The sequence below is a fragment of the Stegostoma tigrinum genome, chromosome 8 (assembly GCF_030684315.1).
Source record: "Stegostoma tigrinum isolate sSteTig4 chromosome 8, sSteTig4.hap1, whole genome shotgun sequence".
Classification (NCBI taxonomy): domain Eukaryota; kingdom Metazoa; phylum Chordata; class Chondrichthyes; order Orectolobiformes; family Stegostomatidae; genus Stegostoma; species Stegostoma tigrinum.
The window spans coordinates 82,793,133-82,937,311 of record NC_081361.1 but is presented as its reverse complement, the minus strand read 5'-3'; the positions used below and the strand labels follow the sequence as shown (position 1 = coordinate 82,937,311).

Sequence of the window (144,179 nt, the reverse complement as noted above, 5' to 3'; positions counted from 1 at the left end):
GGAGGTAGCTATTACAAGGAGGCATAGTTTTAAAGAGGATAGTGGAATCGGCCTCATTAGGGGCATTTAAGCAGCTATTAGATAGGCACATGGATGATAGTATAAGGTAGGGGTGGAGGTTAGATAGACCTTAGGATTAGGGTAAAAGTTCAGCACAACATCGTGGGCTGAAGGGCCTGTACTTTGCTGTACTGTTCTATGTTCTATCACACCAGGCTCTATTCTGCTAACTGGGAATGTAAACATGGAAACTTGACTGAGTGATCCAAATGTTTCCTAGGACTGTTTTTAGCATTTGTTATGCTATAGCAAAGAGACAGGGTCAATGCTATCTTAGTGAATTTCATAAGTTCTTTATGAAGCAGAAAATACCATGATATATACACTATTATTAGGCCCAATTTTGAAAACCTGTACTTGCTATGTAAATGGTTTCATTCTTGTACTTTGGACTTTGATCCACAGAATTGATTTTCTTTAACCTAAGTTTTCTACCAGTGATATTTCTGCAAAACTGTCTTATCATTCCCATTTGGGGATGAATGTGTGAGTTGAGATTTAAAGGTTAAGTTAATATAGTAAAGGTTAATATAGATTATATTTGCACATTAGTAATTAAAAATCATTTTTTTTCACTTGAAAGGTTGCTTGTAATAAACATGTTTTTTTTCGTCTGGTCTGAATGCCTTTTATCTTAGGTAGTTTTAAGTCTGGCAAAATAAATGTCTTTATGTTTAAATTGGCCATTTACACAATTGTGTTGGCTGGTGAAATACTGAGGCTTGATTTTCAGCGCATCCTTCCCATCAGTACTGCAACAGGATCTAAATGAAACTGTGGGAGAAATGACTCAAATTTTGGGAAATGTGGCAAATCAGAGAAGAGGCAAGGCAAGAAAGATATGTACTAATAACAGAAATGATAGACTGTGACAGGAAGAGATAGTACAAAACAAGAAATAATACTCGAGATTGATAGAAATAACATAAGGACAAAACTAAAGGCTCTACATCTAAATTTACATATTATTTGAACTAAACAGATGAACTGATAATACAAGTAAAAATAAATAAATATGATAGTCATTACAGAGATGTGCCTGCAGAATGACGTTGATTGGTCTTGAATACTGAAAGGTACATAATACTCAATGAGGATAAGAAGCTAGAAAAGGTGAAGGGATAGCTCTATTAATAAAAGATGCCATTATCTCAATACAGAGGATGACCTAAGTTCAGGAAACCAAGAAGTTGAAGCAGTTGGTTAAAGATAGGAAATGACAAAAGCAAGAAGTCACTTGTGGGAGTGATGTACAGTTACCCTAACAGTAACCACAAGAGATGGGGTGGGGGGAGAAAAAGGGAGCTTGTCAGAAAGATACAGCGATATTCTAAAGGATATTTTGATCTACGTATAGACTGGGGAAATCAGATAGGTAAAGCTAAATTAGACAAAGGGTTTATAGAAGGCTTCCTTGATAGTTTCTTAGAAAAGCACATTTTGGATACAACCAGCGAGCAGCCTATACTAGGTCTGGTATTGTGTAATGAGATTAAAATAAAATTCTACATTTCATTTGAGAAACAGCTGAGTAGGTCTAAGGTTAGCACTTTAAATTCAAACTTGAGGCCATGAAAGCAGAGCTAGATGAAATAAACTGGGAGGATAGCTCAATAGACTTGCAGTGGCAAACAGGTGAGGGGATATTTCAGAATACATGGAATAGATGCATTCTAATAAGAAAGAAAAAATCTGAGGGGTCACGACCTAACATCGATCATTAACCAAGAAAGATTTTTTTAAAAATTCTATCGATGCTTTGATATTTTATATTAAATATTTTCTCTTTCAGAACCTATCTGAAAAAATATCATTGGACCTGAAACATTACCTGTGTTTTCTCTCCACAGAGGAGAGAGGAAAGTTGACAGCCTGGTGGTATTAATGCTGGACTGTTCATCCAAAGATCCAGGTAATGCTTGTAGGTGGTACAGTGGCTCAGTGGTTAGCAATGTTGCCTCGCAGTGCCAGGACTCAATTTTAATTCTACCTTTGGGCAACTGTCTGCGTGGAGTTCGAATGCTTTCCCCATATCTGCATTAGTCTTTGTCAAGTGATCCTCCCATAGTCCAAAGATGTGCAGGTTGGGTGGATTGGCCATACTAAATTAGCCACAGTATCCAGGGATGTGCAGACGAGGTAGATTAGGCATTTCGGATCTCCAGCATCCACAGTTCTTTAGTTTATTCTCATATCTAAATAGTGAGAGCCCCAGGATGTAAAGGGTCCTGGGCATTCTAGTGCATGAATTGCATGAGGTGATACAAGTACAGTAAATAATTGGGAAAGTTAATAAAATGTTATCGTTTATGGGGAATAAACCCATCTAAAAGGGTCATTGATAAAGCCACACCTGAGTAGTGTGTACAGTATTGTTCTTTTTATTTAAGGAAGGATGCAAATGCATTGGAAACGGCACAGCGGCATGGTCGCTTAGTGGTTAGCACGTCTGCCTCACTGCACCAGGGACCCAGGTTTGATTCCACCCTCAGGTGACTGCCTGTGTGGAGTTTGCACATTCTCCCCATGTCTGTGTGGATTTTCTCCAGGTACTCCGGTTTCCTCTCACAGTTCAAAGACGTGCAGGCTAGGTGGATTGGCCATGCTAGATTGCCTGAAGTGTTCTGGGATGTGTAGATTGGGTGGGTTATAGGGGGAATGGGTCTGGGTGGGATGCTGTGAGGGTCAGTGTGGACTTATTGGGCCAAAGGGCCTGTTTCCACACTGTAGGGATTCCATGAAACAATTCAAAAGAGATTTACTAGGCTTACACCTCGAATGGGTGGGCTGTTATTATGTGTAATGATTGGCACAGGTTAGGCCTATATCTGCTGGAGTTTAGAGTAAGAGGCAGCTTGATTAAAATATTTAAGATCCTGAGGAGTGTCGATAGGCCAGTCAGAGAAAGGATACTTTCCCTTGAGGGATAGTCTAAAATGGGGGGTCACCGTTTCAAACTAAGGGGTCATTCATGTGAGATGGAGATGAAGATTACTGTCTAAATGGAGTCAAGTTAGGTAAAGGGGAAGTACAATGAGATCTAGGTGTTCTTGTAAATCAGTCAATGAAAGCAAGCATGCAGGTACAGCAGGCAATGAAGAAAGCTAATACCATGCTGGCCTTCATCACAAGAGGAATTGAGTGTAGGAGCAAAGAGGTCCTTCTGCAGCTGTACAGGGCCCTGGTGAGACCGCTCCTGGAGTATTGTGTGCAGTTTTGGTCTCCCAATTTGAGCAAGGACATTCTTGCTATTGACGGAGTGCAGCGTACGTTCACGAGGTCAATTCCCAGAATGGCGGGACTATTATATGTTGAAAGATTGGACCAACTGGGCTTGTATAATCTTAAGTTTAGAAGGATGAGAGGGGATCTGATTGAGACAAAGAAACCTACAGCACAGGAACAGGCCCTTCGGCCCTCCAAGCCTGCGCCGATCAAGATCCTCTGTCTAACCTGACGTATAAGATTGTTAAGGGATTGGACACTCTGGAGGCAGGAAGCTTGTTTCCGCTGATGGGTGAGTCCAGAACCAGAGGACACAGTTTAAAAATAAGGAGTAGAGTTGAGGAAAAACTTCTTCACCCAGAGAGTGGTGGATATATGGAATGCTCTGCCCCAGAAGGCAGTGGAGGCCAACTCTCTGGATACCTTCAAGAAAGAGATTGACAGAGCTCTTAAAGATAGTAGAATCAAGGTTTATGGGGATAAGGCAGGAACAGGATACTGATTGTGGATGATAAGACATGATCATAATGAATGGTGGTGCTGGCTCGAAGGGCTGAATGGCCTACTCCAGCACCTATTGTCTATTGTCCATTGTCCATTGAAGAAAAAAAGAAATTCTCACACCGCAAAATCTCTAGATCTAGCATCCTCAAAAGTTAGTGGGAGCAGGATTTTTGAATATGTTTGATTAGCAAAGGGACGAAGAGGTGAAAGATTATTGGGGGGGGGGGTGTTGGTTAAGTGGGAACGTGGAGTAATCAGATCAGCCATGAACTCACTGAGTAGCAGAGTGGGCTGGAGGGGTTAAATGACCTACATCCACTCCTGATTCATATGTCTGTTTATATGTGGCAGAACAAGCATTCAAAAATCTAAATAGCCCCTGCAGATTACAAAGAAATGTTGAGATATTGTTTAATTATGTCTGGTAATGTTAATGCATTAAGACTTTGTTCTTTGTCACCGAGAATGCAGAGTCTGTGCTTTTCGAACAAAATCCAGTGTGCAAAAATCCTTCCATTGGCATTTTTTTTAAAAGAGTATTTGTCCCCACATGAACTAGCAGAGATGATATAGTGTACATTTATACTGAATAGCCCAACCGTGTGAGATTTCCTGAGATTGTCTCATTATGTATTCACAGATTGCTGACTTGGATTGGACATGCTGGTGGGAGCTTGCTATCTGCAGGAGATGAGAAATAAGCATTTTAAAGAAGTTGCTGGGTTGTTAATGGGTGGCACACAAAGTGATTGCCTAATGGTGCAGAGTATCTCCATTTTAAGATACTCTTTTGGATGTACTTCTTCCCTGCTTGGGACCCAATTGTACTTAACGCACAGGAGGACTCCAAAACTCCATTTGGTCGTAGGTTGAAGATTTGTTGCAACCAAGGATTTTTCGAGCAGATGAGTTTTGTAGTAGCCTGTGTAACTCTGTCAGTGTAAGTATATGTGAGGTGCTTTATTAGACCAAGTATTTGATTTAATTTATTGTCAAGTGTGATTATTACAAATACAGTGAAAATTGTCATTTAGTGTCACCACTGTCCGGCACCAGCTTAAAACACCGAAAATATACCAAAATACAGAACATAAAGCCAGAAAAATAAAAAAAACCTCACCTTATAGTGTTATCTCAATGAAGTGAGGTGGTCTTTGGAACAGCTCCCATTTCTAGCTCAGCCATGGGCCTCCTCCTCCACCCCAATGCCTCAAGTCCCTGCTGCTACACCAATGGCAGAGCTACAAACGCCGTCCGCCACACCGCTGGAACAAAGAGTCGCCAGTCTCCAGAACTATCTCGCCTCCAGCAACACCATCGCCATGAGTTCATGTTGAGTCGACCTCGCTGATGCAGCTGCCACCTGTGCCACAGGGCCCTGTGCTGGGACCAAACTTGCTGCCCTCGCTGTCAGGCACCCAGGCCTAGCTGCGGACCTGGGGCCTCGGCTCAGCCACCGAGCCTGGACTTGGGGGGGGGGGGGGGGGGGGCGGTGGATTAAGCCTGGGACCTACTCCTCACTCACTGCAAGACCTCAGATTAAGGCACAGCTGCATCCGCTTGCTGCCACCACTGTCAGACACCTCCTCCTTCAACATTTATTCAGCCTTGCCGCTCCCTGAACCCACACCGTCAACTTTACCCACCATTTCACACAACGCCCGCTCTCACTGATGCTGCCACCAATGTCACTGTAACCGAGGTGAGAGGAACTAATTTAGAAGAAAGGAAAGAAAAACAAAGTAAAATGAAACAAAAAGAACGAAAAGGTAAAAAAGAAATGCACATGGGAGTGGATGTGCCCTGGGCTCAAGTAGCCCACCGCCTCCTGACTGAGGTGATGAATTGGCATAGTTAGCATACTGTGAATAATTTCTTTTAGAACTAAATTCTTTTAGATTTACAGAACTAAAAGGAGAGAAGACGTTTTCATCTTGTTTTGTCTCGCACTCATGAGTCATGTGACATGTGACATGTGAGATTCAGTGTCAGTGTGATTCCAAGTGTGCAGGCTGTACAATGACTGGTCAATAGTAACACACACAACACACCCCCATTGGCTAATCACAGCATGTCACTTGTGCTGAACCAGCCCCTGCCTGCTCGCATCTGTAAAGTATATCCACTGATAGAAATGATTGTGCTCGTTAAAATCATTTACTAAATTATCCAGACTGTGCTAAGAGTTATAATTATGATCATCAACCAGACCCATAATGTAATGTATTTCTGCGTGCTAGAAGATATACATATGAATACTGAGGACCCCATCTTGTGTAGTAAGAGGAGTGTGTACATACATTGCATCTATTCAAAAGAGGATTCCTGGAGACAGCCAATCGCTGCGATATCCTCATAGCAACGCTCTGACCAATCAGAATCTTCTTACCTGGTCAGAAAAATAATGATTACTGTTTAACTGCTTTTGCAGACAAAGTTTTATCAGGTGCCATCAGAAAATCATCAAGCTAGCAGCCAAGATACAAAAAACTGCAGCACCTTGAAATTGGAGAAGGAGAGTTTCACGAATTTGTTTCAATTGTAAATTAATCTGACAACCACCTTCCTGGCAATTCAACTGCAAGTAGCGTTGCAGATGACTGAAAAGCCTTTGCTTACAAGACTTCACCTAAAAGCTGAGATTTCTCATCTCAGAAACTACAGCTGTGCCTTTTAAGTGAGCATAAATGCTAATACATTGTAGTATTTTTAAAAATCTGTGGATACTCGAAGTCAGAAACAAAAAGAGAAAGAGTGAATAATTTCAGCAGGTCTGGTAGCATCTGTGGAGAGAAAGCAAAGTTAATGTTTCATTAAGGGTCCTTTTACCCATTCCTTTATTTGCCCAACTGTTTTCCTTCCTCTTTGGGCTCCATCCCCACTGATTGTTTACTCCCTCACTCTCCCTCCCATCCCATCTTTAACATATATACCAACCTTTTCAAGGCAAAAGATGGAAAATTATAGGCTGTTTAGCCTAACCTCGGTTGTTGGTAAAATTCTTGAATCCATTGTCAAGGATGAGATTTCTAAATTCCCGCAAGTGCAGGGTCAGATTAGAACAAGTCAGCATGGTTTTAGTAAGGGGAGGTCGTGCCTGACAAACCTGTTAGAATTCTTTGAAGAGGTAACAAGTATGTTAGACCAGGGAAACCCAGTAGATGTTATCTATCTAGACTTCCAAAAGGTCTTTGATACAGTGCCTCACGGGAGGCTGCTGAGCAAGGTGAGGGCCCCTGGTGTTCAAGGTGAGCTACTGGCTTGGATTGAGGATTGGCTGTCTGACAGAAGGCAGAGAGTTAGGATAAAAGGCTCTTTTTCGGAATGGCAACCGGTGACAAGTGGCGACCCGCAGGGTTCAGTGTTGGGGCCGCAGCTGTTCACCTTATATATTAATGATCTGGATGAAGGGACTGGGGGCATTCTGGCGAAGTTTGCCAATGATACGAAGATAGGTGGACAGGCAGGCTGTACTGAGGAGGTGGGGAGGCTGCAGAAAGATTTAGACAGTTTAGGAGAGTGGTCCAGGAAATGGCTGATGAAATTCAATGTGAGTAAATGCGAGGTTTTGCACTTTGGAAGAAAGAATACAGGCATAGACTATTTTCTAAATGGTAAGAAAATTTGTCAAGCAGAAGTACAAAGGGATCTGGGAGTGTTGGCCCAGAATTGCCTAAACGTTAACTTGCAGGTAGAGTCCATGATTAAGAAAGCGAATGTAATGTAGTCGTTTATCTCAAGAGGGTTGGAATATAAAAGCAGTGATGTGCTTCTGAGATTTTATAAAGCTCTAATTAGGCCCCATTTAGAATACTGTGTCCAATTTTGGGCCCCAAACCTCAGGAAGGACATACTAGCCCTGGAGCGTGTCCAGCGGAGATTCACACGGATGATCCCTGGAATAGTAGGTTTAACGTATGATGAACGGCTAAGGATCCTGGGATTGTATTCATTAGAGTTTAGAACGTTGAGGGGAGATCTAATAGAAACTTACAAGATAATGTGTGGCTTAGAAAGGGTGTATGCTGGGAAGTTGTTTCTGTTAGGCGAGGAGACTAGGACCTGTGGGCACAGCCTTAGAATTAGTGGGGGTAAATTTAAAACGGAAATGAGGAGAAATTTCTTCAGCCAGAGAGTGGTGGGATTGTGGAATTCATTGCCACAGAGTGCAGTGGAGGCCGGAACGTTAGATGCCTTCAAGGCAGAAATCGACAAATTCTTGATCTCACAAGTAACCAAGAGCTACAGGGAGAGTGCAGGGAAGTGGAGTTGAAATGCCCATCAGCGATGATTTAAATGGCGGAGTGGCCTTGATGGGCCAAATGGCCTTACTTCCACTCCTATGTCTTATGGTCTTATGGTCTTTTCCTAGCTATAAACAGCTCTGAAGAAGGGCTGCTGGACCCAACACATTAACTCTGTCTTCTGTCCACAGCTGCTGTCAGACCTGCTGAGTTTTACCAGCAATTTCTGTTTGTGTTACATTCCAAAATTATTGTTTTTTTCTTCTTTTATATTTAAGTTTTGTGTAACTAATAATCTGTGCATGTGCCAAGTGAGTGAGATATTGTGGCTTTAAACACCTGGGTAAAGAGTGGGATGACAAATAATCAAGTCAGCTCCTAGAATTAATTAATTATGGAATCAACCCATCTTAATAAAATTCTCAGGCCTTGCTTAGGAAGCACTTCGATCACTGGAAGTAGGAGGACACATTTTTTCTATCCATGATTAATGGAATGTTTTATTAGCCAAAGGTGCAAGTCACCAGTACACAACACTTGCTATGTGCCATGTTGAAGATTACTCATGCACTGTTTCCAAAAATAGTATTTGCTGCAAGAAATATATAGCACGATAAGAGCACTTGTTCTATCAACCTATCTGCTCTCTTTTCTATTGGCAAGGTGTAAATAAAATTTGTTCAATGATGGTTGTCTACAGTTCAGGATGTGTTAGCCTGAGTGTGATATATACAAGGAGTTTATATGTTGGGAAATGTATTAATTGTCTTGGACAGGTGGGTCACTTTGATCCAACACTGAAATCGCGCCCTATCACTAGCTTGTCAATCTGGTCAACTGCTGGGCAAGAAACTGAATGTAAAACTTGTAATATAGTTCCATCATAACATTTGGCAAGAACCATCAGTTTTGAAGCACTAATTTGAATTTGAACTTCTGACCCACTTTTTCTTTCAAAACGTTATTTCCAGATAGCTAGTCACTGGACACTTGCATATTGATGAAGAGAAATCCATTACAATTCATGAAGGTCAAAGTACTGTTTGCCACATGGGTGACATCTATAATGCCTTGAAGAATCCTCCAAAAAGGAAACCACATGTGTGACCATCTTATTCTATTGTTAGACATCCAGAAGGACAATGAAGAATAGTGCCTCTTCTGGTAAGCAAGGTTTTGATGAATCACAGGTTGACTAATGTCCCTAATATTGCACATGCTAGCTTGGAATGTACCTGAGTAGTGAATTAACTGACTGATGCTGGAGTGCCAGCCATGTTGTGATAGTCATTTTTAGGTTACATTTACAGTTATCTGTCTCTGAAGCTGATTCTGTGCAGGAACTATCTTTGGACTTTACCAGTCAGGTTTTTCTGGTCCTGTAGAGAAAAACCGCATGGTGAAGCATAGATCTGGGCAGAAAACTTCTGCTTCAATCATATCTGCTCCATTATCCTCCTTTCAGCTCTTCTTTGTTCTTCACAGACAACAAACAAGAAGAAATAAAATATTCTGACCTTCAACTGTAGCAACGATCAATCTTGTTATAAAAATGTTGGACAGAAATATTAAAAATAAACATTTGTTCCAAAAACAAATCACATCAAAAAGAGAATGTTCCCCTGCTTATTAGTTCGTTTAAATGCAGTGACATATACAGGAATAAAGCACTTAACCTATTGAACATGTTCTGTAATTCGATAAGTTCATTTGTATCTTAACGCAATCCACCTGCCTTGGCTCCCTAGCATTTTATATCCTGGCCTATTGATGTCCAATTCAAAATTACTAAAAGAGCTATACTGCTTATATAGTTTTTAAAAGCTATATGCTGCTTTTCGTAGGAGAGTTTCCAAATGTCCACCATTCTTTGCATGAAGAGGTTGTTCCTAAATTTTCTCCTGATTTGGATTGGATTTTTGAGCTTGGATTATTAAGGTTACTTTGTGGTGTTCTAGATCCTACAATCAGCTAAACTAACTATTGGTCATTTTCCCTCCAATCCAAATATATCACCATTATCCATTCTCTTTGTCACGCTCCGTCTAACCAATTTCCCAACTAGACCAATAATCATTTTCAATTCCAGGGTTTTAATTTTAGCCAACAGTCTCTTATGTGAAATTGTATTGAAGTCATCTTGAAGTCGAAAGAAACAACAACTATTGGCATATATTTTTCTAATAGTTCAGGAATATATTCAAAAAGTAAAGCTTGTTTCTTTAGATGTGACACACCACTTAGAAATTCATGCTAGTCTTTTTTTCCAAATTTCTTTAAGTGCTCAATCATTCTGTCCTTAATTATGAATACTGGTATCTGCCCTACAGCAGATTTTAGACGAACAGACCTATTTCTTAGTTTCCCTCCTGCAGTTTGAAATAATGAAGATACATTTGCAATTTTCCAATCTACAGTGACGGCTCCTGAGTTGGGAGAGTTTTTGGAGATTATAGTTGCCACTGCGTTGCTGTCATCAGCTGAGCTGTAGACTGTTTCCATTATAATGTTAAAATCACTCCAATTAATTTATTTATAACCATAGGATCTCCATTGATTGCTTTCTCTTACCTATACTAATGTGATAATATTTACATTTCTAAGGCCATACCTCCAACTCTTCCAATTTCCCTATTATTTCTAAAAGTCTTATAGGCTGTAATATTTAGCATCTAACCAGCTTTCAGCCAGACTGGGCTTTTATCTGCAACACCCCATGAGGGAATGGGCTGATCAAAAGCTGTAGTGGGTGCTGTAACTTCAGATAGAATGGGAGGTCACATGCTCCACTGGAAGTGGTTTGTCCACTGCTATTAATTAGGGCCACTTCCTGCCACCTCTGGCATTTTACCAGTGTCAGGGAATCAAATGGCTTCCAAGTATATTCAGAGTTCAGTGGTATGGGGTCCCTTCTGCTTGAGCAGCCTGCAATTCACAGAGCCCTCTAACTGGTTAGGAACACTCTTCTGGATCCTTTCTCTCGGCCTCCCAATTGCAGCCTCAGCAGCTCTTCCCCACCATGCCCCCAGCTCTTGATGAAGCTTTACTGGCTCTGTAAGTCTAACCAAGCTCCTGCCATCTGTTGTTGCTCTTGGTCTGGGACTGGCTGCAGTTCCAGCACTGGCCGCTACTCCCAATGGCACCGCGAGGACTGAAGAGCTACCAGTCTTCTGATTGGCTAGCAGCTCTTACAGGCAGTACATGTGCATAATGGATGCAGGAGCTCATTATGTCGTACATTTTATTTAGACCTCTAATTCACAGAATTTATTGTGTTTATTCCATAAATTACCCTATAAAATTCAAACAAAATCAAGAATGGCTGGAGGAACTCAACAAGTCTGGCAGCATATATTGAGAAAAAGCATTTAGTTGTTTCAGTGTTTTGTTGTTTTGGTATTTCCCTCACCTGGACTATCTGTAAACACAGTTTTTGACCTGATCTCAGCTCTTAAATATTTTCACATCATTAAGCCATCATTGTTCTTTATGTTTCTGACTGAACCTCCACACCAACAACTTAATTTATTAATTTTTTTTTAGTGAGTCTACTTCTGCTAGGATCTTGGAACTAGCCCAGTGCAGGAGACGTTTCTCTGAGTTGTGCAACTCTTTCCTGTCTTGGAATGTTGTAACTTTCTGAAGATATGAAATCTCTCATTCTCACACGAATCCTTCAGCCATGTGTATCTCAGATTTTAACTGAGCGCAATTTTAGTTTTTTTCTTGATAACCTCGAATTATTTAATTTTCATTTTATTCTCTGACATCTACTTTACTCCTCTAATTATTCATTTACAAATAACTAATTTACAGCCTTCTGCTTTAAATTGCTGAGTACCTCCTTCCCTTTCTGCACTGAATTTTCAATCTTATCAAATTCCTACCACCAATCCATTGAGAAGCTTAACCCAGCTTTGTTCACAGTCCTGGCAGGTCATAATACACATCAGCTTAATTGGTCATTTGAAATGGTCAATATGAGCTTCCAGAGCATTTCCTGTGAAAGAACTGATTTACGTCTCATTAATGTTCATTCTAGTAGTAAAATGAAGCTTGTGTCCATAGTCTGTAAGAGACAAAAAAAAATGCAGATGCTAGAATCCAAGGTAGACAAATACGAGGCTGGAAGAACACAGCAAGCCAGGCAGCCTCTGGAGGAAAGGAGCAGTCAACATTTCAGGTTGCCCTTCTTCAGGATTCTAGTCCTTCTTCAGGATTCCAGTCTTAAAGAAGGGTTATACCTGAAACCTTGACTGCTTCTTTCCTACAGATGCTGCCTGGCTTGCTGTGTTCTTCCAGCCTCATGTTTGTCTTTCATAGTCCGTAAGCTCACTTTAGGCCAGCTCAATTTAGACTGGAAGATCAAATGCAATGTGTCATAATGTGGTATAACGGAAAGAATGATCCAGGCATAATTTCCCATCCAACGGTTGCCTTTCTTTCCCCAGTGCTCAGTACCACAATAACCATAAAAACAGCTTACTATAACAAAGGCCCTGTCAGATTTTCCGCCATCACCCACAATAGCTGAATAAAATGTATTATGCTGGACTATTCTATGTGTTAGCTAGTTCATGGTGATTAAAAATCTGAAATTACCATAATAAAGTGTTACACTTTATAAGCAATAAGATGAGAGTTTATGTAATCTAAATTAGAGCTTGAAGCTTATTGACAAAGAACTAACAATGCTTCTGCAATCATTTTTGTCCTTATAGGTTTTTTTATCAATTGAAATTTGGGGGCATGTTAATAACAAATATTCATTTATTAGTCAGTCATGTTTGACAGCTTATTTCATGCATGCTTACAGCTTTTCTTGACAAGTGAATTTGCATAATGCATTATTATGTCTAAATGGAAAAATAAAAGCCTCTGTGTGGTCTGTAAATGGCAACTGCTTGTCAGCTTCATATAATATTCAGCAACTAATGGATCCAAATACAGTAACAAGTGAGTCTTAATAATTAACCTTTTGAGTGCAGAATTTTCATTTCAGCATTTAAAAATATATGTAGTTGTATTTCTGTCATATCCAAAGTAATGTTCTGTGTTTACATTTCAAAGGGAAATCATAGTAATACAGGAAGCTATAACAGTCTTCTTCGCATAAATTGAAATCTCACAATCTAATTCCTAGCAAATACGGTTGCATGCTACATGATTTTGGACGATTCTGGTGGCTTGCAAGGCCATTTATAATAAATTACAGTAATGCTTGAATACTTTGTTAGCCATTTAGACCAGGCATCAATGCAATATTTTTTAGGAAATCATTGAACATTGCATTTCATCGATTTATATTTAACATTAGACAATCATTCTTTCAGCTCTTGAAGGGGAGGGACATCTGTGCTTGACAATGGAAAGAATTCACTGTGGATATACAAGGTTAATGTCGACAACCTCCAAATCAAGAGCATAATGAGCAGGTTTACAAGTGTCGAGATGAATTTCACAAAGGATTTTTCTAGCTGATTTCTGTGGTGAATTAAAATCCAAAGATGAAATAGTTGTTTATGATTGAAAAATAAATGTCATCATCTCCTCAATATACATGAATTCCAGTTGGATGCTTTGCACCATTTATGTTCACCACAGTTCCTAACATAAGTAATTCTATTGAAAATGCATACTCCTTAATTTGGTTCTGGATGTGAGTTTGCTCGCTGAGCTGGAAGGTTAGTTTTCAGACTATTTGTCACCATTCTAGGTAACATCATCAGTGAGACTCCGATGAAGCACTGGTGTTATGTCCCGCTTTCTGTTTATCTGTTTAGGTTTCCTTGGGTTGGTGATGTCATTTCAGAACGTCATTTACAAAATACCTTGCAAGAACTGTGACAAACACTACATTAGACAAACAGGCAGAAAGCTAGCCACCAGGATACATGAACATCAACTAGCCACAAAACGACATGACCCACTATCACTCGTATCCCTACATACAGATGAGGAAGGACACCACTTTGATTGGGACAACACATCCATCCTAGGACAAGCCAAACAGAGACACACACGAGAATTCCTAGAAGCATGGCATTCCAAACGGAACTCCATCAACAAACACATTGATTTGGAGCCAATCTACCATCCTCTGAGAAAAAGAACAGGAAATGACATCACCAACGCAGGAAATGACATCACCAACCCAAGGAAACCTAACCAGATAAATAGAAAGAAGGACACAACACCAGTGCTTTGTCGGAGGCTCACTGATGATGTTACCTAGAATGGTGACAAAACATCTGGGAACAAATCATCCACCTCAGTGAACCAGCTTACATCTGGAACAAAATAAAGATCCACTCTTCTGTGGACGAAGAGGAGGAGAGCACTGTGTTGGAGGTGAAAGGAAGACGTCGGGTTACTGTGCACCCTTGCAACCAGTGGATCTTAATGCTGGCTTCGGCCAGTTCAGGGGAGCAGTCAACCTGCAACGATGCCTGCGGCAAGTGCTCGTGCCCCAGGTCAGGGGGTCCGGAACACCATCCGTGTTTCCGTGAAGAAGGTGGATAAAGGTGCACCTGTGGACCGCACCTTCTTCGTGAAGAGGGTCCCGTTGGACTGTTGTGGGTTCGCTGCTGCGGACATTTACTGCCTGCAGGATTTCCCCGGAGGAGGTTTTTACGATGTAACCTTCCGGAGTGTCAAGCTTTGCGAGCGCTTCCTGGAGGTTTTCAAGGAGAAAGGAGGTGAGGGCCCCCTCTCTGTATTGACCGCTGTCCCGCTGTTTGTGATGCCAGCGCAGAGGAGCCGGATGGTGACTGTACATATGTACAACCCGCATGTGCCAGCAGTTGATGTCCTGACCTTCCTTGGAAGGTACGTGAAGGTGGAAGGGAACCTAACCGACATCATGGACCCCTTTGGCATCTGGACCAGGAAGAGGCAGGTCAAGGTTACGCTGAGGATGGGTGCAGACGGGAACATTGTACACCCACCGTCCAGCTTCGTGATCGCCGGGAGCAAGGGCTACCTGACTTACGCAGGGCAACCTAATGTCTGCCATGCCTGTGGCAGGTCAGGTCACGTGGCGGCCGACTGCAAAGCCACCATCTGCAGGAACTGCAGGGAGGAGGGACAACTTGCAAAGAATTGCCCACAAGAAAAAAGCTGCAACCTTTGCGGGGAAGCGGGCCACCTCTATAGGGCATGCCCGCGGCTGGGGACCATCTACGCCCAGGTCGCCGGCAGGGCCAATGCGGGGCAAGCCCCCCCCGGAGGAGAGGAACGCACCAGGGCCCTGCAAGGACCCCCCGAATGTGCAGGAGGGCCAGGTCGTGCAGGAAGGCCCAGCCCCGCAGGATGGGCCCAAGGCCGGCAAAGTGCCCCTCCAGGATCCGCTCCCCGCCGACAACCCGGAGTCGATGGAGGCGGCGACAGGCGACCCAGGGGAGTGGACGACGGTCCGGAAAGCGAGGAGGAAGGCGCGTTGGCGGGCCCAGGAACCGCAACCATCAGGCGGGAAGAGGCAGCTACAGGGGGGCTATAAGAGCTCCTCTGACGAGGGAGATTCGGAGAGGGCCCGCCCAAAGCAGAAGCTAAAGATCTCAAGGGAGAAGGAAAGCAGCACCCCGCTTCCTGGTGACGGGAGGCGTCCACGTTGGCCGACCTGACCACCATCAAGGCCGACATCCTGTTTCTGCAAGAGTGCGGGATACTGCACCTCAGCAGGTACGGGAAATGGTCCGGCGCCTGGACCTGTGGGCCTTCGATCTGGTTGGGGGTAACAACTGTCGCTCCTCGGGCCTGGCTATTCTGCTGTGGGGGCAACTTCACCATCTCTCAAGTTCAGGAGGTGGTGGGGGGGCACCTCCTAGTTGCTGACGTCACCTACAGGAACGCTCCCCTGAGGCTGATCAACGTGTACACCCCAGCGGTACGGAGTGAGCGGTTGGCCGTCCTGCAGCGGCTTCCACCCCTGCTGGCTACGTCCAGGCCGGTCATCCTAGGCGGAGACTTCAACTGCATCATCAATGCAGATGGAAGATCCGGCGTGGGGACAGCGGGTGGGGGGAGTCAACTGGACGTCACGTCCAGATTCCTGATGGGCATGGTGAAGGACGCCAAGCTGCTCGATGTCTTCAGCACACCTGCAGACAGAGCGCAGCGGAGGTACACCTGGTCGTGGCCAGACGGTCTATTCGCTCAAGGATAGACTTCCTGTTTATGTCACGGGCGTTCTCGGTCAGGTCCACCGGCGTCGAGCCGGTGTTCTTCTCTGACCACTGCCTCCTGCTGGCCGACTGTCACTTACAGGACGACCAGCCAGCCGGCAAGGGGACGTGAAAGCTCAACTCGACTCTGTTGACCCCAGAGAACGTCAAGGAGCTTAAGAGGAAGTATGCCAGTTGGAGAACCGTGAAACCCCTCTTTGAGTCTCCGGGCGACTGGTGGGAGACGGTGAAGGAGAACATCAAGAGGTTCTTTGTCCTCAAGGGTGTTCGGAAGGCGAGAGAGAGACGGGGAGAGCTGTCGCGACCCCAGAAAAGGGTGCAGAACCTGCTCCTTCTGCAGTTGATGGGGGTAGATGTCACGGAGGACATCCGCGAGGTGAGGGGCCAGCAAGCCTCGCTCTTCGCCACAGAGGCCTCCAGGATAATCTTCCGGTCCAGGGTACGCTCCTTGGAGCAGGACGAGACATGCTCACGTTTCTTCTTTCAGAAGGTGCACAAAGAGAGCTCTGTGCTTAGCCGGCTGAAGGAGGACGATGGCTCGGTGATGTCGTCTTGGCCCGACATTTTGATGATCAGCAGATCCTTCTGTGCCGGACTGTACAACATGAAGCCCACGGACAGCACGGCCTCCGAGATGTTCCTGTCGTCTATCACGGAGGTCTTAGACGACGGCACGAGGGAATGGCTGGAGCGCCCGATATCCCTGGACAAGCTGACCAGAGCCCTCATGTCCTTGGAGAGGAATAAGACTCCCGGGAGTGACGGCTTACCGGTCGAGCTGTATTCCGCTCTGTGGGACCTGGCTGGCCAGGACCTGCTGGAGGTGTACAATAGTGCGCTTCGGGCAGGGGAAATGTGCAAGTCCATGAGGAAGGGCATCATCACCCCCATTTACAAGAGGAAGGGGGAGGGGGAAGAAATTAAGAATTGGCATCCCATTTCACTATTGAATGTGGACTTAAAAATCCTGGCCAAGGTCATAGCCAACCGTGTCTGGTCTGTGCTGGAGTCGGTGATTCACCCTGACCAAACCTGTGCTGTGCCGGGCAGGAAGATCACTGAGAACCTCGCGCTCATCAGGGATACGATCGCCTACGTGCAGGACAGGCGGATGGACACCTGCCTCGTCAGCCTGGACCAGGAGAAGGTCTTCGACAGGGTCTCTCATGCTTACATGAGGGACGTCTTCTCCAAATTGGGGTTCGGGGAGGGCATCTGCAATTGGATCCGGCTGCTCTACACCAACATCGTAAGCACAGTCTCGATCAACGGGTGGGAAGCGGACAGTTTTCCTGTCAGATCTGGAGTCAGGCAGGGCTGCCCGCTCTCTCCTGCCTTGTTCATGTGCTGTGTGGAGCGCTTCGCTGCATCCATCCGGAAGGATGTGAGCCTGAAGGGCGTGACTATCTCAGGCAGCGGAGTCCTTCAGGTCAAGACCTCCCTGTACACGGACGACGTCGCCGTCTTCTGCACCGATCGCTGGTCGGTGAGGAGGCTGTTGGACATCTGCGGCCAGTTTGAACTGGCCTCGGGTGCCAAAGTCAATAGGGGTAAGAGCGAGGTCATGTTCTTCGGGAACTGGGATGACCGCTCCTTCATCCCCTTCACCGTCAGGACAGACTACCTGAAGGTGCTGGGTGTTTGGTTTGGTGGAGCTGGGGCATGCACTAAGACACTTCGGAGGAGCGGATCACCAAGCTGAAGCAGAAGCTGGGCAGGTGGACGCTCCGGTCCCTCTCTATCACGGGTAAGAACCTGGTTGTCAGGTGCGAGGGGCTTTCAGTACTGTTGTATGTGGCGCAGGCCTGGCCTATTCCCTGGACCTGCGCCGCTGCGGTCACCTGGGCCATCTTCCACTTCATTTGGGGGTCGAGGATGGACCGGGTCCGCAGGGACACCATGTACAAAGACCTGGAAAATGGGGGAAAGGGCGTACCGAACGCCACCCTCGCCCTGATGGCTACCTTTGTGTGCGGCTGCATCAAGCTGTGCATAGATCCTCAGTACGCAAACACCAAGTGTCACTACTTAGTGAGGTTCTACCTGTCCCCGGTGTTGCGAAGGATGGGCCTGGCCTCATTGCCGCGGAACGCTCCGAGTAGTTGGACCGTTCCGTACCACCTGTCCTTCGTGGAGAAATTTTTGAAGGGAAACACCTTTGACCACAAGGCCATCAGGCAGTGGTCAGCACGTAGTATCCTCGAGACCCTTCGGGAAAAGGAGAGGGTGGATCCCGTCATGTGGTTCCTCACGCAGACTGCCAAAGTCGTTTGGCAGAATGTCTCATCGCCAGAACTTTCAAACAAGCACAAGGACATTGCTTGGCTGGCGGTGAGAGGGGGTCTGCCAGTGAGATCCTTTATGCATGCCCTGAATCTCTGCGCCACCGCACGCTGCCCTCGAGGTGGCTGCGGGGGGGACGAGACTGTTGATCACCTCCTTCTGGGGTGTGCCTATGCGCAGGAGGTCTGGGGGGGGATGCAGTGGTATTTGTCGAGGTTCGTCCCGAGCAGCTCCATGACATGGGACCCCGTGCTCTACGGGCTGTTTCCCGGGACACACACAGAGACCAACATCAACTGCACCTGGAGGACCATCAATGCGGTGAAAGACGCTCTTTGGTCTGCTTGCAACTTGCCGGTCTGCCAGCTGAAAGAACTGACCCCGACCGAGTGTTGCAGACTGGCGCACTCCAAGGTCCAGGACTACGTGCTGATGGATGCGCTAAACCTTGGGGCAGCCGCCGCCAAGGCGCGGTGAGGAAAGACCACCGTATGAAACCCCTCGTCCAGAATAGAAAAAAGGGCCCTATCTGGTAACTGGGCCCAGCTGGCACCTTCCCCAACTGGTCAGGGGGCCAACGGGGACTGTGCGGGGTGATGACTGCCGGGGAATTTTCTTTGCTTTGTTTTTTTTTCTTCTTTGTTTTGTTTTTTCCTTTAGTTGGTGTACGTACCCCCTGGCTAACCGGGAGCGGCTTGCATGACTGGGTAGGTGTTTAAATATGTTTTGTTTTTTGTACATCTTATGAATAAAGTATATTTTCTCAAATTAAAAAAAAGTGACGAAACATCTGAAAACTAACCTTCCAGCTCAGCGAGCAAACTCACATCCAGAACCTCAACCTGAGCTACAAATCTTCTCAAAACTCCTTAATTTGGTATTTCGCTCACAATGAGTTAAAGCTTTACAATTTATGTAACAGTTCCCTTGACATTGTTAAATAGTACAGCACATCTTTAAAAGGATCTGCTGTGTCTTGCTATTAACTTGTCCCTGTTCTCTGAGAAGAACCATTTCTCTTCATTATCCAGTGATTCCCAATAGACGTATCATTTTACAACACAGCATTTCAAAATATCTGCTCCCACAATTTTTTTTGTTATTTTAATCCCACTCTTTCAGGTACTCTTACATTGTTCTTCAGTGAAGAATGTATGTGTGGGCCATCTGCTCTGGAATGTCTGCTGTTGTTGTTTTGTAACAGGTTGCTTGGAGCTGTCATCAGATTGACTTGTGTTTCAATTGTCCCTTTCTACCAGTTACACCAGCTCAGGATGTTAGTCTGATATATTAGCAATGGTCAGAAATTCATTTTCTGAGGAAACTCTGATAGGCCTCACTATGTGTGGAATCTCAATTAGGGAAATGCTTTGTCTGGAGTCTTCTGACACCAACTTTATTTTATGGGGTGTCTTTATCAGGCATTTGCTGGCATGGGGAAGCAGGTTTGATTGTGTACGTGAGTTAAGTACCTTAAAAATGAAGATGGCTGAGATCCCAAAATTATTTCAGTCTCTTCTTATTTTGCCTGGGCTAGTTTGGTCCGTCAGTAACACCTTTGGAACTGTTGAATAATTAATTTCTATATTCAATTGGGACATTAGACTGTGTTTTAACTAAGGATCAAGGATTCCAGCATATTAGTCAGTAGACCAGTATCTCAAGCCGATGGCAAATCCTCAGGCTCCCCAAGGTGAGGGCATAGTAGGGACTGACAGTCTGAGAAGCCTTTGATCAATGAAACTGAAGAGTTAGCCAAGCGAGGGGTTGCTGTTCACAGCATTCCTTCTCAGAGAGTGCTCTCAATACTTGACAGGTGATTGCCAACTTGTTAGAAGCAAATTTAACCTGCCTTGAATTTCACTCGCCTCCAGCTGCATTTCTCTGCTGCCAACCTACATCACAGAATGTGACTCCCCAGACCCACAGTAATACATCTGACTCTTAACTGCCCTCTGAACTGGCTGAGCAAGCCATTCAGTTCAATAGTAATCAGGGATGGGCAGGGTGTGACACCCACATTGCAAAATAGAAGGAGAAATAAAATCAAGTCTTTGCTTCCACGGTTCAAGACATTATCCAGCTCGTGGGAGCAATATTGAGAAGCTTTATTATCCATAGTGTTGGAATCCCTTCAAAACCTCAGCCCTCTCTGTGCCATTGTCCAGTGTGATATTTCTCTCAGAACTCTGTGTTCTTCCAAATCTGCCTCCCGTGTACAGTACCCCTGTTCAGCTTATTTGCCCCAGAGTTGAGGGCCTACCTTAAACTGTCTAGGCTGTAAGCTAGGGCATACCCTTCATACATTTACCTACCAGCCCACTTTCCTGTCTTCCTTTAAGTGCAATATTTGACAGAAAAGAATGGATGATATGTAAATTCTGACCTCCTGTCATCTCAGAACATATCTGTCCTTCAACACTCTTTTTTGTAAAGATGGACCACTTGAATATAGAATACATTTCCTGGTAAAATAACCAGTCCTTGAATTTTATCCATTTTAATTATTGGGGAATTATAATTACTTTTCTGCAGTAGAATTAGCTGTGCACCAGTGAATACAAATTTCATAGGATCAAACAATGCTGATTTTATATTCACATCACAAATGCCCACATACAGAGAAAAGGAGCTGAAACAGGTTGGGCTGAACTTTATGTTTTTTTATGACTGAATGTCAGTTTTATCGCATTTCACAGGTTTGTCCCTGCAAGGTTTAGTGTGTTTTCATGCTGCATCTTACCAAAAATGCCACATTTCCTACTCCTCAGCTCGTGGCAGTCCACTTCTCTGATTTGAGTGCCATTCTACCACTCGCCAAACCTGAAACAACTTGCTACTGCCAGGAGACCCCAGACTGGTATCCCTTTATGCACTCAGGCAGGTTAAGCTGTGGCACAATTGCTGACATTTGCACTGGATATGTTAGACATGGGAAGACTAGCAGCTTGCTTGAGGACAGGGACTTAGTGGTCCAGGTTAACAGGGATGGCACATAGGCGGGACATGCTCTTCCTCCAGGACCAGCAATGGAGACCACAACGCCAGAGAATACCAGCTTGTTCCAAGGTTGCCATCCAAGTCAGAACAGCCTCAGCCATTTGGAAGAGTGCACAGCACTGCGGGAAAAATGGTGGCATTGTGGCTCAGTGGTTAGAACTGCCTCCCCACAGTGCTGGGGACCCACGTTCAATTCCAGCTGTGGAAGACTGTGTATTTGTAGAGTTTGCATGTTCTCCCTGTGTCTGCATGGGTTTCCTTCACTGAATCCCTCACTATCAACACCCTGAGTGTTACTGCTGACCAGAGACTCAACTAGACTCACAGCATAAACACTGTAATTATAAGAGCAGATCAGAGGCTAGGAATACTATGGTGAGTAACTCACACCCTGACACCCAAAAGCCTGTCCGCCATCAACAAGGCACAAGTTGAAAGTGTAATAGATACTCTCCACTTTCCTGGATGGGTGCAGCTCAAACAACACTCAAGAAACTTGGTACCATCCAATGCTCAGTGGCAGCAGTGTGTACCAGATACAAGATGCACTGCAGAAATTCAGCAAAGACCCTCAGATAGCACCTTCCATAACCACTTCCATCTAGAAAGAGAAGGGCAGCAGAAACGTAGGAACACCACCAGCTGCAAGTTCCCGTCCAAGCCACTCACCATCCTGACTTGGAAATATATTCATCATTCCCTCACTGTCGCTGGGTCAAAATCATGGAATTCCCTCCTTAAGGGCATTGTGGGTCAACCTACAGCACAAGAACCACAGTGGTTCAAAAAGGCAACTCGCCAACACCTTCTCAAGGTTAACTATGGACAGGCAACAAATGCTGGCCAGACAACAATGTCCCTGACCCATGAAAGAATAAGAAAAGTCCAGGTAACTTAAGACCTCTATAAGATTCTGCCCATTTTTACTGGTCCCTCTGGCACACCTAAACATACTTTACTTGAAGACACTTAACTTCGAAAGAGATTTTCTTCCAGCTTGTTCCAGATTACTAACTCTGACATTTTTTAAAAAATGAGAATATCTTTATTCAAAGTGTGCAAACCACAGACATGAGTTCCAAGAGATGCCCAGAGCAGGCACTTGATTCTGCTACAGTTGTCTTTGGGTAAATTTGTTGCCGTCATCCCTTCTTGTTATACTAGTCTACAGGGCTTACTCATATTAATTGGTGCAGAACTAACTCCAAATATGCCTTTAGCACAACAGTCACACACGTGAGTAACAAGAAGTAGTTTATTTTATAATAATAAGATTATAGGTGACATTAGTTTAAGACAGTTTAAGTACGTTAACACTTAGCTTAGAGACATTGTTACTCCTTCATTGATAATGGCTAGATGGCTGTAACCTGTGAGACTGACTCACTCATCTCAGAGACGGTCATTTATGAATCAGTGGATGGAGCTATTCCAAGTTAATCATTAAACATGGGCATCCGCATCTGCAAACAGAATTCACCAGAATTTCCCACACATGATGGTGGTGGTGGAGGGTGGGTGGGGAAGGGGGTGGTGGCAGGGGGTACTGTCCTAAATTGTCCCTCCTTCACTGCAAAGTCTGTTCCACCAGTCCACTGCCTCACCTCCACAATGACCTCTCAAGCCTCAACCCCCATGTCCTCCTCACCAGTTTGGCAACTGGCAAAGCCTCCAAACTCTTCCCTAAATCCCAAAACCAACACTGCATGCCTCCGGCACAAAAAAATTGGAAAGCTGCTGGCTTCCTGTTCCTGAGGGTCAGAAATTAAGCCTAATAAACACAGATGGCAACAGAGCAACAAGAGTTCTCTTAGTCAGGACCCCCGGCCTGACCTTTTAGCTGGGGTGTGGGGCTGGGGCAGGGGTGCCGATGCGGTGGTCTTAGCAGGGAATTCAGCACCTTGTACAATTCAACTCAAGCATGCGCACTGAATTTTCCTCTCAGCCATATTTTGTTTGGCCTGTCATTTTATCCTAATTCCTCATCTTCCATGAGTTAGTATGTAAATGGAATGATAATCAGCTGGGTTATATCCTGCATTAGCAACTCTGTTTCAAAACAGAATGGAAATTGAGTGGGTTCTAATGATGCATATAATCCACTCTGCCAGATTATCACCCTCATGGTGAAGGTGAAAATTATTCTTCTTGAGTGCTCTCTTTTCTCAATCTAGTTCTGCTTTGGTGCTGTAAATAATACTGCAAAATTGACCCACAAATTTTGAGTTCATGAGCAAAATACATCATGGCAAATTCTTAGCTGTTTTGAGCAGGTTAACACCACTTAGCCCCAGTGTATCTGAATTGTTTTAATTAGATTGCTTCAGAAGGGCCCAAATGTGACCTACTTTGGATGAGTTTAGATTCATCTGCAATACAGTTACATGTTGCATCACCTTTCAGCATTGGAAAATATTTAGTGAGTGATTCTGCTGCTGTGGCAATGCCTGAACTGAAAAAGTTCATATTCTTGTTCTCAAACCCCTTCACAATCTCATCCAATCCATCCCTGTGTCCTTCTCTAGCACTTAAAACCATTTGCAATAAGCACTCTTCCATTGTTGGCATTTTACACTTTCCTGATTTTATTCATTGTACCATTAGCTGCCAGACATTAAGCTGTCTTGGCCTCAAGCTCTAGAATTTCCTCCCCTAACCTCTCAAAATCTCTGATTTCCTTTAACACACTCCTAAAAAAACTTATCTCATCCATCAAGCTGTTAGTCCTTTTGTGACGGTGTCAAATTTTGTGTGGTAATTTACACTTGAAAACTCCCTGTTTTAGGGTTATTTTTATTTATTCAGGGAATGTGGATTTCACTGTCTAGGCCAATATCTACTGCCCATTCCTAGTCGCCCTCAAGGTGGTGGTGATCAGCTGTATTCCATTTGATGTAGGTGTACTGACAATGCCAACAGGAGGGGGGTTCTAGGATTTTGACCCAGAAACAGTGAAGGAACAGCAATGTATTGACAATATTGTACAGCTTCGAATGGAAATTTCAGTGGTGGTGTTCCCATGTATCTACAGCTGTTATCCTTCTAGAGGGTAGTGGGCATGAGTTTGGAAGGCGTTATCTAAGGATGTTTGGTGAATTTCTGCAGTGCATCGTGTAGATAGGACACACTCCTGCTAATGTTGGAGCAAGCAAATGTTTATGGATGTGGTGCTTACCAAGCAGGCTGCCTTGTCCTGGATGGTGTCAAGTTTGAGTGTCGATGGAGCTGCACTCATCCAGGCAAGTTGGGAGTATTCTATCATGCCCCATTTATACCTGGCCTGATCTTTCAGGCAGGCTTTCGAGAGTCAGGAGATGAGTCACTTGCTGCAGAATTCTCAGCCTCTGAGCCACACTGTTGGCTACAGAATTTATATGGCCAGTCCAGTTCAATTTATTGTCAATGGTAAACCCCAGGATGCTGGTAGTGGGCAGTTCAGCAATGGCAATGCCATTGAATGTCAAAGGATGATAGATTCTCTCCTGTTGGCGATGGTCATTGCCTGGCAGCTGTTTGGTGCAAATGTGACTTACCACTTGTCAATACAAGCCTAGACTGTGTTCAGGTCTTGCTGCATTTGCATACAGATTCTTTCAACTTCTGACAAGCAACAAATGGTACTCAACGTTGTACAATCTTCACAGAACATCCCCATTTCTGACATTATGATGAAGGAAAGACATTGATGAAGCAGCTGAAGATAGTTGAGACTTGAACACTACTCTGCAGAGTTGTCCTGGAGCTGGGGTAACTGACCACTGCCAGTGTCCTGTATGCTAGGATTTATACTCCATTAAAAACTGCCACATTAATACAAATGGTGATCATGGCTGTTTAAGAGCACCTTCAAAATATAGAGGACCTATTTGCTGATTGGTTTGTTGGCTTCCTGACCAAAAGGGTTTTATGTAGCATTATTCCTGCACACTTTATGGTTTGTTTCTGTTTTTCTGCTTGTTCTGGAAAGGAGGTGTAAGGTGACTGAGTCAGCAGCATCCATCCAGACCCCACTGTTACGTATGGAAATTTTATAGTCACTGTTGCTGACTGTCTACATTTTCAGCAGTCAGCATTTCTGAGATGCTGTCCGCATGCCAGACAGCAGCTGATAAAAATCAGCACTTTAAAAATTGCTCCAACAGCATTTCACACTGAGTTGCAACAGAATGTCCCAAATAGCAGCCAGATAAAGCAGCAAGAAGACAGTGAGGAGCAGCTTGGAGCAAAGGTATTACCTGGAGAGCACTATTACATACATGCCAACCCTCAGCGTGAAGCATTTTGAGCCAGCCATCCTCTGTTAGTGCTCACTGACAAAAAGCCAGTGTGAGATTTAAGCTTGTCATACTGTGCTGAGCTCACCCATCATGCACTTCAACAAAGCTTTCTGCCCACATGTTGGTGTCTTAAACAGTTTTCAAATGCCTCAGCTTTAAGTTAGGAGCAGCTCTACATTGTTGAGTGAATAGTACATTGCATTATGGCTTCACCATGGCAATCTTAATATGCTGATTGCTGGAGAATTGTTTTTAATACTAAGTGATTAATATTTTGCCTGTTCCATGCAAAAAAGATGTTACTGAAGAGCCATTAACATAATGGAAATTAAACATGTCCTGGTTGTTTAAAAGCCATCAGGTTAAGGTTGGTGAGGGCTTTGGCACTCTGATTAGGATATGAACTCTTTATGAACTTTAAAAATAAGTGGAGTGCAAACTTCCCTTGGCCAGGTGAGCATTAATAGGGAAACATAGGGGCTGAAAGAAACTGAGAGTTCAAATGTTCAAAGACCCCCTTGGTGCTCTGACTTTGCCCTTTGTTAATTAATGGCAGGGAGTACAATTTGTAAAGAAAAGGTGATATCTTGTAACTCTAGATTTGTGTCTCTAAAATTTCAAATTTCATATGTTTTAGGAAACAAATTTAGTTTGGGGATTTAAGCTTTGAAGGTAAGGTAATGAAAGTACCTGGGTTGGGAAGCAGATTAATATGCTCAATTTATAGAGTCATACTGTATGGAAACAGACGCTTCAGTCCACTTCATTTGTACTGACCTGACATCCTAATCTAACCTATTCCCATTTGCCAGCATTTGCCCATATCCGTCTAAACCCTTCCAATTCATGTACTCATCCAGATTCCTTTTAAATGTTATAACTATACTTAGCTCCACCACTTCCTTTGGCAGTTCATTCCATATACTGAATAAGATCAGAATTACAAGTACAAGGTTCAAACAATGGGTAACCTCAGTTTGGGTTAGCTGGTGAGGGCGAGATATATACAGATATCTTAATAAGGGGCTTAATTTATTCATAGGGTTTTCTAGAAAAACAGCAGTGTGTGGGAATGGGAGATAACCAGCTTAGTCTTTTTTTAATTAATTGTGAATTGCATCAAGTTTATTGGAGGGTTTCTCACCATGATATTTCTCACCGTTTATTACCAAAACTCTCATTAACTATCACAATGGCATCGTCATGTATGATTCTATCCCTATCCTTACCATAGGTCATTCATTGAAAATTTCTCCACTCACTGAACATCCGCCCAAAAATCTAATATCTCTGGTCTTTGTGCCATATTTAAAAGATGCCATATTTGAAAGGATAAGCACTGGCATTCTGTAACTGCCCTGCTTGATCAAGGGTGTTTTCTCATGATGCCTGAGAAAGGGAAGATGACACCGGAATTCTCCGTCAGAAACTTGGAAATCCTGATCAACAAGTGGCTGCAAAGGAGAGGATTCCTCTTTTTGGAGGACTGGCAGGGAGGCCACATCCCAAGATCCTGGCAGCCTACTCTGGGGTCATCACCCAAGTCAACACTGTCTCCACCGTTTGGAGGAATGGCCAGCAGTGCTGTAAGAAGCTCAATGATGCTCGCTACTGTGTCAGATTAAGTGCCATATTCTTCTTTCTGCACCTCACAACCTCTCCACATCTGTGGCCCACCTACCACTATCTCTCATGCTCTTCCACTCATGCCACTGCCTGCAACATTTTCCCCCAATTTCTCCTGCACATCACTGGCAAATCTCCTATGCCATTAACCTTGCACCATCCTCTGACTGCCTCCGAGCACCTCACCACCTGTTGAAAATGGGACTTAGTGCCAATAGCTGTGCCACCCATTTTTACATTCCTTTTTCTCACTCTAGGAGAAGATGGCTCACAACAGAGCTGAAAGTGGACAGTTCACTGGCATCTGGGAAGAAGACCCTTGGCACGCCTGGCGTTTTCAAACACAAAAGTCCCAGATACGCATTTGTCTGGTTTCTCTGGCTTCCTCAAGCACAAGGTGCTTGTGCTGGGAGTCTGCTGCAGCATCTGGAAGCAAGAGGAACAAGGCATAAGCAAGATAATGGGTTCTGACACCATTGCCCCTCATCTTAGACATTTCTGCACGTTTCCTTGAGAACATGTTATAAAAAAGAGTTGTTCAGCAATGTCTAGGGCAGGGAGCAAACAGAAGTCCAATGGATTAGGATGGCCAAAAACTTTGGGACCCTGAGAGTCCCTGTCCTGAAGAATGTCTAATGTTTTGTGTTAAAGCTCCTCATATTGTTTGTTATGCAGCCATACGCCCAGACTGAATCACTTACCCAGTCACCTCTGAGTATGCGGCAGCATGGTGGCTCAGTGGTTTGCCACTGCTGCCTCTCGGCGCCAGGGACCCAGGTTTGAGTCTAGCCTCAGGCAACTGTCCGTGTGGAGTTTGCACATTCTCCCTGTGTCCATGTGGGTTTTCTCTGGTTGCTCTGGTTTCCTCCCACAATACAAAGATGTGCAATGTTAGGTGGTTTGACTTGGCTAAATTGCCCATCGTGTCTAGAGTGGAAAATGCAGGGATAGTGTATGGTGTGGGTGTGGTTGGTTTGCTCTTTGGAGGGTTAGTGTGAACTGCATGGCCTGAATGGTCTACTTGCACACTGTAGGGATTCTATACTCACAGATTTTAGTTTCCCATTTTGCACTTTCGATTTTCAGAGCAATGGAAAATAAGTTCCATATTGACAAAATCCTCAAGATTATTAATGTACATCACTAACAACCAGAGGTCCAATGTCAATCCTGTGGTATGCCACCAGCCACAGTCTTCCAGTCACAAAAACACCCTTGGACTATTACCCTTTGTTGTAAGTCACTAGGCCAGTTTTGAATTGAATATGCCAAATTGCTCTGGACCCCTTCCAGTAAATAGATTCAAGGAGTAACTCAATTGTTATTTTAAATGAAGCATGTACAGGGTATGGGGAGAAGACAGGAAAGTGACAGTAATTAAGTTGTGCCTCTGGGGATTCAGTGCAGACGCAATGGGCCGATTTGACTTCCTCTGTGTTGTCGCAATTGCAATTTGTAATAACTGGGAGTCTACATCTCATTTTTAAAGTTACAGATCTCCCTTAAGATTATAACAGTGTGGAAATTGTTAGCCCCTCTGCTGGCTGTATTGGGATTTGGGGCATCTGCAGATGATTTGTACAACTTAGAGCTGGGCAGAACTGACACCATGCAAAGGTGAGGCATTTCTGAGAGGTTGGTGCCAATTACATATAGCAAGCAAGTGTAGTAGTTTTGTTGAGGTTTCTCCCAAGCAGCTGGGTGACACAGGACTGTGCTCCTTGGGTTTTTCCCCATGCCCATCAAGACAAACCTCAACCACACCCGGAGGGCCATCAACTCGGTAAAACATGCTGTTCTATCTGCCTGAAATTTGTTGGTCTTCCAGTGCGAAGAGTTGACCATGACTGAGTTTTGCATTCCAAGGCCCAGGATGTGCTGAGGGCACTCTAAAGCTTGGGGCACCTGCTGGCCAAGGAGCAGTGGACTAAGACCACTGTCTAAAGCCTTTCTGTCAATGTATAATGAGGGTCCCTTCAATTGCCAGACCTCCTAGTTGCCTCAAAATGAATATAAATAGTTTCCTGCATGAGCAGAAAATGACGTTGTTTTGCAACTGCAGGGAAGCTCTGAAGAATGTCAAATCTCAATGTGTTGTTTGCTTTTTCTCTGCAAAGGCTGCACAGAACTGTTTTAGGACCCTTTTGTATGTATTTATAGAAAAAAAATGAATAAAGTACGCTTTTGATTGAGTTGAAGGACAAGTATGTTAATGAACAAATTAACACTCATTGTCCTGAGCCCATCATAATTCAGTGGTGTCTGAGGGTTAACTGAGGGCTTCACGGCTTTCCTGCACTATCCCAGGGGAGGTTTGGTATCAGGTTGCTAAAAACCATACCCTATCCCTTACCCTCAAAACCCCTGCGTACTCCCCTCTTGCAACCCCCATCTTGCCATCAATAGCTTTGGTCTAGGATCCAAAGATGATTCTAGGTCTCTGGTGTGTGCTTTACAGAGCTGTTAGCTTGATAAGATCTCAGCTGTCATAGGGGTTGAAGAATTTCAGTGTGACTGATCGTGAAGGGTTGGTGTATCTGGGGAATGCAGCCTGATAAAGTGCCTGACATACCAAGACGGAGAAAACATCTTGCAACCAATATTGTAAATACAGTAAAAATATGGAAGTATTACACAACGTGGTCTGGTGATCACATCTCTTCTCATTATCTAGGGAACAAGAGTGGATCTCATGGAAGAGAAAGAAATAATGGGAACTGCAGATGCTGAAGAATCCAAGATAACAAAGTGTGAAGCTGGATGAACACAGCAGGCCAAGCAGCATCTCAGGAGCACAATTGGTCTGCTGTGTTCATCCAGCTTCACACTTTGTTCTCATGGAAGAGAAGTGTTTCAAGAGTGTTATGGAGGGATAAACTGCAAAGTGATGAGACTTTGTGGCTGGACTGATTGAGCAAATAGGCAGGAAGGACTTAGAAGGACAGTTGGAAGTTGATGATAGTCAAGAAGAGAAAGTAGACATCCATCCTATAAAAATTATGCGTGTGTTTATGTGTCTGTACACATATATATATATATATATACACCTTAATTGAGCTGGCATCAGCTTTTGTGTAGCTTTTCTGAGTTTTGTAGGTTGATAGGTATGTGGTGATATGGTGAGATAGCTGATGCCTAATTCATAGTCAACTAAAAATTATTTTTGATTAGTCTGACAGAAAATATTCTTCAGCAATTCTCCTCGCGTGAATCGGTTTCAGGAAAAAACACTGGATAGACATGGGAAAGTTGATGAACCAGTGTGAGGGCATTTGGACTTTATGAGCTGGCCTAAGAGGATGTATTATGCCCAGCCTCCAAAAAATGCCCAAATTTACTTTATTACATATGTGTTTTTGCATACTCCATCTATTCTGAAGAAATTGCTTTGGGTCAAGTTTCCCATCAAGCTTAATTGTATCTCAGGGGTCTTATAGCAACTAAGACTTATTGGAATTAAGTCAAGATAATGTGCAAACGGGTTATAGCAAGGTATATCTGCAAGATGCCTTGTGACGTGCTAATATCAGGCTGAAGCTAGCACACCAATGAGCTGCAAGATCACTTTAAATATCTGGTACATTCCAATACACCTCCAGGTCTTCTGACTTGTCCACCAGGTCAAAATATTCTCAGTTAAACCATCTGGCTGGTTTTTAACTTGACATTGCATGTCAGTATAATTCAAGGAATTGTGTAATATGCCTCATTTTAAAGAAGAAGATCCTTTAAGGATGCCTCCGAGGTCTTTTGGACATGTGGTAGATGGATGTTTGAGAACTGGTAACTAATGCATTGAGGTGCATGTACCTTCAAGGGCTCATACATTAAACTGCTGCCACCTCAGCTAAAAGAGATATATAATTTTTGACTTGTCTTCAAACTTACAAATCAGGAGGAGGAATAGGCCATTCAGCACTGTGAGCCTATTCTGCCATTCATGCCTTATCTAATTGCTCAGAGGCAGCAAATGCATCATCTATAAGATGCCCTGCAACAACTCAGCAAGGCTCGTGAGGCAGCACTTTCCGAACCCATGGCCACTCTCATAAAGAAGCAGAAGACAGGAGATGTACACAATACCACAACCTGCAATTTCCCCTCAAGACCACTCACCACCTTGTATTGGAAATATAACCAGCATTCCTTCAGTATTATGGGGTTGTAGTCCTGGAACTCCGGCCCTAACTGTGTTGTGGATGTGCCTACATTAAATGAATTGCAGTGACTCAAGAAGCCAGCTCACATTTATCTTTCTTGTGAGCAAATATGGCTGGGCAATAAATGCTGACTTAGTCAATGAAGACCACATCCCAAGAGTGAATTAAATTGCTCCAGCCACAAAGCTAACACCCCCCACCCCCGCTCAGCTGGACAAATCTTCCCCACCCAATAGCACCCTGACTTGTCGTACTTTCAGATCAAAGGTTCTCTTCTCATGGCTTTGCTTGCATTTCTGGCAGGCCCCCACTATCAAGTTCCGATGCTGCATGGACTGAGGAGCAGTCAACCAGTCTGGTGGGTTGGCAGCTCCCGAGGGTGAGTATCCCTCCCAAGTGAAGGGCAGAAGATTCATCTTTAACATTTTCATTCAGCCTGTTATTGCTGTGGAGCAGACATTTTATTTGCTGTTTGGTTTTTGGGTCAGAGGAAGGTGAGCACTCAGCCCCCTTGTATGTTTCAATCCTTGTCATATGATTGCTACATTTGCACTGAAGAGAATAATGCAATGATGGCAGTCATCATGCAGTTAGAGCTCACAGGACAATTGAAAATCCAACATCACTGAAAGCCAAGATTAATTACTTTGGATCTGCAGGAAACCAGGTGTGCAAGTCTAATGTACAGTCATAATAGTTATTGTCCTATTGGTGACTGAGCAATGAACTTGCATTCGTATAACATTTGAGTCTGAAATGGGACAAATCATTTAATTGAGTTTAAACATATTTGCTCACATTGCTGAAAACATCCTGCTAATTTTATGCTCAATGTGTCAAAATAATTTTATGAGGCAAACTGGAATTTATGTAGAACAATTTCAGAATAATTCTGACAATTTCCTAAGTGAAATTAACTTCTGTTAGGATCTGTCTCACAATTAGTGAAAAAAATTTGACCTACCTGACCTATTGTATTGTGTTGCTATCATCTTACCAGACCATAGGCTTTCCTTTCATTAGACAGAGACAACTGGTGGTGATTTAACCTGAGAGCCACTATACCTCAGGCAAGGGGAAGGTTGAGAACGAGTCTCCTTTGTGGTAGCCTCAGCTGGTGACAGGAATTGAAGCCATGCTGTTAGCATCAATACTTCTTTGCAAGCCAATCATCCGGCCAACTGAGCGAAACTAACACCTTTTTTAGATTCCCTACAGTGTGGAAACAGGCCCTTCGGCCCAACAAATCCACACTGGCCCTTGGAACATCGCACCCAGACACATCCCCTTCTAACCCACACACCCCTGAACACTACAGGCAATTTAGTATGGCCAATCCACTGAGCCTGCACATCTTTGGATTGAGGGAAGAAACCAGAGCACCCAGAGGAAACCCACATGGACACAGGGAGAATGTGCAAACTCCGCAGAGACAGTGACCTGAGGCTGGAATTGAACCTGGGTCTATGGCGCTGTGAGGCTACAATGCTAACCACTGAGCCACCGTGCCACCCTTTGATGCTACAGCTGTGTGAGAATGAAAGCAAGTGCCAGGCAACCCCTTTACACTGAGTAAAACAGTGTCTTACTTCCTGGTAGTACCAGTTTTTCTTCAATGGTAGATACTTACGAAAAGAAAAATCTTGCTCTACACTGCCACTCATTCTTACAGTTAACATTAAGCTAGAGAAAAGAAAATATTATTCAAATGTATTATTCATTCATCTTTGAACATTCTTGACAGAAACTTCCACCTTAAGAGCATGTCATTGCCAATCTAAGGATCACAACAAAATAAGTGGAAGAAAATTCACAGGCAAAGAGAATGGGTGAGTGACCTGAACAAAGGATTAAATATATTTGCTGAGACTTAGATTGATTTTCCTGTACTGGGAGGAGGAGCGGGCTGGACACTTCCCTTTGACAGTGGTCAAGCTGGGTGCTTACTGGGCACGCAAAATCAAAAAGCATTGAAGATTCTCCCTTGTTCAGGTATTCAGCTTGACCACCTCCTTCCTCTCTCTGCATTGTGTACTTTACACATATTGTCTGTGACTCCGTAATTTCCAGCATCACAAGGAGGGACAATTACAGTATACCCATTAGAATCATCATCTGGAGACTTCTGGACACAATTTTTCCCGAATAATTTCAGACCAAGCTGTGAATCTTTGAATCTGACTGAACTCGGGCTGGTTGCAACAAATGTACATATATTATGTGTTTAATCACTGCATAAAGCTGATAGTGTCAAATGTACATCAAAGTATAATGTATCTTGACTAAAAGAAGCTAATTACCAAACTAAGCTTCACAATTAATGTAATATCCTACTATTTATAAATCAAGGCATGCTCTGAATTTAAGATTCTTTTTATCTGAAAAAATGTCTGCTGTGTCATAATTAATAAACATAATGCAGCATAATTTACATGATAAATCACCTATTTAATCTCAATTTTCAGCATTTTGCTCTTTTTTTTTAGAAAGTCAGTGAATATATTTGTTCTTGTGGAAATTTGTTTTGAAAAAGGTATGAAAAGGCACTTCCAAAGGCAACACTGCATTGGAGCTTTATTCAGAACAAAAATTTAGGTGAAGCCTGAAGTGATGCTAATAAAAATAGTTTACTTATACCATTGCACAGTATCACTCCTTATCCAATTATGTCACAATTCACTTGACAAGTAGATACAGTACTGCAATTAATCCCTAATTAACTGCTTCAGGCTAAATCTATGTTCTTGCATCCATACACAAGTAGGAGATGGTATCACTGAAAATTGTAACTGAATCAGGAAGAATTACTTTAATAGTAGCATATATTGTTGGTTTGCAATCAAGCTGGTCATGAAGATAGTACTTTAAACTAACATAGTACTTCTACCTGGTTGCTGACTGCAATGCCTGTCAATAAAGTTTGGAAGCATTGTTAGTTCACTCTGCTGTGGTGATGTTCTTCAATATCACATCCAGCTTCACTGTAATGGGACCTCCAGCAGCAGGTTGTGATAATGAGGGAAGGCAACTGGAGCAGTTGAACAGCAGTTGCTGGAAGGAGGGCTGATTAGAAGGGGGAATGAATAGGCAAAGGATTCCTTAGCCTGATGTAACCCATAGAGTATATTCTATGTACTTACACATACCACAAAGTCAGCCCAATTGTAGTAAATGCCCAAGCGGCTTATTAACATTCTTCCAAAACAGGATCTCACATACGTACCCAAACAGATCCACACACAACTCCACTGTCAAATAGATTGACTTTAAGGGACACTAGGGTTGGACAACAAATATAGCTATGGCACTATTGTACACATCCCTAGAATTAAAGCTTTATAAAAGTACTTCATTACAGGCAACAACACGTCAAATCCACACTCCGCGCCTACCACAGCTAGGGCTCCCCACTCCAGGCACCATCACCTCTGCAGCCTCTTCCCCACAATGTCAGAAGATGAAGAAAAGAATAAAGAGATAGAAAAATACAAAAAAGGAGAGATAGAAACAAGGATATGGCTGGCATGGAGCAGATGTGCTCAGTATTCTGAACACTACCTACTGTGCTGGCTCCACCATCTTGAATTTTAATGTAAGATACCAAAGAGTTATATCTTTAATGATCTCTTTCACAATATGTTTAAGTCATGTGAGAACTTTATAAAAATATGTATAATATCTTTCAAAACTTAATTTATAATAATAACGGTTGCTACAATGGCAAATGAATGCCAAGACTGCATGTTGTGATGCTGAAGTCTATCTCCAACCTATGTTTAAGGTTAAGTATCTACAATAGAACTGTAGGATTACGTTCCACAAATGCATATGCTTTAGCAATCACCAAACAAAACATATTCATCAATACAAAAATTATATAGTACTTGAATGAAAAGCTGAAATGCAAGTGAGATCACTCAGAAATACCCACGTCTTGGAATTCTTCATTGACACATTGGACAGGTAACACTGTATCGACTAGTGAACACATATGGAAATCATTATACATCCTCAATTCTACTACAGTCTTCATCGTGATCAGCTGAAATATCCAGTTTGTCCCTATAGACTATCGATGTGCAGGATTCATGACTTTCAATAAGGGGTCTTTGCAGCGATAAACAAGATAAGTTCTTCCTCATGGTTCAAGACCTACAACAGAAATTATAGTGTGACAGCTAGATACAGAAAATTGGACAAGAAGGTGCGAAAGTAAATTACTGCAAAAATAGAGTTGACTGTGAGAATACCATAAAGTCTGCCATCTCTATTATATTCAATAATCATATTTGTTCTGTGCTGAAAAATAATTGGACAGGCTGGATGGAACAACCTGCTATGTCAATTTTCAAACAGACACTGTTCTACTAAGATAATAAAATGTGAGGCTGGATGAACACAGCAGGCCAAGCAGCATCTCAGGAGCACAAAAGCTGACGTTTCGGGCCTAGACCCTTCATCAGAGAGGGGGATGGGGAGAGGGAACTGGAATAAATAGGGAGAGAGGGGGAGGCGGACCGAAGATGGAGAGTAAAGAAGATAGGTGGAGAGAGTATAGGTGGGGAGGTAGGGAGGAAGGTTGCAGGAACAGCAACTCATATTCCGCCTGGGAACCCTGCAGCCATATGGTATCAATGTGGACTTCACCAGTTTCAAAATGTCCCCTTCCCCTACTGCATCCCTAAACCAGCCTAGTTCGTCCCCTCCCCCCACTGCACCACACAACCAGCCCAGCTCTTCCCCCCCACCCACTGCATCCCAAAACCAGTCCAACCTGTCTCTGCCTCCCTAACTGGCTCTTCCTCTCACCCATCCCTTCCTCCCACCCCAAGCCGCACCCCCAGCTACCTACTAACCTCATCCCACCTCCTTGACCTATCCGTCTTCCCTGGACTGACCTATCCCCTCCCTACTTCCCCACCTATACTCTCTCCACCTATCTTCTTTACTCTCCATCTTCGGTCCGCCTCCCCCTCTCTCCCTATTTATTCCAGAGCCCTCACCCCATCCCCCTCTCTGATGAAGGGTCTAGGCCCGAAACGTCAGCTTTTGTGCTCCTGAGATGCTGCTTGGCCTGCTGTGTTCATCCAGCCTCACATTTTATTATCTTGGAATTCTCCAGCATCTGCAGTTCCTCTTATCACTGTTCTACTAATCACTGTTAGAAATGTCAGTGTCCTAGGAAACCTACAATCTATAAGTACAGGATAGCTATTTGTACTCATACCAGTTTCAAGCCAAACAAATGAATAGACTTGATGGGCAACCCACATCACATCGACTCAAATGCGTGATGCAAACTTGTTTGGCTGTCAGACCTTTATGTGGTTTATGGGAGGTGAGGGTGTAGTGGCAGTGTCATCGGACTGGTAATTCAGAGACCCAGGTTAAAATCCTCGGTACATGGGTTCAAATCTCATTATGACAGATGGTGACATTGGTCTTCAATTTATAAATATGCAATTAAAAGCTGGCCTACCGGTGTCCCAAAAACTACTGTCAATTGTAATGACAGGTCTTGTTCACTAAAGTATTTTAGGGAAGCAAAATTTGCTGCCCCCACCTGGTCTCGTCTACTTGTGACTCCAGTTCCACAGCAATTCTGTCTACTCTTAAATGTGTTCTGAAATGGCCCAGTAAGCTCCTTAGTGATATTAAACTGCAAAAAAAATCTCAAAAAATAAGTCGAACTTAATGAGCATCAACTAAGGCAAACATTTATAAAGGATAGTATCAGGAGGAGATCATTTCCAGCAAATTTGTTTGAATTTTTCAAGGAGGTAACGAGGTGTATAGATGAAGGTAGTGCAGTTGAATGTAGTCCAAATAGTCTTTGCAAGGTTTTTGAAAAGGACTCACTTTGCAGTCTGGTTAAGAAGAACCTCTGAAATCCTGGGCAATTGGTAAATTGGATTCAAACATTGTTTAGTAGAAGGAAGCAGAGAGTGATGGTTGAAGAGTGATTTTTATGACTAGAAATGGTGTAGAAAAGGATTCAGTGCTGGGTCCCTTGTTGTTTGTTATATATATACATTAATAATCTAGACATAAATGTAGGCAGCAGGTTCACGAAGTTAATAGAATCCCTTTATTAGTCAAGACATTGAATACAAGAGCAAGGAGGTGATAATGACAAAGTCAGAGATGTTGCTGATGTTACCTGCTCAAGCCAGGAAAGAAATTCATGGTTGTGATCACTTTCAAGCAACTAGCTTTGTCACACTTAACACTGTTTGGAGATTCTAGGACCGTCTGCAAGTCGTGATAGGCTTCATTGAACACCTGCTTCATAAAAAGGAGAATAAATGCTATTCTGTGATGGTTAACGTAAGAGCACTGTTTCTGCTGCATGCTCTTTTCCAATTTCCTCTTCTTTGTCATCTTCTGCATTACTCCTTTTCGATCTTCCTGACATTATAAAGGTCAAGGTGTACTGTAAATTCACCACTCACTAACAATGTATATTTTACTTTTTACCACTATTGGGTGAGTTTAAATTGTGACACCTTTAACATTTTTTTACTTGACTGCACACAAGAAGTCACTTAAAGAGGCTTACAATATGTAGAATAAAAAGCGAAGGAGTAATGAATTTAGAGCCTTGAGACTTCATTTAAAGAATGTGTGCTGTATTGGCCTCCACATTGAGGCTTTAGAAAGGATTCAGTAGAGATTCACAATGACTCCGTCTAGCTCAAAGAAAGACTTGGGTCTTTTTATTTCATTAGAACAACGCTTTACACACTGAATAGAAGCAGAATTTTACAGTAGCTGAGGGGTTTAAATGAGCAGCTCTAGATACAAAACTAAAGGAAGAGATTTTAGAACAGATCTTTAATAGTTTGCTAATAGCTTTTAATTCATTTACTTGTGTTAACCCTTTAATAACTCTGAAAGTAACTACTATATCTTTTTTTTGAGCTTCCATTGAATTGAAAACTGCTTCAACAAATCAGAACTGTGATATTTAAGATTAAAAGTTAGTGCTCTTCCCTAAATTCTTAACACAGCCTTTAAGCTTTCTGTTGATTACAAGGTTTCCATTTCTAGACTAACATGATTGCCAACTGTCACTAACATTCTCAGTTCCAGTCTGCAGCTTACTGTCCAGACAAGACCATGGCTAGCACATCCCAAAGTCTCAACCCTCAGGCAGCCACTTTCTGAATTCCAGGGACTGAACCCAAGATCTCGGCCTGTGGACTCCTGATGCTGACTTACCATGCTCCCGTCAACTTGGTTAGCTGTAGGATGGGAAATGGAATTAAACAATGATAGAGGCCCTGCCATTACATGCAACTGGGCCACGTTGTTTTTGGGTGCTTTGATCTCACATGCTCGCGCCCTCATGATAGAACATGCGTATTGTCAGCTAGTTGAAACGACAATTAGTTGTAACCCTGTAAAGTTTTAACTATCTTTCTTCCTTTCTCTGAAACATTGCCAGCTGGCCTATTTCTGTCACTAAATGTTACTTGTATGTACTGCAATTCTAAACACTGCAAACTGCTACTTAGGCTAGGGGTGCACACAATGATCCACCATGTTTCAAATCTGACTGTATTGCCAGGAACCTGGTACATTGTCTAAAGCTCCAGTTCAATGTAAATACACATCATGTGGCCCAAATTATGTACTAGCGTTTGCTTGTATGCCTATGCACCTGACTCAAAGGATGATACTGCTCACAGATGTTTTGCTGCCACAACTCTGCCCTAGTTAAAAATTGTTTGAAAATGGATAAAATTTGTCACATATGTGACTGATGAATTCAATTATCAGTTTATGCCAGGACTCGGAATTGCAATCACGTAAGTGTGACATTGGAAATCTTATCCGCCACACCACCCTATGTCAAACCCTTTAAATCAGATAGCACTTTATCTAAGCTCACAAAAGCACAATGTGAGGCTTTCAAGATCCCAAAACACACTCTTCACACCATTCAGGCAAAAGTATAGTAATTGGTTGTCCTGCGCGTCTGAAAATTATTCACACACAGTACTGAAACTCCCTTATCATTTCTTTAATTATTAATGGCATAATTTGATTCATTGCTGCCTCCCAAACAAATCCAAACTGTGATGTGCTCATTTTAAATCACATCTGCACTGTGCTAGCTATTTGGAGGCAGGTTTCACATGGTCGGGGAACAAAAGGCCAATCTGTCCTCCTCCAGATGCAATGAGTGTTAGAGGTTATGTCTATATTCCCTTAACCCTCATAATATAACCATATTTTAATAGATGTAAAAGCAACTTTCCGTGCATTTTCAGCATTCTTGGCAGCTTCACAGGTTCAAAGTCAACGAATCACACGTTTTACTTCATATGCAATTTTATACCAGATCTCATTCATTGCATCTGTATCATAGTTACTATTACAATTTCAGCTCCATTTTTCTGCTGTTGGCAATTTCTGGTAATGCCTCTGTGCATGTTTCTCCCCCTTAAATGCTAAAAATGTTAAATTGTGTAAACTGAAAATGAGCCCTTTGGGGGTCCTAAGTTTGTCTTTGGGATAATCTGCAAGATCAAAATATCAGAAGGAATCAAGAAATTAAAGGCTAACTTCGATTTATTGGGAATAGTTTTTCTTCTTTACTGTTAAGTTAGATCTTGACGTTGTACAATTCGTGTAAAATGGGTGGTAAGTCATTCCATAACTGGAAATTAATATTGGGAAAAATGAAAAACAGGCTATTGACTCATCATCAGTCATCTTAAACAACCACAAGCTCAAATACCTTTAAGGGTAAGCCACAGAGAGGGTTGCTGCCCATGATAGAATCTGCTCAATCTTAATTGTAGACAAAAATAGAAATTGCTGGAAAATCTCAGCATGCCTGGCAGCATCTGTGAAGAAAAACCAGGGTTAATGTTTCAAGTTGAATGACCCTTCCTCAGAACGGCCATAACTGCCATTTTAATTATCATTGGAAATTATAATTGAGTGGGATCTTACAGTTCACTGAACTACTGTGACAGATTAGTGGCAAATTGATGAGGTGAATTCACACCCTTACGAAAACAATATTAGTTGTTATGTTTACAATGCAACAGGCAAAAGAAAAATGGATTGTACAATATTGAGTATTTGATCTGTGTAATTGTTTTGACCAGAAATTTGGGTTTTCACTGAAATTCTGCTGATTCTAAATACCCATCCTCAGGATGGTTTCCTCTGCTGTTATTTGCAGTGAAATCGTAAACAGGAATAAAATAGGATGGATTATGATTCCACTAATTTACCCAATTATGAGAGGGAAGATTCTGTTTACATTTAACCTGAGTATTCACTGTAATTAGTGTACTTCTGCAAATGTAAAGGATAAACAAGATGAAATGAAGCATAAAAATTGTAAACACAATTGCAATATATTCGTTCTTTGAAATATTCTGGTGAATATAGTTTTTAATCCATTACATATATCTGGAGAATTAGGTGACTAGTATGTATTGTTAATTCATTATTCATTATAACATAAATCATGCATTGCTGCATTACATGGAGGGAACATTTTCATTTGTGAAAAATCTATAATTATGAATAATGTATATGTATTTGTGAAATTTTGCAATCCATACTCTATACTACTTCAATAGATTAACTCGAAGCCCTCAGGATATAGACGGCTGCAAATATTTCTAATCAACAACAAGCCACCTTCTGTGACCAAACCTGAGCTCAAATGTAACTTTGGATAAAATAGGAAGCAAAAGGAATTTTGGTAAGCTGAAAACTTATAGCAATTTCCAATGCAAGTATTCCAAACAAATGCAATATTTCAAACAATATTGTCTGCAAAACCTTGTTGGATGTGACCTGTTATTATATTTGTCCTTGGTGGAACTGTTCATGGATCCTTGTTGGTTGAGTCCTTTACATCCACCTGAATTGAGAGTTAGAACGTTAGCATTAGAACAAGAAGGCAGCTCATCATCTCCTAAGGGCAACTAAATGTAGGCAATAAGTGCTGGCACAACTAGCAATGCCCACACTCCATGAGTGAATGTTTAAAAATCACACCAAAGGAAGAAATGGAGTTGCTTTCCTCTTGATTAACCAGTGTTCCATTTTCTCAACATTGACTGATTTTCCTCTGACTTTTCAAATTGATGAAGGTTTGTTGTGAAATGCAGACAGAAAGGGAACCAATCTATTGTCATCTGCACCTCCATGAAAATTTTTCTGAATTACATAAAGGTGATTCCGTCCCCCTAATGCTTTTCATCGTCCCCTGAGTAGGGGCAGATGTAATGCTAATTTAACATGAAGAGGCAATAACAGGGACCTGAGAATTTACATTGAAAACTCTATTAAGGGTGAGGTGTTGTGTGAAGAATAAATTGCCTGTGGAATGGCAAGCAATATATTTTTAATGAGGGATAACTTGCTGGCTATGTTACTGAGTCAATATACTGCTTTGTTCTCTATATTGGTGTCCTGTACTTCATCCCAACTGGAGAAAATGTTATATTGAAGAAAATGTTCATGTAACACGCACTTATTTGGATTTTTATTACAACAGTATGATTTTGTTGCTTGTTTGATACCTTTATATCCAAATTGTTTGTGTTTTTCTGAATACACAACAAACATTACTGCATTTCTTATGGTGGCAGCATGGTGGCTCAATGGTTAGCACTGCTGTCTCACAGTGCTAGGGACCTGGATTTGAATCCACTCTTGGGCGACTGCCTGTGTGGAATTTGAACATTTTCTGTATGGGTTTCCTCCGGCTGTTGCGGCATCCTCCCACAGTCCAAAGATGTGGAGGTTATTTTGACTGATTCGTGCTAAATTGTTCAGAGGTATGTAAATTAGGTGGATTAGTCATGGGAAATGCAGGTTTACAGGGATAGTGCAGGGGATGGGTCTGAGTGGGACGCTCTTCAGGGGGTTGGTGTGGTCTCAATAGGCCAAATGGTCTGCTTTCTCACTGTATGGATACTGTGCTTTAAACAAAAACATTTTTAACAAACCAATGCATAAGACAGCATGATTGTTTGATGTTTACACATGCAAGAAATACTGTACTTCTTAAAGCAAGTTTAATTTTACATTTGGACATTTAAGCCAATTAAATAAAACAATAAGAAGATAAGGTTGTCAGTGAAAAAGAGCTGAAATAAGTCAGTTATCAAGGAAGAAATTGTAAGGTGTAGCTCATAATCATTTAGGTATTGCTAAAAAATAATGAGACTTTCTTAACTAGTCTTCCTCATTATGTAGTTCATATATTATGAGCATTGAAAACGCTACTTCATTGACATCAGAAGTTTGCACAATCTGAGTTGTCTTAATCAATGACACTTTAATTGTGAGTTAGTGTTAATGAGGTTTCAGTAAATAGAACAGCTGCAGAATGTAGCCAGTTGATGGCCAGACAAAGGTTTTTTTGTATTAAGAACACTAAGCTGTCAGAAACTTTTACAGATTCAACATGATTCAGATAAATAATTTATCAATGCTCCTATTCATTGGGTTGCTATTTTCAGGAAAGCAGGAGGAATTGGAAAGACGCTCTACAACTTGACAAATACTGGATATTTAGTCAAGGAATTCTTATGTAAAGAAAATCTGTTTGGCAGGCAAGTTGTTATGTTTTAATGCTCAATGCAACTTTGACATGGATAAAGTACATTTGGTTCAGTTACATAAAACATTTTAGTCACATTGCTGTTGCAAACAATTGATTGCAGTACATTGCATAATTTAGTGTTGCATATGCTCAAACCTAGGTTAATATTTAAGTAATTGTCTTCAGTGGCAGAAAACAATTAATTACTAAATAAAATCAATATTTTGCTACAAGGAAAGCTTGAAGTACAGAAGGAGATTATTTGACCCATTGAATCCAACTCTGCTCGCCCAAGAGTCATTTAGTCAGTCCCATTCTCATGCTGTATTTGTCGCTCCCCTGTTTATTTGTTTCAGGCGCCCATTCAATTTTCTTTTAAAAGTATTGATCATTTCCACTTCCAGCACTCTTGTAAGCAGCATGTTTTAGGTTATCACCACTCGCTGCATTAAGAATTTATTTTCACATTCTCCTTATATCTCTTGTCCCAAACCTTAAACCTCTGTCCCATTATCCTGGTACCGGCAGCTAATGGGAATAGCTTTTGGATGTATAGAGTCGTACATTGCTTTCACTACAGTCTTCGGCCAGAAATAGTGGCCAGCCAGCAACGCCCACATCCCACATATAATTTTTTTTAAAAGCATCACAGAAACAAGATTCTTCAGTCCAACTCATCCACGCAGATCAGATATTCCAGTCTGACCTAGTCCCATTTGCCAGTATTTAGCGAATAACCCTTTAAACTCTTTCTGTTTGTGTTCCCATCCAGATGTCTTTTCAATGATGTAATTGCACCTGCTTCCACCACTTGCTCTGGCAGCTTATTCCATACACACACTACCCTCTGTGTGAAAAAAGTTACCCCTCAGGTCCTTTTGAAATCTTTCTCCTCTGACTTTAAACCTATGCCCTCCAGGTTTGGAAACCCCCAACCGAGGAAAAAGGTCCTGTAGGTAGCATAGGCTATTCATCCTATCCATGGCCTTCATGATTTTATAAACCTCATAAAGTCACCCTTCAGCCTCCAGTGCTCCAGGGAAAATACCCCCAGCCTGTTCAACTCTCCCTATAACTCAAATCCTCTCGTCCCAGCAACATCTTTGTAAATCTTTTCTGTACCCTCTCAAGTTTGACAATATCCTTCCTATGGAAGGGTGACCAGAAGTGTACACAGTATTCTGAAAGTGGCCTCACCAATGTTCTGTACAGCAGCAACATGACATTTCAACTTATATACTCATTGTACTGACCAATGAAGGTAAGTGTGCTAAATGCCTTCTTCACCATCCCGTCTACCTGCGACGCCACTTTCAAGGAAATTTGCACCTTCCCCTCTAGGTCTCTTTGTTTGGCAACACTTTTTAGGGCCCTACCATTAATTATACAAGTCCTGCCTGGTTCTGATTTACCTTTTCTTTATCTACCTTTTATACACTTGGTATAATTTGGCACACCTTTGTGCACTCTTCCCTTAATCTCTTTTGCTCCATTTCAGGAACCTGTAAAATTGCCTCTGTTCCCTTTTACGTATCCTTCACATCCTTCCTGAAGTGCGATATTGAGAACTCTAGCTTAATCCTAACCTCACATAGCCAAAGCACAACTTCCCTACTTCTAAAAATCAATACTTCCATTTATGAAGCTCAAAATTTCATGTGTTTTATTAACTACCCTGTTAAATTGCCCAGCCACTCTTAAATATAGCTGCACATACATCACTGTGCCCTTTGGTTTCTGCACATCCTCTAGAACTGTGCCATGAAGTCTAAATGCTTCTTTGTATCTCTTTTCATCAAAATGCATTACTTCACACTTCTCTGTATTTAACTGCATTTTCCACTTCTCTGCCCATTTGTCCCATGGCAGTCAACTGGTATTCACTCTCTGTCACACTTGGCACCTCAAAATTCGATACCATTGGCTAATTTTGAAATCTGCATAGTATGGATTGAATGTTAAGCTCATCCATCATACAGGGAATCTTGAACTATATATGGGATGGATTTATCAGTCAAAATGTTGAAGAACCAACTAGAGAAAAGGCCATTCTTGACTGGGTACTATGTAATGAGGAAGGAACAATTGACCATCTAATTATGTGTGGGTTCTTAGGGAAGAGTGACCACAGAGGATAGAATTTTTCAGAAAGGTGGAGAGCCATGTAGTTGTTTTTGAGACAAGAGTGTTGAATTTAAATAAAGGAAATTACAACAGAAGTAGCTGTGGGCTGGCTATGATAAACTAGAGATTGTTATAATATGGGATGATGGCAAATAGGCAATGGTGAGCATGTAAGGAGTGCATGGACCAACTTCAAAAGTTATTCATCCTACTTTAGATTTCAGCAAAGTGGGAACAAAGAGATGTATGGGGGAAATTGCTTTATTGAGAGTAAGCTGGTACTAAAAGCTTTCATGGCTATGTGAAGAGAAAAAGATGAGGAAGAAAGATGAATATGAGGCCGCTACAGTCAGAAAGGCGGAATTTACAGCGGGGAACAAGAGATGGCAGACAAAGAAAAGCATCTTTAGTTCATCTTCACAAAGGAAGACACAATTATTATCCCAAAATTAATGGGAAATACAGAGCCGGTTAGAGATGATGAATTGAAAGAAATTAATTTAAATGAGGAAATGGTACTTGGGTACCTAATGGGATTAAACGGAGGATCAGTCTCCAAGGCCTGAGTAGCTTTATCACAGAGTACTTAAGGAAGTGGCCCTAGACTTAGCTGATACAGTCAGTTCTGCTACAATGTGTGTTCCAGCAATGCAAATTGGCTGTAATTCGATTACCAAATAGGGGAATGTTATTTCTAAAATGCGAACATGTATTGGCTATAACACAATTCTATCGGTGCATGAAGGAGAACGTGCAACATCACATGATTGTTTCATGGACTTTGTCATAAAATGCTTTCTGTGAGAGTTACAGGACAACCTCCTTCCCCATCAAATCATTTTGACATTTTTTTCCAGGTAAAGTGTTAAATTTACTTTTTTAATTTCATTATTACATTTGAATTAAACATTTATTAAAATTCTCCTGTCCTTTTAGTTAGGCTTTTGAGAGATTTTTGAGAGATTTTGAGTGATTCTTTTTGGTGGTCTATCCCTCACCCCACTTTTCCCATGGGCCCCGTTATTTCTATAGTGAGATTTTCTGTAACACAATGTTGCACAGGAATACAACTATCGCATTACAGCAGAATGGACTGTATGCCCATGGTCATGTTCTAAAATTCGATTGACTCTAGAACAGCTCCTATGGATTGGAAGGCAGCTAACATAACCCCATTATTTCAGAAAGGAGGCAGAAAGAAAACATTGATTTATAGAGTAGTTAGCCGGATGCCATTTTGGAAATGCTGGAGTCCATTTGAAAAGATGTAATAGGATAACACTCAGAGGATACTGGTAGGATTGGACAGAGTCAGGTTGGATTTATGAAGTTGAAGTCATGCTTGACCAATCTGCTGAAATTTTCAGATGATCTAACAGCTTGCGTACATAAGGGGGAGCCAGTAGATTTAGTTTACTTGCATTTTCAGAAGGCTTGCGTTAAGATCCCACATAACAGATCAGCATGCAATATTAAAACACACAGGATTGGAGGCAGTGATCAGAGATAATGGGAACTGCAGATGCTGGAGAATCCAAGGTAACAAAGTGTGGAGCTGGTTGAACACAACAGGCCAAGCAGCATCTTAGGAGCACAAAAGCTGATGTTTCGGGTCTACACCCTTCTAATGGATTGAGAACTGGTTGGTAGACAGGAAACAGAGAAGAAATAAGCAGGTTTTTATCCAAGTGGCAGAGTGACTAGTGAGGTACTGCAGGATCAGTGTCTCTAATCTCCATGCTTGAATTTCCCACTTTCCTCAATGTATCACTGTCCTCTGATATGAAATAGATATTGGGCAAAGATGCAGATAATATAATCTGCTGTTTAGAACAGGTTGGCAATGTAGAATAAAAGGAGAAAACAGTTTGTAACTATTGTGATGAGGACAGCAAAATAAGAGCAACAAATGATTATGAAGTGCTAGATAGACACTGGCATGTCCTGCAACATTATAAACATCATTGATCTGTGTAAAGGCGTTAAGTTACACCAGATGGTAATCTAAAAACTGAAACCCTCGAAGGTAAGGTTGATTCTCTGCGCTGACTGATGTTAACCACAAGATGACAAATTAATCTGCAAACTCAATGCTCTGGCAAGAATGAAGACCTCAAATTCCAGGCATTAAACACAAAGCAAAAAGCCACTTCTCTCAGCAGAGGCAAGTCAAAAGGGAAGCATATGACAATCTAGGCATCTACAAACTGATGAAACCCTGAAGGAGTACAGCGAAGTTAGGAAGGAACTTAAACACGCAATTAGGAAGGCAAAAAGGGGCCAGAAATATCTTTAGCAAACAGGTTCAAGGAAAAGCCCAAGGCTTTTTATGCATATGTTAGGAGAAAAAGGGTAACAGGGGAAAGAGTAGGCCCACTCAACAGTGAAGGAGTGAAATTATATTTACAGCCACAGAAAGTAGGCGAGGTCCTGAATGAGTACTTTGTATTGGGTTTCACCAAGGTGGGAGATGATGGCCTCGTGGTGTTATCGCTGGACTGTTAATCCAGAGACCAGATAACATTCAGGGGACTCAGGTTCAAATCCTTGGATTCAATTAATATCTGGTTTTAAGAGTCTAATGATGACCATGAATCCATTGCCAATTTTTGGAAAAACCCATCTAGTTCAGTAATGTCCTTTATGGAAGGAAACTGCCATCCAGCCTACATGTGACTCCAGGCCCACAGCAACTGTGGTGGACTTTTAACTGCCTTCTGGACAATTAGGGATGGGCAATAAATGCTGCTTAGCCAGAATAAAGAAAGAAAAAAGCATGACCAATGTTGATGTCAGGAATGAGTGTGTGTATAGTCTAGAGAATGTTAACAAATTGAAAGAGGAAGTTTTGGGAATCCCAAATTCTATTAAGATAGACAAGTCGCCAGGACCAGATGGGACATACCCCAGGTTACTCAGAGAGGCAAGGGAGGAAGTAGCTGGGGCATTGGCAGATACCTTTACATCCTCGTTGGCCACAGGTGAAGTTCCAGCAAACTGGAGATTAGCAAATATTGTTCCATTGTTTAAGAAAGGGTGCAGGGATAATCCAGGAAATTATGGGCTAGTGAGCTTGACATCTGTAGTGGGGAAGCTCTTGGAAAAGATACTGAGGGATAGGATATATGCGCATTTGGAGGAAAATGGACTAGTTTGTGACATGCAGCATGGTTTTGTCCAGGGATGGTCATGTCTCACCAACCTGATTCAATTTTTTGAAGAGGTAACAAGGCTAATCAATGAGGGAAGAGCTTTGGATGTAGTTTATATGGACTTTCATAAGGTATTTGATGAAGTCCCACATGACAGATTGGTACAAAAACTAAAATCACAAGGGACTCAGGGTGGCATGGTTACATAGTAGAAAACTGGCTTGGTCATACAAGACAGAGGGTAGTAGTGGAAGGATGTTTTTCAGAATGGATACTGCTAACTAGTGGTGTTCCACAGGGGTCAGTCTTAGGTCCTTTGTTTGTAGTATATATAAATGATCTGGATGAAAATATGGGTAGTCTGATAAGCAAGTTTACAGATGACACAAAGATTGGTGGAGTTGCTGATAGTGCCAATGATTGTGAAAATTTACAACAGGACATAGGTAGGTTGGCGACTTGGGCACAAAAATGGCAGATGGAGTTAACCCAGACAAATGTGAGGTGATACATGTTGAAGTATGAAATTTAGGTGTGAATTCTATTGTAAATGGCAGAACCTTTAGGAACACTAACCTTCAGACAGATCTGGGTGTGCAGGTCCACAGTTTTCTGAAAGTGGCAACACAGGTGGCCAAGATGATTAAGAAGGCATATGGCATGCTTGACTTCATTGCCCTCAGTGTGGAATACAAGAGTTGGCAAAACATGTTGCAGCTATAAAAAAATTCTTGTTAGGCCGCATTTGGAGTTTTTGCGTAGTTTTGGTCACCACATTACCAGAAGGCTGTGGAAACTTTGGAGAGAGCGCAGAGAACGTTCACCAGGATGTTGCCTGGTCTCCAAGGCATTGACTCTGAGGAAAGGTTAAAAAGACTAGAATTGTTTTCATTGGAAAGACAGCAGCTGAGAGGAGAACTGATAGAGGTCTACAAAATTATGGGAGGCATAGACAGAGTGAATAGTCAGAGGCTTTTTTCCAGCGTTTCTATTATAAGTGGGCAAAGACTCAAGGTCAGGGAGGAAATTTTAAGGGAGATGTGCGAGGGATGTTTTTCACGGAGAGAGTGGTAGCAGCCTGGAATGCACTACCAGATGAGGTGGTGGAAGCGGGCATATTGAAGACATTCAAGAGGCACTTAGATGGGAACATGAATAGGTATGGAATGGAGAGATACAGATCGAAAAATGACAGGTTTGCTTTGAGATGAATTAGGGCATGGTGGCCGGCACAGACTTGGACGACCGAAGGGCCTGTTCTTGTGCTGCACTTTTTCACTTCTTCATTTGTTCAGAGGACTAGTGACACTAAAGGCGCCAGGTGGTTGTACGATATTTCACAGGCCACATTGACTGATGAACACTAAAACAGAGTGAGACAAAAACTGATTGAAAGAGGTGTCTGAGGTAACAATGTAAATCTGCAGAATCAGCTAAGAAGATTTCAAAACACAACCAGAGAGCCCATCGTTTCAACCAGCTGACATTTGGAGGAAAACCCACCAACCCACGTGCGTGCAGCACATACAAAGATTTACAATAGAGAAATTAACAATGCCTCAGAGCACTAGAATACATAATGGGTAAGTTGGGAACTCACAGGATAAATGATAGTTCAAGTCGTATTTTGATTATTTTTATGGGAAGGAGGATGTTTGGATGGTCGTGCAATACTCTACTAATGTCCTCCTAGCTTGCTGTAGTTATACGACCTATAAACTGAATAAATAGTTGATGAAAGTCTATGTGAATGTTAGGATAACTAAACATAAATTATAATGTAGATTAGATTTGCTTTTGTGGTTTAACAATTTCTTTATTTTTTGTGGCAGTTGTAAATTTGGGACCTCCCTTCACAGTTTCGATCTTATAAAATGAGATACATAACTGCTTCTAATTCTGTCAACCTAAGTTGATCCTGTTTGTTTTTTATTTAAATGGCATTAGCACTTCCTGCTGACTGGCTATATTCTGCCTTCCATTTTGAAATTTAATGAAAACGTAATGGCTTCCATTCTGGGCTGTAGTTATTTAACACAATAAAAACAGAAATTTTGGTGTTCATTACAAATGTCATTTCTCAAAAGTGTCCAAGAAAAAATCAGATGTAATAGCCAGTGTTTGCTAAGATAATGATGGTGATTGATTGCAGCATTTCATTAACTAAGCATAATCAAAAGTAACCTCTATTCATTTGACGCTTAGAATGTCAGTAAACAGAAAGATACACATTCTGATAGTTCCTCTTTCTGAATTAACAACTACAGGCTGCAGAAAGAACCAAACAAATCATTCTGAGATAATGGGAACTGCAGATGCTGGAGAATCCAAGATAATAAAGTGTGAGGCTGAATGAACACAGCAGGCCCAGCAGCATCTCAGGAGCACAAAAGCTGACGTTTCAGGCCTAGACCCTTCATCATTGAAGGGTCTAGGCCCGAAACGTCAGCTTTTGTGCTCCTGAGATGCTGCTTGGCCTGCTGTGTTCATCCAGCTTCACACTTTATTATCAAACAAATCATTCCAACATTTTTTGTCAAACTGATCTTGTCCATCATTTTTAATTATCATTTCTCTCTTGTCTGTTGACCAGTATTGAGCAGCCAGGTCTGTTCAAAGTCTACCTCATTCAGCATGGTGATAGTGCCATATAAGATATATAAGGCAGGCCTTCATCTCAACAAGGACAGTGCGATGGTCATTCTTACTGATGCTGTCATGGAGATACCTGCGGAGGACAAATCGGCAAGGATGAAAATATATTCTTCTGTCTTGTTGGTTTCCACACCAACTGCTACTGATCCAGTCTTGCAGGAATTTCTATTAGAACTCAGCCAGCTCGAGCAGTAGTGCCACTGACTAACTGGCCTTGGTAGTGGACATTGAAATCCCACCCAGAATCTGTTCTGTGGCTTTGCCACACTCAGTGCTTTCTCTAAGTGCTGTTCAACAAGAGGAGCATGGGTTCATCAGTTGAGGGAGGCGGCATGTGCCCTTGCTCTTGTTTAACCTGATGCCATGAGACTTCAATTAACATCGATATATACTAACACTTCAACTGTTTGTACACAACCAGTTTCAGGGTCAACAATTCAAAACTCAAATGAAGTGAGTGTAGTGGGGCTTCCAACAGAAGGATGCAAATGATGGGGATGAGCATATCAGTTCCTCTAGGCTCTTCTTCCATTGTTTACAAAGGTTTGGTGCCAGTGGAGTAAAGAATTCCTTTTTATGTAATCTTCGAGCAGTGCATGTGCTGAAATTGCCTGTTACAGAAGATATTTCCAAAACTCACTTTGCAAAACAAATTGTTTCAATCACAAAGGAAAAGACACCGGTGACTTTACGGCACTAGAGTGCTAATCAAATGAAACAATTCAATGTTAGTTTGTACCTTGTCAGATAACTGCAGGGCCTGTGTAAAGTTCTGGTGAAGTTTAAATATACCTGAAATGGCTGCATGCAGTAAGTGGAGGAGATTCCAAAAGCAATTTGGACACTGGGGTGGGGGCAATGGAAAAGCCTCTGTCTGCCACTACAATACAGATTTAGCAGGTCGTACACAAAGAAATGTAATATTCAGGATCAAATGTTACCAGAACACCACACTAAAGTTGAATGTCTATCAGAGAAAGCAGCTAGGCTTTCCTTAAATGTTGGTTGATTTAAACATTTGAAAGCAGACTCAGAAAGAATGATTTGAGGACATCTGAAATACTTCAAAACTCAAAAGATAAGAATATATTATAGCTAGAGGAAACTTAAATCTCTACAGGGTTGCAGAATAAATATCCTTGAAAATCATTTGAACATGCCACACAGCCCTAAAACCTTTCTTTATGTATTTAGCTGACTGGACAGAACATCATGATATTCAAAGGTACACTATTTTTAGAACAAAATCATGGTTTATTTTAAACGAACTAGCAATCTTGCTTCAATAACAGAAATAGGCACTGATTTTAATTCGTCCTGTCAGATCAAACAAGAACAAATGTTATGTCCACAGGTCGGATTACTGAAGTACATTGGACATTTCTAACTTGACATTCCAAAGCGTGTTTTTAAAAGAGGGCTATTATGGCCAAAATTAGCTGAAAATTAATTAAGCAACTGTCTGGAAAGAGAGACCAATGGAATACCACCCCAAAAGATGCAAAGAAAACCTCAAACAACTTATCAAAGAGGTAAGAAGCAAGTCCAAGACAAATTATGCTGTGATTTCTCGTGACATTTTTGTACAATGATAACAAGGAGCTACTGATCCCCTGCTCAACATCAAGAAACTCTTTGTGGATTATATCCCAAACTTTTAAAAAAAAGCACAAGGACTGGGATAAAACACCAGTTTTAATTCCACTGCAGGTTGCCCATGAGATTGAACATTCTTGTGTGCTAGTAGGATGGATCATACCCATATGTACTTGTCTGGGTTCCAACATTAGTGTGTTGTGACAGTCATGGTCAAAAACTATCTCCTAGCCACCCTGTGTTGCACGTAGAGGGATATTCTCACCTAAGTCCTAGAGTGAGGACAAGCAAACCAGACAAAAGTAAATATGGCAACAACAGATCTCTTTCTTAACCTATATTCTGGAATTCAGTTAGTGTTGAAAGGAATTAGAACAATTGAATCCCAGCCAACCTGAAAAACTGAGAATCTTGTAATTGATTGTTTAACAATCAATGTCAATGTTACATGACATGCCCTCTGCAACAATTGCAACTTCTAAATATAACTCTTTACAAACAGTGCGCAGACTGATCCATATGTGTATGTTATTAACTTCTGTTTTTTTGGATTCACCTCTTACTTCTAATTTGTAAATGTTGGTTATGTTAGGCGGAGCTGATGGCCTAGTGGTATTTTCACTGGACTGTTAATCCAGAGACCCAGATAATGTTCTTGGGGTCTGGGTTCAAAATCCTGCCATGGCAGATGGTGGAATTTGAAGGACCTTTTCTCTTGTGGTGAATAAGAATACAAGAATTAAACAATAGATGGCAGTGAAAGGGATCCTTGTGTTGGAACAAAAGAAAGGATTTGGCATGTGGCTGCCAGTTTGGTACATTGTTGAAGGACTCTGCAGCCTATGACTCCAAAAGCACATATGGCTCTTCAACATCTCACTGCTCCACTATTTTCCGGTTGGATTGCTGTATCATGAAGAAAGCCGAAAAAGAAAATCAAGCCAAGAATTGTGTTTGGTTCTAAGGTTATTTCAATGATAGTATGAACTGCAGATGCTGGAGAATCTGAGATAACAAGGTGTAGAGCTGGATGAGCACAGCAGGCCCAGCTGCATTAGAGGAGCAGGAAGGCTGATGTTTCGGGCCTAGGCCCTTCTTCAGAAAAAAAGGGTCTGAAGATGGGTCTAGGCCCGAAATGTCAGCCTTCATGCTCCTCTGATGCTGCTTGGCCTGCTCTGCTCATCCAGCTCTACACCTTGTATTCTCTTGGTTGTAAGGTTCTTTGTTTTAATTTATCTGGGTGTTTGCTGATTGGTAGCAAGTTTTTCCCAGTCATTAACATCAAAGCTGCTATGCTTCAAGGAAGGTTTCAGAGTATCTTTCAAGGAAATTACATTTCCTCTGATGAAATGTTAGCCACTTTGAAGTTCCTAAGACAGGAAAGGTTCAGCAGTTCTGGCAGCATCTGTGAAGGAAAAATCAGAGTTAATAGTTCTGAGGAACAGTCACTGGACCTGAAATGTTAACTCTAATTTTTCCTTCACAGATGCTGCCAGACCTGCTGAGCTTTTCTCGCAACTTCTGTTTTTGTTCCTGATTTACAGCATCTGCAGTTCTTTTGGTTTATATTCACTAAACCGGACCTGACTGATTGATAATTGTAGAGTTAATAATACCGACTTTGTTTAATTCTTATATATAGTAAGTTTGTTTTTGTTTTAAAAAAAGCATTTCACAGCACAGAATCAAGTAATTTGACGCAGTAGGTCTATGTTGGTCAGGCAGCATCAGAGAAGCAGGAAAGCTGAACTTTTGGGTCAAGACCCTTCTTCATTTTTTCTGAAGAAGGGTCCCCACCCAAAACATCAGCTTTCCTGCTCCTCTGATGCTGCCTGGCCTGCTGTGTTCCTCCAGGTCCGCACTTTTTTATCTCTGTTTCCAGCATCGGCAGTTGTTACTATCTCTGAAGTCTATGCTGGTGTTTATTTTTCTGTTCAAACCTGCTGCCACTAAATATCATCCAAACTCCTTTCAATATATCCTTCTATTACTTTCTCCTTCATACTCTTGCAACCCCCTTAATAGCAATTTAGTCCAAGACTCAATACAATCATCCAATGCCAAATGGATCCATTTGATTCTCTTAGCCCAGTACTTTTACAACTCAAGGTTACTATCATCTCTGACTAACGTAGTTTACAAGCCATTTCTCTTTCTCCCTCTGTCCTCACTTGTAAAGTTCTGCTGAATTTCTTTGTACCTGATTTTGTGACAATTTGTTTAGCGGCTTAGCTGTGACATCCTCTATCATGATTCTACCTCCAACCTGTTTCAGTCTCATTCCAGAGAGAATGTGTCAGTGCATTGGCACTTGCAACCGCGGATTTGAAGTTAGAGATTTAGTCTGTGTTTCAGTTGTCAGTGTGCTGATACCAGAAATTGAAATCTCCAGTGTGCAGCCATGGGTATGGCTATTCCCATTGTCTGTTGAGCACATGCTAAATATATATTGTCGAGTTGAGTTTTCCTGATCCATTTTAAAATAATAGACACTTTATTTAAGTGAATAGGAGTTCATCAACAGATCAACACTGGCATTTGAGTCAATGCAGTGATTCTGAGAGTTTGCTGGCTGAGGTATTTAGTATAATAGATGATGGAAACTGAAGGGATATTTTCTGGGAATAGCAGAACACTAGACTTTAAGATTCTAGGGCATCAAAACATTTCTTATCAAAAAGAATGAACAAAATAAACAAGGGAAATGGAATGCTAGAGTGGTTGAAACCAGGATACTGAACTGGTTTTCAGAAATAGCTGCATTCAGGACTGAGTGAATGGTTTGGGTAAGCATTTAAAACAAAGGCTGAAAAGTTATCCTCACTCACATCTACATTGCAACAAACAAATGGAGGAATGCTGGAAAAATGTTGTCCGAAGTTCCTTCAACTTAAATATTTTCAAAGGTTTTATGGAATAAGTTGACTACATGATCTCTGTCACAGTTCTAAATAGTCCAATAACATCATGCAATTTTAGTTCTATATTGACAGCATTTGTGTACTCAAGGACATCAAATTTCATTTCCATAGCTGTATTGAAATACCCCTGTGAGAATGCATTGGGCCGAGGTGAAGCCAAAAGTACTTTAAGTTACTCAACATATTTATTGCATTTAAAAATTTACTGTCAATTATTAACCCATAAAATTCACCTCTAAGCTAAGTGTTACTGGGAAAGATATATGAGTATATGTAAAACACACTCTTGTAAAATTAAAGTAACATTAATAAATTAGTTCTAAGTCAAAACAACTATTGATTTAGTTTTGTGACAATGTTTAGTAAGAACATAAATCTTCATTGTATGAATATATAATAAAAATTCTTTACTCGGTTTGATATCTCTGTAAATTGTCTTTTTCCATAATTAATGATAATGTAATATATTGAAATATTCAAAATCACTTTTGGTCTATACCATAAAATTTCTGTTGGAATATAAAAATTAATCAAGGTGCAATGGCATATTCATTTGGGGGAGTGGGATGCGATATGAGATCTCCGAAGAAGTGGCGCACAATGAAGCCTTCCCTCAATGAAGGGTAGAAATTTGTTACTTGTTTCAAAATAAATATATTAATACTTCTGTTAAAAAATAGGCAAAGGAATATCACCAGCAGTAGTTTCCTGAGTTCTGTGAGGTGGAATACTCTCTGTGGGTGGACAAGACAACTAACAGGCTGATAATGGTGATGCTTGGAAGGAGTTTAATTGCCAGGGCTCATTTTTATAACTAGTCACTGACGGTCGCACTGATGAAACACAAATCACTGCCTAACTGGCAGAAATTTGCAAAAATCCATGCAGGGGGATGCTACCACATGCGACCCACTGAAACAGTCTCAGGCAGACGGATAATAATGGCGGGGTAAGCACTGGAGTGGTGGGATCATGGAAGGATTGCAATCTGGGAAAGGAAGAGGAAGTCTGGAAAACTTGTATTATGAAATATAAACAGTTACCCTGCCAGCAAACCTGAAACAAATAGATAAACACACACACATCACAGAGACACACTTTAAAAAAGAAAAACACTTCCTGATTAACGATATTTATCCCTGAAGTGAAAACAATAATAGGTAAGGCATAGAACTATCCAAAATAATGTAACAAAGAACTGCAGATGCTGGAAATCTGAAACAATAACAGAAATGACTGGAGAAACACAGCAGTTCTGACTGCATCCATGGAGAAAAAGCAGAGCTAACATTTTGCGTCTAGTGACCCTTGTTCAGACTGTTCCAAGTTAGAATATTCTGAGTTCTGTTGATCTAGTGTTCTTGCACAATTCATCAAATCAGCATTCATGCATGGCTGTCTTTGGTATCTTGGCAGATACAGCTCAAAAATACTATCAGACTCTCTTCCAGAGGAACAATCAAGTTTCATCAAAACCCACAGCAAAGATGTTTCAGAAATAGAAGATATCAGCTAATGAGCACGTTCTGCAGCAGTTTTTCCTCAACTGAACTTCCAATCATAAACTCAGAGTCTTGCAAACACAGTGCTTGTAGAACAACCATGAAACCCAGTTGTAAAGTAGTCACCCCAAAGGTGAGCTCAAGCAACTAAGGCCAGTAATTATCTGAAACCTGTAGATTCCCGGAAATACTTTGTTTTAAAAAAAAGGTCCAGTCTCTTTTCATTGATCTTTCAAAAAATAAACCTGGAAAAGGTCTACAATCTGTCAAACACAAGTCCACAAATTAAGAATGAAGAATTCTTCAAATAATTAATTTATTGAATGTGGGTGTTGCTGACTTGACTAGCATTTAACTGCCTGTCAGCAGCTTTTCTTCAAAAGGACGGTAGTGAGCAGTTTCTGAACCATAGCAAAGCATTTGGTTTAGGTAAACCCACAATGTTGTTAGGGCAGGAATCCAAGGATTTTGTTCCAGCGACACTGATACAATGGGGATATGTTTCCAAATTAAGATGGTGAGTTGCTTGTGGGGATATTTCCAGGTGGTGTTGTTTCATGTTACTCTGCTCTTATCCTTCTAGATGGTAGTGGTCATGGATCTGGAAAGTATTGTCTAAGTAGCCTTGAAATTCTGCAGTGCACTTTGTAAATGATAGGCACTGCTGCAGCTGAGCATTAGTCGTGGAGTGAATGTTTCTGGATGTGATATCAATTTAGTAAGCTGTTTTGTTTTGTGTGGCGTCAAGCTTCTTGAGTGCTGCTTGGAGCTGCACTCATCCACCCAAGTGGGGAGTATTCAATCACATTCCTGATTTGAGCCTTGTAGATGGTGGACAGCTGTGGGAAGTTAGGAGCTGAATTACGCACTACAGGATTCCTAGCCTCCAACCTGCTTTTGTAGCTGCAGTATTTATATGGCAATTCTAGTTCAGTATCTGGTTAATGGTAAAAACCAGGATGTTGATAGTGTGGGAATGAGTACCATTGAATATCGAGGCGTGATGCTTAGATTCTCTCTTGTTGGAAATGTTCAGCACCAAATACTTGTATGCTGTGAAAGCTACTTGCTCCTTGTCAGCACAAACGTGGATAACCTCCAGATCTTCATTTGGACATGAACTGCTTCAATATTTGAGGAATCACAAATGGTGCTGAATATTGTGCAATCATCAGTAAACACCCTGACTTCTGACCTTATGATTGAATCAGGATTATTGCTGAAACAAATGAAGACAGTTGGCCTAGGACACTACACTGAGGAATGCCCAGAGACAGCTGAGATGATGGATCACCAACAGCCACACTACCTTTCTTTCTGCTAGGTATGACTAAAACCAGCAGAAAACTTCCCTTGATTTCAATTGACACAAGTTTTGCTAGGGCTCCTTGATGTCACACTTGGTCAAATGCAGCCTTTATGTTAAGGGCAATAATTCTCACCTCACCTCTGGAATTCAGCTCTTTTGCCTGCATTTATCTAAGTCTGTAACAAGGTCAAGAGATGAGAGTCAAGGCAGAACCCAACTGTGTGTCTGTGAGCAAATTATTGCTCAGCAACTGTTACTTGATAGCACTGTTAATGACACCATCCGTCATTTTACTGATGACCCAAAGTAAACTGGCCAGATTGGATTTGTTCCACTTTGCTTTTGTGCACCAAACACACCTGGGCAATCATCCACATTGTTGGGTAGAGGCCAGTGTTGTAGCTATACTGGAATTGGATAGCTTAGGGTGTGGCTTGGAGTGCACAGCCTCAGTACTATTGCTGGAATGTTTTCAGGGCTGTAGCTTTTGTAGTATTCAGTTTCTCCAACTGTTTCCTGATATTAAATGAGATTAATTGGATTCCTGAAAACTGGCATCTGTGACGCTGGGGACCTCGAGAGGAGGACAAAATGACCTCTGGCTGAGGATGATTGCAATGCTTCAGCTTTATCACTGATGTCCTGGGCTCACCCAACGTTGAGGAAGGGATTATTTACAAAGCCTCCTTCTCCAGGGAATCATCAAATTATTCACCATCATTCAGCACTGGAAGTGACAGGAGGTGAGGTGAGGACTCTGCGATAGACAGTCAGTATCACTTAGAGGAACGAGTGAGGTGACAAGCCTTATAGAGAGGATAGGCTGGTGGTGAATGCGGGTGGGAATTGGGACATATGGTGGCATAGTGGCATAGTGGTTAGCACTGCTGCCTTCCAGTGACAGGGCCTCGTGCTCCATTCCAGCCTCAGGTCAGGTGACTGTGTGGAGTTTACACGTTCTTCCCATGTCTGTATGTGTTTCTGTCAGTTCCCTCCCACAGCTCTGGTTCCCTTCCACAGTCTAAAAGCATGCAGGTTAGTTGGATTAGTCATGCTAAATTGCCCGGTAGTGTCCAGGGATATGTTGGCTAGTCATGGTAAATGTGGGGTTACAGGGATAGGTTGGGATGTTGTACTGGGGAGGAGGGTGTCAGTGTAGATTTGATGGTCCCAGTGGCTTCTTTCTGCATTGTATGGATTCTATGATTCTTAGTGGCAAGATTGCAATGCTTATTTCTGATCAATTGGTTGTAGAATCACTTAGTGTTGTCTATCACTCACTGTTAATGCTGTTTGTCATGCAAGTAGTCCTGTTTTGTATTTTCACAAGCTGACACCCATTTTTAGATTTGCATGATGCTACTCCTTTATGCCTTCTTACATTCTTCATTAAATCATCTTTGATTAAAAGGAGGAGATAGCAGGGTTGACAGAGCTGTATTTACCCGCTTTTGTGCCTTAGTCAATGGTAGGTGTCCATCAGTTTCACTCCTGTATTCTAGCAGTTTGATTATTAGCCTGGCAACAATACCACCAGGTCTTTGTCTCCCCTTCTTAAGAGTGATCAAATAAAAGGTCCCATTAAGCCAAAGGAAGACATATTAGGCTGGGTGACTAGAGGTGTCCAAAGAGGTAGTTCATAAGGTTAAAAGAGAGAGGGATGGAAAGGTCTCAATATTCATTGAGAATTCATTGGACACTATGGGCAAGTTAGCAAAGTCAATCGACCTAACCTGCACATCTTTGTATAGTGGGAGGATACCAGAGCACCCAGAGGGGTCTTATGCGGATACACACACACACACTCGCTCCTGCACGCATCTGCGCAAGCACGCACACACACACATACATACATACTCACTCTCCCTCTCTCACACACACGTGCACATGAATCTTTGGGTTGAATTTCTATTGCAGATACATTCTATTTTGTTCAAAATGCACACAATTAATAGACAGTCAGTCAATGTGGCATTTTATAAATTCCTCCTTTAGAAATAAAACCAGTCTGACTCCGAACCAAAACACAAACAGGCTCTAAACAAGGTCTCACACCTAACGTGGATTGTCTGGCCTAAATGCCCCCTCTTCTTTACACTGATAAAACCTTTACTTTTCACAGTACAGTGACTTAAAGGATTTTGGGGATTTACATTTACGTATTAATCTACTAAAACCTTCTAAGTGATTAAAGATTTAACAACTTCTTATGTTTGTTTAGTGTATCCTCATCGATGGTGTGACCCTTTGATCTTTCACTGATAAATTCTGAGTTTCTGATACTGTCTCTCTCATTAACACTTGAAGAAGGAATAAGGCTACAAAAGCTTGTTTTTTCAAATAAACCTGTTGGATTAGAACCTGGTTTAATGTGATTTCTGACCTTGTCCACCCCGGTCCAAAACCAGCACCATCACATCATGCAAACTTCACACGGACAGTTGCCCAAGAGTGGAATTGAACCCCAGTCCCTAGCACTGTGAGGCAACAGTGTTAACATTGAGCCAATTCTAATGCCTGTATGTTCTCAGGTCAAGGATACATTTAACCTTCTTCAAAAGCATTTAAGGGCTCTAAGTTGAAAGATCACCAGAAATTGGTTCTGCCTTGTCCTACAAGCAGAGAAGTAGGGGAGGTATGGAAATCTGAAGACTATACACAATGTCACAAATGATTGTGCATTATTCAGCAAAGTATTTTTGGTAACTTGCTTTATTGATTTACTTTGACAATCGTTTCAGTTTCCAGTTTCAGTTCAAAGGTTGTTCTGCTGACATACTGCCAGGCATGTGAAATATCTATAAAGTTTAATACTTTGTCTGTAGCTTCAAAAGGTAATTAGTCGTGAGGATGTTCTTTTTTAAAATTAATTCATGGGATGAGGATATCATTGGCTATGTCAGCATTTATTACCCACCCCTAATTGCCCAGAGGACACAGTTGAGACTCAACCAGCAATGGTTTTATGGTCTGTTAATCCTGGATTTTTATTTATTGAATTCAAATTCTACTATCTGCCATGGCAGGATTTGAACCAGAGCATTATCTGGTCTCTGGATTAACTGCCCAGCTATAACAGCACTAGGCCATTGCCTCCCCCTACTACCCACGTACCATGGATAGCTAAATACGTGATAAACTGGCACATTTTCAAATGTTGGCAAACCTATCTTCTTGTGCTGCCAGGTCTTCAGAATGTAAACACCAGACAAATTTATTCCCCCATCTCTTATTTTCGTTATGGAGAAAGTTGCATTTCTTCATAACCAAACAACTGCACAAGAAGTGCATGTACATCTGGTGGTATAATGGCACGTCTGGGCCAGTAGTTAGGCTACAGCATACAAATTAGAGTAGGAGACTCACTTGGTCAAAATCACTAATGGAGATATGGGGATAAATTATCATCTTTCCAAGATTCTATAAGTCATTCAAAAGTACAATTGAGGCCCAAGCTGGGAAAGTGATCAGCGGGCACAGGACAAAGCATAAATAAGGAAGAAAAGAGATTAGTGGCCCAATATCAAGGAAATTCCAAAACTTTCAATGGGCATTAAAATAGCAAAGAAGAGTTAGAAGGCAAATGGATCAATTAGGGACCTATAAGGGGATTTACAGTTAGAGACAGAGGATACATAGAACATAGAACAGTACAGCACAATACAGGCCCTTCAGCCCATGATGTTTTACTCACCTATTATTCTACTCTAAGATCAAACTACCCTGCATACCCTATATTTTACTATCACCCATGTGCCTCTCCAAGAGTTGCTTAAATGTCCCTAATGTATCTGACTCCACTACCACCACCGGCAGTACATTCCAAGCACCCATCACTCTCTGTATAAAGAACCTACCTCTGACATCTTCCCTATACCTTCCTCCAATCATCTTAAAATTACGCCCCTTGTAATAGTCTGCCCTGGGAAAAAAGTCTCTGGCTATCCACTCCATCTATGCCTCTCATCATCTTGTACACCTCTATCAAGTCACCTCTCATCCTTCTTCGCTCCAATGAGAAAAGACCTAGCTCCCTCAACCTTTCCTCATAAGACCGGTTCTCCAGTCCAGGCAGTATCCCGGTAATTCCCCTCTGCACCCTCTCTAAAGCTTCCACATCCTTCCTATAGTGAGGCGACCAGAACTGAACATGATATTCCAGGTATGATATAACCAGGGCTTTAGAGAGCTGCAGCATAATCTCGCACCTCTTATACTCAATTCCCCTGAATAAGAAGCCGTAACACACCATATGCCTTCATTATAACTCTGTTAGATTGGGTGGCAACCTTGAGGGTTCTAGGGACATGGACCTCAAGATCCCTCTGTTCCTCCACAATGCTAAGAATCCTGCCATTAACGCCGTATTCTGCATTCAAATTTGACCTTCCAAAACGAATCATTTCACACGTTTCCCGGTTGAATTCCATCTGCCAATTCTTTGCCCAGCTCTGCATCTTGTTAATGTCCCCTTGCACCCTACAATAGCCCTCCACACTATCCACACTCCACTAACTTCATGTCGTCAGCAAACTTACTAACCCACCCTTCCACTGCCTCATCCAAGTCTTTTATAAAGATTATAAACAGCAGAGATCCCAGAACAGATCCCTGTGGAACACCACGAGTCACCAAGCTCCAGGCTGAATACTTTCCATCTACTGCCATCCTGCCTTCTGTTGGACAGCCATTTTTGTATCCAGACAGCCAGATTTCTCTGAATCCCATGCCTCCTTACTGTCTGAAAGATCCTACCATGGGGAGCCTTATCAAATGCCTTGCTAAAATCCATACACATCCCATCCACTGCTCTACCTTCATCAATGTGTTTTGTCACATCCTCAAAGAATTCAATAAGGCTTTTGAAGCGTGACCTGCCCCTCACAAAGCCATGCTGACTATTTCTAATCAAACTGTGCATTTCCAAATAATCATTAACATTATCTCTCAGAACCCTCTCTAATAATTTGCATGAAAAAGGGAATAGCATTTGCCACTCTTCAATCACGTGGTACTACTCCAGTAGACAATGAGGACGCAAAGATCATCACCAAATGTGCAGCAATATCTACCCTCGCTTCCCGTAGAAACCTTGGGTATATCCCGTCTGGCCCAGGGTATTTCCATCCCTACCCTTGTCTGCTTTCTGGAGAGACCACTCTCTCCGTGACTCCCTTGTTCGCTCCACACTGCCCTCCAACCCCACCACACCCGGCACCTTCCCCTGCAACCGCAGGAAATGCTACACTTGCCCTCACACCGCCTCCCTCACCCCTATCCCAGGCCCCAAAGTGACTTTCCATATTAAGCAGAGGTTCACCTGCACATCTGCCAATGTGGTATACTGTATCCATTGTACCCGGTGTGGCTTCCTCTCCATTGGGGAAACCAAGCAGAGGCTTGGGGACTGCTTTGTAGAACACCTCCGCTCGGTTCGCAATAAACAACTGCACCTCCCAGTTGCTAACCATTTCCACGTCCCCTCCCATTCTTTAGATGATATGTCCATCATGGGCCTCCTGCAGTGCCACAATGATGCCACCCGAAGGTTGCAGGAACAGCAACTCATATTCCGCTTGGGAACCCTGCAGCCCAATGGTATCAATGTAGACTTCACCCGCTTCAAAATCTCCCCTTCCCCCAACGCATCCCAAAATCAGCCCAGTTTGTCCCCTCCCCCCCACTGCACCACACAACCAGCCCAGCTCTTCCCCTCCACCCACTGCATCCCAAAACCAGTCCAGCCTGTCTCTGCTTCCCTAACCTGTTCTTCCTCTCACCCAGCCCTTCCTCCCACCTCAAGCCGCACCTCCATCTCCTACCTACTAACCTCATCCCACCTCCTTGACCTGTCCGTCTTCCCTGGACTGACCTATCCCCTCCCTACCTCCCCACCTATACTCTCCTCTCCACCTATCTTCTTTTGTCTCCATCTTCGGTCCGCCTCCCCCTCTCTCCCTATTTACTCCGGAACCCTCAACCCATCCCCCTCTCTGATGAAGGGTCTAGGCCCGAAACGCCAGCTTTTGTGCTCCTAAGATGCTGCTGGGCCTGCTGTGTTCATCCAGCCTCACATTTTATTATCTTGGATTCTTCAGCATCTGCAGTTCCCATTATCACTATTACTTATCTATCCATGTGTTTTTCAAAATTTCTAGCGCATCCTCCTTCCTAACATCAAAATGTTCGAGCATATCAGCCTATTTCATGCTGTCATCACAAATGTCAAGGTCCCTAAGTATTCATTAAAGACCTCCCTTACCTCCTCTGCCTCCACACACAAGTTCACTCCACTGTCCCTGATCAGCCCTACCCTCACTCTGGCCATCCTCTTGTCCTTCACATCAGTATGGAATGCCTTGGGGTTTTCCTTAATCCTACCAATTTTACAATTTTTAGTCCCCTTCTGGCTCTCTAATCCATTCTTCAGTTCCTGCCTGGCTACCTTGTCACCCTCTGGAGCCCCGTCCTACCCTTGCTTCCTCAACCTTAAATAAGCTTCCTTCTTCCTCTTGACTAGATGTTCCACTAGATGTACAGCTGAGATATTAAATGAATATATTGCATTTGCCTTTCACAAGATAGGAGATTTCCAGGTCATGGTGAAAGAGATGACAACTCAGCCACAACAAGTGTTTAAAATTGACTAGGAGGCCCTGGGTATGCTATCTGAATGTAAAATTGGTTAAGTCAAAAATCGGGCAAAACTAGGTTTAAGTCCAACAGGCTTATTTGAAATCACAAGCTTTCGAAGTGCTCATAAAAGCTTGCAATTTTAAATAAACCTGTTGGATTTTAACCTGGTGTTGTGTGACTTCTGAATTTATCCACTGCAGTCCAATGCCATCACCTCCATTATAAAAATGATTGGGCTTCAGGACTGGATCAGATGCATCAAAAGATCCTCAGCGAAGAGTTAGTGGTCATTGCAGAAACATTGGAAGATGTTTTTAGTCTTTGTTAGATGGAAAAATGGTGCCTGGGGAATAGAGAATTGCAAATGTTATATCCTTGTTCAAAAATCAGTAAAAGGATAAGCTCAACACTAGAGAGACAAAATCAGAAATTGCTGGAAAAGCTCAGCAGGTTTGGTAGCATCTGCAGAGAGAAATCGGAGTTAATGTTGCGGGTCACGTGACCCTTTCTCAGAGCAACTCAACAGTTACAGCCAAACCTCAGCAGTGGAAAATTACAAGAAACAATAACATGCGACAAAGTTACATGACATATACAGGTTAAATAATGCCAGTATGGATTTCTTAAGGGAAAATTGTGGTTAACAAATTTGCTAGAGTTTTTTGAAGAGGTAAGATAAGAGTTTGATAAAATTAATGCTGTTGATGTGGCATTCATGAACTTTGAAAAGACATTTGATACAAGGCATACAACAGACTTGTCAGCAAAATCATAGCTGATGGAATGAAATGAACAGTAGTAAGATGAACGTAAATTTGCCAAAGTGACAGGAAACAGATATTAGTACATGCTTTTCGGACTAGGGAAATATTTATAGCGGAGTTCCCTAGATGTCAGTGTTGGGGCCCTCGCTTTTCCAGATTCATACTAATGACTTAGACATTCGGTGTAGAGGGCTCAATTTCCAAATTCACGGATGATTTGCACTGACAGAAGGATAGTGAAGTACTAGTAAATAACATGTATAAGATAATGGAGTGGGTGGACAAGCAGCAGATGAAATTCGATGCAAAGAAAACTGAATTGATTAATTTCTGTAAGAAAAACATGGAGAGACAATGTAAGGTGTACAACTCTAAAGGGAAGAGTCTTGTAGCGCAGTGTTGGTGTCTCTCCGTCTGAGCAGGAGATTCAGTCCCATCTGCTGCAGAAGAGTATCATTGTACAAATGGGCAAGTTGGTTAAAAATATCCACAACTCTAAAGGAGTGCATGAGCAGAGGGACCGGGGTGCATATGTGCTTAAGTCATTGAAAGTAGCAGGACAGGCCAAGAAACTAGTTGATGTGCAGACAGTATCTTAAAACCTTATTACTATAGGAATAGTGTATAAAGACAAAGAGGAGTTACTTTAAACTTGTATTATATGCTAGTTTGCCTTCAGCTTGAGTTTTATGTCCATTTATAGCTGTGGACTTCTAAAGAAAATGTGAAGGCTTTGGAGCCAATACAGAAAGAATTTAAGAGACTGGTTCCAGGCATGAAGTACTTCAGTAATCAAGACAGATTGGAGATGTTAGAGTGATAATGGGAACTGCAGATGCTGGAGAATCCAAGATAATAAAGTGTGAAGCTGGATGAACACAGCAGGCCAAGCAGCATCTCAGGAGCACAAAAGCTGATGTTTCGGGCCTAGACCCTTCATCAGAGAGGGGGATGGGGAGAGAGTTCTGGAATAAATAGGGAGAGAGGGGGAGGCGGACCGAAGATGGAGAGAAAAGAAGATAGGTGGAGAGGAGAGTATAGGTGAGGAGTGATAATGGAACTGCAGATGCTGGAGAATCCAAGATAATAAAGTGTGAAGCTGGATGAACACAGCAGGCCAAGCAGCACCTCAGGAGCACAAAAGCTGATGTTTGGGGCCTAGACCCTTTCTAGGCCCGAAACGTCAGCTTTTGTGCTCCTGAGATGCTGCTTGGCCTGCTGTGTTCATCCAGCTTCACACTTTATTATCTTGGAGATGTTAGAGCTGTTTTCTTCGAGGAAATGTTTGAGAGGAGATTTGTTTGAAAAATTCAAACTCCACAAAAGAATCTCTACAAAGTTGTTAGGGACAAACTGTTCTCATTCATGAAAGGACAGAATGTGAAGGGGACACAGTTTTAATGCCATCAGCAAAAAAAGCGCAAAATCGTTCCAAGAGAAAAGATTTTTTTATGCAACAAGTAGTTATTTTCAGAAGCAGTGCTAGAGAATGTGTTGGAGGCAAGTTCATCTATGCATTCATAACAGAATTAGAGCGTATCTGAAAAGGATTATGAGCAGCAGGCACAGGAGAATGGCATTCAGTAAACTGCATATTTGGAGAGCCAGTGCAGACACTGCAACAATTTTGTCATTTTGAAATTTAAAAGTTTCAGACAAGCTGGAACTACAGAAAACTGGACAGGAGAGTTTTGAAAATCCAGCCTGAAGATAAGAACACACTGCAAAAGATGGAGGTAGGTAGAGAAAACATCTGCATTTGAATAGTGTGGTGAACTTTTGAACAGACCACAATATTCCCAAACCCACCTCTGCACCGACCTCAACAATGAAGAAGGCTGACAGATCCCTCATCCTCAAGGATTAGCACCCACGATAATTCACCTGTATTAAAGCCATTGTTAGGGCTGCCAATGACTGAAGCAGCATAAAATCGTAGAAAATGGGTCTGAGTTGATACAAAATGGCTGAGAAAGATATTTAGCTGAAACAGCAGCTTGCAAAATTTGCTATTTAAAATCAAACTATGAGCTAGAGTAATTAGATGCCTTCATAAAGGGAGTATATCCAAGCTAACTAGATAAACCTAACATAAAAATGGTCTTGTGAAAGAATACAATGGGCTCATTACACAGAAGTAGATATCATAGAATCAGAGAGCCAACTGCATTGAATATATAGAATATATTGGTCCAACTTGTCTATGCTGACCAAATTTCCAAAATTAAACTAGTCCCACTTGCCTGCATTGTGAAGTTGGGTATAGTACTTGTGGACTGGAAGGCAGGACGTTAGGATTTGATTTTTATAAAATTGTAGAGGGGAAGGATGCGCAGTCCCTTTAAAAGATGATGTGTTTTTTCTAGGCTTGGAGATTTTTTAAAAATGTGCAGATGCACAGAGAGCTCTTGAAATTGAAACATTGTAGTAAAAGGCTGATGGTTAGAAATCCAGGCAATAGTCTTGCTTTGTTAGCAGAGATGTTTGTGTACAGAACCATGGTGAACATGTTAAATGATGTAGCAAAGCATAGCCATATATTGTACTCCATACTCTGTTGTACTCCATGGGCTGAATGGCCTGCTTCTGTGCTGTAGTGATTCTAGGATTCTATATTGCTTTGAAAGATGTATATAATGTGATTCAATAAGAAGGATTGTGAAGGCCCAAGGATATAGAGTGGATGTTGGGAAGATGTTTCCATTGATAGGAAAGACTAGTTCCCCGGGCCACAGCCTCAAAGGAAACACCATTTAGAACAGAGATAAGGAGAAACCTCTTTAGCCAGAGAGTGGTGAATCTATGGAATTCATCTGCCACAGAAGGCTGTGGAGGCCAGGACATTGAGTATTTTTAAGATGTAGATACATCGGTTCGGGTTATGGGGAGAAACTGGGAGAATGGGTTTGAGAAACTTGTCAGCCATAATTGAATAGTGAAGCAGACTCGATGGGCTGACTGGCTTAACTTCTGCTCCTCTGACTTATGGTCTTATAATTGATAAAGGGTTCTAGCATATACGCTGAGATTGTGGGATGACCTAAAGCTATCGGTGGACTGATCAGTCACATGATTAACCCGATTGAATTCAATCAGGTAACAATATGATTAGTTTGTTACCGGCTAAAAGCAAATGTATAAAAAGTGTATGTTTCAGTGTGGTCAGCAGTGAAGCACCTGGACTACCCGAGGCTTTCTCCCCACAAAACAGTAAGACTCTTTTGCAATTAAGTGGACTTTGAGTGTTGTGATATACAATGGATACTGCAAAGTTGTATTCCTTAATTTAGGCACAAAATGTATGGAGCTAGGCAAACCTTTGCTTCACCCAACTCAATCCCTTAAATTACGTAGATAGGAGGAACTGCAGATGCTGGAGAATCTGAGATAACAAGGTGTGGAGCTGGATGAACACAGCAGGCCGAGCAGGAAGGCTAACGTTTGAGGCCTAGGCCCTTCTCTGCCTTTTGCCACTTCAGGATATCCCAAACTTTAAAACCAATTAGGTACCAGTGGAAAAACAATCAATGCACAGAAATCTAAAATAAATGCTCAGCAGGTATGGCAGTAGCAAAGACTTAGAATAACTGAGCTCAGATTTCAGGCCTTCTTTAGAACAAGAGTCACTGACCTGAAACATTAATTGATTCTCCGTCTCCAAGAATGCTTGCATGAGTACTGCTGAGAAACTTGGTTACTTTCTAAATCAAGGAAACCTGACAATCAATTTACACAAAAGGAACTTCTGGCATTAATAAAAATATTTTATTAAATAGTGCTTATTGAAGGTTGTGTACTCGGACACGAATATTCTCCACTGCAATAAAACATCCACATGGCATTTTGTCATTGTATGACCTTAATGACTCCCCAGAAGGTACATTTTGATTTCACAGACGCCTCCCCCCTGCCCAACCAACACTGGAACGTTCAGCACAGCCCGTCAGCTAAGCGCTCATTTGCGACTGGCTGCTCGACCGCACTCGGTAATTCCCGGAGACCATCGCCTCGGCTCTTTCCAAATGCAGGTGGAGGCGCTCGTCTATTTCCGGATCCACTGGCGGCGTGGGGGAGGCACTCGGTGATTTCCGGAACACTCCGGAGGCGTGGGGGAGGCTCTCGGTAATTTCCGCAAAGAGAAGTGGGGGAAGGCAAAGGAAGCAACCGACACACGGCGCCATTTTGTATGTTCACTGTCGGCGGCGGTTGGTACTTAAACCTCTGGTAATCCGGCAATGGACGGGTAGGTACTGTTAGACACTGGGGAAACGTGCACGTGTATGTTAAAACTGCTATACGTCTCTGGTACGTTTAATTAATCACAGTCAGTTTGCTGCGCCGGGTATGAGGTCCCGGAATATAAATATTCGGGCCGAGCACGATGATTTTTGAGTCTGTATAATTGTGAATGTCGTGGCGTCTGGCGGGAACTGAGGCGTGATTCTTCTTCTTCTTCTTCTTCTTCTTCTTCTTCTTCTTCTTCGCTGGGTAAGGTGTATGGCCCTTCAAGTCAAGGGGAAAAAAAACAGAAACAAAAGTAATAAAGCCGGGATGAAGTGGCTGCTTGGTATCGTGAACATTGTTCGTACTGGGCCGGCTCCCTAACCGCCCGCCCTCTTTCTTCCCCGCAATACAGGGACTCACTCCATCAAAGACTAGACATTGGAAAACCCTAATGACTGTCGGTCTCTTCCCATCTGCTCTATGTGTTTTCCCGTAAATAAACCATTTAAACAGATTCTGCTTCATTTTCATAGTTACTCGTACTGCTTCCGCCCCTTTTTGGTTTTGTAAAGGGAATTTTTAAAAAAAATTAGCGTCAAAACCTTCGGATGGAACAGTTAATGACAAGGAGAGGGATGTGATATTTGAAAGAACGTCAGGCATATGGAGAACGGGTCTTCAGCCATGGCTCCGAGCCAGAATGTGCAGTCAGCAGTTCTGTTTTATAAAAGCTATAATAAACAGCGAGCGCACACATACAAAAAAAATTAATGCCTAGTAGTTTACTGAGTATCTTTTACTGTTGAATCAATAGTAACTGGGCGTTTTGATTGGGATATGAATGAAATTCTGGTTTTACAATATGATGTCTTCCTCTTACAGCATTCTTACTGATGTTACAGTTGGCATAAAGGTAGGTGTCAAACAATTTGTTTATGTATTTGTAGTTTTTTCTACTTGTGAATCTGCAAAGGACTCAAAATAGATCATTTAAAGTGGATATGTGAATTGTGGCCTGTGGTTCAGTATACCCCATAATGCAAATGCATCTGCCCATTAGAACTTAGTGATTATTGTTCAGTAGTTGCTGGCCCTTATTTGCCAGCTCATATTCTAAAGAATTTGAGGTAAGTTGAAATTAGTAAGGCTTGGATCACTTGCATTAGAAAATTCGTAATGGTTAGGGTACAATCCCTGTGCCTAATGTAAAAATAAATTTTGTTTACTTGTGGGTAAGACCAGCCAGAATTGGAACTTGAACTGAGGGAATGTGAATGTTAAAATTATTTAGCAATTCAGTTGAATTTGTTATGTTATTGCAATCTGCAAGTTCAGTAATTCAACTTGATGCCTTTAGTAATATTACTCCTACTTCACCTCCAGCACTGTTCTAGTTCTTTCGTTTGTCATTATAAAATGAAACCGCATGGGAAAAGTCCATTACTTTCCATCATGCTCGAAAGAGATATTCAGTGAATCTCCTGCCCTTTTCCCCTGACCCCTCTCAATTTTATTATTGTTCCTTTTAAGTATTAATATTGAATTTGTATTTACTGCCCTTTTTCACTGGCTTTTGGTTCTTTTGCCATCTTGAACCTCTTCTGATAATGACCCTTTTGCTGGCATGTTTTTCCTTATTTACTCATTTGTGATTTTGAACACTACTTTACACCCCACCACCCCCATCCTCTGAGACAAACAACTCTACCTTTTTCTAGTTTTCCTCCATAGCTGAAGTCCGCCCCCTGCTTACAATTCCAGAAAACTGTCTTCTCCAAGGCCAGAATTGGATAGAACATCCGGTTCAGTCCGAGTTAGTGTTTTATCATGGTTTAGTATGTTTTTGAAGTTTATTTCTCTAATAAATTGTGTTTTCAACATGCCATGCTACCTCAAAAAAACTAAGCGTCGCCATGCCATTTGTAGCAGTTTTATTTATGTTAAAATCATATACATTTAAAATATTATTGACCTTTGCTCATGTTGATATTATATTAAAAAATTGAAAGTACTGTACTCCATTCTTTGTTTTCAGATTGTATTTGTTGTTATTTCTTCTTCAAGAAATCACATTGGCAAACATATGAGTAACTTAGCCTGGAGTAGGCAAAAATAACAGCTGTTACCGACAAGTCTTTACGATTTTGAGCCTATGCATTCATATCTGGAAATCTGTTTATTTTCTTTATTGGCAACTTGAAAAATATTTGGGGTAAGTTGCTGGAAATGGGAAGATGACTAAGTTTATTACATGAACCACTATGCAAAATAACTAGCTTGATTTATTGTCATGTGGACTCAGGTAAACTGAAAAGTGTTGTTTTGCCTACTCTACAGACAGTTTGCTACCCGAGACACACTTGTATGGTACAGAACAGAGTGCAGAATACAGTATTACAGCTGTAGAGAAGGAGCAGAGGGAGAGATCAACATTAATATTTGAGAGGTCTGTTCAAAAGTCTGTGGTGAAGAAGCTGTTCTTGAATCTGTTTGTACGTATTCAAACTTTTGTCTTCTGTCCAACGCAAGAGTGTAACTAGGGCTGGAAGGGTCTCTGATTTATGTTGGTAGCTTTCCTGAGGAGGCTGGAAGTGTAGATGGAGCCATTCGATGGATGCTTGGTTTGCCTGATGGACTGGGCTGTGTCCATGACTCTAGTTTCTTGTGAACTTGGGAAGAACAGTTGCCATACTGCACTGATGTTTCCAGATAGGATGGTTTCTATGTTGCATCTATAAAAATTGGTAAGCGCCTTTGTGGAAATGCTGAATTTCTTTAACCTCCTGAAGAAGTAGAGAACAGATTTTTGGAGATCATCACTCCCAGGAACGTGACATTCTTCACTACCTATATCTCAGCAACTTTGCAAACAGCAGCTTGCCCTCCATTTAGCTTCCTGAAGTCAATGACCAGCTCCATTTGTCTTGCAGATGTTGATGGCGAGCTTGCTGTCTTTATACCATGCTGAGTACTCAATCTCTTTTTCCTGTACTCTGTCTTGTCATTGTTTAAGATCCGACCTAAAATAGTGGTGCTGTCAGCAAACTTGTAATTGGTGTTGGGGTGGAATTTTGTTACGCATACTTGGTATAAGGAGTACAGGGGGCTGACTGCCGAGCCTTGTGGGGCTCGGTGTTGAGAATTATCGTGGAGGTGGTGTTTGTTGCTTTTTGTTACTGATCACTATCTATGTGGTCTACACTTCAGGAAGTTGAAGATCAACTTATTGAGGGCGTGGCTGAGACCTAGGTCACAGTCCGCTGATTCCTCAGCAATAAACCCAAACAAACAGACAAAACGGGCTCAGAAACCATAACCACTCTCCCCTACATCAAAGACGTTTCCGAAATGACTGCCAGACTACTCGGACCTCTTGGCATCAGGGTAGCCCACAAACCCACCAACACACTAAAACAGCATCTAATGAACTTAAAAGACCCTATACAGACAACAAATAAAACGAACGCCATCCACAAAATACCTTGCAAGAACTGTGACAAACACGACATTGGACAAACAGGCAGAAAGCTAGCCACCAGGATACATGAACATCAACTAGCCACAAAATGACATGACCCACTATCACTCGTATCCTTACATACAGATGAGGAAGGACACTACTTTGATTGGGACAACACATCCATCCTAGGACAAGCCAAACAGAGACACGCACGAGAATTCCTAGAAGCATGGCATTCCAACCGGAACTCCATCAACAAACACATTGATTTGGAGCCAATCTACGATCCCCTGAGAAAAAGAACAGGAAATGACATCACCAATGCAGGAAATGACATCACCAATCCAAGGAAACCTAACCAGATAAATAGAAAGTGGGACATAACACCAGTGCTTCGTCGGAGGCTCACTGATGATGTTACCTAGTATGGTGACCAAACGTCTGGGAACGAACCTTCCAGCTCAGCGAGCAAACTCACATCCAGGACCTAGGTCTCAGTTTGGGTTTGTTTGGAATTATGAAGAAGTGCAAAATTACAGGACTCCTTACAAATCTTTCACAACATGTAGGAATAGACTATTCTCATTTGGTGTCTTGCAGTCTTTACCAAATTTATGCTTATTCACTGATCGTCTTGAAGGACAAGAACATTGAGAAGAGGAATAACACAGTCTGAACATGGCAGGCCGAGGAGCAGGAAAGTTTTACATTTCGGTCAGGACCCTTCAGAAATTGATTTCAGAAGAAGGGTCCCGACCTGAAATGTAAAACTTTCCTGCTCCTCTGCTGCTTGGCCTGCTGTGTTCATCCAGCTTCACACTGTTATCTCAGATTCTCCAGCATCAGCAGTTCCTGTTATCTCTGTAACATTTGAGAAGAGGCATTCTTGGTCTGGAAAAAGTACCTAAAGGTACTTTAGACTGGACCTGCAGTTGGGATTGAGGGGAACCAACGACAGAAGAAAATCCTTAGCATCATCATTACTGATTTTTACGTGTAGAAGATGTACCAGTAGGCATGACCATCATGCCATTCTTGAAGAGATGAAGTCCTGCCTTCACACTGAAAGTACCCTGGTATCATGTTGCGTGGCAGCTATCACTGTGCTGAATGGGCTAGGTTTAGAACAGATCTAACAACTCAAGATTCGACGATCGTGAGGTGTGGTATTGAAACACGTTCTGTAAGCTCATGGCCTGGCATGTTCTATTTCTGTCATGGATACCAAGTCATGTAGGAGATGAATCCTGTTTAAATGAAGAGTCTAGGAGGACGTACCTCAAGCAGCGCCATGCAGGTGTACAAATGATAACTTCCTGGATCAAAATATTGGAAATGGCTTATTAACACCACTGTGGTATATTTGCACTATGCTTTCAGCAGCTGTTAAAGAAAGGGGAGGACAATAAACACAGGCCTACCCAGTGTTGCCCACGCCACTTGAATGAATAAAAGCGCTTACAAAGATCTGGGGGTAATAGGAACTATAGATGTTGGAGAATGAGGTAACCAGCTGTAAAGCTGGATGAACACAGCAGGCCAAGCAGCCTCAGAGGAGCAGGAAGGCTGTCGTTTCGGACCGAGACCCTTCATCAGAAATGGGGGGGGTGGGGAGGGGGGAGGAGAATGGGATCCTGGATCGTCCCCGCCTCCCTAACCTGTCAGTCCTTTCTTCCACCTATCCACTCCTCTCACCTCAACCCCCACCCATACCTCCTAGCTGCCAGTTTCACCCCCACCTCCTTGACCTGTCCGTCTCCTCTCCACCTATCTGTTCCTTTTTTATCCATCTTCCATCTGTCTTCCCCCTCCCCTATTTATTTCCCCCCTAACCTATGCCCTCTAGTTTTGTTCCCCCCCCCAAAAAAAAACTATTCTGTGTGATCTAACCTTGTCCTTTAGGAAAGGAAATTCCAGTCCATACCTGGTCTAGTCTGCATGTGACTCCAGACCCATTGCAAGGCGGCTGACCACTAACCACTCTCTGGGGATTTAGCAATCGGCAACAAATGCTGGTTTTGCCAGTGATGCCCACATCCTGTGAATGAATTTAAAAATCATTGTATTTTGTGCAAATTGTACAAAATCAGGAATTGCTGGAGAAACTCGGGTCTGGCAGCATCAGTGGAAATTAAGCAGAGTCCATGTTTTGGGTCCAGTGACCGTTCTTCAGATCCATATAATAATTTTTCCCATTTAGGGGAAAAAATGCTTATCTTCATGGCCCTATTATAAAATCAATCGCTGGTTTCAGTTGGAATTCACGGTTCTGCAGTGCTTTTCTACTTACTTATTGTATTTTATAAACCAAATGCTGAGCTTTCTCAGGAGACTTTGGTTTGCTTTCTATCGCTGTTGTTTTGTTCCAGATGAACTGCATAAATTTTAAACCGATGTCAAAGCAGTACCTACTTGGGTCAGGGATTAAATATAAGAATTGGGCATTTTGTCATTATAAGTCTTCATTTGGACAGTCTAGATATGGCTTTTTAAATTACCTAATCCTAGTGGTTTGTATTGGTATTTTGCAAATTGAATTCAGGCAAGTCAAAAGTAACTCACGTCCCTCCGTTTTGTGTTTAATTTTGATTTCCTTTGTCACTTGTCTAAACAGAAATTCTTGTTTACTTAGGCTGTAGCATATTCCCACTTTAAAGAATTCTTCCTCTTGGCAGATCAATTTTTCAGTGCACCATGATGGAGGTGGTATAGTATTTACGTTTTTGGTCTCAATTTTTGTTGTTCACCTGCAGAAACATTACAGTTCTGTTAGAATTTGCAAATTCTAAGTTCAATAATTCTTTTAATTTATGGACTTAAATAGTATTAAGGTTGTTCGGATGTTGCAGTGCAAATAAATTGAAAGTACGTGGACGGCTTTGTTCTGCTCACCTGTGCAACAATGGTGCTATTGTTACAAAATCTGTTTAATACTCTCGATTTGGGATTTTTGTAATACATAAAAACATATGCTGCTTTTTTAATTAAATTTTTGCAATTATGAATAGAACTCTTGTGGCCTGACAGGAAGACTTGTAATAGCTTATTGTTTGTGTTGTTTTGATATGTTGAACTTGAGCACTAACAACTCTTATTTGTCCCCTGAATTTCTTTGTTGTGATTAGGGTGCTTCTGTTGGCTTGTTTTCCGAGGATTAATGTCAGTAAATTTTTGCCAGAATTCAAGCCTGATCCTTCACAATGTCCAGTATGTTTTTTTTTGGCACTTATAAGCCCCTTAGATAGTGAAAAGATTGGCTCAGCTTCAGTGATTTCTGTTATGGTCAAGTAGCATTCTAACCATTTAGCCTTGCAATTGTACCCTTCAGCAAGGTAAAGTGCACTAACAGGCCCTCGAGTAGACGCAAATGTTGTGGATGCTGGGTATCTGAAACTGGACTTTGAAGAAGCTCAGCAAGTCTACCAGCATCTGTGGAGAGAGAAACTGAATTAATGCTTCAGGTCAAGCATGACTGTCTTTCAGAATTTCTCCTCCAGTTCTGAACAAGTTTTATATTGAATTTGAAACTTTTAACTCTGTTTCTCTCTGCACTGCTGCCAAACCTGCTGAGCTTCTCCAGTGTTCTTTGTTTCTGCTAATGCACAATATAACCGAAAGAGCAGAGAGGGGGGGAAAAAAGATGTCCAGAGATTTCTGAAATCTAAGAAGTTGTGGCATTGCAGATGCAAAGAAGTAATGGAGATATTGAATGCCTGAGGCCTGTAGTCTGTTCCTAGTGATTACAAAAGTTGCTGTTTAAAATCGACCCAAACAATGGAGTCATTGAAGCATACTTAAAATTTTACTAAGTTAGTCAAAATAATTTTGAATTTAAAAGGAAGCAGTGCTCCAATTTTGTCATAGCCTTGAGCTTTGCTCGTACTGTTAAATTGAGTGCACAAACTTCCAATACTGTAGAAAATTGGTAGAATGGGTAGTGGAAAAGGAAGAAAAAGCAATATCTGCTCTTATTTTCTGTTCTTGATAAATCTTAATTTTTAAGTTGATATTAGTGACAGAATTAGCCAGCATGAGCTCCTGTATGTCAGTATTGTTGGATTTATATTTAAAAATTAGTACGGTGCATCATGGTACTTGCCTTTTTAAATACACATCTCTCTAGCCTTGGTTTTCATGGTTTTGGTTAGTTCAATGGAAAGAGAATTTTAGAAGTTTTGTCTGATCTGCAGGCCACCATGGCTAGCTAAAAGCTGATCTAAGCCTGGTTGAAATAGCTTCACTTAATCAAAAACTAATGAAATTCCATAATATGCTGTCCATTTAAAGCTTTTCTGTTTTCCCCTCTACTTTTTCCTTTTAAAAAGAACCTTTATCACTCACTAAGTGGATAAATATAGCAGACAACTAGCTTCTTAGATATTTAAATCCGTTTGGATGTTAATTACACATCTTTGGAACAGGTTTCCCAGCTCAGATGTATGGTCACTACCATTACTCCACGAGAGCCCCAGATCTAATTTTGAGTATAAATCATGGATAATTACAGCTATAGAAATGCACTTTTTTTTGGGTTAAAGCTTAGTGTCTACCTTTCCATGGGGAGTAATAGTTGTCACATCTGTTCTGAAGTTAATACATTTTTAATTGCTAATTATTTTCAATTTTTTCAAAACGTTGATAATTTGTATTGTCACCCAAAGCAGTTAGTTGATTAGGTGCACACAGAGGAAAGATTAATTTGCCTAATGTAGTTTCTTTTGAATGTTGGTTCTCTCAACCCCCCCCTCCCCCCAGCAGTTGTAAAGCCAGGACTGAAGGCTTCTGTAATGCTCAATTTGTAAGGTGTATTTTGTTAAGATGAGTTGACACTTTTTTAAAAGCTGAATGCCTGTTGTAATTTGGTTTTGAGGTCAGATTTTTTCAAATAAACTTTTTAAATTTTGAAATGTTTACCTAATATGAATTGTGAATAGGTCAATTTTTAGGATTTCATTTTGGACTTTACTTCTGCATCACCCAACATTAGTTTGTTTCTAAAGCATTTAATTGGTAATGTATCATTTTTGGCTCCTACATTCATGAAGAAGAAATGTTTTCAGCTGACAATGTGTTTCCTTTGTTCGTTATTTCCTTTTTTCGTGGTTCAAGCTATGCATGCTTATGGTGCAGCAGTATCTTTATTTTGAGTTAACTTGTTCATGGACCTGTCAAATGATTTTATTGCCAACCCGAATGGTAATGTTTTAAACACAGCTTCTGTTTTTTTCCCCAATTCGTATATTCTGAATTGATACCCGCTTGGAAAGCAAATACTTTGAGTAACTTTATGCAATCACTACAACAACATTATCTGCAATTATTTAAAGTTGAGTAACTTTTTAAAATGAATTTTATGGTTTGAGTTTATTCCTCTATCAAACTGAATAAGACTGGTTTTTAATTGCAGTTTTAAAAAAAATTAGTCTGTCCTTGGTACTGTTACTTTGCTGTGGCGTAATGTAAAATGAAATCCCAGCCAATTGTGGGGCTGTCATGGATACATACAAAGTTTTGCCATCAGTAAGACTATTGCCAGAATAGGCAAAAACCTTCTTTTTAGCTGACACCGAATATCACCTATCACACATTGATATCTTATGGAACTTTATTTTCTTATGTATCCTTGTTATTGTAGGAGCGTTTATTTTCCCTGCCAGTTTTTAGTTGAATATATTTGGAGCAAGTGCCAGTTCTGAAAGACAGTGAAATTGGAACCATTTATGCTAAATGGGAACACTTCAAGTATAGATTTCAAACCAAGTGGCAGATTTTTTTTTGAATTGTGTTCCTCTAATTTTGGTCTCTTGTGTTCCCAGTTTTAATTGCTGTACCATTGGTGTTCCTGCCATCTGTTGCCAGGCCCAGCAGCTGGAATTCCCTCTTGAGATAACCCTGCTTATCTATTCATTTGCTTCCTTGGAGTTACTTCTTAAAACCTACTTTTTTGGTCATTTAATTTAACACTGAGACATGCAGAGTTATTTTGTTTCTTAATGTTTGTTAAGCTCTATGGGATGTCTTATTATGTTAAGTGCTATATAAATATAGATTTTTTTTTGCTACAATCTTGTGTTGAGTGCAGAATAACTTCTGCATATATTATGTCTGCATTTCTTCTAAACAGGATTAGTATCCTAGTCATCTATTACTACTTCACCTGTAGTCTGCATTTGGCCTTGAACCTCTTCAGGAGATGGATTAGTGTTTATAAATTTTATTCCTAAACAGAATTTATTTTTGACGTACCTATTTTCATTTCATAACTTTTTAAATTAGTATGTAGGTAATATTTCACTATTGTATTCACATGACAGCTGAAACACACAGGAAGATAAACATTTGTAAGATTTGTTGGCTAGAAATTTTTTGCAGTTAGTACTTATTGAGGAAAATGTTCAATTGTTTTTTTTAAACATAATAAGGGAAGTGGGTGTAATTACCTTAATCTTTTCAAGGTATTAAGTGTGATATGATCCCAGTTGCCTTATTACCAGATAAGTCAGATCCTAGATTGAATTCTGGGTTGATTTTTTTTTTTCTTTTGGTTTAACAAAGTGGTTTTTCACTGAAGCACAAGCATGCAATGCTGTAGATTTGGGATTTAAAATAAAACGGAAGTTGATTGCGTAAAAGGAATAAAGCTAGAATATGTAAATAATTTTGTTTATAGTACTTAAAGATCTGGAAGCATGGCATTAATATGATCGAATTTTCCCAACAGTGTCACCCTGCAGTACTCATACATAAGAGAATTCTATTGTCTCTTGCATAGGGTTTGACATTGTGAAAACACAAAGCGCTAGAGATCAGGTGGGTCAGACAGCATCCGTGGAGAGAGAGCAAGTTAATGTTTCGAGTCTAGGTGACTTCTTCAGAGCTCTGTTTGTTTTCAGTCCAGATTCCAGCATCTGCATAATTTGTTCCTGTATAGGGTTGACTTAGTTGTGGCTTCGACTCTGGGTCATGAAAATCTGATGGCATTTTAGTTTGTGATCTAACTTACCTTGAATTTTTCTCACCTTCATATAACCCCTTCTTGTTTTTACCCAAACACTGGTTTTGGTCCAGAGCGTTTATATTAAGCTTCCTACATCATGGTAACCTCTTAACAGTCCTAAGCAACCTCGCTTTTTTTTTAAGGAGCATCTTGTATCCCACACTCAACTTTAGCCAAGACTTGCACAAAAGTGAAACTAAAGCCTTTGTTCATGCTAACTGTGTTTTTCCCCAAAGCCTGGAGTAGCTATTCCCAGAATCTACTATCTGAAAGCCTATGTACTACACTATTTACTTTGTTCACTCCTAAACTCTTCCAATGTAAACAAAACTCTGGAAATCTTCCAGAAAATTTCTCTCAAATACAGTTTTAAAAGAAATCACCGTGACTTCAGAAATACGTAGTTTGTTCATTAAACCTTTTTAAAGCAAACCAAAATCTCATGCCACTGTTTTAAAATTCAAAACTCAAAAGCAAATTTTCTTCATATGTGTATGCGTGTATATAAATCACACATTAGCAAAGCAAATGTATTGAGTGTATATAAAATGTATTTCTGTTCTGTTATGGGTAGAGATCATGCACAGCTCAACAGTTCATGTCTTTGCCATTCAGTAATTTACTTCTCCACACAAGACATCGTGCACCATTTTATCTAATGTGGGTCCAATGATTGCTTCTGTGCATTTAAAAAACAATAATCAAAGAAAACTCGAAGGTTTAAAAACAGAATCTTGTTGAAAAAGAAAAGCCCAAGATAACATAAGAATGTGAAGCTGTATATTTCTTGGCCTGGAAGGTATATGTTTTGGTCACAAATACTATGTTACTCATTATAACACTTAATAGCGCTGTGAATCTCTTAAAGGGCAGTTTGACAAATTTGATATTTAGTTTACATTTCCTCCTGTAAAACATTCTTGTTATTGGAAACTTATCTTTGTACCATACCTGTCAATTTTAGATGTTTGCAACTTAGCCAATTGACTCATTATAAAAATGTTTGCTGTTTGTCTGGATTTCCCAGAACGTAACCGTCGCAAACGATGGGGCCACCTATAACACAGATTCATATAATGCAGTAATGATGATGGATTTTGAGTTTTCTGCATTGGCACTTTGCCTCATTGGTGGATAAGTTGATAAGAATGACATTTTCCAGAACTATCGACCGACAAAATCTAAATATGCGACTAGGATGTAAGAAAAGCAACTACAAACTTGACTGATTTTTCTGAAGCATTTAAGGCTTCAATTGTTGTGGATTGTGGATCATTTACTGCAACTCAGAACTTGATTTCATATCTTTTCAACAAATATGCTGAAGCAACAAGTCATTCTAGAATAATGCTTTTTGAATGTTAAGTGGCTTTTGTATAATTTGCTAAGCTAGATTATTAACACTGTTAAAGATGGGTAACCTAATAAATTTAACCAGCAAAATTTACAAGTTGGGTGGAGGAAATATCGCAACTAAATCAGCAAACTTGTTCATAGGATCCTTTTAAGAGTTAAAGTGGCTAGTAACATTTTTACTTTACATCATCATGTCTTGTTTTTTCAATTAGGTAACAAATTGTTCTTGCAGAAAAACTGCATCTTTATATTCCTATTGACAGCTTAGTGATTGTGAGCAAGGGATAGGTAGGTTCATTTTAAATAGTGCTGAAAAAAAGTTTAAATCTGAGCTAGTTGAATAATAATCTTTTGTACAATGTAAAGGGTTGGTACAACTGAATGTATTTTATCATTGTTTTGTCCCTTACTAGTGTTTGGTTATGTTGATTTGGGCAATGTTCGACAGATTTTGTAATTCCTATAAATTTTTGATTATGGCTTTTACTTTGTTTTGCTTAGCAGCCATCTGAGGAAGCATTTTAATCATTGTGGTTTTCAGAAACCATTTTGAAAACAAAGATCAGTGCATGAAAGCTGTTGTGGTGTTCTGCGTCACTGAACTGATAGATTTTGTATTTTCTCTTTGCAGCGGGGATCTGACGAACTTTCTGGCACCATTCTTAGCAGCACAAACTCTACCATGAGCAGTGTGGTTGTTACTGGTAGGTCAGCTAGTCCATGTTTTTGAGAAAAAGTTCTTTATTTTGACACAATTCTTGACTTAATTGATAGCTAAGTGCACAATGCTGAATGAGTATGTGCTTATCTACATGGAAGGACGGTTATGCATAGCTGATGTATTTGACGATATTTGAAATAACAATCCCATCATGCTTTTTTTGGTCTGCGGACTGCTATCACAGTTGACAAAAGAGAATTGGGTGGAAACAATCGGAATCTACCCAACAGGTTAACCTTGAGGGGTGATATTGTATGAGTAATACTTACTGCAACACTGAAATCCGGGGAGAAGATTCACAAGCTTGCCCACTTGCTTAGATGGGCCGTCTTGAATTGTGAGCCCTTAATCATGATACACAATTGATATGAATTACTGTCCTTTTGGCCTTGGTTCTCTCTTTGACCAAACAGGTGGATGAGGGTGAAGTGGTTAATATGGTGTATATGGATTTCAGTAAAGCGTTTGATAAGGTTCCCCATAGTAGGCTGTTACAGAAAATACGGAGGCACGAGATTAAGGGTGATTTTAGTGGTTTGGATCAGAAATTGGCTAGCTGTAAAAAGACAGAGGGTAGTGGTTGATGAGAAGTGTTCTTCCTGGAGTTCACTTACTAGTGGTGTACTGCAAGGATCTGTTTTGAGTCCACTGCTGTTTGTCATTTTTATGAATGACCTGGATGAGGGCATAGAAGGATCGGTTAGTAAATTTGCAGATGACACTAAAGCCAGTGAAGTCATGGATAGTGCAGAAGGGTGTTGGAGGTTACAGAGGAACATCGATTAAACTGCGGAGCTGGACTGACTGGTGGCAAATGGAGTTTAATGCAGAAAAGTGTGAGGTGATTCACTTTAGAAGGAGTAACAGGAACAGAGAGTACTGGGCTAATGGTAAGATTCTTGGTAGTGTGGATGAGCAGAGGGATCTCTTGTGTCCATGTGCATTGATCCCTGAAAGTTGCCCCCCCCCCCCCCCGGTTCATAGGGTTGTTAAGAAGGCATACGGTTTGTTAGGTTTTATTGGTAAAGGGATTGAGTTTCGGATCCGTGAGGCCATGTTGCAGCTGTACAAAACTCTGCGGCTGTACTTGGAGTATTGTGTACAGTTCTGGTTGCCGCCTTGTAGGAAGGATGTGGAAGCATTGGAAAGGGTGCAGAGGAAATTTACCAGGATGTTGCCTGGTATGGAGGGAAGGTATTATGAGGAAAAGCTGAGGGACTTGAGGCTTTTTTTTCGTTAGAGAGAAGGTGGTTAAGAGGCCACTTAATAGAGACATACAAGATGATCGGATGTTTAGATAGGGTGGACAATGAGAGCCTTTTTTCCTTGGATGGTGAAGACTAGCATGAGGAGACATAGCTTTAAATTGAGGAGGGACAGATGTCAGCTAGGTTCTTTACCCAGATGTAAGGGTGTGGAATTCCCTGCCTGCAACAGTAGTAGATTTGCCAAATTTAAGGGCATTTAAATGGTCATTGGATAAACATATGGATGATGATGGAATAGTGTAGGTTGAACGGGCTTCAGTTTGTTTTCACAAGTCAGTGCAACATCAAGGGCCGGAGGACCTGTACTGCGCTGCACTGTTCTATGTACCCCTGAACTGGGAGGCCTGGGTTCAAATCCCACCTGCTCCAGAGGTGTGTAATAAAGTCTCAGAACAAGTCGATTAGAAAATATCTTAAAATACTTGATTGAGCCCATTAAGCTATTTTACTGCAAAGAAATCCGTCTAATCCAATTAGATCTAATTTTCTTCTTCCCAAATTGCTGAGTTTTTCAGTTTGTGAGAGGATGGATATCATTGGGCTAGTAATGCAGACTCGTGTTTGAATTCCACTAATCAGGAATTGAGTCTAATGACTGCAAAACCATTGCTTGTAGTTCTTTGGGGACATGGCTTAGTGGTTGGTGCTGCTGCCTCACAATGCCAGGGATCTGGGTTTGATTCCAGTCTCTCAAGCAACTGTGTGTATGCGGTTTGTAGATTCTCCGTTCATCTGCATGCATTTCCTCCCATAGTCCAAAGACCAATGCCAACACCTCTAACTGTCCCAGCCGGGGGCTGAGTACCACTTGGAGGAAGCACTGAAGATGCCAAGGAGTGCAGACTGCTCTGTGTGGGAACTTCAGTGTTTGTTACCAAGTGGCTCAGCAACACCACTGACCGAGCTGATTAAGTCCCAAAGGACATAGCTATTTGTCTGCATTATATGCTGAGGTAGCCAACAAAGGGGGAAAAACATTCTTGACCTCCTCACCAGTGCAGATGCATTTGTCCATGACAGTAGATATGACCCCTGCTCAGTCCTTGAGGGGGTGAATTCACATCTTCACAACAACATCCAACATGCTGTGTGGCACAGTACTGAAGAATACTGGAGGGCATGCCAGCTGCCCCAAAATGAGCTGTGTCCCAGAATTAATTGCGCCCCTTGCCAAGCTGTTTCATGCAGCCACGGTACTGGCTTCTGCTCGGCAATGTGGAAAATTACCCTGGTATGTCCTCCACTAAAAGCAATCCAAAATCACCCTGGCCAATATCACCTACTCTTGATCCTCGATGGATGGATTGATTTTTTTTTTGTATTTTTAAAAAAAAATGCACTTGCGATATGGAGACAGTCGCTGCCCTTTTAATTGTGTGAAATTAAGGAGCCCACGAAAGGTTGGAGTTGAACCTTTGTACACGGATTCCTGGTTTTTGTCAGGGGTTGATTATCTTGGTTCCAGGACATCACTGCAGAGGTTCCTCTGGGCCAGATCCAACTTCATCAGTTATCACGCCATTACTGTGCAGTGATGGATGGAGTCATCAAGACTGTGACCAAGTAGCACTTAATAAGCTGTTCACTGATTATTCAAGTTGCTCAGCTCCTGAACTCATCGCAGCCTTGGCTCCAGAGGGAAAGTAACAGTGACTGTCCTTGATGTCAAGGCCATGTTGGACCGAGTGTGACACTAAGGAGCCTGAAGCAACACCAGAGGCAGTTACAATGAATGGAAAATAGCACAAAGGAAGATAGTTCAAGGTGTTGAATGTCAATCATCTCTGCTCCAGAGCTTTCAAGCAAGAGCTTCTACGCCCAATCATCTTCAGCTTTCTCACCAATGATCTTAATCATCATAACATTTAAGATGGAGATATTTGCTGATGACTTCTTGGATACTGAAATTATCTGCAAAAGTCCATATCCAAATGCAACAGGACAAATTCCAGAGTCAGTCTGTCTGATGAAAGACCGAGTGGAGATAGTCTTTCTGGTAGGCAGCCAGTGACTGATGGAGTTGAAAATACACGTATTCATGTTACACGTTACCATTTTGGGCGAAGGAACTGAGGGCATCGTTGCTAAGTTTGCAGATGCCACAAAGTTAGGTAGTGTTGAGGAAGCAGGGAGGCTGCACAAGGACTTGGACAGGCCTGGAGTGTTGGCAAAGAAGTGGCAGATGGAATACGTTGTGGGAAAGTGAGGTTATGCACTTTGGGAAGAAGAGATGTAGACTATTTTCTGCATGGGGAAATGCTTTTGAAATCTGAAACAGAAGGGGATTTGGGAGTTCAGCTTCTCATAAGGTAAACCTGCAGAATCAGCTGGCTGTTCGGAGGGCAGATGCTATGTTAGCAAACATTTCCAGATGCCTAGAATACAAGAGCGATGGTGTACTGCAGAGGCAGTATAAGGTCGTGGTCAGAACACAATTTAGACTATTGAGCAGTTTTGGGCCCCATATCTAAGGAAGGATATGCTGGCGTTAGAGGGGAGGTTTACAAAAAATGATCCTGGGCATGAAGGGATGTCATATTGGGGGAGCAATTGAGGTCTCTGGGTCTGTATGGAGTTTAGAAGAATAAGAGGCTATCTTTATTGAAATTTACAGACTACTGAGAGGCCTGGATACTGTGAACTGAAGAATATATTGCTGCTAATAGTAGACACCCTGACTCAAGGCCAGAGCCTCAGTGAAAGGGGCGACCCTTTCGAACTGAGGCGAGAAAAAATTTCTTCAGAGCTTGTTAGGCTGTGGAACTCTGCTGCAGAAGGTAGTGGACTCCACATCATGGAGTGTATTTTAGACAAAGGTTTTTGACTAGTAAAAGAATTAAGGGTTATGGGAGAAGGCAGGAGAATGGGGTTGAGAAATGTAGCAACCCCGACCAAAAGGTGGAGCAGACACGAAGGGCCAAATGGCCTAATTCTGTTTTGATATCTTATGGTCTGTGGTCTAACATTCATCCCTCACAATTGACAGGCACTTAACCACCTTCAGTAAGGGAAAATCTAACCATAATGCTTTAATGGCCAATGGCATTATCATCAATACAAAAATCACTGTCCTGTGTTAAAAATGTATCTGCGTAGATACCTTAGTGACTGGGAAGAAAGTTAACCACATTGCAGTAGAAATGCTGTTATTTAATCATTCTGAATTAAAATATGCTTTGTTTGTGAATGCCCAGTTATGGATGGAGGCAAATGATCCATGTTAATGTCGGATATAGTTACCATACTTCTGAAACAAATTTGTACAATAAAGAAATTAAGTTTTTTAAAAAATATTTTGTACCAGTTGCTCACTAAATGCAATCAAAGGCCTGTACCAGTTATTTCCTGTTTTTTTTGTTTCTGTTGCAACATGTTTCCTTCCATTATGATTTTTGGCATTTTTATACTGGAACTATATACTATTATATAAACTGATCAATATTTTGTCCTGCTTTCTAGAAACAAAATCTCTCCCCTCCTATTTTCCTCAACAGTAGTTTAAAAATGTTAATTAACTAAAAAGTTACTGCTTGGAAGGGTTATTCTTGTACCCCACGCCTCCAGTTGCAGACTTCTTGTTCAGTGCCGAGATACTGAAAATTGGTAATTTTTCTTCTTCTATTTGCATGAATTACCTGATCTTCTACAAATAGCTAATTTGCTAGGGTGAAGCAGTGGCATTCCATTTTAGCTTTTATTTAGCAGTTTCTATCATTCAAAATTATTTGCCATAAAGCTAGTTTTATTTTTGCGGCGACAGAGTTTTCACTTTTCCACTTTCAGCTAAAAATCGATTTTCTTTATGTTCTACAGCTAATGGCAGTGACAGCAAGAAATTTAAAGGTGACGATAAGATGATTGGTGCACCATCCCGTGTTCTCCACATTAGGAAGCTGCCTGGTGAAGTTACAGAAACTGAGGTCATAGCTTTGGGTTTACCATTTGGCAAGGTTACCAACATTTTGATGCTGAAAGGGAAAAACCAGGTATGTACAATCTGGAATGAATTGCTGTCCAGTGTGTTCTTGTTTAAAGCAAATATATCCAGAAATGCTGTTGTTGCTTTCATTTGAGATGTGTGAGTACTGTTAACTGTTCTGAGCAATTTTTAATGCATAACTGTTTTTATTATTTTTAGGAAAATCTTTTAACTGTTGAAATGTCAAGTAGATCCAGTTGCAGTCATTGAATGACTTCTGTCTGTTTATGAAAAATTGGTACAAGTGTGCTAAGCTATATGAAGTATTTTAGGCAAATTTAATGGCCTGAGCTGCAGACAGAATTGGCTGTCCTCATATATTAGTTACACAAGGCTTGTATGCACATGCAGGAAGTAATTAAGAAAGCCAAAAGAATTTTTTCATTGTGAGTAGAATTGAAAACCAGAGTTAGGAAGTCATACTCAGTTGTTTGCAATTTTGGTGAGATCGCATGTTATTGAATGCCTAATTTATAGCTGGATATAAATTTACTGGAAGCACCCCCAGAGAAGGTTTACCAAACCCAAACCTGGTATGAGCCTTTGTATGAAAGGTTGAATAGGCTAGGAATGTATCTGCTAAAGTTAAAAGGTGGCTGTATTGAAACACCTAAGATTCTGGGATGTCTTAGTAAGATGGATGTAAAAGGAGTGTTTCATCATGTAGAAAGATTTAAATGGGCAGCACCCATTTTTAGGACAGCTGAAAATTTTTGAGAGATGTCGAGGCTTTAGAACTCCTTTATCAAAAGGTGATGGAAGTACAGTCTTTGAATATTTTTAGTATTAGAGTTGAATAGATTCTCAAACAAGGGAGTGAAAGATTATCGGAGCAGACAGTCGTAGAGTAGTTGGATCAGTCGTCATCTTATGCAGTGATGATGCAGGGTTTAGGAGCAAAGTACCTACTCGGCTCCAAGTTTATGGAAAGTCCTCACTTCATGTTGCGGTCATATTTCTGAGAAGGAGTGGAGGATAAGTGAAGCCAATGTTAAAACTGTAGTGAGCTTTTTAAGGCTTTCTATCTGAAAAAAATCAAATTTCAAACATTTATACTTTATAAATTTTCTGAAGAAGTGTCCTGACCCAAAACGCCAGTTTTCTTGCTCCTCTGATGCTGCCTGCCCAACTGTTTCTCCAGTTCCATACTATTTGCTTTAAAAATTGATTTTTATACGTTAAATTCCTATATTAATAAAACTTCTGAGAAAAATTAAAATATGGTAGTAATATTTAACTTGCTATTAACAGTACTTCCTTACCAGTGATCTCATCCTCCTGGTCATTTAGCTCCTTGTTGTTCCTTTTTTCGAGTAAAGTCCTCTTTTAAACTTAAGCAGATATGTGCCTAGCCTGTCCAACCTTTCCTGATAAGGCAGTCTGCTCGTTCTAGGTTTGGGTGTTTTTTTTTGCCCTTCACTGATCCACCTGGTTGGTAATGCAAAGAGGTTGTAACTCAGATATCAACATAGAGTTGTAACCTCAATTTGAAGTGGAGAACAGCCACTAATTGTAGGTCAGGGAGTCTAGTTGGATGGCATTGGTAATGATTTTAAAATTAAATCTTATGACACTCGACAAGCATATAGGCCCCAATAATTTGTTAGGGTGAAACAATATTAAATGATGTGCCCTTGATAGAGCACTTGTTGTATGTGTGCTAACTTTGCCTAACATCATTTACCTGTTCCAATATTTCCATTCCCCCTCCCAGTGCACTTCTGAGCATCACAGCATTTGCACTTGCTCACAAAATCAAGGAGAACGTTTATTTGAATGTCAGCAATATAACTGCTTATTTTTAAATCTGATTTAGTGTTTTTAAAAAAGTACAATGCTGATGATCTAAAGGATCCAAGGTCACTATCTGTGATGATCAGAAACGAGTCCATGTTCTGATCTGTACCTTGCAGCATGAGCATAAATAAAAGATGGAATAGATGCCCTGGGTGGAAAGTGCTGCTTGACAAGTAGCAGTACAATGTAGTGTGAAAATGCTTGTGTACATGAGCTGTATACTTTTTATTAACCTTGAAGAATATAGCCAGGTATGATTAGAATAAGAGACAACAAGCTGTAGAGCTGGATGAACACAGCAGGCCAAGCAGCATAACATTACTGAGCAAGTTAAAATGAGATCCCTACTTTGAATTGTTCTGATTGTAATTCAGTGTAGTTATTAAGCATGCCTTATAAGGAGTATGCTGTGTGTTTGTTTTTAACACCTTACTAGTCAAAATGTTCAAAAATCTGAATACATTGTGCTTGTATGCAACCAGATGAACTCAATGAAGCTGCTGATTTTTTTTTAAACTTTGCATCTTTTTTCATTCCATGAAATAATACTTTGATTACCTGAGCATGCTTTCTATACTTGCGGTGAATGATCCTCAAAACAGTTTAGTGAGACCTAATTTCTTTCCTTTTTAACTGATAAATTATTCTTCAGTAACTGACTGTTTCTTAGAATTAATTCTAACTTATGCTGGGTATTGTTGCCTGATAATTATGTCATACTTTAACAGATTTTTAATGGTTAGATTTTTTTTAAAAGTGGGAAAAGACCACATTTTATGGTCAGGTATAATTTGGCAAAAGTGGACTTGGAGCAGACAGTTTTTAGGTAAATCTGTCAGAGCAGTGAGATGTGTTCAAGAAGGAAATAGGGACAGTCCAGGGCCAGTATGTTCCGATAAAGGGTGGGACCAACTCCTGTGAACCCTGGTTATCGAGGTACGTACAAGATTAGATTAAGAGAAAAAAGTAGGCTTATGGCACTTACTGAGGGCTTTAAACTGCAGAAATGCCAGACGAGTGTAGTATGTGCAAGGGGAATCTTAAGAAAATTGAGAGGGAAAAGAGGGGCATGAAACAACAATGGCAGGTAAAATTGAGGAAAATCTTAATTTATTGTACAAGTAAATTAAGGATAACTAGGGACAGCAGTGTCAATTAAGGATCACTTAATTTGTGCGTGAAACAAGGGGACGTAGGTAGGGTTCTAAATGGATTATTTTGTTGGTCTTCACTTGAGAGAGTCTGTCTGAGTGAGACGAGGGAGGGAATAGCAGAGGCACTGCAGTAATTTTTAATTTCCCCCACAGCGACAGGAGAACAGCTGTAAGACCATAGGATATGAATAGAATAAGGCCATTATACCCATTTCAGTCTGCTCCACCATCCAGCCATGGCATATGAGTCTCAACTGCTTCCTCCTACCTTCTCCCTGTAACCTTTTGGGCCCCTTCAGTAAAGGCCACTGTTGTACTGTTATTTTTTTAAATAAAGCACATGATAAACCAGGAAACTACAGACCCGAAAGTGTGACATCAGTGGTGTGGAAACTGTTGGAACCACTTCTGAGAAACAGAATTAATTTGTGCTTGTACAGGTAGAAGTTAATTAAGAACAGTCTGCATGGCTTTGTTTTTAAGGGGCCACAGTGTCTGACAAACTTGATTTAAATTTTTTTGAGGTGGTAACTAAGTGTGTAGGTGAGTACAATACTTGGATTTTGAGGCTTTTGATAAGGTAAGAACCCATTGGATTCAAAGAATTTGGCTAATTGGATCCAAAATTGGCTGAGTGACAAAAAGCAGAGAGTGATGGTCCAGGGTTTTTTTTTGACTGGGGTTCTACAGAGATCACCTGTGTGTGTGCGCGTGCGTTCCTCATTAGCACATTCACGGACGACATGCGAATTAGTGGGATGCTAACCACTGAGGAGTCTAATTAACAGGACAATACACATTGCTGGTCGGTTGGGCTGATCAGTGTCAAGTGGAATTCAGTTTGAGTGCGAGTACTTCGGCAGGACGAACACAAAACAAAGTATGATGAATGGTAGGAGCCCAAGAATCTGAGGATCAAGGGGAACTTTGTGTGTATGTCCACCGATCCCTTAAGATAGTGGGACAAATACATAATAAGGTTAAGAAGGCACATAGGGAAATTTGATTTTTATTAGCTGAGGCATAGAATTTAAGAGCAGAGAGGTTTATGCTGGAGCCGTATAAAAAGTTGCTTAGGTTGCAAATAAAATGTTGTGTGCAGTTCTGGAAACTACCTTAGAGTAGTGTGATTTGCAATAAAGATATAAAAAGGAAATTTGCCAGGATGTTGCGTGGGTTGGAGAGTTTTTGTGTTGAAGATTCTTTTCCTTGTAGCAGAAGAGACTGAGGGGGATACATGATTGAGATGTATAAAATTTGAGATGCATTATAAGATAGACAGGAATAAACCTTCTTTTTCCCATTTGGAGGGATCAGTGACCGGGGGACACAACCTGAAGGCACGGGCCTGGAGGTTTAGGGAGGATGAGAGCAAAACTTTTCTCTCCCAATTGGTAGTGGGAGTCTAGAACTCACTGCCTGTTTAAAAAAACACATTTAAGTATTTAACTGTACATTGCAGTGCTAAGGCATGCAAGGCTATGGGCCAAATGCCAGAAAGTAAGTTAAGAATAGTTAGGTGGTGGTAATGGCCTGCTGCAGGTTTGCTGGTTTGAAGGCCCTTTCTCTGTGCTATGGATGTCTGACTTATTGTGGGGAAGGTAACGTCTAGAGGCAACAGACATGAATAACTGTGATAATGGGAGCTGCAAATGCTGGAGAATCCAAGATAACAAAGTGTGGAGCTGGATGAACACAGGCCAGCAGCATCTCGGGAGCACAAGAGCTGACATTTCCGGCCTAGACCCTTCATCATCTCTGACACACACTTTGTTATCTTAGACATGAGTAACTGTTTCATTACAAGAAGAATTGAGACTGATTTGAGGAGTGATCTGAATTATTCGGGCCAAGCAGCATCTCAGGAGCACAAGCGCTGACGTTTCGGGCCTAGACCCTTCATCAGAGAAGGGGATGGGGAGAGGGTTCTGGAATAAATAGGGAGAGGGGGAGGTGGACCGAAGATGGAGAGAAATGAAGATAGGTGGAGAGGAGAGTATAGGCAGGGAGGGGATAGGACAGTCCAGGGAAGACGGACAGGTCAAGGAGGTGGGGATGAGGTTAGTAGGTAGGAGATGGAGGTGCGGCTTGGGGTGGGAGGAAGGGATGGGTGAGAGGAAGAACAGGTTAGGGAGGCAGAGACAGGCTGGGTTGGTTTTGGGATGCAGTGGGGGGAGGGGAGATTTTGAAGCTGGTGAAGTCCACATTGATACCATTGGGCTGCAAGGTTCCCAAGCGGAATATGAGTTGCTGTTCCTGCAACCTTCGGGTGGCATCATTGTGGCACTGCAGGAGGCCCATGATGGAATGCCATCTAAAGAATGGGAGGGGGAGTTGAAATGGTTTGCGACTGGGAGGTGCAGTTGTTTATTGCGAACCGAGTGGAGGTGTTCTGCAAAGCGGTCCCCAAGCCTCCGCTTGGTTTCCCCAATGTAGAGGAAGTCACACTGGGTACAATGGATACAGTATACCACATTGGCATCACCCATCCCTTCCTCCCACCCCAAGCCGCACCTCCATTTCCCACCTCCTTGACCTGTCCGTCTTCCCTGAACTGACCAATCCCCTCCCTACCTCCCCACCTATACTCTTCTCTCCACCTATCTTCTCTTCTCTCCATCTTCAGTCTGCCTCCCCCCTCCCCACCCCCCAATTTATTCCAGAACCCTCTCCCCATCCCCCTCTCTGATGAAGGGTCTAGGCCCGAAACGTCAGCTCTTGTGCTCCTGAGATGCTGCTTGGCCTGCTGTGTTCATCCACCTTCACACTTTATTATCTTGGATTCTCCAGCATCTGCAGTTCCCATTATCTCTGGAAAATGTTAGAAATGTAATAGGGTTTTGACAAGTGGGTTGCTGAGCAGGCAAGATCTCAAAGGCTGGAAGATGCGGAGACTGAATCATGAGCTTTTCTTCTAAGCTAAACTGCATGGTGCTGATGCAAGAAATGTAAGAGTTTTCTTAATTTCACCCAGACAGTAATTCAGTAACTGAGGAAAAAACAAAACATACAAGGAAAATGTTGCAAATTGGGAACAAGATGTTGAGCCTGGAAGATAATAAAGTGCCCAGTCAAAAAATGAGTGGGAGAGGATGTGATTATTGTGTTCTAGCCAAGTTTACCTTACTGGTGGTGATTTAGTTAATGTGTGGTTAAAGATTTATTTTGCTCTGTGCCCTTTTGTATAATATTTTACAACACCTTTTTAAAGCATTTATTTAAATAGGGCTGAAAGTGTTACGGCTAGCACTGCACATTCTGTGGGATTTTGGCCCTAGCTATGGGTTTTCCTGACAGGAGGAATTGATTCCACAGCTTTCCACACAGTAATCCAGCATCTTTTCCGAATGCTCACAGAAGCAAGCTTTTTCCACGTGACTAAAGTTAATTAAGTGCAATGGTGCTTCTTTTGACTTTGTTGTGAGGCATTAATTTCCAACTGAAAGCAACTGAAAATGTGTGAAGATTTGCTTTGTAATATTTATTGTGAAATGAATGTGTAACTGTTTTAGCTGAAATGAATAACACCAGTGTGAAAAAGGTTAGAAGTTCTGCTAAAATGCATGTTTTGTTAATGCAGATTGGCTGTAGATATGATAAATAGTGGAAGCTGTTTGATAATGTGAACTTTCTGCTGTACAGATAAGGTGATTTCCGCCGCTTCCCCCCCCACCCCTCTATAGCACAAGAGCGCAACTATCGCGGTATAGGAGAACAACCTGTAGTTTAATGGAACATTGTGTTAATCATGTGAAGAAATTAAAGCTAGCATTAAAGAAACTTCCATTTATTGAATATACATTTTACAGCATTGGCAGTTTATAATGAAAAACAATAATACTTGGCCATGCATCAGGTGTTACTTCATGAATTTGTTTGATCACATTGTCTAAATGTTTTAAATGCTGCTTTTAAAAAGTTGTGTTTGCTATTTTCATGATTTCTTTACGCTTTCCAGGCTTTCTTGGAAATGGCTTCTGAAGAGGCAGCCATCACTATGGTGAATTACTACACAGCAGTAACACCTCACCTTCGGAATCAGCCTATTTACATCCAGTACTCGAACCATAAAGAATTGAAGACAGATGAAGCTTTAAATCAGGTTGTTATTTGGTTCATTTTGGGAGTGTTACATGTTCCTACCTTTTGCCTCATACTTCTTCATTTAGAATTATGAATTGAGGCTTGGGTTGGCTGTGTTTTTTTTACCTCCTGCTTCTATTCCCAAATTTAAATGTAAATTGCTTCGGCTTGAGCATTGCATTTGCGTGGAGTGATGCACAAGAAATTCATGTTTTTTTCCTATATGTAGTGAGCCATTCTTCAAAATTTCAATCCAAATTAGTGTATAAATCACAGTTCTTCTAAGCTCCGGACAGCATAGGCCCAATTAATGCTGCCTCATCATATGATAACCCTTTCACCCTAAAACCAATCAAGGGGAAATTTTGTTAAATTGTCCCATTGTAAGTTTCAACAAGGAGACCAAAACCTCAGCACAATAGTCCAGGTCTCCCTAAAGTCCCAAATAACAGTAAGAGTTCCTGTTCTTCTCTTTTCTTTCACTCCAGTTGTCTTGTAATAAAGACCACCATGCCATTTGTTTTGCTTAGTATTGCTAAAATAAAGTATGCTAACTTCTCTGTCGTAAGAGCACAGTCAGCTCTTTGAGCCCTATTGTTTTTGAGTTTGCCAATGGTCACTCAGTAAAAATGTTTCCTCAAAGCTGCGTGGCTACACAGCTGCTTGCAAGGCAGCATTGGAATTGGGTGTGCTGATGCACTGACTGGAATTTTTAGCTGCATGTTTTCTTCAAAAAACACATAATTGGTAGACAGTCAGTGTGGTATGTTTATAAATTCCTAATTTTGGAAATAGAACCAGTCTGACTCCAAGTTTTTACATATTTTGAATTAAAAATAACGTCTCACACCTAAAATGCATTGTCTGACCTGGGACGTCAGCCCCGGTAAACTGATAAAACCTTTAATTATCTCAGGGCAGTGAATTGAAAGAAATTCTGGAATTTGCATTTAATCTTTTCTAACTGGATGTGTGGGTTATAGGGGGATGGGTCTGGGTGGGATGCTTCAAGGGGCGGTGTGGACTTGTTGGGCTGAAGGGTCTGTTTCCACACTGTAGAGAATCTAATCCAATCTAAAGATTGAACAGCCATCTTAAGTTTGTTCTGCACATTGGCATCAGTTCTATGACCGTTTGATCTTCTGCTTTATAAATTTTCTGATGCCACCTCCTATTGACACCTGAAGGAGGAGTGGAACTCTGAAAGCTTGTGTCTTCAAATAAACCTGTTGGACTATAAACCTGGCATGTGATTTTTGGCATTGTCTCCCCCAGTCCAACACTGGCACCTCCACATCGAGTTAGTGCCGCAGCAGGAAAATTTTAGAGAATGTAGCTCTGAATACAGAAATAGACATGCTTTCAAAGCTTTTCATATTGCCATTCATCAGGACAAACTGTAGAGGGAACTGCAATTTGTATTCCATGGGAAAAGTGATTAGTTGGTGAGATGGTTTTGATGCTTTGGCAAATGTAAGCAGGAATGTTAGTTCCCTCTTGTTCTTGAATAAGTTCAGAAAGGTGGATTTACTTTGGCCATTAGGGAATAACAAAGTGACAAAGTTGGCCCCATGCTTTAATTGACAAAGGAGCAATGTTTTGTACATGTCTGGTCTGTCTGTCTTAGAATTTACACGAACATAGAAATTAGAACAGGAGTTATCCATTTGGCCCCTCAAGCCTGCTGCTTTATTCAACAAGATCATGGTTGATCATCTAATTAAGTATCATGTTCCATCTTTCTCCCCATACCCTTGATCCCTTTAATCCCAAGAACTGTATCTAACCTCCTTGAGAACACTCAATATCTTGGCATCAACTGTTCTCCGTCACAGACGTCTTCATAGACTCACCACTGTCTGGATTATGAAATCTCACCTCATCTCAGTTCAAAGTGGCCTACTGCTTATCTTTAAACTGTGACCCCCTGCTTATCTTTAAACTGTGACCCCCTCGTTCTGCACTCCCAGTCATTGGGGATTTTCATCTTGAGTTTACCTTGTTTAGTTAGAATTTAATAGGTTTCTGTGAGATCCCTCTCATTCTTCTGAACTCCAGTGAATGTAGACCAAACAGATTCAGCAGTTCTTTTGTACTGCCATTCCAGGAATATGTCTGGTAAACCTTTTGTTAAACTTCCCCCGTAGCCCAAGTATCCTTCCATAAATAAGGAGAACAAAATTGCGTATGATACTCCAGATGCGAAATCTTGACCTTGTACAATTGAAGCAAGACCCCTTTACTGTTGTACTCGAAGCCTGTCCGTATGAAGGCCAACATGCCTGCATTATCAATTTCTGTACCTGCGTACTTTATTTCCGTGACAAGAGTACAAGGACACCCTGGTCTCGTTAAACCTTCCCATTTCCTAGTCAGTCGCCATTCAAATAATCTGCCTGCTGGTTTTTGCTACTGAAGTAGATAATCAGAGGCTTTTCCCCATAATGATTTATAAGCCATGCATTTTACCCTTTCACTTAACGTGTCCAAATCTCTCAGACTCATCTCTGCATTGTCCTCAGTTCAGCTGTTCCCTTTGAAATTTTGTATTCCTTTCTGTCCTGAAGTGTAGAAGACAATGCTTCAACAGCATGTGCAGAATCACCCCAGCTCCAAATGATGTGGGCTGTGGTGAGAAATTGGGAGAATTGCATGATAACGTGAGTCAGGAACAACAAGTTGCATTTTCCTGTTAAACTTTTGTCGAGATGGGCTTCTTGCTAGTGATAGCATTTGAACCTCGGGTGTATCCTAAGACTGCTTGCCTGCTCTTAGTGTTTAATCACTTTGCGCTTTCCTGGATTCTTATGGTATCCTTGCCTTACCTTTTAAGCTTTTTGCCTCTTCAACCAGAGCTTACAAGTTCACACTATTGCTGCATTGCCTTGTTGTTTAGCGCTGGCTGGTCAACAGTTCTCAATCAAGGGAGTCATCATCTTGTTATGTAGCACTATGCTGTATCAATCTCATGTTTGCACTTCATGTGCTGCAAACAAACTGCTCCATCTCCAGTATAACAGCTGTCTGCTGTCAAGTCAGAGGCAGCCTCTTGTGTCAACTCAAAAGCATGGTCACAGTCAGACATCAACTTGATGTGATGGCCAGTGAGTCTGAGTGTCCAGACAGTGGGAAGTAGTCAGCCTTTGGATCTATTGCAGCCAGTCTGGGAAGTTACAGGACCGCTCTCGGAGCTGCGCAGATATCACTCGCTTAGCTGCGCAGATATCGCTCGGCGCTGTCTCCCACTAGAATGGTCAAAGGGTGGACCAGGTTCAGTCTGAAGTGGAATATGATAGTTTCAAGGGCATATGACAGGGTTAGTGTGCAGGAGTAAGGCTGGAAAACTTAATCATGGTGATGGAGGAAAATCTGAGATGCAGAGAAGATGATAGTAATTGGAAGGTGACTTACTCTATTGTTTACTCCACCTTTATAATAGAGCATGGAAAGGAAAAGGGCTTCCCCTCAGCAGCACCCCGGCTTCCATGGTGCATAGTCAGACGTAGTGTGCTCACTTGATATACTGGGGAGAGGAGATAACATGCAGATTCCAGAAGACAGGGTAGGAGGAGACTTGGGGAAGGGAATAGAAAGGCCTACCAGGACGGGATGTTTATGCTAGAGTGTCACAAACATCAAGAGGCAGATCATGAAACTCGTTGCGTTCCATCCTACTGTAAGGAACAAACATGCAGTGAAAATTAAAGTTGCCGCATTCATTCCCATTGTATGGGGTTTCTTTTTGTGTGGGAGAGGTTCCAGTGATGTGGGGCTCTACAAAGGGCACTGGCATTACATAGACATAGACCTACGCCCACTGGAGCTGAAACATTCGTGTGAGTAACGTTTACTTTGACCCTTGGGCATTAACCAATCGTGTAGTCAAAAATCATTGTCCTGAACACTCCTGACCGTACAATGCAAGGTAACAAATTTAATCTCCCAGTGATGCAGTAGCAGTGTTTGTCCTCCTGGGAAGACATTGCAACCACCTTTAAGGGAATTGGGTGGACATGAGAAAAGTTGCATTTGATCATGAGTGAGTGATAGCTTTGGTAGGAGGTCTGTACAGTAAAAGAGTACATGACCTGAGGTAGCAGAGAGCAAATGGTAATTCAGTTCCCTGCACTGCTGGGTGTTATTTTAGACTGTGGAGACTGCAGTGACCCAGTTGGTGTCCTCTGATCAGGCTAGCTGAGCCTGGTCATCCTTTGGGAAGAGGATGGCCCTCCTCTATACCATCCTGTCCACCAGATCGCTATCGGCAAAGTGGGGTGTCAGTTTCCCCTTCTCAGTCAGGCCTGGGACAAATATCTGCAAATGTTCAGGGCATTTGATCCGGTGTGTGTAATGGTGTTTTCAAATGTTGCACGCCAGGATGATGGCATACCCATGACGACAAAGTGTGAAGCTAGATGAACACAGCAGGCCAAGCAGCATCTCAGGAGCACAAACACAATTGCATGAAAACCCACCTAGGCCTGAATGAGAGAGACCCTCCATGACACACAAGTGACACTTCTCCAAAGTTTTTAGTAAGATTCAGCTCTCTCCCCTGCCTCTTAGTTTCTCTTCCCACCCCCCCCCCCCCCCCCCCCCCCCAATCCCTTCCTCTCTCCCACTGCCCCACCCTTCCCCAGCAATATTCAGGACTTTCATGCTTTTATTAAGTTTTTTTTTATGTATATTTCTGCCACTTCCCCACATTATATTCCATCTAACAATTTATTGCCTGTTCGTTTAACCTCTTTATATTTCTAACATGTTTGTGTCTTCTTCACAGCTTGCATTCCCATCTAGCTTTGCATCAACTGCAAGTTTAGATACTTTTTTTCTGACTGCTGATATAAAAAAAAATGGAGTAAAGTTATAAAAAAAATTGCTTGGCCCCAGCGCTACTCTTTGCATCACTCCACTGCTATCAGTCTGTCAACTAGAAAATACCTTTTCTATCTGAAATCCATGAACCCTTTTCTGAAACACGTTGTTAATAATTTGTTGTGCTTAAAGTTTTAATTTTCTAGTAAATTAAATCAATGTAAATAACTCCAAATTAGAATTTGTTGAATAGGAATATACAGCAAATTTGAATTCTAATTGAAAGTATTTTAAAAACTGACAGACAAACAGGTGGCTTTTAGTTTTGTTTTAGTCCCCTAATTTTGGCAGTATAAGAGCAGTTGACAGTTTAAGGATTATATATCAAAAATAATACTTTAAAACTGTGGTATAATGGAGAAACCCATTTGTCTGTTACTGCTTTCAGCGTGCCCAAGCTGTTCTTCAGGCGGTAACTGCTGTGCAGACAGCAAGCACCCCGCTTACTGGAACTACCGTCAGTGAGAGTGCAGTGACACCAGCTCAAAGCCCGGTACTCAGAGTAATTATTGACAACATGTACTATCCAGTAACTCTGGATGTACTTTATCAGGTACCGTAATGCTTCAAATTGTTTTGTCTAGGTTTTGGTTCTGTTTCTGATGGGCAATAATTGCATTCTTGTTTGCTTTGTGATAGATTTTTTCGAAGTTTGGGCCAGTATTGAAAATCATTACTTTCACAAAGAATAATCAGTTTCAAGCTCTATTGCAATATTCTGATCCTCTGAATGCACACCAAGCAAAACTGGTAAGTGGGGCACAGATGAAAGTTTTCATCATACAGAAACAGTATTTCTGCTTATCCTTGTAAGAATAGGCAATTGTATGTCACTGAAGTGAGGTAATACTAGCTATGGGCTTATTGTGATGGCTTTAATGCAGTGTCTGGCTGTAAGCATTGGCACAGTGAGATTCAGTATGTTTATATATCTGCTTTATTTTTGAAGATAACGATCATAATGTTTAATATCTGAAACAAAAGCTTTTTAAATTTCTTAATGTTTTTGTTCATGATGTTATTTGGCCATAACTTAAGTTAATTCTGAGTTAAACCTGCAACATGCGAAATCACTCCCAATGAAGTGAAAATTTAGTATTGAGATTATTTCAGTGTTTTAATTTTTTCAGCAGACTTAATGTTGATTTACCAAATCTTGCCTGTGTAACAACTGCATTATTTCAAATTGTTCAAAGCTCAATATATTTTTTCTGACCACACAACTATGAAGTATTGCTGACTTGTGTAACAGTCAGACAGTTTCTGTGATAAGAGAAACCAAGTTAATGTTTCAGGTCAGCGGCCTTTTTAATTTAAGAACGGTAAATAGTTTGAATTTGTTGAAAACCTATTATTTTTCGAAGACCGGGCAAGAAGTAGGGAAGTTCTCCAATAAGGTGGACAACACAAGGCAGTCAATGTCAAATATGGTGGGACAAGACAAAAGGAGTTAATAATAGGGAACAAATAAAGAAACAAGGTGGGTTTTAGAACACTTGCCTCTAAACTGTATACATGTGTGGCTTTATGATAAACCCCTCAGATGCTCTGCACTTCATATGCACAGATTCTGATGGTTAATTTTGGTTTACTATCACCTCGTCTACAAGCAAAGAACTTCACGACACGGTATTAACAGATGAACTGATAATAGTGGATGGCCTTAACAATCAGCCTGACTTGTTAGTTCCTGAAACCCAACACTATCACTCCGCATTTGTCTCTCTGTGGGCTACTTGCTAATCTTTCCTCTTGTTGCCCAACGCCTGACTGTCACATCTTCATATACTGGAACTTCTGTCATACTGCAAACTTTGTGTGAACTGGCATTCTTTGAAACTGGCAATTATGTACCTCAAATACTACTGTCGGTATTTATACTGTAAGTAAAGTATAAACAGTGACCTGTTTCTATTAGGTTGTTTTACATTTGTTTTGGGAGATGTTGATATTTTTATGTAGTTTTTCTTTGAGGATGTTAATGTCTTGATGTTTTAGTAGGTCACAGTGGTTGTATGTATCTCTTAACTATCTGCAATATTTGATCACCCGACACACAGTTGGTCTCATTGCTGCTGATTTAATGAAAAGTTTGCTGTAGTAGCAGTATTTGACAAAGATCAAATAAAAGATTTCAAGAAGGTGGTGAGCTGCCTTGAAGAGCTCTTGGGGTCTCTTTAGAACACAGTTTAAAGTTAAAACCACATTGCTGGGAGTGCAGTAGAAAGTGTAGGCCAGACTTAGTTACAGTGAGAGATTTTGTTTTCCCCAAGGCCTGGGTGAACCTGTTGGGTTTAAACTACAATCTGGCAGTTTTGTGGTCAGCTACTGATTCCTAGATATTTTTTCCACTCCAGATCTACCTTTTAAGTATATTGAATTTAAGTTCTCAGTCAGTCAGATTTGACCTCATATTGCCAAATCATTAATCTTGTCCTCTGAAATACCCTTTCACTCTTATCCACTATGCTGTTTGCCTTGTTAATAAGTGGCAATTGCTTTAGTGTTTTTTTTTTCAGTGCTACTACAAAGTAAAGGCTAAAGTTCTCATAACTTCAGTGATTATTCACTTGCGGGATGTGAGCTAAGCCTTTTTGTCCACTTCTAATTGCCCAAAGAGCAGTTAAGTCAACCCTGTTGCTGTGGGTTTGGAGTTGTACGTAGGCCAGACCAAACCGAGATGGCTGTTTTCCTTCCTCAAAAGATATATCGGAACCAGATGTATTTTGACAATCAACAGTTACATGGTTACCATTAGACTCATTTTAGTTCCACATTTTTAAATAGAATTTAAATTTCACCATCTGCCATGGTTAGATTTATACCCATATTCAATTTTATCCTGTTGTACTGAATTATTAGCCTGGTGACAGTACCCCCTCACCAGAATCTCTCCATTTAAATTTTCACTTGAGTGTGATTACATTATTTGGTTAGTATCCTAAATTGTCAACACTCCATTGAATTTAAAGCTGAAGCACAAAGGAAGGGTTTAGTCTCCTGGACACCAGTTAAGTTGGTACAACATCATGGATGAAAGTTGTCAGTTACTGAAAAGAGACTTATTCTACATTGGAAAAAGCATCACTACAGTCACCTTCTATAGAATGGCTAGGATTCATCCAATTTATTTCACTTGCACAAAGCTAGAACTTTTTTTTAGTGCAGCAGTTATGTTCAGTTATCTACTGCATTTTTCCTGTTAGGGTCTCATTGTCAACAGTTAAATTTAAAATGTTCATTATAATAAAGCCTGCTACATTTTTTCCAACTATATTTCACCTGAATTTATGCAGCCCTAAGCTAAAGTTACACATTTTGAGGAATTACTTGCCTCAGCAGTTTGAAGTCTGCGATCCCATTTAATGGAGTATTGTTGATTTTTAGCAAGGTTTCAGTCAACAGCACTGTTTCAGCCTTGCCTCCACCACTATCACTCTTGCAGTTTTCCAGTCCTGTATGACGCTTCTACCCCCTCTCCACTTGTTGCAGATACACATGCTGTCTCGTGAGAGAGGCCCATTCCAACGAAGTACCCATAACCCAATAACATCAATCCATACACCCAGGACGGAAACAGCCTGAGAGTGGAGCAACAGTGCCTTGCCATTTCCTCTCATTCTACTTATGGCAGTGATTTTTCTTAAGATGTCCATGTGAATAAATTTTCATGGCCAGTTGGGGGACTTGACTGTTAATATCATGCACCTATAAGAAGCCAGTGTCCATGTTCAGTTTCTGTTTAGTTTGTTTTAACATGCTGTGATCAAGCCCTGCTGACCTCCCCCAGCCAATCAATAACTTGCTTGTTCTTTCTCATTCTCATTCGTAATTTTAGTAGTACGGTGTTTAATAAAGCTTAGGAAGAGAAGGGGGAAATGTGCAGTTGATTTGCATATTAATGAAGTGGTCGCCGTCACCACATATTGATCACACAGGCTGTGTTAAATTGTTCCCCACTGGCAATTATGTGTTCTGTCAAAGCAAAACACCGTTTTCTTGTGATCATTTACTTGTATGACCAGTCTATGCTGATAGTAATTAATTGTAGAATATTGAAATGTCATAGGATATTGTTTAAATTAGAATATTTCATTTTGATTCCCCCTCCATATGACTGTCAACATGAAATGTTTTTAAAATGCAGTCTTGCATAATCATAATTAAGGTTGCAAAATACTTGTTAAAGATACAGTAGATTTTTGCAGCCATCTGACCTTTTGTGATAAAACACTTGCATGCTTCTGATTTTTCATCTACTGAAATAACCTTTTTTTGATCTTTAACAGGCTTTGGATGGTCAGAATATTTATAATGCTTGCTGCACCCTCAGGATTGATTTTTCAAAATTGGTGAACTTGAATGTAAAATACAACAATGATAAAAGTCGTGACTATACCCGTCCAGATCTTCCTTCAGGGGATGGCCAGTCATCTATGGATCCTGCCATTGCTGCAGCATTTGCTAAGGAGAGCTCCCTTCTTGGTAGGTACAGTGTAATAATGCAGTTATCTTCATTTAGATTTTAAGTACTGAGTATAATTTATTTGTATTTTAATGCATCTTGGACAAGTAACAACTTTTGAATAATGTTCAAAGCAATATCTCCATAATTTTAACATGTATTTTTTCCAGATTAATCTCCAGTTCACTGATATTTGTACAAATGAAACATTTGTCCAGGGTGATTGCTTGGTTGACAGCAAACACATGAAAAGTTGCACACAGTGAGATTATAATTGGCTTGATTACCTAGAAATGCCTTCACAACTAAGTTCAAGTTGTATTTCTTATGAGGATATTAGACTTCTGTAGGATATTTATAGTATATCTCATTTACCTTGCTGGTGGTGTTATATGATACTGCTGCTTTTTGTCGGAAATGTCGCAGGCTAATGAACATCTGAGAGAGAGATTATTTTCATTCGCCCCCTAAGAGGGTGACCGCTTGTTTTTAAATTGTACCCTTGTGTTCATCTTGCCTTGCAATCATCCATTCTGTCAATTCCCTGAGGGACTTTGTATATTTCAGTAAGATCACCCCTCATTCTTCTAAACTCCAGGGCAATATATATTAATAACTTGAATGAGGTATTGTCAAAGTACTCTAGCCAAGTCTGGATGACTGAAAATTAGGTGGCAAGTGTTAATTGTGATGCTGTGTGTGGAGGGATTTAGATATATGAAGCAAGTGGGCAAAAAACTTGACTAATGGAATATAATGTTGGAAAATGTGAGATTGCATGATTTAGCAGGACGAATAGAGGGGCTGAATCCTACTCCAATGGAGAAATACTGCAGAAAACTGTAGCACAGGGATTTTGGAGTACTTGTGCATGAATCACAATGCTTGCATCCAATGTCAGGCTATGAGGTAGGTAACTAAAATGTTGTCTTTATTTCACAGGGAATGGAATATAAAAATAGTGAGGTCTTTAAAAGGTTATATAGCTGGAATACTGAATAGTTCTGATCCATTTTGTTTTCAATTGATTCTTGGAAAATGGTGTTGGGTGCTGGTTAACGTTTTATTCCCTGTCCCCAGCTGCCTTTGAATGTGGTGGCGAGCTTGAACCACTGCTGTCTGGTTACAATCGGTAAGGCCACAACACCCTTCAGTGAGGGAATTCAAGGATTTTGACCCTGTGACTGTGAAGGAATGGTGATATATTTCCAAATCAGGATGGTGCATGGCTTGATAGGGAACTTGTAAGTGGTGGTGTTCCCATGTATCTGCTGCACTTTTCCTTCTAAAGTGGAAGTGGCTGTGGGTTTGGAGGGTGCTTTGTGAGGGCCTTTGAATTTCTGCAGTGCATCTTATAGATAGTAGTACACGCTGCAGCTACTGAGCTTCAGTGGTAGAGGTTGTGGTCTGCAATCAAATGGGTGTCCTTGTTCTCAGTGATGTCAAGCTGCTGAAGTGTGTTGGAGCTGCACCCATCTAAGCAAGTGGGGAGTATTTCAGCGCACTCCTGCCTTGCCTCCTGTAGATGGAGGAGAGACAGGAAGTTGGGGGGGGGGGGGGGGCGCGCAGGCGGGCTTGACATGATTGGCATGGAAAGCTTGCTTCTCCTTGCAGGAGAACCCAGCACCTGAGGGCATAATTCCAATAACTGCTTGCCCATTATGGATAAGCAAGAAATTGTGTTTCAGTTCCCATGATTAAAGTTACAAAAACTTGTTTATAATTGTAGTATCAATATCCAGATATCCTTCTGGACTGTAGTGTTCTATAATATCCATTTTATATATTATGCTGCTTTTCTGCTCTCTGTCAAAGTGAACAAGTTCACATTTTCTTACATTATGTCCATTCTAGCACTTTCTTTGCCTATACCTGTAATGAGTCTATCTCCTGTTGCAGACTTGTTGTGTCCTTTACATGTATTTATCTCCTGCCTGCCTTTTTTATATGGTTGCATCATCAAAATTAATGTTCATTCACCCTTTCATTCACATTATTGATACCATTGTTAAATAGAGGCCCCAGTGTTGATCCCTGTACAACTCCGCATCCTGTCAGTGGAAAAATAACCCATTCATAGGTAACCAATTTTGTAACTGTCCTATTGACCCTCCTCCTCCAACTGTCTTCGCCCCCTTCAAAAAAAACCATGAGCTTTTAGTTTGTGTTTGTCACATTTGATTATGACACCTTGTCAAGTCCCTCTGGAAATCCAGGTACACCACACCTGTAAGATCCCTCTTTCATTTGCTGTTACTTCCTCAAAGCCTTCTAATATAAGACAAGGCAAGAGTGGTGAGGAGGACCACTTGTAGGACCAGTGACCATAATTATATTGGTTTTGAAATAATTATGGAGAAAGGTAGACCTAGTCCACAAGTTAAAGTTCCAAATTGGGGCAAGACTGATTTTGATAGTATTAGACATGAAGTTTGAAAAGTTAATTGGGGCAGGCTATTCACAAGTCAACTGACATTTACCAAGTGGGAGCCTTTCAAAACAAAGATAGAGTTCAGGGTCAGCATTTTGCCTGTTGGTGTGAAAGGAGTGGCAGGAGTAGGGAACACTGGATGTCCAGAGATATTGAGGTTCTCGTCAAGAAAAAGAAGACATCTCAGGTATAGACAGCTGGGATCAAGTGAATCTCTTGGCGTATTGGGGATGTAGGAGTAGATTTAAGAGGGGAATCAGATAGTCAAAAAGGGGACGTGGAGAATCCAACAGATTTGAAAGCATTTCAAGGGCAAAAGAGTAATGAGGAAGAAATTGTGGAACCCCTCCTAGAGAGATTTGAATTATTGACAGCCATAGGTGAGGTACCAGAAGACTGGAAAGTGGCTAATATGCTGTTGTAGAAGAAAGGCTGCAAGGGAAAAGCCAGGGAATGAAAGATTGGTGAGCCCAATATCAGTGGTGGGTAAGTTGTTGGAATGGATTCTGAGAGATGGGATCTACATGTGTTTGAAAAGCCAAGGACTGTTTTTAGGGATGGTCCGTATAGCTTTGCATGTGGGAAATTGAGTTTTTTTTTGAGAATGTAACCAAGAAGATGTTCAAAGACTTTGGTAGACATTGTCTACGTGGACCTCAGGAAGGCCTCTGACAAGGTTTTGCATGGTAGTATTATGGAGTAGAGATTGACCTTCCCCTGATGACTAAAACTGAAACACCCAGAGAGGAGTGCCTTGTCCTGTAATTTGTTACGAGAAAAAGTGTGAAAAGTGGCATAACCTGCCCTTCCTGCAACTTCTAGTGGTTAAATAAGATAAACCCTGGCACTCCCTCTACAATCAACAAGTAACAATTTATTTATCTAACTCTAATGGGGAGCAAACTAAACTACAAATCAAATGAACCCTTTCTAACTGCTATTCCCAAATAAAACAAGATTCTAATGGTATGCTGTTCCAATAAACAAAAGCCCCACTTATATTAATAAAAAGATCTAGCCTATCAATTACAGCTACATTGTGTCTTCAGGAATGTTCTGTAGGTACAACGTCTCTGACTTCTTCTGTCAGGCATGTTTTATTTTTGTGCCATAGGTACCTTTTTGGTTTAGGTGGTGTTTTCTCTAAAACTCAGAATGCTATGAGAGTTGATGATTTTTCTCTTGAGAGCTGTTAACCCTGGCAGATGGCATTCAATTCTCCTGATTTTTCTCCAACTTCCATCTCCTTTTTATACCCTTGATGACGTATCAGTTTCTTACAATAGGATTGGCCCTACCATCAGATTTAAATTTAATTGGTTTTTGTTATCAAGTGCCTGATTCAAATGGATTGGCTAAAAATCAAAACTTGTTAACAAAACAAAACTTTTGCTTGACCTGCTAAGTGTATGGCTTTTTGATACAAATGCTTTAATTTGAGTTCTCTGTGTACCTGCAAATCTACAAACTGCTGCCCGTAGACATCCTTTATTGCATTTCTAAGCGTAGAAAAAGCATGTCATCTTTCAAAAGGACCACACACTTCTTCCTCCCTGCCGGCGTTTTAAAAACCAAATAGTCAGCTGTCATAACAAAAAGATGGCTCACCCCCCCCCCCCCCCCCCAAACCTTACCTCCATTTTATTGCTAGATCTATATCTCATTAATCTAGATTTATACATTTCATCTAATTCTGGTTACATATAACATTGTACACTACTGTTTCTATCTTTATATAATCATTTTTCTTTTGAACCTACGATAAAGCAACTGCACTAATATTTTCATGACCTGCAACATGTCCAATCTCTATAAATTAAATGCTTGTAACATAAGCTTCCAACAAAATAATCTAGTGTTTTTGTCCTTGAAGCTTTCTAGAAATATCAAAGGATGGCGATCGGTATACATGATTGTCTCTAATGCATTGCTTACATGCAAACATTTAAAACGTTACCAACACTAATTTTTTTAATGGTTGCATTTTTTTTCTGGTGGATATTTTGGTTTATTTTTAAAATAACTGATTCGCCTTTCAATTCCATAATCATCATCCTGTAACAACACAGCTCCAACACTACCTCTGACAATGCTGTAAACACCACACGAGCCCTGCCTGCCAACTCTATCTTAAGTTAACATTACCCACATAAAACTCTGACCAGTTCATCTGTTTAGCCAATTTTTCAGAGTAAGTGATAAGGGCTTCGACATCTACTTTGAACTTCGGTCATGTTTTGATATTATTTGCATGCATCCCTGCCTGGCCTTTGATTATGAGGAGTTTGCTCATCGTCACTCTCCTCCCCACTAAGCTTACCTTCTACCTTCATCTCGTCCTTTTTTGAATTGACTTTCCTATTTGTCAACTTTCGTATTCAAACTCTGTCTCTTCTCCTTTTTGCTCAGCTAAGAAACCTCTCTCCCTTTCTTTATTGTCTAAAATGGCTCTTCTCTCCCTTTCTTTCTCATTTTCGTTTCTTTACCTCCACCTTTTATGTTCTCTTTCTAACTCGTTTTCTTCTTTGGAATTTAAGTTTTCTAACTCCACTGTTTGTGATTTTATGCCTGACTAACTCTGTTACAGTTTCAGCTTTCTTATCCCTAGTTAAATCCAATTCTAGCCTGCCTACTAATTCTGAGTGACTCTTTGGTCTTTCCAACCTTACTTGGCAAATTTGGGAAGCGGCTTCAACATTCCCCATCCCCGAATCCCCCCCAATACCTGTTAACAATCATTTCCCCACTTTTGATTTAACCAACAACAAGCAACTATATTTAAACAGATTTTCCACTTCTCACTTAAGTTTTAAAGTTCTCGGACTCTCATCCTCAAGTCTGTTTAAACCTTTCATAGTTCAGGTTGGTCTGGTTCCCCAACCCAAGTCTCAGTCTGTTATTAAGCAGACATTGACCAAAGTGAAAACTGCAATATTTAGAGGAGAGTTTCACCGTATGTTTTGTACACAAAGTGTGGAAAGAGTGGTGTAATCTGCCATTTCCACAACTCCTAGTGGTTAAATAAATTAAACCCCTGACACTCTACAGAAGCAACAAGTAACAATTTATTTATCTAACTTGTAACCTAACTAAATTATTAACAAACCCCTTCCAACTGCTTTTCCCAAATCTAATAACATTCTAATGGTATGCTTTCTAATAATTATAAGTCCCGCTGATATAAAAATGAAACACAAATAATTTAATCTCTTGAAATTACAGCCACATTTAAGTGTCTTTCAGAATTTTCTGTGCCTTCTCTGTTGAATGTTTTATCAGAAACACCTCCTTTGAATTCTTCTTTTGGAAGTATTAACTAGCTGTGCCATAGGTACCTTTGTGACCTTAAATGGTGCGCTCTCTCTCCCTCTCCCTCTCCCTCTCCCTCTCTCTCCCTCTCCCTCTCTCTCCCTCTCCCTCTCTCTCTCTCTCCCTCTCTCTCTCTCCCTCTCTCTCTCTCTCCCTCTCTCCCTCTCTCCCTCTCTCCCTCTCTCTCTCTCTCTCTCTCTCTCTCTCTCTCTCTCTCTCTCTCTATGACGGCTGTGAACTCTGGCAGATGACACTTAACTAGAGTCAAAGTCATAGAGTAATACAGCATGGACACAGACCCGTTGCCCTCCAACTGGTCCATGCTGACCAAGGTGTCCCCTCTGCTAGTTCCAGTTGCCTGCATTTGGTCTATATCTGTGTAAATCCTTCCCATTCATGTACCTATCCGGATGTTACTTTCAATGTTGCTATTGTACCTGTCGATCACTTTCTCTGGCAGTCACTTTCTCTGGCAGTCGATTCCACTTGTACACCACTCTCTGCATGAAGAAGTTGCCCCTCAGGTCTTATTTAATCTTTTCCCCTCTATGCTGTCTAGTTTTCAATATTCATCCCTGGGGAAACAACTTTGTGTATTCAACCTATCTATGCCCTTCATCAAAGTTGCCCCTTATTTTCCCATGTTTCAAGGAATAAAGTCCTTTTTTGCCAACCTCTCCCCGTAACTCAGGCCTACTGGTCTTGGCAACATCCTTGTAGATCTTCTTTGCACTGTTTGCAGTTTAACTATGTCTTTCTAGTAACAGGGTAACCAAAACTGTATGCAAGACTCCAAATCATCAATGACTTATACAACTGTAGCATAACGCCCCAACTCCTACATTCAGTGGCTTGACTGAAGGCTAGCATCCTAAATGCCTTCTTCATCACCCTGTCTACCTACGATGCCGCTTTCAACGAAGTATGCGCTTGTATTCCTAGGCGCCTCTGTTCACAACATCCCTCAGTACCTCGCCATTTACTGTATAAGCTCTACCTTGGTTTGACTTTCCAAAGTGCAACACTTCACACTTATTTGTGTAGGATTGGCAAATGCAATTCAGAGTCCACTTCCCCATCGGACCAGTATTCCTCTGTTATTTTTGACAATCTTCCTCGCTTTCAATGATGCAAACTTGCCAATCGTACAATGTACATTCATATCCAGGTCAGTTATGTAAATAACAATTCTCCTGATTTTTTTTTTCCAATTGCTGTCTCCTTTTAATGCCCTTGATATCACTTTGTGGTCCTCCATTGTCAAAACCATCAGATTTAACAGTAGACTACATGGAATCCAGGGAGAGCTAGCCAGTTTGGAAACAAAATTAGCTTGAAGGTAGGAGACAGAGAGCATTGTAGAGGGTTGTTGTTCAGACTGGAAGCAAGTGATCAGAGGTTTGTTGCCAGGCTAAGTGCTGGGCCCACTGCAGTTCATTTCTGTAAATATTTGTCTGAGAATATCGGAGGCATGATTAGTAAGTTTGTGGATGACACCAAAATTGGTAGAATAGTGGACAGTGAAGACTATTATCTAAGAGTAACAATGGAAATTTCATCAACTGGGCCAGTGGGCTAAGGAATCTCAGATGGAATTAAATTTAGATAAATGCGAGGTGTTGCATTTGGCTAAGACAAACCAGAGCAGAATTTGCACAGTCGCTGGTAGGTCTGCAGGGAGTATTGTTGAACAGAGACTTAGGGGTGCAGGTGAAAGTGGTGACACCAGTAGACAGGCTGATGAGGAAGGTGTTTGACACGCTTGCCTTCATTGGTCAGAAATTGAGTACAGGAGTTTGGCTGTCATCTTATAGTTGTACAGGACATTGGTAAGGCAACACTTGGAGTACAGTGTACAATTCTGGTTGCCCAGAAGGATGATGTTAAACTGTAAAGGATGCCAAAAGATTTACAAGGATATTAACAGGACAGAGGGTTTGAGTTATAAGGAGAGCTGGATAGACGGAGTGTAAGAGGCCAAGTTTTAAGGATTTATAAATTCATGAATGGCATAGATAAAGTTAATATCCTAGGTCTCTGACAATAGGGGACCCCAAAACTAGAGGGCATAGATCTAAGCTGAGAGGGAGAAAGTTTTAAAGAGGCTGTGAGGGGCACCTTTGTCACGTTTGTGGAATGAACTACCACATGAAGTAGTAGAACTGAAGTAGTACACTTAGAACATCTCAAAGACGTTTGGACAGGTACACCAATAAGGTTTAGAGGCTTATGGGCTGAACACAGCCAAACAGGACTAGTTTTGTTTAGGAAAACTGCATGGTATGGACAAGTTGGGCCAAAGGATCTATTTCCATGCTGTATGACTCTAAATTAGTCAAAAGACAATTTCCCTTTTTCACAACCATTTAACTGTATTGATATTTTCTACATGTCCTGCTGTTCCATTCTTAATAATTGAATGCAAAATGAGTGCAGAACATGCTATTCAGTCCCTCTGGCCTCTTCTGCTATTCATTACCTTGAGCTTCCTCTGCTATTCAATAAAGTCATGGCTGACCTGTTTCACATTCCAAATTCCTATCTAGCCCTGCTAACTAATGTCCTCCAGTACGGGACTCGCCCACAAGTCTATATCTTTTCAAGTTCATTGAGGATCTTATACACTTCACTTAAATCACTCCTCATTTTTCGAAACTCCAGTAGAAATAAGCCCAGGCTGCACAGCCTATCCTTTTAACTCGCTGTATTCATTCCAGTTATCAATCCAGTAAACCTCCTCTGAAAAACTTACAACTTCTTTACATCCTTTCTTAAATAAGATGACCAAAACTGCACGCAGTAATGGAGATGTGATCTCGATACTCACTCGAAATGAAATATAACACCGTATCTTTATGCAGTGTTCTCCCACAAGGAGTAGCATCCTGTTAACCATCTTGATTGCATGCGTACTAATTTTGACTCTGTCATTAGAGTACCTAAGTTCTTCTTCAGCTAGCGGTCACAATTCTGCTTTGCTTCTCTTTTTTTAAAAAAAAATCTTCCTGCCAAATCACCAAAAAGGTGATTTGGGCAGGTTATAAGAGTAGACAGATATGAAGCATGCAGTACAATATGATTAGGTGTGAAGTAATGATTTTTGTTTCAAAAACAACAGGAAGGCATAGCATCATTTAAACAGTGATAGTTTGGAAAATATTGATGGACCAACAGGCTTGGATGTCTGTGCCCCAGTCGCTGAAAGTGATTGTGTAGCAAGCAGTTAAGAAGGCGAATTGTATGGTGGGCTTCGTTGCAAGGGGATTCGAGTGGAGGAGCATGGATACCCTGATACATCTGCCCTGAATCTTTGAGAACACTGTTTATATGTTGTATGCACTTCTAGTTGTCTTACCTTAAAAGAAAAAAATGCATGTGCCATACAGGAGTTCAGTGAAGATTCGCCAGCCTGATGCCTGTGATATTGGGTTTGTTGTATGAGAGAGCGGGTCATTTAGACCCCTATTCATAAAAAAATAGGAGCAGGAGGAGGCTATTTGGCCCTGTGACCCTGCTGTGTCATTCTTCACGATCATGGCTGATTTCCCAACTCAATAGCCTAATCCTGCTTTCTCCCCACAACCTTTTGATCCCATTTGCCGCAAGTGCTATATCTAGTCATCTTCTAAATACATTGTGTTTTCGCATTACCTACTTTCTGTAGTAATGAATTCTACAAGCTCACCATTCTTTGAAGAAATGGCTCCTTATCTCTGTCCTAAATCTACCCTGAATAACCCCTGCTTCTGGAACCCACCAAAGGGAATGTCTTCCCTGCATCTACCCTGTCCAGTCCTGTTTGAATTTTCAGTGTTTGAGATCTCTCCCCAACGCCCCCCCCCCCCCCAACACACCTTGTCTGAACTCTAGTGAAAACAATTCCAACCTAGTCAATCTCTCGTCATATGCAAGACCTGCCATCCCCCAATAAATCATCGCTGCACTTCCTTGAGAGCAACAGCATCCTTCTTCCAAAAGGAAACCAAAACTGCACATGATATTCTCACCAAGATCCTGTGTAACTGCTACAACACATCCCTGCCCTGTACTCAAAACTCTTCACAATGAAGGCCAACGTACCATTTTGCCTGCTTTACTGCCTGCTGCGCCTGTATGCTTACCTTGAGCGACTGATGCACAAAGATGCCCAGGTCCCACAACACACATTTACAGTCATTCAGGTAGAATTTAGAAGAATGAGAGATTTTATTTGAAAAGTATATAATTCTCATACTACTGGACAGACGAGGTACAAGGTTGAGGATCCTCTGGCAACAGTTTCTCGAAGAACAGGTCACAGTCTCGAGTTAGAAGTTTGGACAGAGAGGAGAGAGGTTTTTTCACTGACCCAGTGAAATTTTAATGTAGTGGAGACCAAATCTCTGAATATCTTAAAATAAATGAATTTCTAGGCACTGAAGGTATTGAGAGTTATGGGGAGAATGCAGGATTCTGGCATTGAGATTGAGAAACAATCTCAATCCTGTTGAATGGTGGCACATGTTCTGGACCGAATGGCCAACTCTGCTACCGATTTCCCGTGGTTTCTCTTTACCATTGGCATTTTTTCACTGTGGTCTACTCCTCCATGTCTAGCTAATCTGGTTCATTTATTTAATAATTTGGTGAATATATTTTAGAAATTAGTTGATAAATATTTTGGACTAGAAAAGAATCAAAGAACCCTGCAATGTGGAAGGAAGCCGTTCGGCCCATTGAATCCACAGTGATCCTCTGAAGAGCAACCCTCAGAGCATCCCATCCAGACCCAGCCCTCAATCTTATCCTATGGCATGTATTATTTTCTCTTGCACTCGAGTGTAAAATAATACCCAAAGATGTGCAGAATTATTGTATTCTTGGGTTAACAATTGTTGAATTTTTGCATCTTTTTGTTCTGTTCCACCCTTAACTCAGCTTTAAAAGGAGATTGATAGTGCATTAAGGTATGTTGACTTGTATATGCTGACAGTGTGTGGTTGCTGGATTATGCATGTGTAAAATAGAGAGGTGTAGAAAAGGTAGATGGAAGATCCTTTCCCCTTGTTAGCAGGATCAGTAACCGGGGGCATAGATTTTAAGTAAGGGTTAGGAGAATTGATGGGGATGTGAGGAAATCACCTAAAGTTGCAGTACTCTGTAGCTTGATCTGAGAGCTCTTCATTTACCAAGGCTTTCCTCAAAAGCGCAGCAGTGAATGAGCTAAAGGGGTGCAGTGATTAGTCTGTTTGTATATAACTGATCTCGGGTGCAGCCCTTCTGGAAATGTATTTTATGCTAATTTAGAAGTGCTCTTGTAGCACAGCGATAGTGCCCCTGCCTCTGAACCTGGAAGCCTTGGTTCAGGTCCCACCTGTCACAAAATTTAAGTCATAACATATGAGAGGTTGATTTTTCTTTTAAAAAGTATCCATTTTAAAGGGATTCTAACTAAAGACAGAGCGTATTGAAATAGGACAAGAAAGAATTGATTGCAAGCTGACCAGAAAAGTGTTGGGTTAAAGCAAGTTACTAAGCTACAAGATGAATGATGGACTGCCTGGAATCCGGTTGGGACCAGTTTTCATTGTTTAAGTACATGATCTGGCTTGGAATTGGGGACACAATTTCAAAATTTGTGCAACAAGTTGTGAGAAGAATGGTGTTCTGATTTAATGCAGGCTGACTGCAATAAAATGTGGAAAGATGTTAAATTACTTGTGGGATGTGTAATTGATAAATTAACTACTAAAAGTGTGGTGTGTATATTTTGGTAAAAAGAATGATGGGACCATAGACTGTTTGCAAGCTAGTGATGAAATAGCACAGAGGAGCAGCATCTAGAACTACTTTACTCACATCATTCAAGGGAATCATGCCGTTTCACCCACTTTTAAGCACTACTTTAAGTATAGAGGTTTTGAGAGAAATAGTAGCTGGCACTGTGAGCAGTTCTGATCTTTTTCCAGAAAATTTGAAGAAGCAATGGAGAAGATACGCAACATAATTACCAAGATTACCACTGAGAGACCATATCTGTTGGGGAAAGTTTGAACAGACTGAGGCTGTATTCTAGAAAACAAAGCTGTCCTGATTGAAGCAAGCCTGTACTTTAAAGGTTTTCCTTTGCAAAGAGATCAGATCTAGGTGTTATGCTGTCTAATATTTCCAAAGGAAATTTTGAGTCTCTTTCCCAATGTTTAAAGGAATTAGCATTGCATTTAAAGGCAAGCCAGATAAAGTCATCTGCAAGAAAAGGTGGAAGGGAAGACGTAGTCATGGGAGTTGGATTCGTCAGGTTGAAGGAAGAAAGTAGTTTTTTGTTTGTGGTACACTTAATATAACTAAGTGATTTGTCTATGTGTTTGATACATAGACACAGCAGTGTGGATATGGTACAGCTGGTGGTTTATCATGGCTCCCTAGCATATTTCCAAACCAGTGATCACATCACATATCTTTGAAGGACAAAGACAGCAGGTTAAGACTGACTACAATTTCCGCCTCCAAGTCACCTGCCATCTGGATTTGAAAACTTATCGCCATTCCTTCACTGTTCCTGGGTCATGATCTTGGAATTCGGTTCTAGAACGTGTTGCTGGTCTACAGCACAGACTGCAATTGTTAAAGAAGGGCAGCTAGGGACAGGTAGTAGATGCTAATCAATCAACAACACCAGATAACGAGCGAATAGAAGAAGCTTGCCGTTCCTCCTATTCCTTGATCCAACAGATGTTAGCCAGTAGATGCTGCTCAGGAGGGTTGCTCCGCGTGGGGTACCAAGCTGGAAGATGGGCAGTGCTGCATTGAATGAGTTGCAATGGAATGACAAGTAAGGTACAGCCTGATTGGTTTCATAATGCTTGTGGAATTTTGTTACTTAGCAGATGTGTAGAGGAGTGTTGTTTGGGGAGAACAAGCCAGAAGAGGAGTGGTGAGTGAAGGATTCCAGTTTAATGAATTTGCTTGAGGGTTGACAAGTGGTAATGAAGTTAAAGAAAGTAGTTGAATAAATTGTAATGATTCACAGTATTTAATGGATGCCAGTTTTGAATTGCTTAATCTGTCCTGAATATGTTTTAAGATTTATATTGTCAAAAGAATATAATTTAAATGTTGAGTTATTTTATTTCGTAGAGAACTTCACGTAAAATTTATTCTAAGAATTGTTCAGTTTTAAGCAACTGCGTATGAACGAAAGTAGACTATTCACATCTGACATTTCTTCCACTCAATTAGATCCTGATCTATACCTCTACTCCATTTATCTAACTTTGATCCATTTCTGTTAGTCTAATAAAAAGGATAAAGTATGTTCTTAACTAATAAAAAAAAACTTTCAATCAACTACATAGTGTAGAATTTTATTTATTCCTGATTTTAAGCATCAGCAGTTGTGGATTCACATTGATTTTCTGAAGGGTCATAGTGATGCAAGTTACAATTTATTTATTCTGTTCATTACACGTAGATGTTTAGACTTCACATTTGTGGTAAATCTTTTTGGACAGTGAGAGACTGAGTGATCAACCACAAAAGCTATGTCCTTTTGAGAGGTTCTTCAACTGGTTAAAACATGGAGTTTGATTTTTTTTTTAGAAATATCTTAGACAAGGGCAGCTTGGTGGCACAGCGATTTAGCACGGCAGCTTTACAGCACCCGGAACCCGGGTTTGATTCCACCCTTAGGTGACTCTGTGTAGTTTGCACATTCACCCTATGTCTGTGTGGGTTTTCTCTGGGTGCTCAGAATTGCCTGCCGTACTGACCGATGTGTAGATTAGGAGGGTTACAGCAGGATGGGTCTGGGTGGAATTCTGAGGGTTGGTGTGGACTTGTTAGGCCGAAGGGTCTGTCCCCACACTATAGGGATTCTATGAAGATTTACATTGTGCAACTTGTTCCCAAGAAAGTCATGGAAGCCAGTAGTATAATTAGGTACGGAAGGTAACTAAATGTGTTTCTGGGGAAATATCAAATTGAGGCTTATAGTGAAAAGTATATATTTAACAATAAGCCCTATAAGATCAACAGTAAAGAAGGTTACTTCTGAGTACAACTGGACCTTGATCAGATGAGCCGAAGAGTGGCAGAAGGAGTTTAGTTTAGATAAACATGAGGTGCTACGTTTTGGTAGGGCAAATCAAGGCATGTACTCTTAATGGTAAAGTCCTGGGGACCTTTGCTGAACAGAGACACTGGGGTGCAGGTTCAAATTTCTTAGAAATTAGAGGTAGACAGGATAGTGAATAAGGCATTTGGTAAAAATGCCTTTATTGGTCATTGCATTGAGTGTAGTAGTTGGGAGGCCATTGGTTAAACCACTTTTGGAATATTGCATTCTGTTCTGTTTGGTCTCCCCGCTGTAGAAGAGCCGTTGTTAGACTTGCAAGGTTTCAGAAAACATTCACAAGGATGTTGGCAGGGTCAGAGGGTTTGTGCTGAAGGGAGAGATTAAATAGGCTGAGCCTGTTTCTCCAGGAACATCGGTGGCTGAGTGGTAACCTTAAAAGTTTTTATAATCGTGAGGGGCATGGATATAGGGTGAATAGCCGAGGTCTTTTTCCCAGAGTAGGGGTGTCCAAAACTAGAGGCCATAGGATTTTAAGGGGTGAGGTGAAAGATTTAAAAGTGGTCTCAGAGACAGCTTCATGCAAAGGTAGTGCATGTATGGAATGAGCTGCCAGAAGAGGTGGAGCAGGCTGGTACAATTATAACATTTAAAAGACATCTGGATGGGTGTATGAATAGGAAAAGTTGAGGGATATTGGCTAAATGTAACTAGATTGTTTCAGAATATCTGATCAGCACGGATGAATTGGACTGAAGGGCCTGTTTCCATGCTGTATGTTTCTATAACTCTCTAAATTTGTTGTGCATTATGTGTATGTTTGACCTACAGTTACTACTTGAATTGGCACATGCATGTCATTTAAAAATTACACAATTAAGTGAAGATTGAAAGCAAATTGAGTTGATTTTTGTTTTTGCCTTCCACTTTAAGGTACCCCTGCAGGAATGATGTCCAGTCCATACAGTGGAAGCTCTGGGTTTCCAACTTCATTAAGCTTTGCACAGACTGCAGGTTAGAGTTGCATCAATAATTTTGATTAGTAAATTGTACCTGCATTTCACCCAAGTTATTATACCAAATTCACCTAGACTCCTCGGACAGCACCTTCCAAATCCATCCTAAAATACTTCCATTTAAAAAGACACAGGCAGCAGATAAATGGGAGCACTACCATCTGTAAATTCCTCACCAAGCCACTCATCCTGATTTGGAAATATAATGCTGTTCCTCTGTGTTGCTGGGTCAGAATCATGGCCCATTCTCCCTATCAGTTGTGGGTCTATCTTCAGCGCATGGATTGTCGCGGTTCAAGAAAGTAGCTCACCACCACCACCTCCAGGGCAAGTACAGGTGGGTAACAAATGCTGGCCGAGTCAGTGCCTGCTGCCGCCGCCCACACGCACCGTCCATGAATGAATAAAGCAAAAGTAAAACACTTTTTGCTATAAATAAGGGAGGTGTAAAACTGAGTGTGTAGAAAATTAAGCCTTTTGCAGCTTACTTTGGTATTTCCCCATGTAATTTTTGGATTAAATGGAATTGGAACTTCTGATGTTTGTACTGAGCAATACTTAGGACTACAAAGCATCGTAGCATAAATCTGTAGAATGGATTAATCATACAGAAGCAATTACCACGCTGGACCTGGCAGAAATTTTGTTGATTAAACTTTCTAAACACAGCACAGCTAAAATTTTGCATGCGCATTTTTATATTCTGGGTGCTAGTACAGGTCCTTTATCTAAGGAAATTGTATTACTGATGTTTTGTCTCCAGTAAATTGCTAGGAACTAGAATTTCTTATGAGGTGTTGATCAGTGGAGAGAGGATGCTGGATGACCATACTGTCTTTACAGGAATTAACTTGTGATTTTGAGAGAATTTGTCCCATTGTCACCGCTCAGTTTTTGTTAATTATTCACCCTCTTTGCCATTGGTTTCTATTTACCCACTATGACTGAACAGAAACTTAGTATGAGCTGAAGTTTCACAAGTACCACCTAACTCCTCCTTTGTGGTCTTGACTCATTCATGATCTTCAGTAGTAGATGTGAGCAGTCTTACTTGCTCATTGAGAACTGTAGTGACTAGCTCAGCCCATACTCCGCTTAATACAAATTGTCACTTGCAGTAGCAATTCTGCCAAGTTTTGGTAACCTACCTCTGGGACCACTGCCAATTGCAGTAATCTAGTAACCATTTATGGAATGTTTACTTCCATGTAACTAGTATTGATTTATTTTAAACTATTTGATGTCTTGTAGCTGTTCCAGGATCTCTGAGCCCATTGGCTATGCCTGGTCGTGTAGCAATGTCTGGAGTAGCTTCTGCCAACCACAGTGTCCTTCTGGTTAGCAATCTGAATGACGAGGTAATAATTTATTTCTTTCAGAAATCTTTTGCTTCATACTTCTGTTCCGAGTACATTGATCTCATTAAATTGTTCTAACATTTGTTTGTCTTCCTTATCAAGTGTCTTGGTATTCTGTTCCCATGTGTGTATTTCATGTTCTACCCACTAGTATAGAATCAAAATGTATATGATTGAATAAATGCCTGGTATTCATGAGCGTTATTAGCCAGTTGCAATTAGGTGGAAAATAATGGCAATAAGATGGGGGCTTTCGTTCTAGTTGTCTGCATTGTATTAATAAAGTCTGTCAGTTCCGATTACTGTGTTGGAAATTAATCTTGGCAAGTATGAAAGGAGAGCCTCAAATGTATGGAAATTGAGACTACTCTGCTTTTCTTTTACAGTCTGTATTTTTGTGCATAGATGATAGGTAGAATAATTCTGGAATTAATAAAACTGTTAGTAAGTGGTTCATTTTGCCTTTAACATTTTACTCTCCACTCATGTCATTGCCTTTTTAGTGCCATATCAAAACAGAAATAAAGTTGCAGAATGCTTGTCTCAGTGTTACTGATCATGAAAAAGGGAGGGTACTGACTATAATAAAAGCCATGGGCCTAAACATCTTAGTTTTGTTCTGTAGGCACACCCTAGAACCAGCTATATCTTACCCAAGCTGTTCTGATGCTACTATTGTAGCTGTATTTATCAGAACTATGGAAAATTGCCCAATTATATCTTGTCTGCAAAAAAAGTATCAATCCACTTGGATCAGCTGACATCCCATTAGTCTGCTCTCTATCACCAAAGTGACAGGTGTTGTTGACTGTACTATCAACTTGTACTTAACAATAGCCTGTACACTGATACAGTTTAGGTTCTAGCTTGGCTCCAGACCTAATTTATGACTTTGATCCAAACATAGACAAAAGAGCTAAATTCCAGGGGTGAGGTGACTGACCGTGAAGTCAAAGCAACATGTTGACCGAGTGAAATGTAATGGGACCAAAGCAGAATCAAAATCAGTTGAAAGTAAGTTGGATTCTAATGTAGCACAGGAAGATGGTTGTGTTTGATGGAGGGCCAATTGTCATAACTTGAGGATTATCACAATAGGTGGGTTCCTGAGAATCGTGTCCTAGGCCTAACCATCTTAAACTGCTTCATCAATGAGTTTCCCTCTAACTTAAGTTCAGGAGTGGGAATGTTTGCTGACATTTGCAGTGTCAGTGTAATTTTGCAATTCCTCAAATACGGATACTATTTGTGCTTGCATGCATCAAGACCCAGCCACCATTGGTACTTGGGCTCAAAACTGACATGTGACATCCATGCCATGCTAATTCCAGGCATTGAGGGTCTTGAATGGGCAAAAATCTAACCATCTGTCCTTGACATTCAACCATATTACTATTGCTGAGCCTGTACCATCAATGTCCTCAATTTATCGATCTGTCAACAAGTAGTGCGTCTGTAGCATGCAAGTTAATCCCAAAGGGCTGCCTTTCTCCAACAAGGCACAAGTCAGGAAAATGACAGCCTGGATGAGTGCAGCTCTAAAGATAATCAAGGCCTGACATGCCATTATAGACAACGTGGCCCACTTGATCTACATATCATTAACTAATTTAAATATTCGCACCTTCCATTACTGGTATGCCAAGTAGAAATGTATTCCACTTACAAAATGCATAACAACAATTCACCAAGCTTCCTTTGTTACATCTTTCAAATCTGCAGCCTCCACGTTTTTGAAGTATGAAGGCAGCAGATGCAAGGGAATACGCTATGTTCTCCCAGGCAGACCCCTTTCCACCTCGGAGCTATGTTTCCTTCATTGCGTTGTAATGGATTCAAGCAGGATTCAGTGCACCTACACTAGGTAGACTGCAGAGGTTGAAAAACATGGCTCCACCTGCTCAAGGGCAATTAATGAACAAATTCTGATCAAGCTAGTGTTGCACACCGCCCAAATGCGAGATGACATGTTCATTTGAACGTAGATATAATGTAAATTTTAATCCAAATAAGAAGGATTGTATTTCTAGGAAAATCGAATCTGAATTATAGAAAAGCTTCCTGGGTGTGTAGGTTTGTAAATTTAATTGTAAAAAGCCTTAAGAATTGCAAGCAAACAACTTGGATAGATTTAGGAGAGCAAAAGTCAAGAGGAAACTGGACCGCTGTAGAATACTAGTTATCTAGTATGCACCAGAACTATGTTGCCAGTAAATCAAAAATGCTGGGTGGCGAAGAGGCTTATAAATTGTGTAATGCGTGCTGTTTTGTGTTTGTTTGTGGCCATAACTCCCAATAAGTAATTAAAACATTTGTCTGTGGTTTGTGAATGTACTGACGTAAATTTGGCATTGTAGCAATAATGTAGAAATAGCCTTCTCCCTAGCTTTCCCAACCCTCCATATTTGTCATGTGCGACAATCAGTAATTTCTTCTTGTATTTACTCAAAATGGTAGGATGAGTTTCAATCTTGTTATTTCAAAGTAGTTCAAACGATGGCAGTGAAGAACTATGATGAGTTTAGGTCCTATCAAACCATGGAGGACAAACAGTGACTTTTGCTCTCCCTCTTCCAGCACCTACACTAAATCACGAAATGAAGTTACCCAACAGCACTCGGCATTCACCTAGCTGCTTTCATCAGAATGTCTTTACAATGTTATCTGACAATCCTCGGATGCCTGTTAGTAATGGAAGGCCATCTAGTTACTGAAGTGAGCATTTGGTTATGAGTGTGGGAGGATTCAAAGATGTTAGTTAGTGGACCACTGAGGTTTGAGAGGTATTAGATACTGGAAATTTTGGTGTACTTGAAATATAATTCTGCTCTTCATCTTCAAAAATATAGAGTTCTTAAGAGCACTCAAATTTGCAAGGGCGATATTTGAATTAAGAGGGCACAACTAGCAAACGACAGAACAGTCTGGGCCTTGTTTGTTATGGAGTTGGTCTTTTAAGATTATAAATTGGCTCAATAGGATAGAAATGGAGAAATGTCCAAATGTGTAGCAGTCCAACACTTGGGGCGTAAATATAATTCCTAATCAGTCCTATGAAGAATCTGGGAATTTGTTTACTTGGAGAAAATGTGCAACTCCCTGCCACCTACAGCAGTTGAGGTATTGCCATATACGTACACCTGTTTACATGCATATGAGTATAAGATGGTGAATGGAATAGAAGAATGTTGATGGTGTAAGATGAAAATTTGAGATGAGGTTTTTGTTGTATATCAACATTGATATGTCAGTTTTGCTAAATAACCTTTTTTTCACTGCAAAATTCTGTGCAGTTGTGTAGTCTTAACTGCTTAGTTCTCGTGCTTGCATATATTGTTTGCCATGGGATCTTGCTTTCTGTATAAACTTTGCTTTGTTGCCTTTCTTAAAGGTACTTTCCAAAGAACTTGAGACACTTTTTTTCCCACTTTTTTTTGTTCTTTTTCTTCCTTGATAACCTTGGTTTGTTGTATCTCAACATGTTCTTTCACTGTGCAAATCTTTTGTATTATGTAAAACGCTGGTTCTTGGGCTTTTGTCCTCAAATGATCTACTTATACCTCTATTTTCATTTTGGCTTTAGCAAAAGCTGGTATGAAATGTGGCTTGTATCTGAGCACTTCACGGGAGAAGTTGCCCAAGGTTCAGTTTACAATTATAAAATTTCAAATTAACTTTTGTATAGTTTTAAATGATGGAAACCTATTTGGTAACATTTTAAAAACTTTCTTCATGCTGTACTTCTGCATGCTAAGTGTAATGTTTGAATTAGCCTCTACAATATTTATTTGCCTGCATTTCATACCTCACCATGACACTGCAGTTAACTTCCAAGTTCAAGGTTTTTTTGTGCATGATTTTGTTTTTGTTTGTTTTCATGTAATATAAATATTGTAATTCTTCGATTTATAAATGTATTTTGCCCATGTTTTTTTTGTCTTGGGTGACTGCATTCAACTCTATTTTCTTGTAAAGTACATGAACCAGCCATTTTCTGACCAAATTCCTTGCATTTCCTGTGTACTGACCTATATATTTATTTTTGTTTTGTTTCCCTCTCCTTGTTTTCTTCTGCATTGCTCCACCCCAACCCATCCCATCCCCCTTTCTGACCCTGTGTATTTGTTTCACATTTCCCAACCCTCCCAATACCAATCCTCTTTCTGCCCCGTCCCTACCTTCTTCCCTGTGTTCATGCTTATGTGCTTGAACAAAATGTTCCTCGGACCAACTTGCCCCAATTAACTGCCTTGAACCATGATCCATGACCACCTCACCATTCTGCGGGAACCACCCTTCGTTATGGATGATCTGTTCATCTCCGCTCTTCCTCGATTCTTCTCTCTTCCTGTCTTACGCTGCTTGCTCTTCTCTCCTTCTAAAGATGGTTACGCCCCAAAGTCTGTTTACCCTCTTCGGTATGTTATCGTTAGCACTATACTTTTTATTATTGATTTAAAAATTTTCACCTTAATTCTTATTTATAGCTAGCAGTTCGGCTTATAGATAAGTAGATAATCTTCTGCTACTTTTTCTTTTGCTGTAATTCTCTCCATAGATGCTATTTTATTTATGGTAATGCATGCTTAAAAATTATTTTGCATGTTCTTTAGTATCACTTCACATTTTAGCTTTGAGGGATTTTACCAGGACTTTTCTCTTCAGATAATCACTGTGCTAAATCTTGATTTGTTGTACTTATTTTGGATGTCAAAACTTTGTTCACATTGATGTCTGATCTGTATGTTCTATTGATCTATCAATAATTGTTATTTGTCAAAATTAGCCTGTGCATAACTTTATTTTTCTTAACTCTCACTGTGCAAAAGGTGTTTATGGTGATGTGCAGCGTGTGAAGATTTTATACAATAAAAAAGATAGTGCTCTTGTACAAATGACTGATGTGAACCAGGCACAGTTGGGTAAGATTCTATATGCATTTGCAATAATTTTCCTTCCGTTGTGCTTAGAAAACGCACTTGATAAAATTAAGTCTTTACTTTTAGCCATGAGCCACTTAAATGGGCAGAAAATGTATGGAAAGATTATCCGTGTCACACTGTCCAAACACCAGACAGTGCAGCTACCTCGAGAGGGTCTGGATGATCAAGGATTGACAAAAGATTTTACTAATTCTCCACTTCATCGTTTCAAAAAACCTGGATCAAAGAATTTCCAGAATATATTTCCTCCCTCTGCTACTCTTCATCTTTCAAATATTCCGTAAGTCATTTGAAGTGTAGTGGTAGTCAGTTTTATCAAGAAATTAACTTGATGATTGTGGGGCAAAGTTTTTAATCCTCTGATTTAATGTTTCACAGACCTTCAATTACTGAAGATAATCTCAAGATACTTTTTACAAACACTGGTGGCAAAGTGAAGGGCTTTAAATTCTTCCAGTAAGTCGTCTTCTGTGAATGTCATTTGAAACCAGCATACTATTCTAATGTCACATCGGCCTTCCTTACTTCTCTGCTGAACAGCATCTCATTAACTGACTCCGCTTCCCCATTCTTGTCTGGTTGCTCTAAGTCTCCCATTGGGTGGTCTGAGGGCACTGTACTTCTTTCGAACAGAAGCTCAATAGCTTCCATCAACCACCTCCTTTCTTTGCCTTGCTGAACTTGTTCCCTCATTATACAATTTCACGTTACATTCATTTCACTTCTGCAAAATGAAGTTGTGTGTCTGTTTCAGTCCTGGAAATATCTGAGTTACAAAACTCCAGCTCTACTCTGTGCACCTCCATTCACCTCTTTCCAGTTTATTGCTGACTGTATAAGTGCTATTTCATGCTCTTGTCTTGAATTTGAGTGTATATAATCAACTTTCCTTCCAATTTCAACTCGTCTGATTCTTATGGCCTATCACAATTCTTTCCTTCTCTGCCCAGACCCTTTTTTACTTGTCTGTTTGCTTCTGGTAGGATATCAAGAAATGTTTTGTTAATTGATTCCCTCAGCTGCTTCTACTACTTCTCCACACCCTACACCTTGAAAAAACTCTAATCCATTATATCAGTTTCTCTGGTTCTAAAAGCACATGCTTAAATGATACACCTTACACAACCGTGTTTCTGAAATAGCCTATTTCTCCACTGATTGTTGGAGATTGTGGTGTTTCCCACACTACTACTCTTCTCCTAACCTCCCAGAATAGTGTTTTTGTTCTTAACCAAAAAATCCTGCAAATACTGGAATTCAAGGTAGACCAACAGGAAGCTAGAAAAACACAGCAAGCCAGGCAGCATCTGGAGGAGGAGAAGTCGATGTTTTGTGTGTTACCGTTCAGCTCCCCCTACCCCCACATCCATTCCTGAAGATAAGAGGCGGGGGGATGTAAGGTAGTGGAATGGTGGTTGTGGGTGGACACTGGTAGTGGGTATCACTTGATTGACCAATGGGAGGGATGAATCTGGTTTGTGGCAGGCGGTGGAGGTGCTGGAAAAGGGGATTTTTTTCAAAGGGAAGTTTATTTGAGTTCTCTAATTTCAATGTTAAGACCACTGGGTGAGCAGATAGAAGATAAGGTGTTTGTCAAATTTGCAACCTGATTCACTAAGACACAGGAGGAGGCTAAGAATGGACACGTCAGGGGGGCAGTAAAGTGGGGTGGGGAGTGGTGTGTGGAGTTGAAATGGGTACTGACTAGGCCATTTTGGCCAGGCGAAGATGCTTGATGAAATGGTCGCCTAGTCCAGGTTTGGTGTCATTGATGTAGAGCACCGGATGCAGTAGACTGGGTTGGAGGAGATGCAGAATAAACTCTCTCACCTGGGAAGAACTATTCTTTGGCTTTGGATGGAGGTGAAGGTGGTGGTGTGCAGGCAGGTGGTGCATCTTTTATGGTTACGGCATGGGAGGGGTGTCGGAATGGTTGGTGGGGATTGTATTGAACCTAACCTTGCCCATTTATTGGAACATTTTCTATCACCTCTCTTGTGATACCACACCAAACACAACTTTACCTCTTTTTCTTCACATTTCAGAAGGACTATTCTCTCTGTCATACCCCTGATCCACCCTCAAACATCCACAACAGCTTGTTACCTTCCTACAATACCATGACTTGGAACTCACTGTCATAAAGTTGTGGAGGCCAAGTCAGTGTGTTTAAGACAAAGTTAGGTTCTTGATTAATATGGGCTATGGAGATTAGGCAGGAGAATGGGGCTGAGAAACATTATCAGCCATGATTGGCACGGCAGATTGATTCAAATGGCCTAATTCTGCTTCTCTATCTTACGGTCTTATGAGCCATGTGTAGGCAGGTGGGATTAGTTTAGAGTGGTGTCACGGTTGGTGCAGACGTGGTGTTCCAAAGGCCCTGTTCCTGTGCTGTATTGTTCTATGATCAATGTAATTTATGTTCTATTTGGTTAGGAAAATTCACATTCAATTGAGAATGTACACAAAAATTAGTTTTAACTGTCAAATTTCAAAATTTCATTTGATTCTGCCAATTGTGTGTAAAATTCAATCATATATTCTTGTGTATAAGGTTGTGGTTTCCTGAATTTAAAAGCACTAAGTATTGTTGGCAAAACAAACAAAACTAGATATAGCTTTTTCTTAAAAAAAAGCACGCACACTTTTCTCTAATTCCGTACTTTTGTTTCAGAAGGGATCACAAAATGGCGCTGCTGCAAATGTGTTCTGTGGAGGAAGCAATTCAGGCACTCATTGACCTTCACAACTATGATCTTGGAGAGAATCATCATCTGAGAGTCTCCTTCTCCAAATCGACTATCTGAAAATACCCAGAGAAAGCTCACAGTTGAATTATTTGATTTTGATTTTGTGGTTTATTAGTAGACTTGTTTCAGGAAGGTGGGACCAGAGTTTGGCAATTCCAGCTAATGTCATTCCTTCATATGTACATTTGTTATACTGAAGTTGGAAGGATAAGCAATCACTAGAAGGGGCAGAGAAAATTCATTCAGCAACTGCTTGGGATGAAAGTTCAAAACATTCTTATGTTGAAGTTTTTTTCAGAGAAATCATTCATTTTTAGGTTTTGGAAATTTGAATAATTGTCTTTTTATTTAGTAGAAAAATACGAAGAGAAATGTGCCTTAAAAGTTGAATATACTATGAAAGTGAAGCTGGGGCCTTCTTTTGGGCACATGGTTGGAGAATTTAAGTAATAGTTGGGAGTATTGTGTAAATGTTAACACTAAGTTACAGTCTTGCTTGTTGCTGAATATACATTTTGTAGATGTTTGCAGTTGACATTGCAAATTGCTTATCTGCATTTCTATTACCATCTTTAGTTTGTAATTAAGGACTGAAATGGCTGTGGATTTTTTGAGCATGTGCAGTCAAGTCTAGTTAGTTAATGAAATTGGTGCATGTGTCATAGAAAGGCAAAAGAAAAAATGCTTCAAAATAAGAAGCATGAAGAATAGTTTTGTGGCAGTTTTCTAGAATGGACAACCAGGTGGGACCAAAGTTTATGTGCCTTTAGTCTTAATTTACCTTGCATTGTAATATTCAGTTTTAATAAACCTCTTCAAGACATTTTGTATTTGAACTGAAACAGACTTTAATATAAACAGCTCTGTATCTTCAAATAAGAGGAATTGTAAGAGTAAAGTTCATCACCTTGAAGAAAGTCCAACAATTATAAGTGTTGTTAAATTTAAGTAGTTTGGCCAAGAACTTTTCAGATCTATGTATTAGCATAAATCATATACATAGCATATCTGAACTATGTAGCAAAAAAGGTCATATATATTTTCTATATTAGTTATGTTTTTACATCTTGATCTCTAGCAATGTAAATCTCAGTATAGTTTGAAAGAGGCACAATTAAAATTAATTTTCTAACAAAATTGGGATGTTTGATGGTTGTGTTGGCTTTGATTTTCTTTTCCGTGTACTCTGTTCGCTTGCTGTAGCATGCCTAATAAATACTTCTGTAGCTCTATCCACCTTTTTCTGTCTTTCTGTACTGCTTTTCCTCACTTCCCTTGTTTGTCTTCACCTCATTTTAAGCTTCTAACTTCATGGTTAAACTCTTTAGGATGATAATTTGCATACAACCTTATTCCTGTGACTTGCTATTGCTCAATTTGAGGTGTAAGTGAAGCAATTTGCGTCACTATCCGATTTGTATATGCGGTATTTAAATTTTACAGCTTGCAGTTTTGATAAGGAACCTAATTCAAATAGATATGTATTTTTCTTGGGAAAGAAAAGGAAATGTTATCTAACAGACCGATTTTGAAGATTTCTGCAGTCTCTTGAGAAACAACATTAGGCATAAATGCCAGTAGTTCATTTTAGTGATAATGCATAATTTTTCTTCAAGTAGTTTTGAAAATAGATGAAATAAATTTGATGCATTGTAGACTTCCTATATTGAATGTACTAAACTTAACATGGAAAAATATAAGGTAGCAGGAGCAGGCAAAATATGTTTTGGTTGCCTTTATCTCAAACATCTCTGAAGGGTCTAGGCCCGAAACGTCAGCTTTTGTGCTCCTGAGATGCTGCTTGGCCTGCTGTGTTCATCCAGCCTCACATTTTATTATCTTGGAATTCTCCAGCATCTGCAGTTCCCATTATCTCTGATACAAAATGGCATTAGTTGTTTCAAACTTACAGTTAAGACCAAATTCAAAATTAAAAGATTTAAGATATTTTCTCTGGAGTTAAAGCCAGAATGTGATGCAAGTGTTCTTGGTTTTTGTTTGAAAGAGCCATAAACAATTTCTTTCTTGAAAAAATTTTTGGAAATTTGGAAAATTTTAAACCCAGCATTTTGCAATGAATACTTAAGTGATCTGTGCTAAGTTCTGTAATTTTCAAAGATGGAAATAGGAAATAAAATGTTTGGTAAGTTTTTTTTTTAAGATAAAGCATTCCATTTCAACATTTCTAGCAATTAATAGTTTATTCGTTCAGAGTGATGGATGCCCAGACATTCCTTTGCACAAATTTAACATTCCAGGAAGTCCTTCAGAATTGTAGAACTACGTATTTGCTCCACATAGTCATTTTAGACATGGTTTTGTCCGTACTGACAGAAATAGCATGCTTTAAGTTAAATGTGGAAATCTATGATGGACAGAAATGAAGTCACCAAGTTTCTTTGTCACCAGTGAAAACTTGGTTTTAAATGTGAATTTGTGCAGTTTTTTTTGAAGAACATTTTGCAGTCAGTCATTCTGAAAGCTTTTGTGCTAGGAATGTGTCATCACACTGAAACTGGGTTTACTACTGACAGTGGTAGTCTGTGCAAAATACAGTAGTTCTCTTATTCAAAAGTTGTCAAAAGTACGTTAATGGATAGACAGCTGATTTTGTGTGTAAATTAATCCGTTATCCTTGAATTTTGGTACCTCCAAAAAGTACATTTTTGAAATTTCATAACTATAGATTGATCAGAAATATGTAATTGTGTTAAAACTGCTTCAAGTCAATAGTTGAGAAATATTACACACATGGTATAACCGAACAAAACATTTTGTACAGCTATGATAAAATTGTCATTGCCTTCAAAAAAATACATTAAAAGCACGTTTTGATTTCTAACAACAGAATTTCAGAAAGCGCAATATATGTTTGGCCTGAAAATCATCTAGTTTTCTTCTTGTTTAAATATAACTTAAAAGTTTGACTTGCAATGGTAACCTTTAAATGCTGATGCCTAAAGATCTGTTAAAATATTTTCATCTGTCCTTTCATTAGCTTTGTGCAGCTAAAAGTGAGAATTTATTAGAGCTTGTGAAATGGGGCATCTTTTTTATTTCAGGCTCCTTTTATATGCATGCCTTCCAGATTGAGTGTACCACAGCTGGCAGGAAAAGAAAAAGAACTTTGGCCCGAGTCCTAAAAATTACTTGCTGGACCATTTTGGGTATTTCCCCTTGAACGTGCCAGTTGTAGTAAATGAGCAAAATATGGTTTGTGACAGTGCTTAATTAAAAGGAACTGGGATATGAATTAATGTCCATTAGGAACTAATGCTATGATTTCTCTAATTCTGCACAGATAATCATACCAGCATCAGCTGAAGATTCAAAGTTTATAGCTGAACTGTCACTCACTGCTGTATTTACTCTATACACCAAGATGAACCAGCTAGTCCTCTCAATAAATTCTTTTCAATTGTTATCATGCATGCAATGCAAACTCCTTCGACAGAAAGGACTTAACTTCCTCATAGTCATAAATTCCAAAAGTTTTGACTGTCAGCTTTTAAAAGCTGAGCTCGAACAGAAGTTAACATGTCAACCTTGTATTAGGAAATAGAACTTTATATTAATATTGACATGGTACAAATCATTTTGAAATTCAGTTTATCATCACATTTACCGGCTCATTTGTAAGTAATCATCTAATCTCATTTTACTCTCGCTGTTTCCATTTCATCTAAATGCAGCCTTCAGGATCTACCTATTTCTAATTTCCACTTCTGCATTTTGCTACATACTAATTCCGTTATTGTTATATCTTGGCACATGCATTTGTAAGATTGTTCTAATATTCTGAAGTTACCAAAGGCTGAATGTTCATGGTAAGTGAGAAACACATTTTTAAGCATGAAAATGTTAAAGAAGTGTTTAAAAGGTTAAAACATTACAGCCCTTACGAACGAGGAGTTAGGAACAAAAAAAAAACACACCACAGCCCATAACCTCTTAGCCATATTGGGCTCAACCTTGCCCCTATTGCTGCCCCAGGCTGCCTGCCCCAGGCTAAGAACAAAGAACGATACAGCACGGAACAGGTCCTTAGGCTTGGAGGGCCAAAGTTGACACAGTTTTGCCATTCCAGACTAAAATTGTCTTCACTTACAGGATCCATATATCTCTCTTTGTTTCTTATTCATGTATTCTTCCAGGTGCTGCTTGAATGCTGCTACTGAGAGTGCTTCCGCCACCACCTATGGCAGCACATTTCAAACACTCAGCACCCCTGTATGAAAATCTTGCCTCACACATCTCTCAAATCAAACCACCAACCCCCTTTAAAATGAATCATCTCCTATTGCATGACCCAATAATGCATCACCCATTAAACCTCTGGTTTAGTCTGATAATGTTTAGGTCTAGGGATGGAAGACAATGGCTTTGGCCTTCCAGTTGGAGAAAATCTGACCAAAATGACACATCTAAGGCAGTGGTATTGGCCATTTTAGTCTTCTGAATTCCACTGTTCAGTAACATCTGTGACTGACCTGACTGTATGGTCTCGGTTCCTCTCTTTCCTATCTGCTCCTTCACACAATCCCATCCCATCCCATCCCATCCCTGCCTCAAATATCCATTGACTCATTTCAAGATTGAATACATTCAACACGTTAGATATTTAGTGACTAGCCCTGCACTGCTCTCTGCAGCATAGCTGAACATTATTGGTTTGTGGAATTCTAAGAAATTACTTGCCTTTGTGCAGTAAGAGGCCCATATTTTTTAAAGTGTCCCTAGCTCACAATTTCCCTTAAGGGAAACATCCTGTCAGCATTTACCCTGTTGACCCTATGATTTTTTTTTCAAATCCTGAACCAACCTGCACAAAGACAGCCCCTTCAACTCGGAACGTTCTCTGACCTGCCTTCAATGCAAGTGTAGACCTTTTCAAATGGTGAGCCTAAAGTTGTACTCTGCTGTTCATGTTATAAAACTACATTGCATTGACATGATTCCACACGATATCCCATACACTTTTATTGAATATCCTTCCAATAAATGCTACATATCCTTTATTCATTCATGGGATGAGGGCCTGGCTAGACAGGCAGCATTTATTATCCATGTGTAGTGCCCAGAGGGCAGTTAAGAATCAACCACATTGCTGTGGGTCTGGAGTCATACTTAGGCCAGACCAGGTAAGGCTGGCTGTTTCCTTCCCTAAAAGGGATTAGTGAACCGGATGGATTTTTCCTGACAATCAACACTAGATTCACAGTCGTCATTACCTTGAATTAAGAGTCTACTTATTGAGTTCAAATTCCACCTCTTGCAATGGCAGGATTTGGACTGGGGGTCCCAGAAAATTGTCTGACTTAACTGTCCAGTGACAATACCACTAGGCCATTGCCTCCCCACTCGTCTTTAGGATGGAAATTAAAACTGTCCAATACTTAGAATTGTAATAAAGTTTAGCATTTGCTTTTCTATGTTCTCTTAGTAACTCACTATGCAACCCAGTTGACAATTTAAAAAGAATTTTAACTTGATGACCTTTTAGATTTGAGTAGGCATTTGATCCACTTAAATCCATTTTGCCTATGCAGAGTGATATGTGGCTTGTTAATTAAGATAAGAATAAAATTCTTATTCTGAAGAAATAATAGCTCAATGTGATTTTCCCCTGAAGTATACTGAGATTTTGCTGAGAATGTTTTAGTTTTTAAAATGTGTTTGGGAAAAGGTTCACCTTCTCATAGAGCATTAGTAAGACAACAATTCTTCTGTTCATCTATTGAATCGTACAACACCTACAGTGCAGATTGAGGCTATTTGACCCGTTGAGTCCACTGATTCTCCGAAGAGCATCCTACCCATCCCCATAAGTCCCCCATTTACCATGGCTAATCCACGTAGCCTGCATATCCCTGGACACAGTAGGACAATTTTGCAAATCCAATCTACGTAACCTGCACATCATTTTAGACAGTAGAAGAGTGAGGTGGGTGGTGGGAAAACTAGAACATCCAGTGGAAACTGATGTGACGTAGGGAGAACAAGCAAACCACACAGACAATTGCCCAAAATTAGAATCAGCCATAGATCCCAGGTGCTGTAAGGTAGCAGTGCTAAATGGAGTGCCATTGCTATTGCTCCCAAAATTTTATAAAGTTAGCAATGAGGTTACGTGAAAATGTGACACCAACTTCAGATGAAATATGTGATTTAAATGTGCAAGTTGAAAGGCTACTGTAATAGCATTCGTTTCAGAAAAACACCACTTTCTGGCTCTGTACTGAATGGTGTTAAGCGAAATTGTTTACTGTGCTGTAGACCCATAGTATCACCAAAAAGTTGGCATTTTGATTTCAAGTTTTTTTTTTAATTCACTCGTTGGGTCTGGCCATTGGCTGACCAGCCTGTAATGACCATCCTTAGTTGCTCTTAAGGTGGTGGTGAGCTGGCTTCATGAACTGCTGTAGTCCATATGATGTAGGTCAGACCCACACTGCTGTTAGGAAAGGAATTCCAGGATTTTGACCCACCAGCAATAAAGACATGGCCATATATTTCGAAGTTAACATGGCGAGTGACTTGGGGAAATAGCAGATGGTGTTTTCTGCTGTCCTTGTGCTTCTAGATGGAAATAGTTGTGTGTTTGGAAAGTACTGTCTAAGGATGCTTGGCGATTTCTACAATACATGTAGAAAGTGTATATACTGCTGCAATTAAGTGTCATTGGTGGAGGGAGTGGATATTTTGTGTATATGTAGTGAATCAACTGGACTGTTCTTTTTCTCAATGATGACAATCTTCATGAGTTTGTTAGAGCTGCACCTATCTAGGCAAGTGGGGAATATGCCATTTATACTCCTGTCTTGTGTGTTGTAGGTGGTGCTCAGGCTTTGGGGAGTCTGGCAGTGAGTTTCTGCAGGATTCCTCACCCTTTTTTTTTAAATCTGCCCTAGAAGCCACAGTATTTATATGGTGAGTTCACTTTCTGGTCAGTTACCCCAAGCTGTTGATAGTGGGAGATTCATTGATGGAATGACATCAGATATTGTTACAGGGAGTGCCTGATTTAGGAACATCTGACTTACGAACATGATCCCTTAGATGTAATTTTGAAGACCCTTATATATGAATATTTCCTGAATTTAAGTGACTGTTTTACATTGGTTTATACGCAGATTAAAACACAATGCAAGACAATGTGAACAGACTCCTGGATAGAATCCATTTGCAACTTGACATTGACCATATTTGCTAATATGCTCACAACTAATTCTGTATTGGGTGCTGAGTGTTGAGTGGTAGATTGGTAGATTCAGGATGGTGGAAGGCAGAGTAATGTTTCAGTGATTCTACAGTTAGTCTCTTACTGTGTGTAGATTAGCTTTAGAGGCATGCTTCAAGGTCCACTGTCAAAGACCCATGTAGAGGCATTCCATGGCCCTCTCTGTCCAGAGTCTTCCTACTGTATGGAGGACTGACTGCGCTAATGTGTCCTTTGTGAATAATATGATCAGTCAGCATTCACATTTAATAACAGTCTGTCTTAGAAATTCCTCACCACAGGATCATTGGAATTGTGACCAATTGATGCAGCTATAGCTGGGGTCATCATTGCTATGGCCCCTGCTCAATGAAATCACCAGAAATTAGAACATAGAGTACAGCACAGTACAGGCCCTTTTTGGCCCATGCTGTTGTGCCGTGGAATAATCCTAATCCAAAAATAAAATAACCTAACCTACATTCTCCTCAATTCACTGTAGTCCATGTGCATGTCCAGCAGTTGCTTAAATGTCACTAATGACTCCACTTTCACGACTACCACTGGTAAACTATTCCATGTGCTCACAACTCTCTGGGTGAAGAACCTCCCTCTAATGTCTCCTCTATACCTTCCGCCTAACACCTTTAAAACTATGACCCCTTGTGACAGTCAATCCAGCTCTGGGGAAAAGTCTCTGGCTATTGACTCCAACCATCCCTCTCAGTACCTTGTACACCTCGATCAGCTCACCTCTCTCTTCCTCCTCTCCAGAGAGAGAAGTGGGACCTCAGTCAACCTCTCCTTTGTAAGACAAGCCCTCCAGTCCAGGCAGCATCCTGGTAAACCTCCTTTGCACCCTTTCCAAAGCCTCTACATCTTTCCTATAATAGGGCGACCAGAACTGGACACAATATAATATTCCAAGTGTGGTCTCACCAGGGTTTTGTAGAGCTGCAGCATAACCTCGTGACTCTTAAACTTGATTCCCCCATTAATGAAAGCCAAAAATACTATATGCTTTCGTAAAAACCTTATCCACTTGGGTGGCAACTTTGAGGGAGCTATGCACTTGAACACCAAGATCCCGCTGTTCCTCCATGCTGCTGAGAATCCTACCTTTAATCCTATATTCAGCATTTAAGTTCGACCTTCCACAATGCATCACCTCGCATTTATCCAGGTTGAACTCCATCTGCCATTTCTCAGCCCAGCTCTGCATACTGTCAATATCTCGCTGAAGCCTGCCATAGCCCTCGATATTATCAACGTCACCTCCAACCTTTGTGTCATCAGCAAACATACTAACCCGCTCTTCAACCTCCTTATCCAAGTCATTTATAAAAACTACAAAGAACAGAGCCCTGCGGGACACCACTCAGCACTGACCTCCAGGCAGAATACTTACCGTTTACAACCACTCTCTGCCTCCTGTCAGCCAACCAATTCTGAATCCAGACAACCAAATCACCCTGTATCCCATACCTCCTGACTTTATGAATAAGCCTGCCGTGGGGAACCTTATCAAATGCCTTGCTGGGGAGGAACCAGTTCTTTTGGCAAAACCAATGCTGTTAGCAGCCTCTCGTGACTCCTAAACAGCCTCTGAATAATAATGTTGCAATGGAAGGTTCCCCCCCCAACAAGGTGGTATTTCAGTTGCACCAGAACTTGTTGTCCTTGCTGCTACTTTGTCCAGATGTGCGAGGTGAAGTGCTGCGACTGAATGACGATGTCTATAGCTGACACCACAAACGTCATTTGTTGGAGAAGGCTTGCAAACTAAAGTGGGGTGTGATTAGCCTAATAACTACCATGGTGACAGCAGTGCTAAATCTGTCACTGACATCTTCCAAGGATCTACTGGGTACTGCAATATCACATCACTTCGCATATGCTGTGAATGTACGGGTTGCCCAAAGGGTGTGAAGCAGGGGTTTGATATTCTGCTTGCAGCAGGTCATTACATGACATCAAATTAACATTGAACAAAGGCAGCACCAAATTTACCTCAAGCTAAGCTGCTAGTTTAAATCTAGTTGGGGAAATCTTTTGTCTATTTGATCCACTTCCCTGTAAGTCCTTCTCCCAAAGTTCATCTGTTCCAACCTAGTTCACTCCTCTAGTTGTAGTTACCTGCTGCTGCAGATCCCAGCAGAACTGCTGAAGCTACTCTGCTTGCTGCTTTACCATCAACCCTGCTTGCTGCTGGCGGTTCTATTAAGATTTAAGATTCCAATTCCAAGGCAGTGTGATCTGCAAAATCCTTGCATTCTGTGCTCTGCACAACTGGGGCAGGTGAAGAGATGTCATGAATGCCGAAGAGCTGGGAGAGCAGCGAGTCTTCTGAGGAGGAAAATGTGGATATTGAACAGAAGGAATACCTCTTCTGCCATTGTTGGACAATGTTATGTTGGGTGCAATGAGCCAGATAGCACTTTAATTGACAGTTGATTCCAATTGATGTGAGGTGTGCGATGTCATCATTCATTGACTGTAATTGTGTATTTACTCAAAAGGTGAGCAGCCCTTGATTAGTCACAGAAGCAAACACAACTTTTTGTTTTTTTTCTGTTTTTTCTGTTTGATAAGAGTTAGCATTAATAACTATTTAAAAGCTTTACACCATGTTCAACAAGGATAAGATGTTATGCTACAGTGGGCATTAGAGAAAGTGAAGCATGAAGGATGAGTAGTCTGTTTAGCATCATTCTTGCAGCTATAGCCATGAGGTAAAATGCCTTTTTTTTAATAACTGCAGTGTGGAAGCAAGCCATTTGGCCCATCAAATGCACACTGAACCTCTGAAGAGCATCCCAAGCAGACCTTAACCCCTCCATATACCTGTAACCCTGTATTTTGCATAGCTAACCCAGCCAGCCTGCATATCCCTGGACACAATGGGAAATTTAACATGACCAATCCACCTAACCTGCACACCTTTGGACTGTGGGATGAAACTGGAGCACTTGGAGGAAACCCACGCAGACATGGGGAGAATGAGTTTTTACAACTGCCAGAGGCTGGAATTGGAACTGAAACCAGATCCCTGGCGCTGTGAGGCAGCAGTGCTAACCAGTAATCCACCAAACCCCACTGTTTACAAATGTGAAATTCTGCTTACAATAAAGTGTCACCTGTACTGCCTATGTTTTCTCAGGACTGTTGTTTTTGCTTCTCTCCCACTATTTGTACTGTGGTGGGATATTCTGGCTGGCAGTGTTTGACTGCACACATGCGTGGTCTACACATTTGGAGCCTGTGGTTGGGTACCTGGAAGGTCCCAGCACCGTGCCATCACCACTGGTGAGTGCAAGAGAGCATGAAGGTGGCACCACAGTGGTGTGCTGTATATGAATTGTGTGGGATATCTCACTGGACTTCATGAAGAGAACCCCTCCATAAAACAAATCAAACTTGACACTTTGAATTTTGGGAAAATACAGCCCTCGTGGTTTGCAAAGTAGCCGAAATACTGTCATGTTGACTTAACCAGGTTACCAAGTTTCAACCAAGATTTTTGCAGCCTTACTGCTTTTACTTTTCTAAGTTTGATTCCCCAGAATATTAAATCCAGCCAAAGTAGCTAGGCATGAAAATAACAAATGCAGATCACAGTGGTTCAGACGGTATCCATAGAGAGAGAGAGAGAGAGAGAGAGAGAGAACATTTATGCTATGGTTTGGATAATGGGAATGATGGTGTGGGGAAATGAGTGTAGAGTGCTGGTGGAGAAAAGATGTTGCTAGTTCAGAGTAAGTGATTGGAATGTGAAAAAGGCACACAGCATTGTTCTGCCAAACTGCCAGGCCTGAAAGGACTTTTTACTGGGACTTGGGGAGGTGCGGATGGGTGAATGTTTGAGATGGGAGGACATGATAACAAGCTACAGAAATGGTTCACAATTTAAAGGTGCTGAACTCAGTAATGAGTGCAGAAGGCTGAAAAGTGCCTAGCCTGAAGACGAGATGTTGTTCCTCCAGTTTGCACTGTAATTTACTGGAACACTGCAGCATGCTGAGGACGCTGTGTTAAAATGACCATGTACAGGAAGGTCAGGGTTATGCTTGCACACAGACTGGAGGTGTACCACAAAGCAGTCACCCGGTCTGCATTTGGTTTTTCCGATGTAGAGTAGGCCACATTGGGTGCAGCAAATACAATACACAAGATTGGAGGTGGTACAGGTGAAGCAACATCTCACTTGGAAAGACTGGTTAGGCTCTTGGTGAGTGGGGGGAGGTGGTGAAGAGGCAGGTGTTGCACCTTCTGTAGTTGCATGGGAATGTGACATGGAGAGAGGAATGGTGTTTGTGGCTGTGGAGTGAGGGGAAGACATATTTGGAGTTGTCTGAAATGGAAGAGATTGATCCTTTGAATGTGGTGGATGGTGGGATGAACAGTGAGAACCAGGGGAACCCAATCACATTGTGAGATATGAGAAGGGGCAAGGGTGGAAACACGGATGATGGCTCAGATGTGGTTGAGGGCCTTTTCAACCACAATGGGTGGGAAAGCACGGTTATGGAGGAAGCAAGCCATGTCAGAAGCACTGTTTTGGAAGGTGGCATCATCCAAACAGATGACACATACGCAAAGGAACTGGGAGAATGGGATGGAGTCCTTGCAGGACATGGGGTGTGACAAGCTGTAGTGAAGCCAATCATTTTAACACAGTGTCCTGCTCACATGCCCACATGAGTGTTTTGGGCATGCTGCAGTGTTCCAGTGAATTACAGCGCCAACTGGAAGAACGACATCTCATCTTCAAAATAGGACTTCACAACGTTCTGGGCTCAAAATCAAGTTCAATACCTTTTTAAATTGTGAGCTATTTCTTCCTTTTAGCTTGTTATCATGTCCTTCCCTCCCCCCATCTCAGTTCCTGTCCTTTCAAATCTGGCAAGGGAGACACCATTCTCACATTCTGATCATTTAATTTGAACTATGAATGTCCTATTTCCACCAGCATGCTACACCCATTAACCCGATGGGGCTATGTCAAGCATGCTCCCTCAGCAGGAGGATACAGTTTTCCACCCCGTTTTCCTACTGATTTTTCTCCAATGGATCCACTCTTGACTTTGCAGTCACATTCAGTCCTGGTATTAATGAAGAAGAATGATACTTTCTTCCTCCTTTTTGATGTTAGCATTTATTGTTCAAAAAGAGATTATCCATAACTGTTATAACTTACCACATTGCACCACTTAGGGTTTTTGTCCTTTGACAACAATGGTTGTGATTTGTTTGGCAAGTAGGAAATGGGACTTTTAGCGCACCAGTTCTAGAAGAGCCATCAACTTGGGGCACTATCACCGTCCACATTTTGATGGGTTGATGTCAGTGATTTATCAAACCACTGTGACTGGACCAACTTGGCAATTGTGACATACTTCATCTGTGCAGCTAATGTACAGAATTCTTTCTCCTGTTCTGCAATTGAGGACCACTAAAATATTAGACACAGTTTTAGCAGATTTTTTAGAAATTTGGATTAAAAAATCAGCTGATACTAGATTTCAGAAAATGTTTTTGAAGAACAAAATAGCGCTCTAGAATCAGAACAGAATTTAGCCAAAAGATTTGAAATTGACAAAGTGTACACTTAAAAGTTTATTTTAGTGTCCTCACCAAGTTTACTATATGGGAGAGGGGAGACTGAGTTCTCGTCCTTGTTCTCAGTGGAAGTTAGTACATGAAAAATAATTTCTACATTGATGCTGCCTGAGAAATTTAACTGCATTCAGACAGGAAGAGTGGCTGTTTGAGTGGAATTGATTTTGGAGGTAATTATCAGATTTAACAACCTTAAAATCAGTAGTCTTAATTATTAAGCCTGCCTTTTGTGTGCTGCTTAAATTGATCTGTTGTTACTGTGACCTTTCTAAACTAGTAAAACTTCACTGCACCATAAATGACTACACTTCCTTGGTTGTGAAGTGCATTGGGAGCATGATAATGAGTAATATATATGCAAGGTCTTTAATGCAAGTTCGTAAGCAACTGAGAAAGGAGTGGAGACATGATCAGCATTTTGAATCTCAGCAAACAAAAACTGCGTAATCTAGTTAAGGAATAGTGGTTGCATGACACAAAGGTATTTATGAAAGGTGTTTCTTGTCATGTATGTACATCAGATGCAATACTCTTTTCTGTATGGCTCCAGATCTACATCACAGCAAATTCCTCACATTCTGGGTCTAAAATACGAAGTGCAAATATCAAATGCATCCTTTCAGTATCACAGTAAAACTCTTCTTTTGATTTTTGACAATCAGAGCTTAAAGTTTACTTAAGACAAGTTCTTTGGAAAACCTTGAAAAACCAATAAATTCCCCTCCCCAAATGATTGTTCTGTTTATTTTGTGCTGTAATTGTTAAGGATAGCGTAGAAATTTTGATAAAATAATTGACTGTTAGCATCAATTAGCATAGAAGTTATTTTAAGAGAATGTCTGCAGATCTATGATTATTGGAAGCTGGACCCTAAATCTTTCTTTAGAAGATTAGCTCTTTGGAAAATCTTGAAGGATCTTGGGATATCTTTCAAAGAGGATTAGAATCCTTGCATTGTATTTTTCAATTTAGGCACTGCAAGTTACCCTGAGTTAAGCAAACCATCTGCCTATTTTCTGTCACTTTGTTGCTATAGAATACAACTGCTGGTTGGCCCTCATTTTTGTTAATAAGTTTGTCAACAAAGATAAAATTAATAGTAAATTTCTTCTCCAAACTTCAAGTAATTTGCATCTCCCACTTCGCATACGTTTTTGATCTTCTGTCCTTTATTTCCTCTATGATGTGTCATATTTTGAAGAGTACACCTGGGATATCTTGTTACATTAATGCACCATGTAAGTGTAAGTTGCTGTTATCTAAATGCAGCGTTTTGGAGAGAGAATTACATCAGGACTGAAAAAAGACGAATTGATTGAAGGGGCTGTGGATCTGATGTGATGTGACTTTTTGAAAGAGGATGAATTATCAAGAATACACAAACTTGGTTTTAGACATGGCAACTTTGCTGAAGAAATCAATGTAAGAGCTGACTGTTAGAAAAAGAGATGTGTAGCATGCTTGCAAAATTACACTTGTGCCAATCACAGCAGTAGAATGGAAGTCAGAATTTTGTATCAGTGGCATCCTGACACAAGGGAGGTTATGGTTGTCAGTTGCCTATCATTGCAGCCTAGAGCACTACTAACATTCTGTCTGGACTAACCATCTTTAGTTGCTTCATCAATGACCTTCCTTCCATTGCAAGATCAAACTTGGACTGTTCCCAATTTGTTTTTGAGTGTTCAATTCAAATCTTAGATATTTAAGAAATCGACTCCAGCTCCAGCAGAATCTGGATAACAAGCAGGTTTAGACGGGAAAGTATGTGATTTTCATGCCATTTTAGTACCAGTTTATCGAGAATAAGAGAGTTCTACCATCTATCATGGTGTTCAAGGGCACTACTTTTGATAAATCAACTTCACAGGGTCTCTGTTGAGCAAAACATAACTAGACTGGTTCCATCAATATGGTTACATGAGCAGGGAAGAACCTGTATGCTAAGTGATACGTCCCACAGTTTTTGATATCTCGCATTCACCACCTTCTAATTTGCTTTCTTTTTGTACGTTAGTTGATTAGCAAAACTGCAAACTTATTCTTCAGGCTTGAATTTAGGCCCTTGGACTCAGCGGGCCAAATGGCTTCCTTCTGTGCTGTGCAATTCTATGCAATCTCTTGTATATCATAATTTTTGAGTACCTGTTAAATCACGCTTAAACTGGATTGTTCTGAGGACAACAATCCAAACCCCTCTAATCTCTCTGCTCCACATTACCATTCTAGCCAATCTCTTCTGTGTCTTGTCTAATGCCTTGTAAAGGGTTTGATTGCATACAACATTGAAGACGAGGCCTAGCAAATGATTTTTTAAAAATTCTTTCACATCAAATGGATGTTGCTGGATTGGCCAATATTTGTCATTAATTGCCCTTGAGGAGATGATGGTGAGCTACCTTCCTGAATCTCCACAGACCTGGCGGTGTAGGCACACCAAAAGTGCTGTTAGAAAGGGTTCCAGAGTTTTGAAGAAACAGCAATATATTTCTGGGTCGAGTTGGTGTATGGCTTGGAGAAGACCTTGCCGATGATGTCTTCCCATGCCTCTGCTGTCCTTGCCCTTCTAGGTGGGTTGAGGTTGTGCGTTTTAAAGAAGCTATTGTTGAAGCATTGGTAATAAAGTGCATTTTGTGGACGGTTCACACTGCTGCCCATGTGCATTAGTGGTGGATTGGTGTCAATCAAGAGGGCCATTTTGCCCTGGAGTGTAACTACTAGCAAAGGTTTAGCATAAATATTCCAGCTTTTGCACTGCATGGTTTGATACAAAGCCAGGAATCTCATTCTTTTTTCAACAGAACTTCTCAACCTATTTTTATAGCTTCTCAGATGAGTATGTGTGAATCCTCAGGTCATAATTACTCCCGTATGCACTGTATAAACAAAAGAATCCCATTTTATTGCTTCACAGGAGTGTAGAAGTGTAAAGGTCAGGTATCAGTACAGTTGGATATCAAAACTGAATGAGGCATCATGTTAGATGGTTATAAAAGAAAAATCAGGAAAAGTGCTACAGAAAGGGATATTGTTATTTCACAGAGACGTGGGGTGGGGGCTGCAGTGGGGGTGGGGGGGGGGGGGTGCCTGGTGGGGCGGGTGAAGTTCTTTTGGATTTAAATGACAGAAAACAAAGAAACAGGTTCTGGTTGTTTTAGCCCTCTTAGACCTGTTGTGTCTTTCAGTGAGATCATGGCTAATTTGAAACCTATCTCCATATTTAAACATAAGATAACAAAGTGTGGAGCTGGATGAACACAGCAGGCCAAGCAGCATCTCAGGAGCACAAAAGCT

The 144,179-nt window shown here is 40.9% G+C and overlaps 1 protein-coding gene across 3 annotated transcripts; it reads left to right on the top strand.

The window, feature by feature from the left end:
• The first annotated feature begins 69,920 nt into the window (after positions 1–69,920).
• LOC125456211 (polypyrimidine tract-binding protein 2) lies at positions 69,921–130,793 on the top strand. 3 transcript variants are annotated; one of them, XM_048539107.2, is made up of 15 exons: positions 69,921–70,048; positions 70,912–70,942; positions 82,474–82,546; positions 87,645–87,817; positions 94,720–94,863; positions 100,111–100,275; positions 100,362–100,472; positions 104,012–104,207; positions 118,911–118,991; positions 120,245–120,351; positions 124,736–124,769; positions 125,181–125,273; positions 125,358–125,574; positions 125,673–125,750; positions 127,975–130,793. In XM_048539107.2, exons 1-15 carry the CDS (start codon positions 70,041–70,043, stop codon positions 128,102–128,104), a joined length of 1,641 nt encoding a protein of 546 aa, XP_048395064.1. In that variant the 5' UTR covers positions 69,921–70,040; the 3' UTR covers positions 128,105–130,793. The 3 variants fall into 3 exon arrangements, with proteins under 3 accessions (XP_048395064.1, XP_048395063.1, XP_048395065.1); XM_048539106.2 differs by having other exon boundaries at positions 127,972–130,793; XM_048539108.2 differs by having other exon boundaries at positions 70,013–70,110; positions 127,972–130,793.
• The last annotated feature ends 13,386 nt before the right edge of the window (positions 130,794–144,179 follow it).

What these genes read in the sequence shown, in the direction of transcription:
- LOC125456211 (XM_048539106.2), top strand. An exon ending in TTAGCAATCTGAATGACGAG is followed by an intron (nt 120,352 to 124,735) that starts GTAATAATTTAT and finishes CTCCTTCTAAAG; the next exon opens with ATGGTTACGCCCCAAAGTCT. An exon ending in TGTGAACCAGGCACAGTTGG is followed by an intron (nt 125,274 to 125,357) that starts GTAAGATTCTAT and finishes CTTTACTTTTAG; the next exon opens with CCATGAGCCACTTAAATGGG.